The sequence below is a fragment of the Mya arenaria genome, chromosome 7 (genome assembly GCF_026914265.1).
Source record: "Mya arenaria isolate MELC-2E11 chromosome 7, ASM2691426v1".
Classification (NCBI taxonomy): domain Eukaryota; kingdom Metazoa; phylum Mollusca; class Bivalvia; order Myida; family Myidae; genus Mya; species Mya arenaria.
Window position 1 is genome coordinate 38300703 of NC_069128.1, and position 105699 is coordinate 38406401.

Consider the following 105699-nt stretch of genomic DNA (forward strand, 5'->3'; position numbering starts at 1 on the left):
ACCGACTACACACTTTCTACTGCAGTTCTTTATCCGCTTTATATCTGTTTATGTCAATAATGGATAACCGTTTAAATGAATGGAAAGGTTCTGACAGTGCAAGCTCAGTAATGTTTACATCAAGTTCAACGACGCCACTGACGATCATCGTTTTAAGGCCATTTATACGGAATAAAGTAAGTCCTCTTCACTGTACATATACATGGTCAGGAATTTTGAATGTGTTTGTAGAAGCGTGTCTTCGAAGTTTCGAGGCATACACTTCTATCTCGTTTTGACCGTTGCTATCAGAAATCTTGTACAATCGAACCCTGATGGCTCGAACTCCTAGAGACCGGCGAAAATACATCGAGTCTCGAAAAAATTGAGCCAAGCGGGATTTTATTACCTTAAATATAAATAAAACGTTTTTTTCTAGTTTGATCCATCGATGAATTTGAGCCAAGCGAGTTCGAGCCAACGGGGTTCGACTGTATATCATAGCAGGTACTAAGTTCGGATATAGTACTAGAGGGTAACTGATAAATGCATCATATGAGGTGTTATACGACCGCAGATCCGACGCCTTCGTCATTAGTAGGTGTTTAATATTATTTTATTCTATTTTACCGCAGATCCGACTCCTTTGTCATTAGTAGGTGTTTAATATTCTTGTATTCTATTTTACTAAAGCCTCTATATCATTGACTAAGTTATGCAACATAAATGAGCAAAATATGTCAGCCTGCATTATGTTTCACTTTTAATAATATTTACCTGAAATATACCAATTATACACAATAATATAACCTTGGAAACACATATATTTGGTATATATGATATCAGACCTTTTGTGGTATTAACAGACTTGTCATAGACAAACACATGTTTATCTTTTTTACGTTGTCAAACCTGTTTTTAGAATTAACATTTTTAACCGAAAAGCTTAACTCAATTTGATCAAGAATGAGGTACTCAAGCACCTTCAGGAGTTGTGATTACGAAATATTTTCAATCAGTTGTGTAACTCAGGTTATAATTTGGCATTGGTGTTGTTGATAGGTAGGAAAAAGGGAATTAACCAATCACTTCTACAACTGCATCTGAGTCATTTCACTTAAACACTCTTAGCTACACTAGTCATGTATTCTTAGTTTGTAGAGATTAAGGGTTGTCTCCCATGTTTATCAAATTAATGGAATATATTAATTCATAGATTGTTGGAATAAATGAATGATTCATCGTCATGCATTTTAACTACATCAGTGCATGTAAAATAACCAATATTTATATATGTATCGCCTAATCATCTAGAGTCTAACATTTTGTCCACAAGCTGACCTCAACCGCGAGGCAGTTAAACTTAATTCGAATGATTAAAGTTAACATCGTCCGCAACATCATTTATCACAAGCGGATCAATCGTCTTTTAAATGTCAATGCAGCTACTTTTTTGTATGCGCTGATCTTCTTCCATAAATTATAATATTACTTAAGGAATGAATTGCGGGGTTGATGTCATTATCGGGGTCTGAACGCAATTGGGTTGGTCAATGTGTGTGGAGTCCGAAGGACTCCACGCGTACTTTGACCAACCCAATTGCGTTCATATCCCCGATAATGACATCAACCCCGCAAATCATTACTTATATTTACACCAAAAGTTCATTATTTCATTCAAGAACTGTTAAAAAAAATACTTCATTTCATTTAAGAAAACCTTTCAGTTATCCGTTCTTACCCATTCTGTAAATAAAACGACCCGGAAAACCGGAAAACTGTAACCGGAAACATTATTTCAAATGACGTCACAATAACGCGGGAAAAGATCAACCACTTGAAATCACTCTAAAACGTAAAATTGAAACACTTATAACAACAGTACATTTAAAACATAATAAATTAACACTTTTAAAAATGTTGATTTATGTTTTACGGGACCTGCTGACACAATACAAACAATAGTTTTAATGTATATTGTTATGCGATGAATTGCGATCCGAACATATCCAAAGATGTTGCGTTCATCGATTGAACTTATTTGTTTATATAATAATGTAATTATAATTTTGTTTAACTGTTTGAAAGAATCTTTTAGAAGCTTTTTAAAAAGATTCTAACGTGAACTGTAAAACTCGATATTTCCTGAATGATTATTTTTTTTTTACATTTAAGATTTGAACGACCTTAAACTAAAGTGAAGAACACTTCGAGTCGCATAATCGAATCGTCCTTCAAGCTTCTTAGAGGTCAATAGAAGGTCAAAGGATATCGTACTTTGTTCATATTTTGTAAACCATATTTGAAGTTTGTACTAGATACATAAACAGTTAAAAGGAGACTAAATGCAATATCTTTCTGATCATTTTTTTCGGATTTTTTTAATAGTGTGTCCCCTTCAAAATACCATAATCATATCAATTGATGCAGTTTTGTAATTTATTCTGTATAATGAAAATAATGGCAATGAAAAGTTACAAAAGTCTTTCACTTATTACCGACACGTTTGAAATAGCTGCACTGAAGAAATAAAAATATAGGTTATTATACATTTTTCTTAACAATACGGAAATATGTTTCAAATTGGACTCGTATACAGATTGTGTTTTTCACAGTTGTGTATGGCTGTACTGTTCAAAACATTATTAGATAACTTTTTTTTCTTTACCGTCAGTATTCCGAAAAAAATAATATAAAGGCGTTGGTATCTGATTTCGACAACAATTTGAAGTTTTGTTTGTAAACAAACACAAATTCGCCAAGGTTTCAAAGAGTATTTATGTCACCCTAATCAAGGAGCGTCTGTTCATCCCGTGTATCGGAACCTTTCCACGCGTTTCGGTATATGTCATTGGTTTGACATGGGACATGTGAATCAATGAGCGTCTGTTCATCCCGTGTATCGGAACCTTTCCACGCGTTTCAGTATATGTCTTTGGTTCGACATGGGACATGTGAATCAAGGAGCGTCTGTTCATCCCGTGTATCGGAACCTTTCCACGCGTTTCAGTATATGTCATTAGTTTGACATGGGACATGTGAATCAAGGAGCGTCTGTTCATCCCGTGTATCGGAACCTTTCCACGCGTTTCAGTATATGTCATTGGTTCGACATGGGACATGTGAATCAAGGAGCGTCTGTTCATCCCGTGTATCGGAACCTTTCCACGCGTTTCGGTATATGTCATTAGTTTGACATGGGACATTTTAATCGTATACGGAAACAGTATAGAATTGTATACGTAGGCGTACCTAAACGATATGTAGTGTACGGTCACGTGTCGAAAATAAGAGTCTACCATTGAACGTATAAATGAGGTATAAAGTAAAAAAGATTATTTGCTTGATAAGAACACTACAAATGCATGAATAACCAGATAATACATTTTAGCTTTCATTTTGAATCTGTATGACCTGGCCGATTCATGCATATAGCGACCGATGCCGTTTGATATGAGTTATATTCTGTCACATGATGCTGCTACAAAGTACATGGTACTTTCATGTTTCTTGAACTAGTATAATTGTATGAATTCCTTAATTGTATTGATATGTTTTAGGAAAAAAACATTAATATTTATACTTGTCACGATAATTATTTTTGTTACAATTTGAAATGTTAAAAAAATGGTATTCATGTGTTGTTTTTAATATTTATCTATCACCATTTTGACGTATAGTGACCTTTCTAATAAAAACGTTTTTCTGGTTATCTTACAGTTTTGTCTTCTGGTAATGTTTCGTATTGAGAGACAAAACCTGGTACCTCAATTAAAATTGAAAAATGAATTTGAGCTTCGCTTCCCCAGTTGGTATGAACACCAACATCCGTAACAACACCAAACCGTAACATAAAGACAATTAAAGGAAAACAGTGCATTAACTATTGTCTCTGATAGGCTTAGTGTTTATTGTATTATAAAATGGACAGTAGAAAGCGAAGACAGATAATGTAATTAGTATCAAATTTTATCTTTTTATCTGTTTTAAACCTATCTGTACGTCGTAACTGAATAAAAATAAATGTAAGGAAAACATTGTTTTATCTATTTAAATTAAATGTTAAGCGTCGGATTCTTTCTCAATGATACTTTAGAGAAGATTAAATTGCAGCATTTAAACGGCGTTATAACATTTCCATCACCACATTGTTTAAGTTACGTCTAAGCTCCTATATCAAAACCGCACCCAAAACTAATGAAACCTCGACTGGTATGGTAGTTGAAACCTTACCAGCAAACGATACAAATTATGCATCTCCGTCCTAGTCCTACTGTACTGACGTCGCGTTTCGTTGTTGTACCACGGAATGTAATGTGATCAAAATGGACAAGCACAAATTAGAAGTGTAAATTGTATAATAAGTTTGATTAAAAGACAACCTTTATATTCAAATTTTTGTATAGACTATTTGAAGAAAGCAAGAAACATCAAGTTCGAAAAACGTATGTCTTATATCGATATTGCAAAGTTTTAGACACATCTAATATGTATATTACAGTTTCAAAGGATGTTTCGCTGATTTAAAAAAATATCAAATGGATAAACATAGCAAACAAATGAAAACTTATAAATGTAAAAATACAAATGATAAAATATTCAAATTACACGTAACCAAAATATGCATTTAGTAAGCCGTATCATTATCCGATATCTTCAAAGTAATATAATTTACCTTAGAATTGAATTTATTTTGAAAATAACAGTATACAAATTGATGATTCTAATTATATATATATATTATATATATGAACTCATGTCTATAAAGACAAGCAACTTTCCCCGTCTTTCATTCTAAAACCCGATAAGGTAGAAATGTTCAATCTGGGAACGAAGAAGTCGTTGAATAGTTTTTTTTTATTGTGAAAACCGGCCAAGAACAAATAAGATGATTGTTAGATTTAAACGTTATATTTAGGTTATTCCAACTTCTGAATTAATTGGAAATAGCAACATACTAAATCAAAGCTGCACAATTATAATTAGAAGTACACAAGTAAATTATAACATTTCAGTTTAGCGGCTAAAGTTTTTGTTCAATAGTAAAATATCCAATAACCACAATAAATAACACACTTTACATAATTTAACCAAATGATTAATGCACGCGTATATTTAAAAACATACATTATGATATACTGTTCCCTATAACATATTAGGAATACAGTACTAATGCATTTAATGTACTGTGTGTTTAACAAATTATGTTTTATTACAATGCCGTGTATAACTTTCACTAACCTTTTCCGATTGATCTAAGTCTTGCTTGGTTTGATACAACAGTGCAGTGAGCTCCCGCCGGGTCTGAAATTAAACATCCAAATATAGAATAGTACTCGGGCCTCTAAATGTAATGCATGTTTTAACAGTTATTTTCCAATAGAAAAATATTTGGTAATTATATGATATCATTATAAACAATGCTATGAAGTTGTGTATAATTCGAAATTCCACGCTAAATATCATAGTTGAATTTTATGAATAAATAAAGCATTACGTGCAGACTAATTGATATTTAAAGACTTAGAAAATACTTAATTGATGTTACAATCAACACTCAACATTTTTATTTAAAAGCGACCGACATCATACACTATACCTTGCTTATTTTTGTACGTGATGCGACAACATCGTTTAAATTTCCATCGTCACTTCCAGTAACTTCTTCTTGTTGTTCACAAACTTCCTCCAAATCCTCAAACAGGCATTTTAGTATCACTTTGTTTTCTTTCAATTCACACCCTTTAAAAGTGTGTTTATGTTTGATTTCTTTAAGGTGGGATCTGGCGTCCGAAACCTCTTTCTCAAAATGTCTACTCATAAGGTACAAGTGTCCAGACATATTTTTGTCAACAAAACTATCAATTTTACTTTCTACATCGTGACACCATTTGGTTTTCTCATCACACATTTTAGTAATATGGGAATGAATGGTCAAGTTTTCGTTATGTTTCTTCGTTATTCCGTCTCTTATGTCACTTGTCAATTCATGTACACATTGTTTAATTTTATTTCCTAACTCCATACATTAAGAATGTACATCCCTAAGAACAGCAAAACTGATTGACAAGAAGAAACATTTTTTTCTATCAAAACGTAACTTTTGTCAAGCGTAAACTATTTTACGACAGTTATAAGAACTTGACATTGAAAGCACTATTTGAAAATGTATAAGAAAAGGTTTAGCAAGACATTTTGATACGATGTAAAAGACTTATAAATGACCTGAGCGATCTATCTTGGTATATACTCGATTTAAATATCAAACCCGTAACTATAGAATAAGATATTATAAGAAACGGTCATGTAACATTTAAAATACGTTAAATGTTTCATACATGGAAATTGATGTTAATCCTTATTTTATTGAAAGTAGCTACTTATCTTAAAGGTTGCCAAACAAATTATTATTCAAGTCATTACCTCATTAATATGCATGAACTATAAATGAATACTTTAATTAACAGAACTGTCTCTAATAATTCAACTTTAAAGAATTCAATACCATATTAATCGAGTTGCACTCAAAGACTTGAATCAATAATTTTATTCGTATATATCAAATGTCAATATCAAATATTTAAACATGGTTTATTACTCTGGTCGGGGAATTACCATTTGTTAAAACATTAAAACAATCGTCGTAATTAAACTACAATTATACCCTATTACACGGGTTATATATTTAGTTAAGATGTTATCATATGATTAATATTGTTTCGTATTAAATGCTGCTTTAGGAATATACATTAAATCATAAGCATACACACTTGTCCATCGTTCTAATTTGAAATCAGCATTTATTCATTTTTTACCTTATCGTACGAATATTAATTTTCTTGATAAATCGTGTTACCTATTAAGGTATAATCATTTTACACAAGAATGTAGCGCCATGCCGCCAATGTGCTGGAAAAGGGAAGCTTTAAAAAGATGAATGGAATTTTCTTCGTTGCACTATCAAAATATATTACTTACTTTACTAAATACTTTGTAACTGATGACAGGAACATACCGATAGTGTAAACAGGAAATATGGAATCTAGCTCGTTGCATTCACTAAGAACATGGTTACCACCAATATACGTTATTGAACTATGTCCAAACACAGCGATTTACTAGTGTATACAGTGTTGTACCTGCTAACGCTATTTATATACCGTCTCAATCAAACCGAGTCTGCTTTGTTCATCATAACCTGTTGTAAGTTGTGATTGTGGAAGTATCAATCGACTAAAAAACTGCATTCATTTAAACTTATAATGATTACCATGTCATACCAACTTAAGAAAAGATGACGGCAATAAAACACATATCAATATTTTTGACAAAGAATAAATTTGGACACTGTTGATGTCAGCGTAATTTAGGTGGACACGATGCCTTTGTATATATGTTCTACATAATAGGAAAGTAGTTGAATGTATGACAAATATTTGTGTAACGATAATTATGAAAGCATAACAATTATTCACAAATAAATTATTTGAATACGTTAAACACGCGCTTGCTGTAAGAAAAACTCGTTGCTTTAAATGGAATTTATTTATGAAAAATGTAATAAAAATACGTCAATAAACTGCTGTTTCCTTTAATCACAACAGAATCTTATCAATTATGTGTTGTTACCAGAGCAACCAAATTGAAATACCGTGACAGAACGGTGAGAACATTCCGGATACATTTATAGCACATACTGGGATACACACGTTCCTTGAAAAGAGCGATTATTGAATATTTGAATATCAAATTGAAGGTGTGATCGATGATTATTGGCAACGGTAAAAATATTGAATCATTCAGTCATTGCTTCAGAGTAAAATAAGAAAACAATGTGTAGACAAACATTCAATAAGGAGTTTACACAATTCAAAATGGATAAATGTTTTTCGGAAACCTTCCCCGAATGCCATGCGAGATATTAGCTGTGGAAAACTGTACCGGTTTTACTTTTTATCACTGGAACTTGTGAAAATATCGTCAACATCATGGTTCTGAAACGGCCCACAATAAGTAAGTTTTCGACGAGCATCTATTGAATCGGTCTTTCGTTTCTGACCTAACTTTTTTATGGTCGTCTGTTTTCACAAACATGATTGACTACACAACTACAATCCGAGTGAAAAACCTGCATACGGTGATTTGTAAGACAGTGCAATGGATAACCTACGTGGCTGCATGCTATTCCGTTTGGTTGCTGGTCTTTTCAACGACGGAAATACTTTTAATGATAAGATGCCCAGTTTGGGCAAAAATAAAACTCACACAAAAGAATGCCGTGATTGCATCGATAATTTTGCTGGTGTTATGCTTCTTGTTCCATGCATGGTACACAGTTGGCTATGAACTAAAGACTACAGTTGTAGAAAAAATCACTGTCATGAACTGTTCTTTCGCCTCTAAGGGATTTGAAAAAAAATATTTTGTACAACGGAGAGCACTGATACTGATGGTTCTTACCGTTATCCCAATGTTGTTAATAATTTCCGGAAATGTAACTATTATTGTTTCATTATTTGTTCAAAGAAGGAAATTACGTCGGACGTATCCCCAGAATGCCAGCTCAATACCGAATGAGAATGAACAATCATCACGACGTAGGATGAAATCCTTGACTAAGTTACTTCTCTTCCTAACATATTTTTCGTATTAACTACCCTACCATTCACTGTATACGGTGTGCTAAGAAATCGCTTGGATACGTCATCACCAAGAGCAATTGCAAGTAAGGACCTATGGATTTCGGTGTTAGTCATGCTAGTGAGCTGTAATTTCATTTTTAACTTTATCTTCTATTTCATCAGTAGTTCAATCTTTAAGCAGGATTGGAATGCTATGGTAAGGGATATATTCCAGTGTGTGCTTGACATTTTTACCACAAAAAAACGACACGGATACAGTTGAGGGGCAGCACGATCGCTGAACACGTTGCCATCAAAAACAGTGCTGTTCACGTCAACAACATGAGGCATTGTTCTGAATGCTTTACAACTTATCTGGCCGTTATGAGTTACTCGGACCAATTATAATGCATTGAACCGGCGCCTAAACGACATTCCGTGATAGGAAGGCGCTAGCGAATGCGCAATGTCCATATTGGAATATAGAGTACGTGAAGTTCGGATAAACCGTACATGTTATACATTGGTCGTCTAGTCACTAGTATCTTAACTCTTACTTTGATATTCATGTATATGTCTTGCATGACCAATCTTTTTTTTGCATTTTATAACAACTTGTAACCAGTATGATTGGTTGAACATAATTGTTGGTTACTTTTTGGTGTGCTTAGTTTAATTACGACATTTTAATTAAACTGCGTTACTACATTAAGACTTGTGCATAGCATTGCAATTATGTAAAATATTTTTGAAAGAAATGTTCATAATATGTACATCATATAAGTTATAACTATAGTCCGAAACCCTGTAAAGAAATAAACAGTCTTGTAATCTCAATAATTTAAATCGTGCACTTTTTACTTTCAAGCAAAAACATCAAATGTCTTTGAATCATGTTGTTTGTATAGATCTAAATACGTATCATAGGTATTTAGTTATACTAATTTTATTAATGTCTTATACTATAAAGTAATTAGTTATTAATTGATATTGAATTACTGAAATGCTAAAACGTTGACTATGAATGTATTGAATAAATTTGAACCTATTTGGTACTATTTTTGGCACACTTAAACACTGCGTGAGTAGTGTCTTGATCTCAATACCAAAATTAATTGTTGCCCCCCTTTTTGTTTATTTAACGGTTATTTATAACAAAATTATTAGAATACAAGGTAAGTGGCTTGGAATTCTATCTGGCTCTTATATGGAACTTGATGATAAATTTCCTCTCATTGCCTGATAAACCTTCTCCATCAACGGTACAAACCTAATATTTGGCATTTACACGGCACTCATAATCATTTTTGCATTTTTTGGTGTGCTGTAATATTTATTTCTGTCATTATTGTTTTGGGTTTTACTTTCGATTTATACATGTATCGAGTGTGTGTGTGTGTGTGTGTGTGTGTGTGTGTGTGTGTGTTTGCGTGTGTGCGTCCGTGCGTGCGTTTGCGTATGTGCGTAACTTAGATTCAAAGTCAATATAATGTCTCTTTGAATTATAAGACGCTGTTTTCACGCTGCTTGTCAGCTTGGACTATTCCGATAGCGAATATTTATGAAACCGTTTGATTGAAAAGAATTGCAATTTCTACCTTTCTACCTTACCTTTATTTTTTCCAATCGCATCGTTTTATAGAAAACCACAGCAACCCTTTGATCATAGTTATATAATATAATTTGTTATCTCATTACATATCACTTATATTACCAGATATTTTTATTGTGAGTCTTTTCCTTTGTTTTAAATATTTTCTGCACCGCTGACAAGTGATGTCCATTTTCTTAATGACTCATGTTAAATACAAGCTTTTGAAACTTTTCCATATGTGTTGCTTTCATTTACATACTGACTGTTGCAAAGTTATTTAACTGTAACTTTTACATATGGTCAAAAACAATGAAATATCATAATGTCTATTGTCGCAATCTTCTTTTATTGCAACACTTAAATAGAGCCATCAATATTAAACTATCAAAAATGTTCTTATGAAACTTCGTTGATTGTACGAGTATAATCATAAGAAGGGGATAGTATATAAGGAGTCATTCTATGCTACATCAATACACATAAATACAGCTTTTTATTTATTAATGTTTACTTGTTTACTTGAAAATATTTCGCGTTCTAGCGCTTAATGCATATAACGCTACCATAAGTATAGCGCCTAATAACATCGCCACCATACGTATAGCGACTAAAAACAACGCCACCATACGCATAGTGCCTAATAACAACGCCACCATACGTATAGCGCCTAATAAGATCACCACCATACATATAGTGCCTAATTACAACGCCACCATACGTATATCGCCCAAAAACAACACCACCATACGTATAGCGCCTAATAACAACGCCACCATACGTATAGCGCGTAAATACAACGCCACCATACGTATAGCGCCTAATAACATCGCCACCATACGTATAGCGCCTAATAACAACGCCACCATACGTATAGCGCCTAATAACAACGCCACCATACGTATAGCGCCTAATAGCATCGCCACCATACGTATAGCGCCTAATAACAACGCCACTATACGTATAGCGCCTAATAACAACGCCACCATACGTATAGCGCATAATAACAACGCCACCATACGAATAGCGCATAATAACAACGCCACCATACGTATAGCGCATAATAACAACGCCACCATACGTATAGCGCCTAATAACAACGCCACCTTACGTATAGCACCTAATAACAACGCCACCATACGTATAGCGCCTAAAAACAACACCACCATACGTATAGCGCCTTATAACAACGCCACCATACGTATAGCGCCTAATAACAACGCCATCATACGTATAGCGCCTAATAAAAACGCCACCATACGTATAGCGCCTAACCACAACGCCACCATACGTATAGCGCTCGAACGTGAAACGTAAATTAATGCTGATGCATAATTTGCGGTTTTGTAATATGTCTGGATTTTATTTTCCATTTCAAGAAAATAAAATAAACTAAAAAACTATGAAAATATCATGTGCAACTCATATCGGTACTTCATAGAACACGTGCTAAGACATGGAAACTCCAATTTATCACTTCATAAACGAACAGGGACAAAATAGCATTCAAACTTTATAAACCAACTTTTGACTTATATATGCAGTATAGCATTCATATAATAAGCTAAAACATGCAAATCTTAAATCTTAGAACGGAATATTTGTGAAATATTGAATCGTCGTATTGAAACTATTATGGTGTTGGCTTAAACCGACAATCCCTCTGATAATACGTCCATGCGGGGCGAGCCGCAACCATTCACCTTCATTTGCATTCTCAATTGCCAAATTGCACAGAGAAGAACCGTCAAGTTCGAACAAGGAACACGAAAACGTAAATGATAAGCTAGCCAATTTACATCAGTCAGAGTCTAATCCCTGTAGTGTCTCCTGGTCCTTGAAATTCAGCTTCATTTCTGTTATCTTCTTGAAAGTATCTGCGAACGTTTGGCAGACATCAACGCAGTTTCCCTTCTCATGGCAATAGCTTTGGTGGGTTGTCTCGCATCCACTGAGATTTCCCCCTGTTGAACAAGTCGGAAAAGCGGTCCAACAGCCTTCCTCACATTTCGAATAATTGTCCCCACTCATTGTAAAACAAGATTCGCATTCCTGTTCAATATAGGTCCCACTTAGTGAGTAAGTCTGTGCAAACAGATGGGATGTACTTGAAATGGTATCTATTCCATCCCACTATAAATTACACAATATGCAATAAAAATGGTATCTGGAACGGTTAAATTCACACATGCATAATCACAAAACCCCGACGTTGACCACTGACCATCTGTCAAACATTTTACAGTATATATTTCGAAACGCGTCACGTTGTCAGGATCACAAGCCAATAAGTTTGCTCGCGAAGAATGTAAAGCATGGAAGTACCCTCTAAGTAAAAATAATTCAGAAAACAGGGGAAATTCAGAAGTAAACAAAAATAAATAATCCGCGCAGCCAAATGATATGTGCGGGCGCAAAAAAAATAATGTTTTTTTCGTTTTTCGATCTTTAGGTGCGGCAAATCAATGGAACAAATTAGCAATTTGTTGTGGCCTTGTGGTAAATCTTTTTTGGGAGTAAGAGTACATCTTAAACATGTTGGCTTATGGCTTATGTTTATTGAGCTTCCTTTAATAACAGTACAATGAAAACTGCATGAATAATTATTACTTCTTAAAATATTATGTTCCTTCAGTTTAGGCTCTTCATTTTTCTGCAGATCGGTAATCATATAGATTAAACTGTTTATAGAAGATCTTGAATAAATCATATTAAGCGCTTAATTTGGCGTCTACAACATCACACCATCAAGTGTCAGCATTAAACCAATGAACTTTAAAAAGAAGAATTATTTTTTCTAGGATATATAAGTTTCTTGTTTAGAAACATTTTAACGCCCCCATTGTCTAACATAATTGTTAAGCTTTACCAAAATATGTGTTTACTTATACAATATACATAATTAAAGCATGACGTCATAAACGTACACTTAACGCTCGTTCTCTGTCGTTAACGACTGATCAATTTACGCTTTCGATGTGATTCGACAATCTACAATCTGTTCGCAAAAAATAAGCTTTAGAATGTTACGAAGTTCATGTTCATAGAACTGAGGGTTTAAGAACAACATGCAAGAGAGTTCGAAAGAATGGAAGCTTTACAATGTTAAGCAATGCTGTTTCATAATACATATTATAACTGAGATTTTAAAACGTTACGATTGAAAGTTTTAAAGAACAAATCCTTTATAATCTAATGCAGCAATATGGCTTTATTCTGCAAGATAAAAAAATCACAGAAATGAGTCTTCATAATGTAAAGCAGGAAAATAAGTTACTGATAAAAACTTCTAGAACTATGGCTTTAAAACGTCATGCGCGACCATGGCATATGCCTGAGGCTTAAGAACGTTACGAAAGAGATGTTTGAAGAAACTTTGCCAATTATTTAATAAAACTGTGGTTTGATCAAGTAACGCAAGACAGATTCATATAACTGAGGTTGTTTTAGAACAACGCCTAAGACAATTTCAAGGAGTGAGGCTTTAGAACATAACAAACAACATTAAACTATTGCTTTTATGATGATCGAGTGCAATTTGAACCTTCTTTGTACCTATAACAAATTATATTTAGATAGGCAAATGTAATCAATGTCTGCAATATAACAATTAATCGCATCATAAATAAAGAAAGCCTCATTTCTACGCTCCCAACTTCTAGACGTTTAAGATAAAAATATACCAAGTGTATTCGCCAGTCTGTGACTTTCAATACAATTGCTTGATCTATTAAATTACGATCAGGACAGTACGCTCGGGTATACTGTACATAGACTTAACAATTTGAAAAGCGGTTACTCAAGGTGTAAGGTTTGAACATTGCATTTAAGTAATTGCAGATTTTTACGATGGAGATTAAGAGCCATCGAAAAATTAGCTTTACCGTTAGGATGTGCACTTTATTATTATTTTTTTCATATTTTTTATAATTAATAAATGGAAATGTAGTGTAAATGTAGTACAGGTTTTACCATTATCATTTTTTGTTTTGGCAATGGCGTACGAATAACCCAGTTTAGTAGTCAAAATTATATTGTGTCTACTGGCAAAGCCTTTGTTTAAATATACCTTTCACCTGATCGAAATCAATAACAATTGACTGACCTGACGATTAACCAAATATAATGTAAGGCAGATGAAATTACCGCCATTAAATTGGACAACCTATTATTTCAAACAATAAGCGTCATGTAAGAGGTGAGTGTCTATTATTAAACGCATTTAAGTTTATGTATTGATATCAATAACGATGATACTAACCTACATTATTTTTTTGGTGCTTTTTATGTATTTTCATGATTCAGATATAATTATGCGCGTTACACTATCGGTTGGATCGAAACTTCATCTAATGTATGCACATCACACTCTCGGTTGGATCGAGACTTCATCCAATGTATGCACATCACACTCTCGGTTGGATCGAGACTTCATCCAATGTATGAACATCACACTCTCGGTTGGATCGAGACTTCATCCAATGTATGCACATCACACTCTCGGTTGGATCGAGACTTCATCCAATGTATGCACATCACACTCTCGGTTGGATCGAGACTATATACAATGTATAAACATCACACTCTCGGTTGAATCGAGACTTCACCCAATGTTTTCAACATTACACCCTCGGTTTGAGACTTTACCAAACATAATGACGACAATTATGTTTTAAAATAAGCAGGGTACAATATAAAGTAGATAAGCAAACCGCACAATAATTTGATCTCAACAAAATCTCAGCAAGATGTCTAACAGCGATAAAAACTGAGATAAAACCCTCCTTTAGGAAAAACTCAGAAACCTCTGCCGATTTACAGGATTTGTACGACTAGATGTCGGGCCTAATCACCCATAAGCTCCTTAACAATGATGTATAAAAAAACACATTTATACGGTTCATGTATACGTATTATATCAAGATACAAGTGTAAATTACACCTATTTGTTCTGTGTATACAAGTAAAAACAAATATATCATAGTAACATAAAACGTTCACCTAAAACAATGCTTGTAAAAAGTTAACAATCAATTGAATCGATGTTAAAGTATCCATTCCCCATCACTGGATACCTTTACATTCATATGCGCACGAAATATTCGTGCGCATAAATCACTCGTGAATATAAAACGCCACCAGGATAATACATGGCTAACCATGGCTTTTGGTTGATAATTGCCTTAGTGGAAGGAATAATTGCCCGAGGGCTTTAGCTGGGGCAATTATCAACCAAAATTCAGGGTCAACCATAGATTATCCTGTTCAATACATATGTTTTGTCATTTGTTAATGATTTCAAATGGATTTAAAAACATGATTTTGTGGAATAATTAAGTTTATGTAATATAAATAGCATGTATCTGAAAGTCTTATAAATGCGAAATAACACAATGAGTTTGAATGGCATTAGCTGCGAAAAATAACGAGTGACTGGAAATCAAAATAGCAAACCTTTTCATATGTGTTTTCAGAATAAGCCTGTAATTTACCATTCTTCAAATATTTCCTGTTTTTCATCGGCTGATTGCGATGTTCATTTCAATAGGTGAGCACAGCTAGGGTCGATCAAGCCAGTTCCATAAGAATCTCGGCTTGAATGACCCTAGCCATTTCCCTGGAATAATTATTATTTCTCAGCGAATAAGTAAAATCAAAACGTTTCAACAAAACATTTCCTTGTCTCACTGCTTTATGACCTTTACCGAATGTAAACATCCGGTTTTGGATAGTACTCGTTACTGAAACACGGAAGATGTCATTATTGGCAAAACTAATTTCACTATTATTGCACCGATAGTTCCATTTCAATCCCTTAAAAACTTTTAATGTTTAAATGTTCGCCTACCAAATATACGGCGGCCATTTTTATTTTCACGAAAATTACGTCAGTGTGCACGTTCTCGTCTTCGTCAGTCAATTATGCCATAATCGCCATGACGTGCCGTGATAATATCACGGGCGGAATCAGTATTGCGGGAACGAATTTCTATAGTAAAATGTTACTATCTATAGTAACATATGTATTATTCCATTATAAACAAGGCTAAATAATTTTCTAAAATAAAATAATACTATTATTATAATATAGTATTATTCCATTATAAACAAGGCTAAAAAAATGTCTTCTACTTCTTTTAACTCTAAAATAATAATATTATTATAATATAGTATACATTTACCCGGCTTTTTTGTAAGATAAAGGGCGTTATGACCCATTATAGAAAACACACTGAATATACAATGCAAAAACCTCCCAAATCGTGCATAAAACAATAAATTAGAATGCATATACTAATATATGGACGAGCGTATAGTCAACAGTTTTACATGTTACAAATGATTAATAATTAGTAAAACTTATATCATAGAATATTAACGAATGTTTAATATTGATCATACATGAAAATACAAGTTAAGTGCATTTGGTTAAATATTGTATATATATATTTCTGAATACATTTTTGAAACTTTTTCTTATTAGAAAATATTTTTTATAAATATATGCTAGGAATTATACTAGAAAAATCGAATGATACGCTTTTAAATTAATATAATACTTTATGAACTGTGATTTATAGTCATATTATACTAAAACTAACATAAAACCAATCAGTACATGTAGTTGTTTGAGCGGAAGCATAACTAAGACAATGATGTTACATCACTTAAATACCACAAATCACCACAAACGCTTCATGAAATAGTCTACAGTCTGATAGCTTATATGTCGGTATAGTCGACCTCGAGCCACCGGGATTCTGATGTACATTTAAATACATTTTGTTGAAGTGATGCATTTCTTAAATGTCCTCCAAACTAGCGTTCGACGACATATCTTTAGATCAAGGTTTTCAGTTGAACTGTTTTGCCAGTTACAAATGTTATTGCAAATTTATTTCTAGAGTCAAACAAACTTTGTCTGTACTTATTTAATAATTAAAAAAAACATGAAAATAGGTTTTAGTATAATACAGACGCATTTATTTAAATACAACCATTCTTAACGATCGTACGTTAAGATCAGTGGCATAATAAGGCGGTGTATTTACCAAATATATATAAAGTTCCTATCAGTTACAATTCCGAGATAGGTAACCAGATGTGAATACCTTGCTTTTATGGTTATGATATATACATCCACACTTGTTTGTACGGTAAAATTTGAGTTTGTATTTAATGAACCGGATGATTTTTCGTTCTTTTGGAGGCTGAGTTTTGTAAGACCTGGGTCATACGTATGTAAAAATGTTTTTTTTTAATAAACGCAAAAATTATTACAATAAAAACCAAAATAAAAAGGTAATGAAAATGTAAATAGTAATAAACCTGAATAAGGATTAGTAGAAAGCTGATATGCATAGATGACTGGGATTTTATTTATTTATTTATGATCAAGCTCAACTTCATTCTTTCTCAAATGAAAGTGGGAATCGCTGAATTCGGTTCAAATATGACATATTTAGATGCAATAAAAAATAAAATGCAAAACTTATATGGAACTAAATAAGGATTGCATGTAGCGTCTCTGTCTTCAAGTTGGAGGTTACGTAAAATAATTTAGCCAAAGGAAAACAGAACAGATTGTAAGTTTGGGAATGCAATCTGGTCTCCCCTTACAAAACGATGTCCGCTCAATTTCTCCAGAATTATATATTGAAACTTGACATTTGGTTTGTATACCTCAGGACAAAAGCTACGCAGATCTTGTTTAAATTCGGTTTAATGTATGAATACAATACATTATGGTATTTAGAATCATACTGTTTCTTTGTAACAATAACAAACCATTTCCTTGTATAGTGTTATAGCTGGAACTAATGGTGTTATCATTGTTTCCTGGCCATGACCAAAAGATACACCAAGAATAAGAGTAAAAGTTTAAATATCCAATAACATTAAAGCGTCTTTAAGTATACGACGTTTTATAACACGTTTTAACCCATTGATTACGTCCTGGTTTGGACGTGGTCTAACAGTCAATGTTTTGAAAATGGACTATCGCCATGTTTCCAAATTGTCATGCGATTATGTGTTGTCAAGTACACGTTAAAAATGAAATCGCGTTCACGACCTTTAACTCATTTGTAACATTCACATACGAGATAAGATACACGTACAACTTTAAATGTGAGATCAGCTACACGTACAGTTTCACATATGAGATAAGCCACATTTACCGTTTCACATGTGGAATAAGCTACATTTACCGTTTCACATGTGAGGTAAGCTACACTTACCATTTCACATGTGAGGTTCGCTCCACTTACCGTTTCAAAAGTGAGATTAGCGCCGCATACAGTTTCACATGTGAGATAAGCTACACTTACCGTTTCACATGTGAGATAAGCTACATTTACCGTTTCACATGGGATATAAGCTACATTTACCGTTTCACATGTGAGATAAGCTACATTTACCGTTTCACATGTGAGATTCGCTCCACTAACCGTTTCAAAAGTGAGATTAGCGCCGCGTACAGTTTTACATGTGAGGTAAGATACACGTACCGCCTAACATGTAAGATTAGTTTCAAGAACAATTTCACAAGTGCGTTAAGCTACAGGTACAATTATATGATCTATACGTACAGTTAAACATGTGAAATTAGCTACACGTACAGTTTCACATGTAAGATCAGCTAAACGTACAGTTCCGCATGGACGATAAGCTACAATGACCTTTCGTTTGTAAGATTAGCTACACGTACAGTTTCACATGTGGTTTAAGACACAAATACAGTTTCACATCTGAGATTAGCTACACGTACAGTTTAACAAGTGAGATTTGTGGCAAGTACAGTTTCATTATTATTTGCAACACCTACGGATTCACATTTGGGATCAGATTCACGTGAAGTTTCACAAGTAAGATTAGCTACGCGTTAAGTCTCACATTCGATATAAGCTACAAGTGAGATTAGCTACACGTACAGTTTAACATGTGAGATTAGTTGGAATTACAGTTTCTAACGTATTATTTTCTACAGGTATATATTTCAAATGTGAGACTATCAACACGTACAGTTTCACATGTGAGATCATCTACACGTACAGTTTTTTAAGTGTGATAAGCGAAACGTACAGTTTCACATGGGAGATCAGCTACACTTACCGTTTCGCTTGTGAAATTAGCTACACTTACCGGTTCACATGTGAGATATGCTACATGTTTAGTTTTAAATGTGATATTAGTACAGATTCACATTTGAGATCAGCTTCACGTGTAGTTTCACAAGTGAGATTAGCTACGCGTACAGTTTAACATATGAGATTAGCTACACGTACAGATTCACGTGTGAAATTAGCTTCACTTACAGTTTCTCATGTGAGATCTGCTTTACGTACAGTTTCATATGTGAGATAGGCTACACCTACAGTTTCAAATATTAGGTTGTATACACCTAAATATTCACTTATGAGATTAGCTACACGTACAGATACATGTGTGATAGTATTTACACGAACTGATCCACATTTGAGCTCAGCTACACGCATTATTTCACACGTACACGCTTTTTTTTCTTTTACCAAAACAATCGTAAACTTTATTAAATCAGTATTGGGTGCCCCAATGTCCATAGTGTTTACTTGGTTTAGCCTTTAACGAGTAGGCAAACTTTACCTTTTTAAACTTGAATAAGACATTTATCCTATAACGATTACACCAAGTTTCACAATCTTACCCTCTTAAATCAAGATGTGTACACGGGCAAAATTGTCTTAGAATATCCACTATTTGTGTTCGATAAGTTTGAAACAGTACATTTCTACACACAACATTATTATGTTCTATGTTAAGCTCTTACCAATGGCGCCGAGTTTTACAATGTTTCATTGTAATACAAAAATGAGGTTAAGGCAGTAAAATGAACGTCATTTTTTCATATGACCCTCTAAAACATTGAGGCAAAAGTTTCCTTCAAAAACATAACAATAAGCAAGGTCGCATTATTATGCCTTCTTAAATCAAAATGACAGCACGTGTGTATTACGATACTTGCTTTTGCTAGTAACGAGTAACAAAAGTTTCAGAATGTTAACCCCTGATAATTACATGAAAGCTAACAGTGTCCAATCTTTTTGTTTCAAGTAGCGATAATGCAACCTTTTACAATGTCACGCTCTTCAACAAAAATGAGGACAAACTCATACTAATTAATATTTTAGCTTGATTATAAGGTTTACGACTATTATGAACAAGATAACTTAAACTAGGTCACTCTAGTTAACAGTTTGATGTTGGTGTTGTGCAAGAAACCCTAGATAACAGAGAAACCCTCTTGTCCGCCTTGGTGTCCACTAACCAAACCAAACATGCACACAGTGATGTTGGTGTTGTGCAGGAAACCCTAGAATACAGAGAAACCCACTTGTCCGGCTTGTAGTCTACTAACCAAACCCACATGCACACAGTGATGTTGGTGTTGTGCAGGAAACCCTAGAATACAGAGAAACCCACTTGTCCGCCTTGGTGTCCACTAACCAAACTCACATGCACACAGTAAGACGAGAAGCGAACAAGGGTCGCCTCGGTGAGAAGCGAGTGCTGGTTCGATTTCCGGCTTCGGCAAACTAGGTATGGCTCATAATGAGTAAAACAGGACTCGCAATGTTAACCTCCTAAATCAAAATGAGTGCACAACACTTGTTGGCAATGCAAGGACCGATGTTCGCCATGTTCTTTCACTGTTATTTTCTAAAACAAATACATCAGCAAATCTGTCCTGGTTTATTCAGAAATTATAACGACATGCCTCACAATGTCAACCTCTAAAGCAAGGGCAAACTTGGCCTAGGTCTAGCCAGTGGCAAGTATGCAAATTGTCATAACAGGAACCATTCAAAGGAAAGTAAGGAAACGTTGTCCTTAGTTAAGCAACTTACGAATAAGCCAAGATACGAATACGATTCCTAAACGAAACATAGAGGAAAACTTGGCAAACATAATTCTGGCTGGACGTACAATAACGAGTACGCAATGTTTCACAAAGTTATTCTCTTATACACAAAATAGAGGGCAAGTTTGTCCAGGGATTTTCAATTAAACGATATGCCACGTTTTACAAAGTTACCCGGCAATAATATGAGACCGTTAAGCCAAAACAATGAAAACATGAAAATAAATATATTTATATATTTTTTAAAGGAAATGCAAAGTCTGGTTTGAATGTTAACAAAATATGCATATTCGTCTTTATTTTCCGATTAAAAGGAAGAATAACAGTACAAAATCAATACAAATCATTGTTTATAATTCACATAGTGACACATGATGTTAGGTCAGAACGGACCGTCACCTCGCAGCGCTACCTAAACCACAGTTTACAATACAAGATAGGATACAATGTAAAGACTATGATAAAGTGCATGCTAATTAATGTTGTTGTTGTTGTTGTTGTTGTTGTTTTGATTTTTGTTGTTGTTGTTTTCTATCTTGTTGAATAGCCATTTGACCGCTTTTATTTAAATCTACATCATAGAAAACTATTTATTAATTGAAATTGCTAACGCTACCTCTAAATTAACTTGCAATAGTTTAAAAGATAAAGTGGTAACATCAAGACTTGCCAGGTAGCTTTACATGTTACCAATACAGTGTTAAAAGTCATATAGATCAACGAAAAAACAAATACCAAGCAAAGTATGTATAACGCTGAAAGACAACAAACAGTACACAGCTATCACAATACATGTACAGTCATTTGTAAACATTGTAACCAACTTGGCATTGTCGGTGAAATATGAGTAATCGTCCATACACTAGGTCTTAGTGTGCATATATTTTAACAAAATCTTATTCTGCAGTACTTTAATAAATTAACTAAAATTATTATGATATTTAATAACTACAATTAGTAATATTAGTAACCACGAAGTCATAACAAAATGCTAATTTAGAAATTGAAACAATATATTTTAGTATTTTTGCGTAAAGCTGATACACCTTGGACAAATACATTTTAAAACGATTATATCCGAGACTTATATATAGCTCGACAGCAAAGCAGTGCATATTTATACGTTTGCATGAAAGTTAGTTTTTCTGACGGTTGCACTTAAAATGAAATACATATTTACAAACGTGTGAGACTTAAACTACAAAAAAACTCTTTGCTTACTTTCGAAAGACGTTTTACAAAATAGACAAAAGCAACTTGTGATTATTATTGTTATCATGTATACATGTTTCTATTAATTAAGATATTTATTAAAAAACGCTACCGAAATCGATGAGAGTACACTATATTAATAATATTGTATACATTTCGACATTTTGCTTCCATTTTACCTTCTCATTTAACTTACTAGGGTGAACATTTGAAAATACAATACTCTCAAAACACAATAATTTTTCACCGAGATAAACCACAGTTAGCCTTATATGATATTAGTATAAGTAATCAACGAAGTATAATACGTTATACAACACGCGTGATTTGTTCCAACATAAAGCCATTGAGAGAGAGAAAATCAACAATAGTTTTAAAAGAAAAATCATGGACAATCAACCATTAACGTCTGTTTAAGAGTCCTTTAGAACGTAAACACATCTCTGTTATACCCCTGTCGACTCCACTGTCCGCACCTTTAAGAACTCCTTGCAGCTTCCAGCAAAGATAATCCTGAAATAACAAACCATATTGAACTCCACCCACTTACTGAAAATTGCACTGTATTGGCTTTAGCGATATAAAAGATATAAACAAAAAATGCTTATATATCAATGATACATTATTGCGACATGATATTGAATATTTTACTGACGACAAAATATAATGAAAAAAAAGAAAGGACAACAATATTGCAACTAGGTATTATTAGTCATGTCGAACATATTGAACATTTCAAAAACGTGTTTTGTATTGTATATTCTGATTGGGTTAAATTCAACTTGGAATACGAATTGTTTACATACCCATTGTATATTTAAACGAGCAATGAACTATTATACTGAGTGTAATCATTGTTTTAAAAGGAAACACATGTAGTAATGAGTTGAAGACATTGATATAGCTCAACGTTAACTGGATAATTTAAAAAGTATGCATAATATGAAACAGTTCAATGACGTTATGAATAGTTGTATTTAACATTTCCATTTCCCAAGTAATCATGCAGTTCAAATCAAAACTGCATATAAGCAAAAAAAAACGAATGAAATGATCGTAAGAAAACGATGGATTGTGATAAACAACACCAGAATGTATATATTTTAATATAAAACATTCTCATGAAGAGAAGAATATCGAACAGAAAAGACAAATAGATGTCAATACCATCGACAGCGAAAGTCTCTTCCAACTTCTCTGTCTGATCTATGATCGCCTCTGTGATACCTTTGGCAGCCAGTTTCGCTTTTAAGGTACGTATGTATTGAGGGTAACTGAAACTAAAAATAGAGTTTAACTGCATATATACATGTATTCAACGTAATGCGAAGTTGATCCGCAACTTTGAAAAATTCACGGTAAACTATAACTATACAGACACTGTTTATTTAATGGGTGACATCTTGGATCACACTCAAGTAGGAAGGACTAGCGAGTCACATTAGTTGGATAGTAACGTTAATAATATACAAACACATGTTACTCATACTTACAATGTATTATACGATAATTTGTTCTTTGTTTCAAATGCAACGTATAAATAAAAAAAAACTGTTTCTTCTGTACACATATAGTTGTTCCTGACCTCTTTAAATCTGTCTACATTCTACATTATATATAAGAATACATTTCATTAGCTTGAGTACTGGGGAAATGATTTGAGGCATTTAAACAAAAGAGCTGCATTGCAGTTTATTTTATTTGAAAATTCTTGAATTCAGTGCTGCAGTGTTCAAAAATGTTAAATTTCACGGTAACTGTGACAGTGAAATAGAGGATATTTGTTCAAATCAGTATAAGATCGTAATTTATTTCATGAGCTTCATGGAAAAACATATCTTTACGAGGGGCGAATCCACGAGTAAAACTATAGTATTTCTTTGATCAAGGCCGAAATTAAAAAAAATGTTTCTATATAATAAAAAAAGTTTCTTTTCGGAGTTTATTTAGTATCTACTTTTTCTAAAAATCCCTTTTAAAAAGTTTTTTTACCCGCCGCTACCCAACGGACGCACTTAACGCGCTTAACGCAAAATTATAGCTGATGACGTAGCGTTGAGGAAAAGTTAGCCGATTGTTTATAGTTTATTATTCAATAGTTTTTGTTTGTGCAAACATTTCATGAACATTAATTATTGAACTTTCTTTTATGCATCGAATAATAACGAAAGCAGTTTCAAATTAAACAGGGCATTGGTACATAACCAAATTACTATATGGCCATTTATTGAGCCAACATTTGAAAGATCGTATTTAAAAAGATATTTGATAACATTGACATAACATCCAATTTATATTCGAGCTGTTGTTTTCGTCGGTTTTAATGAAAGCAAATGTTCGCACATTCAGCTTCAAGGTTCATGAAAAGTTTGAAAAACATTATTACCATTTTTCTAATAAACGGTAAGTTGTTTATTGCCAAATATATATTTATTTAAACTTATGCAACCTCATGCAATCTTTAATTGTTTTGACAACATTTTGTGTTTCAAAGCTGACGTGATTAGTGTTGATCAAGAGGAAGTACCTACACTGTAACTGTAAAGAAGTTCTGAAAGTTGATAGTTTCACTCCTTATTTTTTGCACTGATATAACTTCGTATTGCATCGAAATGCATAACATAAAGTAGTACATCCGCATTTATTTTCACACATGAGGTATGTTAAATATGAAATTTTTCGCCACCGTCTGAATTACTAGAGCTCTACGGTACAATACGGTGACTTAACTGTACTGCATTTGTATTTTTATATTTCACTCCATGACTAGTTTGCGTGAAGACAACCCATTGTTCAAATGCTATTTTGTTTCAATAGATGAAAAAAAAAATCTGCTGGTTTAAAAACATATGCATCTTATCATTAAGTGCACATGGTATAAGTCATTAAACATAAGGACGGTATACAAGCAATATCATTATTTAACAAGAGTATCATAATGGGGAGCTCAACGCTCGTCCGTTTCTGTTTACTGTATCAGGCGGCGTAACTTAAGGTGATAGAATACGTTGCTCTGTCAAAATTGACGTACAAAATTAAATATCTTTCAACTTCTTTGACAATTGGCCAGAATGATGTGTCAGGCATGTTTTTCTCATTTTTGTTAAAATGACTTATATCGGCGGCGTCGGTTAGTGCAAAAAGACGCTATCTAACACCATACCCCTTTTTTACAATTTTGATTTGGCGTCAAACAACTACCGTTTGTCATTATAAAGTTATGAAAATTGCCTTACTACAGTTATATAACTATTACAATATGTATTTTCAACAAATGTGTCTATAAGTTCATGTGCAGAAGATAAGCTGCGTGTCATTACATAATTTTGCACGAATATTTACGTTCAACGACTGGCCTGTAGTGAAAAAAAAATCCTTAGATGCCTGGCATTTCATATATTTTTTTCAAACATTTTGTAGCCTGATATTTAGCCTTTCATGTTATGTAATAACATATATGTGTTGTCGGGCTAATTAAGCAACCAATTTTAAACAATGGTTTGTTTTAACGTTGCTGACGTGAACGTTGTTTTGATGTACGTAGTCGTAATGCTGGCGTTAAATTGTGAAATTTTGAAAACGGAATACCAAGAAACTGTTATGTCGTCCAATAACTAAGAAAAAAAGTCAAAATGATATTAAGCAAATGCAACGGAAATATGATTTTCTATAACAAAATGTGTTTTTGATAGATTTGCATTCATGTTTGATAAATTTATCGGTTGCATGAACGATGGCGATTATGCATATTCACGTGCATGCGTATTGGTCAAGGTAAGATTTATTATAATTTGCGATGATCATCTATACATAAACATGTTACATAGCTTTATAAAGATATGTATTATACATGGAATCATAACCATTTCACATTCCTGGATGATAACCAGAACTATCATCAAACGATGCTCCGAGTGGGGATCACACCCGGGACCTTCTGATCAAGAGTCCGATACGTGCAATCTGAGCTAGCAAGTTCGCGTTTTGTCGAAACCGTGCACGTGCTTAATAAAAACGGAAACAGCGTCATAAAAATACAAATGCAGACAACATGAATATTCGCAAAAAAAATGGAAAGTTCACCAAAAAACACACCAAGAAACGGGTGCAGAAGCTTGTACAGATTCGTAAGAAATGAAAGCGTGACCTTCTGGATGGAAGACGAGTTGTTAAGTAAAATATTTTAATTGAAAAAAATGCTGCAAGTGCGCGAAACAGTTGTCGTTTACTACAATAACATCAGAATTAAAATACGTTCTCGGGAGTATTCTTCATAAAGAATGCATGCCATGTCTGGCTGACAACACAGTGCCGACTGGAAAACGACACAAGGCTTGTGATCACAAAACCGGAACTCGATGCTTTGCTGTAACTACAAAGTTAGCTGCAGGTAAATGGTTCTTTCGAAAATTACAAAAGTAAAGCTCAGCAATAGTTTGCTGCAGTTTTCAGTATACATCAATATTACTATAATATCAATGAATTTTACCCCTAAAAACTACCTAAATGACGTCAAATAGATTGTTTATATATTTTGAAATGCTTCAGTTCTTTCAGCCATGATCAACGTTGGCGTTGGGGAATAAGAAATGAATAATATTTATGCCTACATGAACCTCCCCCTTGTTAATAAGAAGACACTCAAGAACAGGGAGCGAAAAATCGACGAGAGCTTTGAGGTAGTTGCCGCCCAGTCATGTTCACGTGTAGTGGAATATGAAATTCGAAATTCTGAGTAACTATTCATACATTACAAATGAAATTATGGTATACAAATAAACAAAACTTCATTCATGTAAAAGCTTTCCAGTGACGGATATAATGCAACTTACAGTAGAACTATAGTTGTACAAGGAAATGCTTCTTACTCTTTGTTGACATATTTCTTCTGAATGCATACAATCTAAACAGCGGAGTCTCCACCATGACAAATTAATGTATACACCCTATCATCCGCCGGAAGTATCTTTCTTATTGTACTAAAATGTTATAATTAATGGAATTGTAGGGAAACGGATGAACAGTGGGTGGAGGTTTCGGCGGATGGCGGCTGGCAGAAACAAGGAACTGGTCACAGTAACAACAGCTTGTCCGGTAAATAGGATTTCAGTTACTATTCATATTGTAAGCTTGCAACAAGCGCAGTATGCTCCTCAAAATGAGATGGCGGGTGGGGCGGGTGTGGCGCTTAATCTCATCCAAGTTTGCTTTTATTCCAATATAGAATGAAAAAATAATAGTACGCCCAAAATGTCGCATTTCGGACTAGATAGTGTTATTTTTTTAGGGGAGTATGCCCACCCCGCACGCTAACTCTTTAAACCAAATAAATTTTGGTTCTGAGGGAGGGACACGTGTCAAAAGTGAACGCTTCCTAACGTATCCTGGATTCGCCCTGCCATGTAATGTACATGCATGTCTGCCAATCATATTCATAAAGATATCAACCGAAAAGTGAGATTATCTTCAGTGTCCATATTTTGATACTTTGCAAAATATTTATATAAATACAATTTTAGTCTTAATGATTCTTAGGTATATTTTGATGAAAATAATTATTGAATTCATGCACTTTTAAAAATTTCTTTAATGCATTTATTCTTCGTGACAATTGTCGGCAAATCTTCAAGAAAATGTTCGAGCTTTGGCGTTGCTAAAAAAATGAAGATTTTGTAAGAATGCAATCAGAAGTAAAATTCCTGCAACAAAGCACAAATGCGGGAAGAACTGGACGGGCTCGTCAAAAGCAATGGAGCATTCCTGACATTAAAATGCCTTCAGGATTTGAAAAGAAAAGGCCTCGAGGTAAACGCATTAACAATGGACGACGACACGTCAACGTATACTAGAGTGAAACGATGCCTTTTCCCGTCTCTTCGAAAAATAATAAAATAATGGTATAAACCATGTTGTGAAAAACGTGTCCAATTTCTTTTACAAAGTAAAATCAAACAACAAAAATAAACCATTTCATTTGTGAAGAAGTGCTTTTCTTACGCTGTATCCCAAAACCAAATTGATCCAGACGGCATAAAGAGAAACCTTATGGCTATAGTTTCACACAACTACGGGGAACATGGCGGCTGTGACTAGAAGTGGTGCCTTGCTGGGGACGCAAATTACCGTCATACGAGCTTGCCGGGCGGGAAAAACCTTACGGATCGGGCCGTACGAGAGAACCTTGAAAAAGTGATAGACGCCTACACCACCACAAAAATGACGAAAATGCGGGCAACACTTTCAACAACGAGTCCAAACGAGAACATAGACATGATCATATCAAGAAAAGCGCCTAAAGGGTCCCATTACTCTGAGTCTGAGACCATTGATTTTCGTGTTTCGGCGACAGTAGCACAAAATAATGAAGGACACGCTTATATATTAAAGGTTTGTTTGTGTAAACAACTACGACCTCAAACTTGCATATTTATAAAACAAATGTAAAAAAATATTGCTATATCCGATACAATGACGACGATGATAATGCTGATGATGATGATGATGATGATGTTGTTGGTGTTGTTGTTGTTGTTGGTGGTGGTGGTGTTGATGATGATGATGATGATGATGATGATGGTGGTGGTGGTGGTGGTGGTGGTGGTGGTGATGATGATGATGATGATGATGATGATGATGATGAATGATTTCCTTTCAGGTGTACGATGCCCACTGTCTATTATTAGGACATATCACAATGAAACGTTGCCAGGAGATAAGGTCTAGCGTACCACCGTTCCGGGTGCGATTGACTATCTGTAGTGCTAAAAACAGATTAGTTAAATCGGCAAATACAATCGCGGCTTTATCATCTCATTTAATAGTTAAATAATAATCCAGGTTGTTAAACTGCTTCACATGAACAGAATAAAGTAGTGTTTTGAAATGAATATGCAAATTTTTGTCAAAACATCACAACTGTTATACGTAAAAAAATTTCTGCAAATGGTTGTTCAATTAACGATCGCAATGGTATTGTTGAGTATATTTTCAAATGTCATTATTATTATTATTTATTATTATTATTATTATTATTATTATTATTATTATTATTATTATTATTATTATTATTAATATCATTATTATTACTATTATTATTAATAATTATTATTATTATTATTATTAATATTATTATTATTATTATTCTTATTATTATTATTATTATCATTAGTCAGTATATAGACGTTTAACGTGATTGAATATGCTAGTTTGTTCATTATAAACAATAACGTCGACGTTCAACACTTATAATGACGTTGAAGACAACAAGGGTACGTTAAAAATTGCACAAAATGAATGTTAAAAATGCGAGTTAATTTGATATTTCAAATTTATCTTTATTTTGTGTGCACATATCAAAATCAAAATGAATTATGCTTGTTTCAGTGCATATATATAGCAATCTACATGTTTTTTTCGATGAAATTTAAATATTTTATGTCGTGTTTTTCGATGAAATTAAAAAAATTACTGTGCCTTATAAGATAGCCGGTGTTTCCACTTAACTTCATCAGAGCGGTATTTTATTTCGCATAAATGATCAAAGGAAGCTTAGCCCTTTATGCTGACCAATTTTCAGTACATTTAGAAAATATTTCATTTTTGACGTCGAAATATTGTTGAGCAACGTATCCCACCATTGCACTCAATATTATTATTTAGCATGAAAACAAACACAATTTTAAAGTTTCATATTATTATTTTATAATTGAGTGATATTTTTTATCAACAGGTCTTATTTAAAAATAACAACAACCTCTTTCAATGTTTGCACATATTTTGAATTATCAGATCTTGCACATGATCGTAGAAAGTAACCCTGTGACTTGTTTTTAAAAATTTGGTTCATAAAATTAATTCTGATAGGGCTGTTAAATGCAAAAACAAACCTAGTAGAAAAGAGAAACGAAAGAACAATGAATATTTAAATGAACTTAAATAATGAATCACAGTAATCGCAAATGCGTTACTTCTTATAGAGCATGAACAATTATGGAGTCATAAGGTGTGGCATATTAATAATATCTGTCATGTGTTCCCGTTCCGTATAGAAAAATCCGACCCGAGGGCACCTGCGTTGCCAGGTAACGAGGCTTGCCACACACATGATAGATGTTTTTTCTAGCATACCTTTAATTACATTTTTGTGAAAAAAATGCATAAGAAAGCGCGTTTTTGTACATTTCACCAAAAAGCGCGTGCGATGATGTTTACCGACGTCATGACGCGCAGTAATTTGTATTCACTGCATACGTCAATAAGTTCCTTCGATATCACGTCTTTTAAGGGTTATTTTGTTTTGTTTTTAAGGAATATTTTTGTAAAGTTAATGTTAATCGAACTCATTTATTGAAATCTCATAACTATGGTTACATTTAGTGTTTTATTAAAAGAAAATGAAAGTTATACGACACAGCGCGTGACTCATCTGGCATGGGGGGGGGGGGTTGCCAGATGGAGTTTTCCAGCTCGGCTGAATTCACCGGAAATGCCTATCCGGTGTGCTAGAAAATACTTTTCAGTATCTGTGTCTTTCAAGACATATTTTACTCTATGTATCTACTGTTTTACTGTCACCAATTCTTTAAATACACTGAAACCTGTACGATTAAATCAACGACTACGAAGTGGAGGACTGAAATATTCTACCGTCAGGCGAAACACCTGACTGTCTATCAAATGACGAACCAGAGTTAACGTTCAATTTGACCAATTCAAACGGTATATAAGACCTCCCGCAGAGAACGCCAAAATACGTCATTAACGCAGAAGAAACATGTTAATTGTTTCACTATATCGCATTGTATATTACTAGAAATTTCATTGAGAAGCATCTCCTATTAAGGTAACACTATTTTTATAACTTTTTATTGATTTCCAATTTCATTTCAAAATAATTTCTACATATTTATGATTTGACTGCAAACACTCTAGAATCTATGGCGTCACTCGTATGACGATATCGATGCCGAGCTTAATGTGTGCGTTTGGATAATATATGATGCAAATGTAAGTTCACTGACTAAAACACTACATCAAATACACAAAAGAAAAGTTGATGGAATGGTTATGCTTTTCTCACTGATTCGTATCTCGTTAATACGTATAAACGGGTTGAAAACACGTCAAGGTTAGTAGTGCATGACAGACAGTTAATCAAAAGACTAAGGAAACACACTGAGTCTCAATGTTACGTTACGAATATGGACCTTTTATACGAGGACAACATAGATACTTAATCATATGGGCGGCAACGTTGTGTTCCGTGAGACGTATATATGGCTGTTATTATACTATACATACCATAACATGTTGATTAAACGTTGTATTAATGTTATAGATCATTTGCACATTATTTTGTATAAGTAATCATATAAGAAGTCCAATCATTACAAGAGTCTAAGGTAGTATCAATAAGTGTTAAACATATCTTATCTATTCCTGTAATGAGCAATATGATATCAATACTTTTGATCGCCGTATTTTAGTAGAACTACATTGCCTTCTTCACCACGCTTCTTCAGTTGAGATAACGATTGGCGATGAGTGGGGTATTTTAATTAAACAGTCAAATAGTTTTGAAACAAAAACGTTCAAAAATTAGGATTGCCATTTCCGTAATAAGCGATCAGATTTTATTATTTCTAAGAAAATATGTATTCATCGTTATAATCAATTATTATTTGTCATACTTTAAAGATTCAAAAGTGCCGTTTTCATTTGAGTTAAAGGGACGGTAATACATTTGCAAGTAGTTCTTGAAGTTGATATTTTCACTCCTTAGTTTGAAGGGTTTTTTATTTATATTTTAGCTGCTGTTAGTTTACTGATTAAACTCCTTATCTTACCCCAAAAAAGAGTAGAAACATTCATACGCTGCTTTAGGTATACTTCATGTATACTTAACTTATTTTACCTATATTAAACTCGACCACAGACCTACGAAAGCGGCATATGCTTTCAAAAATGGCGTACCCTTTCTACCATTTATAACATGCTTTATACATGTGATATAACAACTGTACATAAAAAAGTAATACCTGCATAAAAACGTTCATACATGACTCTTAACGTAACGGCATTCAGAACATATTTCTTTACTTCGCAACAAGTAACTCTAATCCTCTCCTGAACATCCTAAGCTGACTCGTAATATACCTTTATTATCGTAATATACGATTATTCTTACCTTGTATACACACGGCCATCATACAATGAGACGCCATCCAGGACAACTTTTCCTTTTTCCCCAATATGAACATCATCCCTCTCCTGAACGCGGCCTTTAACATTCTACATAGCAGCTCGCCCTCAGTGTCGTTACACAAACGTCCGTTGAACCTACCGCCTTTATACGGGCTTCCTGGGGACGGATGGTGCGTCTGCAAGTAGGGAAAAGAAACGTTGTATCAGACGTGATGGGATGCATATAACTACTAAAAACAAATATACCATACAATATATTGAACATGAAAATTATCTGGACAAGAGAATTGATTGCCAGATACAATCCAACCATTTTGATTTTAAATTAAGCCTCCATGATATTTCTGTTCTGAAAGTATGTTTTTCGGCATATTAGTATATCTATACTGTACAATTAAGGCGGGAGGATAAGAGAAATGATATGATTGATTTAATAAAAATGACATTAAAAACAAAAGCACGGGCATTGAAATAGGTTTTGCGTATATGGAAAAAAATGCCATATCTACAAGTTTAAGTATTTTAAGAAAACGTTCAGGCAAAAACCTATACTACATTACTGCATATAGATTATATTGGTTCTATTTTATTACCAAAACATAGCAAATTATGCTGGTGTGTAATTACTTTTTGACTCAAATACAGTATATATCGAATATCGAGTAACATCTATACAGCAATGGATGCACAGGGCTTCATGATCGTGCATGAGAGAGAGAGATTCTTTATATGTGTGTGTGTATATAAAAATATATGCATATACATATGGCCAATGTGGCATTTAACTTTGTAAACCTCTAATGTGACATATGACAAACAGAAACGCATAAAAGTGTACAATGTGTTAACATTATGTTTTCCTGGTGGCAAGGCACACATCGATTGTAATCAGATGTATTTTATGTATCGGTAAAAATACATTTTGGGACATGTAAAATACCATTATAATATATAAAGCCCTACGTTCATGCACATTACATAAAATAAATACCCATATAAACATGATTGCAACGTAATATTTTGAAATGAGCATAATGTTATTGCGGAATCCAAATTGGTACCTTTATAAAAGAACGGAATGTATTTCATAAATTAAATAAACTTTGGTATAAACATCGTAAATGATGTTTATGCTGTAAGGAACTATAGAGAAAAGTTTGTTGAAAATTTAATCAAATTTCTACTAAAACAAAGGATAACACATTGATGAGTTTGATTATTTCTTATTTTACTGTTGTTACACTTATAAAGTTATATTTCAATCGTTTTATCAATTAAAATTTGATATGATTGCCTTGTTAAGTTTTAGGGATGTACATGCATTATGAGGTATTATGATGAACCTTTTCTATGTATTTGCAGGCAAAATACGACAATTTCAATCTTCACAATCAGTAAAATGTGTTTTATAATAATAAAAGAGGAGAAGCAAATAGCTTTCTGAATGACATTTAATGAATTAGTGCTATTGCAGAAACAATATCAATATTGGTTAAATAAACATGGGCGCAAAAGTGAACAGGGAATATTTCCAAAGTATGTCTATATTTTTATATTTTGTCTAACGTGCATTAAAAAAGATTACTGGGTATGTCTACCTAGTAGAATTCATTTATTATGCGTGATTAGCTAGTCGGTGTCATCACTTGATATTACCTAGGCAGGTCTGGAGCTCTGTAGATACGACGCTGGACTGCAATTTTTGCGACACAGGTTCGAACCCGGTCTCCGACGCATTTTTTTACAGTTATGATATCAAAGCGTCACATATTCTATTAAGTTATTGTCCTGAGATTCGTTACAGAAAAAAAAAGCTTTTGTCGGTGCCAATCTGGTGTACAGTCCCTTGAAATCTTGTGTTTGACACTAAGCATTTAGAAAATACGATGTATAATGTTTGCGTGTCATCACAATAAGATAAAGACTATTCTTATATTAGCTTATGATTCAAAATACTGTTCTGTATGATTAGCCATTGAAATACGTAATTTTGCGTTCAGTGTATTGTATAATGTATTTATTCATGTTTGAATGCACTTAATGTCTTAAATAAAAAAAACACATTTAATAACGATATTTAAAACAAGTTTATATCCTACGTTTAAATAAAATGAATAAGAAGTAAATTAGTTTCCCTTGTTTATAAAGGAATAACCGCCAGGTGGCGCTTATAAGCACGAGCGATTCATACACACGAGTATTTCGTGCTCATGTGGATGTAAAGACAATCCGCATTGGGGAACCGATGCGTTTAAATTGATACAATTGATTTTTAAATGTGAGGTCGTACCTGGCAGTAGGCAGAAGTCCGTGTTTATTGAAGTGACAGGACCAAGCATGATATTAATCCTCTTACAGAAGGTAAGTCGTATTAAAATATGTTTGTTGTATTTATTTCAAATGACGAATGTATGTATAACATGATGATTCAGATTATGCAGTGGAAAATGGGACATGTAGAAATAATGAGTTAATTCAGTTTATATATAATTTGTAACCAGTAAGAATGTTTTTCTTTTGTTTTTGAAGGCATCAATAAATGTGTGTTAGATGATTTTGTTTTCGCTAGTTTAATATTAAGTGATTCTAGTTTTACTTAAAAATGAGTGTTTCGTTGACATACTATTAAATAATATATAGGTGACATTTTTTTATATTGGTTTGCGAGAAACACGTAGGAGAACGATGACAAACAATGAGGTCGGGGCTTCACGGATTCCGCGGTACTACCACTTGGCTGTAAACAAATTAGCTGTTTCACCTCATTGCAGCTGTTCTTCGTTGACCTCATTTTTTGTTTAAGTGACGCGCTCCGATGGTGTTTCCCCGGCTATTGTGGTTTCTGATATTATATTACCTGTCAGCGTCAGCCGTAGTTTTGGCCATATAGGCAACATATAAAGATAAGTATTATACATAAAATTTAATCTTCTCTGAATTGAACGAGATAGATATGAAGCTATGCCGAATAATTCTGGATTTTTTGGTTTAGAGGATTTTAAATTCATAATATTGGCATTAATGCTGCACTCTCATAGATATACCATTTTTACAACTTTTTGATTTGTTGTTTTGGAAAGAGCAATTATTTGCATAAATATCTGCAAATTAATAATATAAGATTACTGACAAAAAATCAGATTGTAGATTATCAATCAGATAGTAGATTATCATATCTCCGTTCGAAAATTAATGTTTTAATGTTAAAAAACAATCAAAGAATATTAATTTAATGTTATTATAAGTTGAGTTGTTAACATACTGAGATATAAGTAAGAATGTTTTATGTAAGTTTCAGTGATTTGTTCTGTGTTCGCTAATAAATACAAATAGTGTTTCTCTACTTGTTTTTGTAATTGACTAAGTACATCTGGCTTGGCTGCCATTATATAATTGCTAGACAGATGAGTTGCCAATCTTGGCTGACACGCTATTATAATATATTTTCTTTAAGAAACAATGGTATGTGTGGATTGTGTTTAGTTCTGAAACAGTTTGAATGCATCTGATTATCTTAGGATATTTACATTCTTTGGCTGTGAATTTAATTGATTGGTTTGTTTAGACAACAGTGATCTTTTAACACACCTTGTGGAAATAATTCTGGATGTTTTGGTTAGGAAGATTTTAAAATTCAAAATGTTGGAATTAAAATTAGTATTTGAAAGAATATTAATTTAATAATATCATATAAGTCGAGTTGTTAAATAACTATGACATAAGTAAGAGTTTTTTGTGTAAGATTTAGTGATTTGTGCTGTATTTGCTTATAAATATATAATACAGATATTGTACTTTTTATAATTAAACATTTGGCTCGGCTGCAATTATAATTGCTAGACAGATGAGTTGCCTGTCTTGGCTGACAAGTCATTATTAAATGTGTTTCTTAGACAAAAATGAGTTTTGTGGATTGTGTTTAGTTCTGTAACAATTTGCATGCATCTGATCATTTCCTAGGATATTGTTATGATGTGTTATTGAAAGATTGTTGTACACAATTATGATACGCTTACTTTTACTACACTATAGAATGATTGCATTATTTAGGAAGGTAATCTGAAGATCATATGAGTGTCATCGCTGATTTACGCTGAGTTTCAACCTCATTGGTTGGCCTATTTTCAATGATGCAGGGAGTGTGTATGTATAGAATGAGTGGCAGAAGGCGGACTTTTAAACACGCGCGAAAGTTGAAATTTTTAATAGGTAAGCGTAGCACTTAATAATTGCTTATCAGCAGTTACCTTTTACGAAAATCAAGGCTATATTCTTATCATAGTATACGGTGGCTTCATTAGTTACGGTACTAGTAAATATGCAAATAGTGTTATAAAGTTATAAAACTCGGCTTTGATGATTTATGACGGACTCGCCAGAGATGAAACACAATGTACAATGAACACGGTGCAATCACAAGTGCTAATTAATATGTAAAATTGATATGAGGTGAAGTTATAACAGGCTGATCCATAGCGGAATCGCCAGAGATGAATCGTTTAAGTTTACGCAGACGTCACCAGTGCTAGTTCAAATGTAATTGTTTTGTTTTATTGACTCATACGATTGTAAAAATTCTAAGTCATTAGCCATGAGTGTTAACCGAATGGATTTATGTGAATACGTTATTGATGATGTTCTTTGTTGAGACATTTTTGTGTATACGTATATTATTGCAGACGCACAATGACCAGAAAACAGACCGAAGGATTGGCGGTAGAAGTAGATCTTCTCCCGGACCTACTACAGAAGTGGGTGGCCATCAATATTGAAGTTGTTCTTTCAGTTGGATTTAACTTGCAGTTAAGGAAGAAGGGATATCGTGCCTGCTGAAGTTTTTACTTTTACAATATATATATACTTCCATTGATACGAAGTGCTTAAACGGTAAATGCTTAGTGACTTTGTTTGTTTTCTCTGTCCTGGCTTTAGTACAGAAGTTTTGAATGTTATGTAATTGATTCAAAGTCATAAAACAAGAACAATGTATACACACCTAGAGACATTTTGATTATTATCATAGTTAAAACTTCCAGGTTGTGTCAAGTTTTACTAACGATTCTTTGATATAAAATGAAGGATAAGTGTATCCTAATTCATATTTCCTATACATTTCCTATACATGAATATATATATAAGTGTTTGCCTTACATTGTCAGCCAATCAGGGACGCTTGATTTTTTAAAATGATTCGTTTGTTAATTGTGAAAAATCGCTAATTATTCCTGAAGACAACTTTCAGGTTTATGTAAATTGCTTTAACTGCGCATGCGCATATAGCCATGTCTACTGTTTACATATGCAATGGCGGATTTTCAGTGCCAAGCTGATTTAAATGACGTCACAATATATTGAATTTATTGACAAGTCTTTTTGACAGGCGCACTGCTTAATTTTAAAGCTGATGCAATTTTGGAGGGGCTAACACTAAGTCGGTTAGAATTAATTAAGTAATCCACTTCCATATGTTACATATTCGCGAAGAAATTACTTAATAAACTATAACCTATATATATATACAGTACGAGTGAGGTCAATTTATTAATCATTCAATATATTCTTATGTTGTGTCTAATGTTATTTTTAAACTAATTGACATATGCTTTTAAATAAAACGACACATTTAGACGTGGCATTTTAACAACAAATATTTGTATTTTTCGTCATTTCAGTTTTAGATCGTATTTTTCACAAGTTTCATAGAAAAGCATATTTTCACGTATATAATAAAATACACTTACACTGAACACAATTTGTTTGTAATACTGTTATGCGTATTTTTTGTAGTTAATTTATATTATATTTACATTTCTAAACACCTCGTTTTCGATTGACCGTTTGCTACACCTGAGGGACGTCCCCAACGCAAATCTTTGATCGCTTATGACGTAGATTCCTTCATAAACATTTATTTAACCACTTTTAATGCATGTACAATACTATTTAGAAATGTTTTTGCACGAATAACAAAGATCATGGACCCGTTAACAACATAACAGTGGTCACTATTTACCGAAGAAATATTTGAAATGTTAAACAAGGAAACCAATCATCAGTGGTTTAACATTAGATTAAAAGCCAATCTACCAGTTGTATAGTTCGTTTTATGATAGAACGTGGGTTTATGATACGTGAATATCAAAGCACAGTCATTTTCTGGGAATATTCTTCATCGTTTGTACACGGATCGTTTCCGAGATGGGGTGAAGACCACGCTTCATTGTTATCATGACACGTGGAGGCAATTTAAAAGTATCTAAAACAAATCTTATTTTAACGTATGCGATGTTTTTAAAATCAAATTAATTTTTTGCAAACTTAAAGTGTTAAAAAGAAATATATATTAAACAGAAGCAGCTACAACTGCTTTAAAAAGCAGTTTTTATAGTTGATTTTTCCACTCGATACAATTATTTTATACATATAATACAACCAGGAATGCATATATACGCGATTTGTTTTTATAAACTTAGCTGTGCAAATCAGAAACTAAATTAGTAGCATTGTACAAATGCTATTCGTTTTCTTATTCATATTACTTTTTTTCATGTTTGGATTTTATGGTAGGAATGGTTTTAATGTACATACTGTGATAAGTGTTATTGATTTGACCTCTGAACATCATTAAATTTCCATATGGCATACAAGCTTTTCGTATACATCTTTTCAAAACATACCTCTCTATAGGGCAGGTCAAAGGTTATTATGGTATATGAGTGTGTTTATTTTAATTAAATTTATATCTGTGTAGAAATTAAATCTAGAAAACGTTAAAAACATGTGGTGCAAGCAGTTATCATACAATTTAATGTGGTGCAGACACAGTTCGTTCAACGTGTGCTTTAGGAAAGAGGTATACATATTAGCTCTAAGCTATCTCCTCAGTACTTAATTATTATGTATGTAATGTATGTATTTGCTTAATGTACTTAATGATAATGAGGTAGATTGTTTCTGTTGTTACATTTATAAAGTTACATTTCAATCATGTTACCAAATCAAATATGATATGCTTGCCTTGTTAAGTTTTAGGGATGTACACTTTCATGCATTATGAAATATGAACATGCAAACCTAGTATGGCATTTCGAGAGTAGCATTACAACTGGTTTATTCTATTATATGTGTAAAAAGACATTAATGCTATCAATTATCTTTATGCGGATATCAACATGATATGTGACCTTTTTATGCATGCCAATTTTTCCGTGGCAAAAAAAAGTCGTATTGCATGTCAAATTGTCAATGTATATTTCATCCAAGAGCTTAAAATGCATATCAATATAAAATTGGCATGCATGATGACATCAACGAAAATGACGTACCATGCAAAATCGTATACTTGTGACATAGACCATTATTAGTGTTTGTGTCTTTTAGTGTCTTCTTAGTGTAATCGTCCACATTTTTTTTCTAAATATTTTGATGTATGACAATTTAATAAGAATTGGTTAATTGTAACACATCTATTACATTTATGCTTTCAATATAATCCATTTATTATCAATTCTAATTTTCTGTGTACAACAATACACTTAACATAGAAATTCGTTTAAGGATCATAATGATTGTTGTTAACCATAATTCACATTTTCTTACATAAATATATTTTCGGAGGGCTCAGGCGCCATTCAGCTTCATCCGACACTCAACCTTTAAAGCTTTTGTGAACCATTTTAAAAATACAATACGATGTATTATGTATGTGTGTCAGCACAATTAGATAAAGCCTATACAAGCTTATGATTTAAAACACTTTTCTTTATGTTTAGCCATTGAAATACGTAATTTTGCGTTCTGTGTACTGCATAATTTATATATTCATGTTTTAATGCACTAAATGAATACACGAAAAAAACCATTAAATAGTTATATTGCCAACAAGTTATATAATGTTTTACGTTTGAGTAAAACTAATTAGAAGAAAATAGTTTTCCTTGTTTATAATGGAATTACCGGTTGTTAAATCTGAGGTTTTACCGGGCAGTAGGCTGAAGTCCGAGTTTACTGAGGAGACCGGACAAAGCATGCTTTAAATCCTATTACAGAGCGTAAATCGTATTGACAATATGTGTGCTGTATTTATTTCAAATGACGAATACATGTATTATCATGATGATTCAGATTATGCAGTTGAAATATGGGACATGTAGAAATTATGAGTTAATTCAGTTCATACATAATTTGTAACAAGTGAGAACATGTTTCTTTGGTTTTAAAGGCATAAATTAATGTGTGTTAGAGGAATTCATTTTCGCAAATTTTATATGAAGTGCTTCTAGTTTTATTTAGAAATTGAGTGTTTCGTTGACATACTATTAAAGAATATATAGGTGTTTTTTATTTTGTTTTGAGAAAAACACGTAGGAGAACGATGCAAAACAATGACGGGTATCTGCTTATGGCAGCTGTTCTTCGCTGACGTCACTTCCTGTTCAAGTGCCGGGCTCAAATGGTTTCTCGCCTATTGTGGTTTTCTGTTATAATATCACCTGTTAGCGTCAGCAGTAGCTGTGGCCATATAGTAAACATATTAAGATAAGTATTATAAATGGAATTTAATCTTCACTAATTGAACGAGAAAGATCTGAAGCAATACTGAATAATTCTGGATTTTTTTATTTAGAATATTTAAAATTCACAATGTTGGCATTAAAATACGTATTTTAAAGAATACTAATTTAATTATTTCCTACGTTGAGTTGTTAAGAAACCGAGAGATAAGTAAGAATGTTTTGTGTAAGTTTCAGTAATTTGTTCTGTATTCACTTACAAATACAGATATTTTTTTCTATACTTTTTTTATAAGTGTAAAGTACATTTGGCATGGCTGCCATTATGATTGCTAGACAGATGAGTTGCAAATCTTGGCTGACAATCTATATAATATGTTTTCCTTTGAAAAAATGGAATTAAAATCAGTATTTTAAAGAACATTAATTTAATATAATTGAATATTTGGCCTATAATTGCTAGACAGATGAGTTGCCTGTCTTGAATGACAAGCCATTATAATATGTTTTCCTTAGGAAAAGCTGGGAATTGTGGAGTGTGTTAAGTTCTGAAAAAAAATGTGATGGCATCTGATCATTTCTAATGATATTGTAAGTATGTGTTATTGAAAGATTGTTGTACATAATTATGATACGCTTAGTGTTACCGCACAATAGAATGATCGCATTATTAAGGAAGAATATCTGAAGATCATATGAGTGGCACCGCTGATTAACGGCGAAACGCCAAAGATGAATATGAAAAACTTAGATGATATGAAGTAAATTCTCAATGATTAAGAAGGGGGATCGAGCTTCAGCCTCACTTTTTGACACATTGTCAATGTTGCAGAAAGTGTGTTTTGAATGAGTGGAAGAAAGCGGACCTTTAAACACGCTTGAAAGTTTTGAAATTATTAATGGTTAAGCTTAGCACGAAATGATTGCTTATCAGAAGTTTCGTAGGCTGTATTCTCATCATGGTATACGGTGGCCACAGCAGTTACGGTTCTAGTTAATAGGTAAATATTGTAATAAAGTTATTCAATTCGGCATTGATGATTCATGGCGAAATCGCCATAGTAAAATCATATTTATATGTAAATATTGTTATGAACTTATTAAAAGCGGCATTGTTTATTCATAGCGGACTAGCCTGAGATGAATTTTTAAAGTATACGGTGACATCACCAGTACTAGTTTAAATGTAAAATTGTCGTTTTATTGATTCATACGGATGTAATAATGCTACGCCATAAGCCATAATTGTTCACCGCATTGGTTTATATGAATACGTTATGAATGATGTTTTTATAGAAACATTTTTGTGTATACGCCTAGTTTTGCAAACGTACAAGGAAGACACTTTACCAGAAGGATTGGCGGACAAAGTGGATCTTCTCCCGGACCTACTACAGAAATAGATGGCCACAAGTATTAGTCATAAATACGGAAGTAGTTCTTTCCGTTAGAAAGTTGGATTTAACTTGCGGTTTAGGGAGAAAGGATATTTTGCCTCCTGAAGATTTTACTTTTGCAATATATTTTTTTTCATAAATACGAAGTGCTAAACGGGCAAGTGTTTAGTGACTTTGCTGGTTTCATCGGTCCTGGCTTTAGTAGATATATTTTGAATGTTATGTAATTGATACAAAGTTATAAAACGAAAACATGGTTTACACATATAGAGACATTTCGATAATTATCATAGCTAGAACTTAAAGGTTGTGTCAAGTTTTACTAACGATTCATTGATCTAAAATGAAGGATGAGTGTATCCAAATTAATAGCGTCTCTACATGATTTAGTCTTTGCCCTACATTGTCAGCCAATCAGGGGCGCAATATTTTTAAAATGTTTCGTTTCTTATTTGTGAAGAATCGTTACTTTTTTTCTGAAGAAGACTCTTTAGGATAAAATTAATTGATTTAACAACGCATGCGCATATAGCCACACCTAATGTTTGCATATGCAAAGGCGCATTTTCAGAGCCAACGCTGATTTAAATGACCTCACAATATATTGAATTGACTGACAAGTCTTTTAAGCAGGAGCACGGTTTAATCATAATGCCGATGCAATTTTTGAGGGGCTAACGCTAGAATTTATTAAATAATTTCTTCGTGAATAAGAAACTACGGTCGTTTCGCAGCGCTGCGCACCGCTTCCTTAGATTACTTGTTCGCGAAAAAATTACTTCATAAACTCTCACCTATACAGAGTACACTACGAGTTTTTTGTTCAAAAAGTGTCCTCGTACAGACGTCAGAAGCTGAAGACACTTTTTCAATAGCTCTGTTGGGGGTTTATTCGTATAAGTTGTTATTGATATCTTATACGAACATGTGAGATGAATTTATTATGACACTTGCTCCTCATATTGACGATATTCAGAAATATAGTGATCATTTATAAAGAACTGCTGGTGAAACGTCTGTTGTCAACGATGGAGTTAAGGACAGAATGTGGAAAATCATGGATTTTGTTTATAAGTGAATCTAGCAAAATCGACATGTGTAAAGTTTTCTTTAAACTTCGTCTTCGATATTAAGTTTGCAAACAGAAGTTTAAAATGCCATTACCAGTCAACATTGGGTAAATTTGAAACCGTCCATCATATTAAAAATAAATGATTATTAACATCAGATTTCCCGTTCTTTTAATTTCATCGGTTTCCCAGGTGCTTCTCTGAGACCAAAATAATAGTATTGACATAGTATGGATTTTGTTGTTTTCTATAGAGGTTATAGAATGTTATTCAGGTAAAGACGTTTGAGTAAAACGAATTAGAAGAAAGCTAATTTTTCTTGTTTATAATGGAATAACCGACTGGTGGCGTTCTATAAGCACGAGTGATTCATACAAACGAGTATTTCTTGCGCATATGAATGTAAAGTAATTCAGCTTTGGGGAACTGATACGTTCACATCGATTCAATTGATTGTTTAATTTTATAAGAAAATGATTATGGTGAAAGTTGTCTGTTGATATTGTACGTATACATGAATCATGTAAATGATATGTTTTCCATACATCATTGTTAAGGAGCTTATGGGTAATGAGGCCCAATAACTTGTGCAACAAGACAAATCCCCTTAATCCATATGCTAAACGGGCAGAGGCTTTTGAGTTTTCAAAGGTTATATCTCAGTTTTTTTCTCGGCCAGTCGACCACGAATGTAAGCTTCATTTTTGTCAAGTATGTTGTTATAAAGACATACTTCGTTCATGTTGCAAGTTCATTCTGAATGTGTTAATCGGTTACAAAAGTGCTTCTCTGAGTCTTTCAAAATAATATCGTTGAAATATTATTGATTTTGTTGTTTTCTATAGGAGGTTATAGAATGGTATTCAGTGAAATGATTTTTCGATTACTTGGCTTGTCCATGCCGCTTCAACTGAATTCTCATCACCAGCTAATCCTTAAACCAACTTTAATTTTGCTGCAGATTAATGTCAATTTTACAGTTAATACATTTTTAGCTTAAGAAATATTACACACCACTGAGGGTCATATGACATTATAAGGACCGGTCTATCAGCCACCGAACGCCTCGGTCCATATACACGGGGCTGTCTGGCCGGTCCTTATAATGCGACATGGCCCGAAGTGGTGTGTTATATTTCTTATATTATACCGAACACTTTTTAACCATTTAATAATTTTAAAACGCCTTTGATGTGTTTTACAAACAAATCTGATAATGTTTACTTGCGAAAAACATGTCTTTGTGAAAATTGCAAGCAGCACTAACCAGTTTTATGACGTAAAAGCGGTCCATATTATATGACGTCAGCGGTCCATATTATATTTTTGGCGAAGTCCAGACCGGTCGAAAACATTATGTGGACCGCTGACGTCATTAAAAACTGAATTACTATTAAAATACATCGATATACGGACCGATCAGCTTTATATAAACAAAGAAAGGACATATTTGTTTAAGGTATAATATAGTATGTAATGAGGCTACTAGCACAGTATAAAACATCGCATACACGCACTAGTGGCTATCATCAGATGTGATTTAATAGATTATAATGATGTGTCTAATGTTAGTTTTAAAATAATCGACATATGATTTCAAATAAAACGACACATATAGACGTGGCATTTTAACAAAAAACATTTTTTAGCTTTACAATTACCATGACATTACGGTACATAGAGCAGTTTTGTAATGTATACAGATGATATTTCGTGATTTAAGTTTTAGATCGCATTTTGTTTCAAAAAGTTTCATAGAAAGGCATTTTTCACGTGTGATACAAAATACAGTCTTACACTGTAGGGTGAATACAAAGTACATCGTTTTTATGTGTGGATATATTGCTTTTATTAATTGAAATTAAAAAAAAAAAAAAAAAAACGTTTTACTAAATGAAGTGTTAGAAAAAAAAAAACGATTTAAAGAGATTATTGTGTGTTCAAATCGTAGCATTAACTTTATTACATTTACAAAACTTGAGTCGGTCATGAAATGTAGGTCATATTTAAATGATAGTTTAGCTTAACTTAGGAAAAGGCTTATACAATCCGTGACGAGTAATGTCAGATAAACAGTTGCATCGGTTGAAATGTTAAATTAAGCACAAGCACACCTGTGGAGTTATGACATGACTCTGATCGGTACAATATTATAACTTAAAACTAAGCTTGGACAATGCCTCTCAATTGTTCCCACTGACTGTCTTTTTGCCTTGGTGCTAGCCTTTGGCGGATCTTTTTTTTCTATCGGAATAACACTTTCCTGAGTTAAGGAACACCATTAAAAATAAATAAAAAACAAACATCGCATTATTTAGTAGAGAATAAGTCTGATAAGGGCAGTATTTCGCCAAACCGTATGTAAATGTTTATACGTATACGGTCATACATTATAACAGTATCATATTGTTTTTTGCAAATACTTGTTAGCATCAAACATGTGATTATAAATAAGATATTTACACAAAATGATTACCGTCTGAATGCCATCCGGGAATGTGAATTCTAAGTGAATGATACCGAAGTCGACCGTGACATTAACAGTTCCCGTTGGTTGAGTCCCTGAGAAACAAAATTACATTGAGAAATGGTAGCTCCATAACGGATTTTGAAACGTATTTCTTTTACGGAAATGGTTTGATAGTAGCAACACAATTATTATTTAAACAAATTGTTTCTGGCGGTTTGATGCACTGCATCTCATATAACTTTAAGCATTGATTAAATCAGTCGCATACTGAACAAAATATATCAGTTAGCATTAAACTAAATATTCAAATCGAGTCACACTAATTCAAGCAATGCTTACTACATACTAATGCAATAACTACTATCCTTTTTTATTAGTAAATCTGGATATTTTATAATGCGGTGTCAATTTATTCATATTTGGTACCTTTACAATATTCAGTAATGAAAAGACAACTTACAGTTAATTCTGTCTTTGATTTGTGAACCATGTGCATTGACTTCTGCTCTTTCCTTAAAACAGACAATATATCAATGACAAGAACTCATCATATATGGTTAAGTTTATAAACAACAGAATGTGGTGTATCATGTCTTACACAGTCATACCTAAACAGGGCATTAAACATTAGCAATGTCATTAAGGTAGGCATTGATGGAAATGATTTGGATTTTGTAAACATGAAGAGCTTGGGTATTGAAACAGTTCAAACCTGAAGTGCTATTTACCTTACACAAATATTATGTCAGGGTTAGAAACACAGTTCAATGATAGAAAGCAACACCATTCGACGATTTTGAGAAATAATTCTTTACTGCCAACTATATTGTTGAAACTTTAAAGCTGCGGTTTTCTTAGAACTAAATTTAGTTATAATAGCATGCATTGTTTCAAAGAAAGAAAATAGTTTCAGTTAATAAACAACATTTATATATGGTTTATAAACTATACACATATTCCAAATGTCAGTTTTAGACAAGAACATTTCCATGATTGTCATGTATGTATATATCCTGTATGTAAGTAATTTGTGACCCCCGGGACGGGGCCAGTTTCAAATCGAAGGGGCTTATTTGAACAAATTTGGAAGAAAAGCATTATATGATGTTTCATATAAAATACAACGGATCTTGGCCAAGTGATTTCAAACAATACTTTCAAACGTGAATGGGTAGAACAAATGTCGAAAATGTTATAACATGTCCTAACCAAGGTTTGCTGGTTTGCTAATACAATTATGTTATTCTTGCAGAAAAATGAAGGTGTTTGTTTCAATAAATAAAATAATTCACGTAGAAGAAAGTATGTAAGGAAATGTAAGCGATCTTTAAGAAGCCGTCACCGTTACAATAAACCTAGGAAGGGCTTTGTTCAACATGTTTTCCGAAATTTAAAGTATCTACGGGTCAATGTTATCTCTTTTATCACAAGATGATTAAATGCTTCAACATTATCAACCATTTGTAATCAATAAAATGTTGAAACATCGAACCTTTACGAGAGTGGTGAGGTGTCCAACAACGAGGTCGGTACGAGATAAGTGTATAGTTAAACAGCGAGGTTTGTATGAGTGTGGTGAGGTGTCCAGCAACGAGGTCGGTACGAGATAAGTGTGTAGTTCAACAGCGAGGTCTGTATGAGTGTGGTGAGGTGTCCAGCAACGAGGTCGGTACGAGATGAGTGTATAGTTCAACAGCGAGGTCTGTATGAGTGTGGTGAGGTGTCCAACAACGAGGTCGGTACGAGATAAGTGTATAGTTAAACAGCGAGGTCTGTATGAGTGTGGTGAGGTGTCCAACAACGAGGTCGGTACGAGATAAGTGTATAATTAAACTGCGAGGTCTGTATGTGTGGTGGGTGTCCAACAACGAGGTCGGTACAAGATAAGTGTATAGTTCAACAGTGAGGTCTGTACGAGTGTGGTGAGGTGTCCAACAACGAGGTCGGTACGAGATAAGTGTAAAGTTAAACTGATAGGTCTGTATGTGTGGTGAGGTGTCCAACAACGAGGTCGGTACGAGATAAGTGTATAGTTCAACAGTGAGGTCTGTACGAGTGTGGTGAGGTGTCCAACAACGAGGTCGGTACGAGATAAGTGTATAGTTCAACAGCGAGGTCTGTACGAGTGTGGTGAGGTGTCCAACAACGAGGACGGTACGAGATAAGTGTATAGTTCAACAGTGAGGTCTGTACGAGTGTGGTGAGGTGTCCAACAACGAGGTCGGTACGAGATAAGTGTATAGTTCAACAGCGAGGTCTGTACGAGTGTGGTGAGGTGTCCAACAACGAGGTCGGTACGAGATAAGTGTATAGTTCAACAGTTAGGTCTGTATGAGTGTGGTGAGGTGTCCAACAACGAGGTCGGTACGAGATAAGTGTATAGTTAAACTGCGAGGTCTGTATGTGTGGTGAGGTGTCCAACAACGAGGTCGGTACGAGATAAGTGTATTGTTCAACAGCGTGGTCTGTACGACAGTGTTGTAAAGTCCGTCAACAAAGTATGTACGACAGTGTTGTAAAGTCCGTCAACAAGGTATGTACAAGAGTGATGTATAATCCAACAACAAGATCTGTGAGAGTGGTGTATATTCTAACATCGAGGTATGTATGATAGTGGTGTATTTTAAACTACAAGGTATGTACGAGGTTTGTGTAGACCAACAACGAGGTATGCATGAGAGTGGTGTAGTTCAACAACAAGGTCTGTACGAGAGTGGTGTTGACCAAAAACGAGTCATGTACGATAGTAGTGCATAGTTCAACAACGAGTTCTGTACGAGTGCAGTGTACAGTCCAACAACGAGCAATGCACGAAATAAGTGTATAGTCCAACAACGAGGTCTGTACGAGAGCGGTTTATAGTCCATCAACTAGGTCTGTATGATTATGATGTAAAGTCCAACAACGAGGTAAGAACGAGAGTGGTGTGGCCAAACAACAAGGTATGTACGAGAGTGGTGTTGCCCAACAATAAGGTCGGTACCAGAGTTGATTGGCCCAACAACGAGGTCGTTACGAGAGTATTGTAACCCAACAACGAGGTCAGTACGAGAGTGGTGTTTTGTCCAACAACGAGGTATGTACGAAAGTGGTGTAGTACATCAATGAGGTAAGTACAATGGTGAAGTGCATCAATTAGGTTTTGAACGAGAGTGGTGTATAGCCCAACATCGAAGTCTATACGATAGTAGGTATAGCCCAACAGCAAAGTCTGTATTAATGGTGTTGTAAAGTCTAACAATTAGGTATGTACGATAGTGGTGTAGCCCATCAAAGAGGTATGTTCGAGAGTGGTGTAGTTGAACAACAAGGTCTTTACGACCAAAGACGAGGTTTCTATGTGAATGTAATACAGCCCCTTAATGAGGTATGCACGAGAGCGTTGTAGCCCGACAAAGAGGTATGTACGCGAGTAATTTAGTTCATTACCAAGGTGTGCACAAGTATAGTGTACAAGGTTTATATGAGAGTAGTGTAGCCAAACAACAAGGTATGTACGAGTGTTGTGTAGTTCAACAACGAGGCCTGTACGAGAGTGGTGTATCCTAACAACAAGGTCTGCACGAGAGTGGTGAATATCAGCAACGAGATATGTACGAAATAGGTGTATAGTCATACAACAAGGTATGTACAAGAGTGTTGTAGTCCAACAACGAGGTCTGTATGAGAGTGGTGTATAGTCCAACAACGAGATATGCACGAAATAGGTGTATAGTCCTACAACAAGATATGAACGAGAGTGGTGTATAGTCCAAAACGTGGTTTGTACGAGAGTGGGGTATTGTCCAACAACGAGATATGTACGATAATTTTGTATAGTTCGACGAGTTCTTTAAGAGTGCAGTGTACAATCGATCAACGAGTAATGCACGTGAGCGTTGTATAGTCCAACAACGAGGTATGTACGAGAGTGATGTAGTACAACAACGAGGTCTGTACGAGCGTGGTGAATCCCAACCACGAGGTCTTTTCTGGTGTGGTGTAGTCCAACACCAAGGTTTTTACGGGAGTCGTGTATTATAACGGCGAGGTTTCTTAAGACAGCAGTATAGTCCAATAACGAGTACTCCACGAGAGAAGTGTTTAGTGCATTAGCGAGGTCGGTAGATGAGTTGTGTAGTCTAACAACAAGGTATGTATGATAATGATTTAAAGTCCAACAAAGAGGTCTGTACGAGAGTGGTCTGGCCCATCAACGAGGTCGGTACAAGAATAGTAAATAGTCCAACAACGAGGTTTGTACTAGAATGGTGTAGCCAAACAACGTTTTCTCTACGAGAGTGGTGTAGTCCAACAACGAGGTATGTATGAGAGTGGTGTAGTCCAACAACGAGGTATGTACGAGAGTGGTGTACAGTCCAACAACAAGGTATATACGAGAATAGTGTAGCCCAAGAAAGTTTTCTGTACGAGAGTGGTGTAGTCAAACATTAAACAGTGAAGTATGTTCGAGAATAGTGTAGTTCAACAACGAAGTATGTACGAGAATGGTGTAGTTCAACAACGAGGTCTGTATGGTAGTGGTGTAAAGTATATCAACGCGGTACGCGCAATATCGATGTATAGAGCTACGAATAGGTCTGTACAGCAGTGTTGTATTGGAAAAACGGGATTCGCACTATCAATGATTAATTCGGACTATCTTAGAGAAGCAGCAGGTTTGACACGGAAATGTAGGCAAAAATCAACACAGAAAAAATGGTCTATATATTGTTAATTGTTCAGTATTGAGTAAACAAAGATGTCGATGACTGGTTTTGAAACTGCACGTACGCAGTAAACCTATTTTACAAATATCTTAAACATTGACAGTATCCCAAAATACATTTTTATGAGTACACGTACAGCGCACTGTTCAACATTAGTTGCCGGTGTTGTTTTGTTTATTTTTTTTTAAATAAAGTTGAAAGTAGCGCACACTTGTTTATATTAGATTGTACTGCTGTTCTCCACTTACACGCCAGTCTCTCGATAATAACAGAAAAAGCAGTGCAATTACTTTAACGATGCTCAAGCTGGGTTAGGGGGTGGGTCCAACCCAGAACATTTCTACAATAACACAAACACGTATAATAATATTAACGTTTCTGCAGTCAGCTTTCTATCACGAATATGTTCATACCAGACTTTCTTTAGTCATAAAATACCAAACTGCTTTATTAACTTATGATTTTCATATATTAACTTTCGTAAGAGATTAGTAAATATATATATATATATATATATATATATATATATATATATATATATATATATATATATATATATATATATATATATATATAATTAGAATCATCATTTTTATACTGTTATTATCATAATTTGTTTCAAATTATATTAAAGGTACATTATATTACTTTGAAGAAATCAAATAATGATACGGCTTACTTAATGCATAGTTTGGTTACGTGCAATTTGAATATTTTATCATTTGGAGTTTTCATTTATTTGCTATGTTTACCCATTTGATAAAATACAGATTATTTTAAATCAGCAAATATCCTCTGAAACTGTCAAGTTATTCCATACATATTATATGTGTCTAAAACTTTGCAATATTGGTAAAGACATACGTTTTTCAACTTGATGATTCTTACTTTCTTTAAATAGTCTATACGAAAGTTTGTTTATAAAGGTTGTCTTTTTATCAAACTTATTACATAATTCTAATTTACACTACTAATTTTTGCTTGCGAATTTTGATCACGTTACCCTCCGAGGTACATCAACGAAACGCGATGTCAATACAGTAGTACTAGGACGGAGATGCATACTTGGTATCGTTTGCTGTGAAGGTTTCGGAACCATAAATCATTTTCGCAACATTAAAAGGACATATTTTACTGAGAATTGTTTTTTTTAAGTCAACTGCAGTTCAAAATGTGCGTACAAATGTCATAGACTTTAATACAATTCTTAGTACGTTTTGTTTCCAATATTGAAAGAAGCCATGTATTGAAAAGTATGTACGAATATGCAGTTGCGTTAAAAATGTGTATTGGTTTAGTTTTAAAACACTGAAACTGCAACTTTAGTATACTTATTAATGACTACGAACTAGCTGTCAACCAATTCTTTCAAACTTGATAGCATAGTCTTAAAATCAAATTTGGTATGTTTTCGTACTGAACGAAACACTTAGTCACGGCCTTTTGACTTTTTTACTTTGGTAAACATCTTATTTGAAAGATGGAAAACATCGATATTGAAGATGTACAGTACTCATCAACATATATTCCACAATGCGTTGCGCTCTGATCGCGCGAAACTAAATTATATACTTTATTAATAAGACTTGATAAAGCAAAATATTTGTGAAAATATCGACAAGCATAATATAATTGATAATAAATAATCAGCAAAATTCGAAAAATTCCAAATGCAGATTGACATTCATACAGTAAAGGGTTCCAGTACGTAATTAACATATGTGACACAGGTCTTTTCTTTTCTTATCACCGAGGATATTGTTTCACTATTCGAATCTTATTCCACAGTTTACTTATATGAAACAACAATTCACGTAATGTTTCGTCAGTAGAAAGTAGTTGTTACACAAATATATACATATAAATATATGTTGCCAAAACAATGATCTTGATCCCGTTTTACGTGTTTCTCATCCCATACTTCATTTCTTGTCCTAACACGTGCTGAATATTCTAATATGTCTAAATGCTTTAAGACACGTTAACTGTTATTTTCTATACGACTTAAAATAAGCATTTGAATATGTTCGATTATGGTCAAATTATCCTAGCTCTACTCGGGTTCTTTAGCTTCATAAATAACTTGCATTTATTTGTCAAATATCTGATCTATACCTATGTTTATAACATTATTTTCCCTACCTTTTTAGCTTTCTCCATGTCCTGTTTTGCTTTCAGTAATTCTTGTTCGAGACTCCTCCTTTTCTGAAAGCATTACGGCGAAACATGTTGGTAGTGGTTTGAATTATATTGTCAGTACACTAGAATAACGGCAATACTTTTATCGAAGATGCACATAATTTGACTGACTTGAAGGTACCCTTATACATTCGTTTTATGGCAAGGACTCATGTACAAGGTTGGTTTAAATAATATCTATTTCAAAAGAACATTTCAATGATAAACAAGGTAAGGCCATAATTAATGATTATAAAGGATTTCCTGAGGTAATAATACTTGAAAGATAAATTAGTGATGTATGCACAAAACAAAATAAATCTCGACAGAATTGAGAAAAGAAAAAAAGCTTATTAGCATATTATTGTACACGGTTTACTATATATGCTATACGTGTATATATGTATGTGTAACTGGTCTCACCTTTTCTGAATTATCAATATCTTGTTTCACTTTTTGCAGCTCATCACACAGTGCTTTCCTTGTCTGGAAACATTGGAAGTATTTTGCTACATTAATTTAATTTATCAATTACGATTACTATCATCAAATTATATACAAATAAAGCTTAAGACCAGACATCAGTTTCAGGAACAAATTAAGACGAGCAACTTTCCGCTTTGATAAATTTGTATTGTGAACACGGGCCGAGAGTAAAATAGATGCTGCTTAATTTGAAACGTTGAATTAAGGTTAATAATATTAACCTATGTAATAGCGACATTATAAATATAATTTGCACAATGGTGATGAAAAATGCACAGGTTAAGTAGAACATATTCTATACAGTTTTTGACGAAAAAATATCTTTATTTAGATAATATTAAAATTAGTTTAGAACGGAGACGTTTGTTGTGGCCCTTTCGGAAAAATCACTCCTTATCGCATTGATACAAGAACACATTTTGATAATACTAGATTAGAAGTGTTCAGTGCAATTGCAGCAAATGCAACAATTTAGTGAATGTAAAAGGCTACGGTAGTTTATTTGATCAACTTGTTTTCATTTATTGACTTTCCATAATACAACATACTTAATTACAAGTGGGGCAATGGATTAGAAAATAAACAGGTTCGCTAGTACTACTGTATACAAATATACTTCGGAGCAAGATTGTATATACCATTGTTAGGACATTATTTCACAAAGGATAAACATTTGTACTGATGTGCATTAAGTTGTCATAAAGCATTGTTTTTTTATTATTCCTCCAACCCAATTTGTTCCATCTCGTTTTCGAATGACTTTCTTGTCTGAGGCATACAAGGCAAAATAGGAAGCATATGGTAATAGCGCTTATTATATTGATTTGCATGCAGAATACCAGCAGATTTTAAGTAATACACTAACACAGACCGACAACTAGATAACTTAACTGAATAATACCTTCGCACGCATATACACACATCTGGTTTTGCCAGGACTTTTGTAAATACGGTCCCTGTATATATGTACGATTCGAATCATAAAATATGTCTGTGAAAGTCTGATTTTTCCAAATTATGATTTATTTATCATGAATTACATGTTTCAGCTCATCACATAGTTCTTTTTTTGTCTGAGTATGTGTTCGAAGGATAGTTTTAAGTAACGTTTACCAAATTATTCTATCGGATTAAATAGACGTTGGAATCTGTTGGATTTAGTAAATATTGAACGTTTTACTCAAGTTCTTGCGCGTCATAAAACGACGTCAATAACTTTTATTTGTTAAATATTGTATTAGACGGTGTAAAGGCATAAAGGCGAAATATGTAGTTGCTGGTTTGGGATATTTTGTCAGTACACATAGAATAACGGCAATGCTTTTATTGTAAATGTATATAATTTGACTAAACATCATTTATCCAATAATTTCCTTTTTATTGCAAGGAATTACTGTACACGGTTGACTATACGTGCTATATCTGTGTATGTCTATGATAAGAATCATAATCATTTTTATATAACTGGTCTCACCTTTTCTGAATTATCTTTGTCTTGTTTCACTTGTTTCAGCTCAACACACAGCGCAGTCCTTGCCTGTTAACATTTGCATAACCAGCTAAATTAGCTATTAAGTATCAACAACGTTTACTATCATCATATAATATAAAGCTGAAGACCAGTGACCAGTTTCAGCAACCTATAAAGACGAGCAACTTTCCCCGTCTTTCATTCTTAAATCAGATTAGGTAGAAATGATAACAGTTTAATCCGGGAACAAAGAGGTCGTTAAATAGTTGTTTTTATTGTGAAAACAGGCCATGAACAAATAAGATGATATTCCAACCTCTGAATTAATTAGAAATAGCAGCATAATAAATCAAATGATGATTATAAATACAGTTAAGTATAACATCCTATATATACATCTTTATCTAGCAAATACTATGTTACAAGTGTAAACAACGAACTGTATGTTCTTGGCTTTCATTAGTTTCTTGTTTTAAATAACTTTCCTCAACAGTGTGCCACATAAACAACTACAAGTGGTACAACGAATAAGAATCTCAATTAAGCGGCATGTGCTACTTTATGCAAAAATACTTTTGCAACAAGATAACATATTATATTGTCATGGCCAATAGCATATTATTTCACCAAGGATTAAACGTTTATATTTATTTACTTTATGTTGTTTTACACCATTGGTTTTACTGTTGAGTATTCATCCAAGCTCTGCTTCAATATATATGCAAAAAGCTACAGAAACATGCTCAGTAGCAAAACGTTTAAACATAAACCTGGTTTAGTGGCAATGGGCAAACGCCAAAGACATAGAACACAACTCGTTCTCGAATACCTTTCTTGTCTGAGACGCCAGAGGCAAAATTGCAAGCATATGGCAATGACGCTTTTAATAAAGATCATATTTGTAGATTAAAACAAACACTTACACAGACAAACTTACATAAATGACTATAAGAAACATGTCTAAATGTTGTATTTTTACATACATTGTATTTGACCGGTCAAACGTTTATATTAAACATCATCATATTTAAGAAAAACATAAATGTAGTTTGGGGCTCAGTTAACAACATAAACTGTTCTTTAAAAAACAACAACGGAGTAATGCGCTCTAAATGATAGTTTAGTTAAGCGGCTAAAGTTTTTGACAATAGTATAATATCCAAAAACCAAACTAAATTACAAACTTTACATAATTTAACCAAATGATATAATAGCCCCTATCACATATTAGCAATATACACTACTAATGCATTTTATGTACTATGTGTTTAAGAAAAATAGTTGAAGTCCAATACCGGGTAAACTTTTACAAACCTTTTCCGATTGATCTAAGTCTTGCTTGAGTTGATTCAACAGTGCAGTGAGCTCCCGCCGGGTCTGAAATTAAACATCCAAACATAGAATAGTACTTAGGCCTCTAAATATGAGGCACGGTTTAACAGTTATTTTCCAATAGAAACATACTTGGTAAATACATGATGTTATTCTAAACAATGCTACGCATTGGTGTATAATTCGACATTCCAGACTAAATACAATAGTTGAATTGTATGAATAAATAAAGCATTTAGTGCAAACTAATTGATATTCAAAGACTTAGACAATACTTCATTGATGTTACAATCAACCCTCTTGTTGATGGTTAACTTGTTGTTTTGATGAAAATCGGTTGATAAGAAATATTACAGTTTAAAGTACTCAAACAACCGACATCATACGCGATACCTTGTTTATTTTTGCAGGTGATATGAAAACATCGTTGGAATTTCCATCGTCACTTCCTGTAACTTCTTCATGTTGTTCATAAACTTCCTCAAAATCCTCAAACAGGCATTTAAGAATAACAGTGTTTTCTTTGAAGTCGAAGCCTTTAAAAGTATGTTTGTGTTTGATTTCTTTGAGGTGGGTTCTGGCGTCCGAAACCTCTTTCTCAAAATGTCTGCTCATTAGGTACAAGCGTCCAGCCATATTATTGTCAACAAAATCATCAATTTTACTTTCCTCATTGTGACACCACTTGGTTTTCTCATCACACATTTTAGTAATATGGGAATAAGAGGTCAAGTTTTCGTTATGTTTCTCCTTTATTCCTTCCCTAATGCCACTTGTCAATTCATCGACACGTTGTTTAATTTTATTTCCGAACTCCATACATGCTTGCACACATTTATCAGCGTGTTTCTTGCAATTCTCCTTACTGTGTTCTGCTTCACCTTTCAAAAGCATAATCTCATCGTTTACCTCCATCAACAGTGACTTCATTGTGTTGACTTTCTCGCAGTCAATTTTAACTACTTCATGCAGCAAGTCAACGACTTCTTCTCCACAAGGCCGATGTCCCGAATGAAGACATCGGCCACAAATCATGGAATCATGAATATTACAAAGAAATATAGCATTCTCAGTCGGATGCTGCTTACATCTTTCTTCTGTGATGTCCCGTAATTTGACATTTGGATTTTTAGTACCATCCTCATGCAATTTTACAGCCTCATGCATAATGACAGTATGAGTTTGAAACATCTTTCCTGTCTTGTGAATATTTACACATGTTTCACCAACGTATCCACAAGTTTTGCAATATCCAACTGCAATTTCATTACTGCACATTTCACACTGAATCTGCTTTGATGCCATGTCAAATGCTCATGGAAGTTCAGGATATAATGAATTAAACCAAAACGTTCGATTTGAGTTACTGTTTTTGGTCGATTGATTGTTTCATTGTCATCACTACATCGTCTGTTAAGTATCACTGAAAATAAGAATAGGAAAATGATAAACATCATCATGAGAATGAAAATACACAATGTAATAGCAATACGTTTGTTATAAAGCCAAATGAGAGTAACGCTGTCAATGACAACATATATTATTAAGACATTAACGCCGTGCCAATAACGATATCAACCGCAAATCATAACGGCTTATTATGCGTTCCTGCGTTTTGAATATTAGAATGCGAAACGAACGAATCTATCATATAACTTTTTCATGTAAAATTACACCCATGTTTTAGATATTTGAATGATACGTATGAAAATGTCATGATGGAAGAGTATCGGTTATACTTTAAATAAATTTTTGATCAATGAGTACAGTTATTATTTAAACAATATCTTGTCCCTAACATGTATCGCAAAAACCCAACGTGCATCCTGTTTGTAGCAAGCTAATTGTATGTCAACGTCCATAACAAATATCGCATCTACCGGTAACATAGTATTTATAGCAAGCTGAATGTATGTCAACCCCATGAGATCAAGGGACGGAGAATCTATAACAAGAAACTAACGAGATTCACAAAGCAGCAGCAGTTAACATACCTATATTTATATATCTTATCTCGATTATGTAATTACCAATCGCGTTATTGAACGAAGGAAAACGCATCTTGCATAAATTTTTGATATGGCTGTCAAATTTGTTTGATGACGGGGGAATTTAGCCCGTTCGTTTGGATTAATGCAAATCTAAATCAGTGCGTTAAATAAAAAATGCGTACATTTTAGTAATAAACACAAACACAAAATGGCATGTTTGATTGAAATGTACGGGTTTTAGGGAAATAAATTGTTTGCAAACCGTGCGGTTACAAGTATGATCAGGGGCAATTTATATGTAAATATTATAACAATATCTGCATTATGTGTGTGTGTAAATGTGTTGATATTAACGGGAATGGTAATTAGAATTTTTTTCCCGTATCTAATTCAACATATGTATTACGTTTGACCAGATTAAAATAAGTAGTTAACATTCAATCAATATGACTTACTTCTTTTACAAAATAGTACATACATGATATTTATAGTGATGACAATTATTGATATTGCTGAATACACTGGCAAACATGTAGTACCTATATACCAAAAAGTAAATGAAATATACGTCTGGCTGGCAATTTCCCATGCCTTTACAATCGATTAGTCGATAGAATACATGTAACGACCTAGTTTTTATCATAATTATTCGGTAACGTCATTTGGTATTGATTATAGCCATTATAAGCACTCATAGTCGGTCTTTTTAATATAGCAATACTATGACTAACATCAACGTTATTAAAAGTCATTTTAGTCGTCACAGAATATTGAATCGTATTTAATAACTGGATCAAAAATGATAAAAAAAAGAATGTCGAATGAGTAGCTTTGATTTCAAATATTAATTCCCAATGATCTCCCTATGGTCTCTGAAGACCGTAGAAACCAAGCTGCATTGTATAAATAAAGCAAATTACTTCCTTATTTAAATAAGATCGCCTATTTAGCTTTGTTACACTTAAAACATTTGGATATCATTATTAAAAACGCATTTATCCAAATATTGAACATACTTCGAAATAAACATTTTAAACATATTGAATGTAATTAAGACTCTAAGACAAGTGAAAGCACATCAAAATAACAATAAAAGTAAGTAAAAGCTAACACTTAAGCCTCGATCGTATTTAATGTAACAAGACTTTTACTGAAATCCAAACGTAAGCACTGTAGGTAACATAAGCCATCCAATAAAGTGAATATAACTTAAAGCATGAATCTAAAAAGTTCAAAAAATGTATTCATGGATTGAATAGTGTGTATTTCAAAATTGTAAACATGATTACAGAAAACCGAGGTCAACCAACCTGCATTGCATTCAGAAGCAAATTAATTACTTGTTTAAGTTAAATCTCCTTTCTTGTGCTGTTAGGCTTAAACACTTATTTGACATCATTTAAAAAACACATTTATCCAAATATTTAACACACTCCCAAATGGCCTCTTTCTAGAAACCTATTTAAATAATTATTTAGGATAAACACAAGCAGGCATATCAAAGTAAAAACTGACGTTAGTTACTACGGGAGCAGTCAACAGTTTTGTTAAACGACGATATTCACTGTCTACATGTCACTAAAGGAATATTTTAAGAAATGACATTAACCACTTTCAATAGAAAACAGCTTTAATTAAGGCAATATATATGGTGTGGTAGTATGGATTCTTTATTTATTTCATTAAGGGACACACCCAGAAGTCTAATAAAGATTGTAGGTTTTCGATATAGATCGTGAAAAGCATAAACTAAAACTTGTTTATTTGTTTAATTAAAGGATTCCTGTTTTGATACTTCTAAGCACAATCTCTCTTTGTGAGAACACGGATGAAGAAAAAACAAATAAACAAGAAAAAGCAAATGCCTCAGATGCAACGAAGTAGAATTAAATATTGATAAAATGTGTATGTCGGTTATTATAATGAAGTGTTTGAGGCCATTCAATCGGAAAATCGGAAGATGAAACCAAGGACATCGAGCGCCATTTAGAATAGCCCGAATACTTAAATCACGGTTTATTCTTGGAAGCATAACTCATATAACTGTCGGGACAAAGTGCTTTTGACGGCAAACATAGATGTTGCATACTAACTTTGAGGTCAATGGACCGTACATTTTGTTTGCAACGATTAACAATTATTTGCAATGGTTACAAAAATAAAATGAAAATAAAAAACAACATTATAAACACCATATGGGTTTCATTAATTATCTGTTGATTTTCGCTTTCACGTTTGTTTTTGCTTAGTCGAAACATCGCGTTATAACACCAATGGATATTAAGTATCTGATCACAAGTGTCCGATAACGGACGACTCAACAGTAAAGGACGCCTCAACAACAGAGGACATTATATTGTATGTGGAAAATATCATTTTGCAATTTATCTGGGTTTTTTGCTCAAAGAGACAGAGGCATTTTGATCCAAACAAATAGTTTATTCTTGTGTGTTTTTCATTTTGGTCGAAATAAAAATGTACAAGATTTACTCTCCGTACAATGGTCATTACATTTCTACAAGTATAGTCAACAGTCATATATATACACCAATTTGCTTAAGTACTCCCTAAAATATAGGCAGCATGTCATGAATAACATACACATTATACTGTTTACAAACGTGTCAACTTGTAAGTAGGGCCAGCTAAACAATAATGAGTTTTATACATTTCAGACAGCATGAACAGCAGTTATGCAGTCTCATACGTTAGCAGAAGTGTTGTCTGTTTCGAGTCTATCTCGATGTAAATATTGATTAAAAGTGTTTTTTGTAGTATTTCTATTGTTTTAAAGTTCGGTTTGCTAGTAATAGTTTCAATTCTAAATGTTTGTTTTAGTTACACAATGTTGATGAGTTATTGACGATTTTTTTGTTGCGAAAACACTGTTAACGCGATAGCGAAAGTAGATTTCATTTACAGCAAATAGCGAAGAATAAAAATCCGAAATCGAAAATAGACGTATTTTCAGAAAGTCCACGTCAAAAAGGTCTCTTTTTAAAGTTATTCTTTATTCAACACATTAAACGTTTTTGCTTATGGGCTTAGTTTATTGAGATTCCTTTATTAATAATACAATGAAAAGTACAGGGCGAATTGTTACTTCTCTAACTTCTTATAATATTTTGCACCCTCAGTTTGCTCATTAGACACTTAGTACTAGTGAATTTGACTCAAGCGGACTCGAGAGTGTCTGAAACAAATTGTTAGCTTTCTGAACAACCGAGCTTATAATGGTTTAAACGCACAAACCTGAATTATATTCAGAAGCAAATAACTTCCTTGTTGAAAAATCTACTTTCTCTTTTGACGGTTGAAAACACTTATATTTCATCCTTTAAAGCACATCTATCTAAACACTGAACACACCCAAACATATTCTCCTATTACACACATGTATCCAAACATTACACATACTCTAAAATATCAGATTTTTAAACCCCATTTACAATCATTCTTACGGTTAAACACATCAATATAAACAACTAAGGTCAGTTGCTGAGGAAGCAGTCAACAGTTTTGGTAAGAGAGAATATTCCGTGTCTACATGACATTAAAGAAATGCTTTTAGATATTTCACAAATGCTTTGGATAGTAGACTGCATTTGTATTGTTAGTGAGTTCAATGTATCTTAATAATTATAAACCATAAACAGCATTAACTAAAGATGTATTATTTGTTTAAATGAATAATTTCTGTGTTGATACTTTTTAATTTAGTTTTGTGAGTACACGTCTGAAGAAAATCGGAATGAAACAAGAAATAGCATATACCTCCGATGAAAGAGGGTATTATATCTTGCGGATAAAACTACAATGCTTTTCTTCATGACAATAAATTGAAACATTGAAGGTTGAACTTCAGGCATTCGAGCTTCAAAATTGCCAGAATAACCGATTCAGGATTTCATTTTTGGTAACATTACTCATTTAACTGTCGGGACACAGTGCTATGGACGGCCAATGTAGATGTTACACACTAACCTTGATGTCAATGATCCACGCATTTGATCCAGTTTGCAACGTTTGACTATATTTGTTCTGAAAATTAAAGGAAATAAAAACATTGTGGAAACACATATAATGTTTATAGATATTTTTGTCGATTTCACGTTTGGTCTTTTGGGAGGTCGAAATACAAACATGTATGAATCTGAATAAACTGATCACAAGTGTCCCATGAAGGACAACGCAACAGCAGTCGATAGTATCTGGCAAGGATACAAAATCATAAGGCAATTCGCCTGTTCCTTGCGTGCAGAGAGAAGCAGTTTGTCAAAAACGAAGGGTTTATTCGTGTTTATTTCATCTTGGTGGGCCATAATAAATGTAAACGATTAAATGAGAACAGTACCTATTAAATTATCACAGTTATGGTCAAACAGTTATATATCAAAAACGATGTTAAAACGTCTTAAAATATAGACAGTCATGAAACTCGGACACATAAAAAGTCTTACAAGTTTACATTCTGTTAGTAAGACAAGTTTAAATAATCTTGAGTTTTATAATTATTACACAGCAGACACGCAGTTAATACGCTATTACAATATTGATCGAACAGCTCCCCTAAAAGGGAAGTAATAATTGCTCATACGTAAACAAAAGTGTTGTCTGCTACTAGTCTATCCTGCTTTAAATATTGTTTTTCGTACTATTTTTAGTGGTTGATAGTACGTTATTGTTAGTTATAGTTTGTATAATAAAAGTCTGAGTTACACAGCAAGTGTGTTTGAGTAACACATATTTGATTAATTATGGACGAATTTGTTACCGGTATATCGAAAGGGTAACTTGCATTTACAGCAAAATGCCAAAAATATAAACTGAAAGTAGACGTATTTTTTTAAAGTCGAATATATACATTTCTAGTCTTATTAATTTAAAATAACAATCTGATTCAAAATCGATACATACACATGTACTAAAAACATACATTTTGAGTGATAAAGCTTTACCTACTTAAAAATGCATTTACAGAATATTTTAATTACTGAAAACAAGTGTATTTAAAAGCTAAAACGCCGAATACATTAAATGGTTGGTGATGCTAAAATATTTACTGTGATCTGTAATGTCTATCGTTTCATTAGGTAGAAATTACGTGTGTATGTCACCTTCCTTTCAATTTAAACTCGGTATCCTTCATAAGAATAATTCATTTCGACTTTTTTCATCCTTTTAATATATTAAACAATTGTTTTCACTGTGGTAAATCTTATTTGTGAGTAAGAGTGCATCTTGTACATATCGGCTCATGGATGTAGTTTATTGAGCTTCCTTTAATAATAGTACAATGAAAACTGCAGGAATAATTGTTTTTTCTTTTCACTTCGTAAAACATTATGTTCCCTCAGAATGGGCTCTTTATGTTTTTGCATAACGTTAAACAAAAACATTTTACTGTACATGTACATAGATGATCCTGAATAAATCATATAACGCGCTTAATCTGGAGATATTGGAGTCTACAACAAAGCACGCACCCTCAATTTTCGGCATCAAACCAATGAACTGTAAATATAAGGATTGTTTTCTACAATATACTAGTTTCAACTTAGCAAAAATATGCGTTGACTTAAACAATATACATAATTAAAATTACGTTAAAAACGTACAATTAACGTTTTATGTCGTAAACGCCATTTACGCTATCGACGTGAGTCGACAAGCTATAATATGTTTGTAGAAATAAAGCTTCAGAATGTTACGAATGTCATGTTCATAAAACTGAGGGTTTGAGAACCCCACGCAAGTAAAGTTTGTAAAACTGAGGCCTAAGAACAGCACACAAGAGTTTTTGAAATAATGACTTCAAGCTTTAAAATGTTTAGCAGTGATGTTATATATTACTTATGTTTCAAAAAAAGACAACGATCAATTTAATGTGTCTGCGGTTTAGTAAGATACGTAATTTTAAATATTATACTGAGATTTTGAAACGTTATGTATGAACGTTTTAAAGAACAGGTGCTTCATTAGCTAATGCAGTAATATAGCTTTATTTCGCGTGACTAGGCATCAATGAAATGAGGCTTTAAAAAGCCAAGCAGGAAATGATTCATGGATAAAGACTCCTAGATGTGGTACTTGCCATTGGCTTCAAAATGTAGCTTTAAAACGTCAAATGTAACCGTTGAACATGTCTGCTGATTTGGAATGTTACGAAAGAGATGTTTGTAGAAACTTTGCGAAATGTTTAATAACTGAGACTTAACACAGTTACGCAAACAAGTTTCATATAACTGTTGTTTAAGAACACCAGTCAAGACATTTTACTGAAGTGAGGCTTTAAAATGTTACAAAGAACATTTTTAATATATTGTAAAATCACTTTTAATTTTTTTTTAAATAAATAATTAAACTATTCAAAAAATTCATATAATTAACGTCTACAGTGTAAAAATAATCGCCGCATTAATAAAGAAATCCACATGTACACGATAAACTTAATTGCTAGACGCCTTTCATTCTAAGAAAAAATATCTATTAAGTTTGTGACTTTCAATACAAATGCCCTGATTTACTCGATTCACCTAATTGCTAGACGGCTTTCATTCTAAGATAAATCGCTATTAAGTGTGTGACTTTTAATACAAATGCCCTCGTTTACACGATTCACCTAACTGCTAGACGGCTTTCATTCTAAGATAAATCACTCAATAATTTGACAGGCAGTCGTCATTAGTGACCGCTTGGGTAAATTGAATTAAAGTCAGTGCAGATTTTATGATGAATATTTAAGAGCAGGAAACAATATAACAATATAGTACGTGAGCAAATCGCATATATTTGCCTTAAATTATATTAATTTATACATATTTACAGCAATTTTTATTGACATTAATTAATTATTTTTTTGTTGGAAACACTCGTGTGATACTCTGTCAGAATCTCAGGTAAATGAGAGCAGTAATGTAGTATTATACCGATCTTTTTGAGTGAATGTAACCCAAACTATATCTCAAGTTCATGTCCTTTTGTGCAAAATATAATTAAAATGATACTGATGAAATACCTGACGGTTTTATTTGCAATCTCAAGTTCTCTTGATTCATTTGATTAAAAATGACTAATAAAATACTATCATTATTAGAATAATGTAAATGAATACAATTATTTTGATAATATGTTGATGTATTTTTGCTTACAAATTGAAACCTCTTTTGAAATACAAACATTTGCAAAAAAAAACTATGCAAGTAAGTATACTAGAACAGCTGAATGAAACGCGTTTTATTAATAATTTTATAAACTGTCATTATAGTCATATTCTTATACTAAAAATAATTTTAAACATATCAGTGCATGAACTTGTTTGAACGGTAGCAAAATTAAAAACCAATAATGTTATTTGAATAGTCGGTTTGGCCTAATACAGTTTAATAACCGACATAACACAACCAAGGTAAGTCGGTATTGCCTAATACAGTTCATTAAAATACATTACAATACAAAGTTAAGTCGGTATGCCCCAATACATTTCACTTACTCAATAACCGACACAATAAAACTAAGTTCAGAATTTCTACAAATCATGTACATGATCTAGCAATGAATATGTTAAAAGAAGCGGTATTATCAGTCAAAGTCAGTGTTTAATATAAGACACCGTTTGCAACATAGCTCGTATGTAAATAACTTAACAAATATAAACATAATAAGATCATATCGCAGTTTAAGATTAATCACATAAACTTGTAATGTAACACTCTAGACCGTAACTGGGAATGTAAAATGAAATATTTAACTGTTCCCTTCATCCTCAATATTTGCACAAGATAAGCGGGTTAAGGTATGACCCAAGGGTAAACATATCATATCACCTCGATAGAGTGCATGTAACTAGGTCAGTAATAAACTCATGGGAGAAAACTTGGGAGTATATTATTAAATTGAAATCTTCAGTAATCTGCCCTGTACTCATTTAAATATTTTCAATTACCGTTTTCACGGTAGGATATGGATCAGAAAAGCCGTTTTTATGAGATTGTAAGTGTATCATTTTTTTCAATGCGTCCGTCTAATCCTGACAAAACATAGATATACTGACTGACAGTTTATTTCTGACATGCATATTTTATTTCGCGAAAGAATATATAACTTACAACGAAATAGGTAATACGTACATATATAAAAGCACTTCATACAAACAATCCAGAAACACACACGTAAAAATTGTTTTAAAACTTTAGTGTCTGATGGATTTCAATTAAAATGCAAAATCTGCCACATTTACTTCTAATCAGATGTCTTTCATTCATATGATTAGCAGTCATCGCATTTTAAAATGGGCCATTCATCTTTTTTCTTATATTCATTTATTTTCAGCATTTATGATAATTTGACAAGAAAAAGTTATTTTTTTTTTTATTTTTGCCTCAATTTCTTTAACCTAAGCTTAACAACTAAAGTAGCTAAAAAAATTTTTTATCCTAATTTGACAATATGAAAATATAATTATAATGTTACCAAAATGAATTTTCTTTAATGTTCAGATAGTATGTGAATCGTGCACATATGATACCAAACCATAAACAGTTGACAATATGAAAAATTGTTTATAATGTTACCAATATAAAAGAATGTACTTTTAAAGTCCAGATAGTATGTGAATCGTGCAAATATGATACCAAACCATAGACAGTTAGCTTAGCTTATTCCTGTTAGAAACTTAAAATGTTTCGAGAACTGGGGCCTTGTAAATACAAGCGCTACCATCTGATCGTTTATTACCATGCCGATTACGGCATTAATATATACATTTCTTCAATAGCTGATTGGATGTCACAAATGCCCATGTACTTTGAACGTTCATCATAAATGCGTTGAATAGCACCTGTATAGTTTGTGCTGATATTTACAAGTGTTTTACACGGTATATTTGAAGTCCAACGTTTATCATAGAGGGTGGCAGTGATTGCAAGAATTATAAATAAACTTGGCGACAATAATGTGCGTTTTTATTATCTAATATTTTAAAGTTACTTGTAACGGTTTTGTGTTTTACCACACCACGATAAAGCACCGAAAACACACATTCTATGTAATAATGCGTTTTGTTGTCTGGACATGTTTCCTTTATATTGCCCTGTATGTCGACTTTAATTTGAACCTGACTCAAACATACAACGAAATCAGCTTGGCCTAATTTAGTTCATAAACTACATAACAAAATTAAGGTTAACCGTTATGGCCTAATGCAGTTGAGTACTTAATACAGTCCAATGACCGACATAACACAACTTAGGTAACTCGGTATGGCATAATGCAGAGCAATTACCGACATAACAAAACTGAAGTAAGTCAGTATGACCTAAAACCGTTTAGTATCCGACATAACAAAACTGAAGTAAGTCAGTATGACCTAAAACCGTTTAGTATCCGACATAACAAAACTGAAGTAAGTCAGTATGACCTAAAACCGTTTAGTATCCGACATAACAAAACTGAAGTAAGTCAGTATGACCTAAAACCGTTTAGTATCCGACATAACAAAACTGAAGTAAGTCAGTATGACCTAAAACCGTTTAGTATCCGACATAACAAAACTGAAGTAAGTCAGTATGACCTAAAACCGTTTAGTATCCGACATAACAAAATTGAAGTAAGTCAGTATGACCTAAAACCGTTTAGTATCCGACATAACAAAACTGAAGTAAGTCAGTATGACCTAAAACCGTTTAGTATCCGACATAACAAAACTAAGGTAAGTCGGTATGGCCTAAAACCGTTTAGTATCCGACATAACAAAACTAAGGTAAGTCGGTATGACCTAAAACCGTTTAGTATCCGACATAACAAAACTAAGGTAAGTCAGTATGACCTAAAACCGTTTAGTATCCGACATAACAAAACTGAAGTAAGTCAGTATGGCCTACTGCTGTTCAATAATTCAATAACCGACACAGCAAAACAAAGGTAAGTCGGTATGGCCTACTGCTGTTCAATAATTCAATAACCGACACAGCAAAACAAAGGTAAGTCGGTATGGCCTACTGCTGTTCAATAATTCAATAACCGACACAGCAAAACAAAGGTAACAAATTCTACTTATCATGAATGTGATTGCTATCTAACATTGAATATATTAAACAAAGCGTTTATATCAAAGTCACTTTTTAGTATCAGACACTGTTTGTAACGTAGCTCATTAATGTATAACTGTACAGATATAAACATAAAATGTCGTACCGCATTTTAATAATAACTTCTTATGTGCAAATCGTACAAGTAAGCTATATATTTACCTGGTCCTTCTATTTTCCATATTTTCACAAAATATGCGGGATAATTTATGACTAAAAGGTAACCATATCAGATGACCTAGATAACGTACATGTAACCAGATAAGAAATAATATCATGGGAGGAAACTAGAGTGTATGTAATTAGATCGATAGCTTGAGTAGTCTGCCCTGTAACATTGTAATATTTTCAATTACCGTTTTCAAGTGAGAATATGGATCAGATATACCGTTTCTGTTGGATTGTACGTGGTTCATTTCGTTTCAATGCGTCCGTCTAATCCTAAAAGACATTAAAATACTGACCGACAGTTTATTTCTGACTAGAACAATTTACTACGCGGAAAGAAGTTATGACCTACAACGTAATATGTTAACGCGTACATTTATAATAGCACTTTATACAAAGGAAAACATTACGGAAGCACAACACGTAACAGTTGTTTTTCAAACTTAAGTGTCTTATGGATTACCTAACGATTTAAAAGGCAAAATCTGCCATATTTACTACAGATTAGATTTCTTTCCTTGCATATAATTAACAGTCATCGTATTTTGAAAAGGGCACTTCATCTTTTTTCTTATATTTATTTGTTTTCAACATTTATGATAACTTGACAAGGAAAAGTTATTTATTATTTCTTGCCTCAATTTCTTTAACTTAAGTTTAACAACTAAAGAAGCTTATTTTCTAAGTTATCCTGTTTCGACAATATGAAAACATTTTTATCGTGTTACCATATAGAATGTCCTTTTAAAGTCCAGAAAGTATGTTAATCTTGCAAAAATGATAACAAACCAAAAAACAATTAGCTTATATATATTATTTACTTAAGATGTTTCGAGAACAGGGGCCATGTATATAAGAGCGCTACAATCTGCTGATCGCGTATAAGCATGCCGATGACGACATTAATGTATACATCTGTACAATTACTGATTGGAAACAATATGTATCCATGTACTTTGAACGTTCATCATAAATAAAAAAAATGGAAAGCGCCTGTTTTGTTTGTGCTTATATTATTCTTAACATCAATGTATTTTACTCGGTATTTTTTATTTCAGTCAACTTCATTTGATATGTTATTTGTTTTATTGAAAAGTTATTGCGTAATACAGGGTGTTGTATAATATCTGTCCTTATTCTATACCATTATATATCCTACCACATCAATATAAAACAAAACGAAAACTATTTCATATAGTATATGTATTAATTGTCATGTTATATACAATATGAATGTATTATAGTCCAAATTTCGTCCAAATGTTTTGATATCCAATCAATTACTTCACCTGCTGTGTGTAGAGTCGCCCCATCTTGCTGAAACCATGTATCGCCTATATTCAAACCTCTCCTCTTCAATGCTTGAAATAATTTATTTTTAAAACATTCAGGTAGCGATCCTTATTTATAGTCTCAGCATTACCCCCATTATCTTCGAAAATGAAAGGGACCACAATACCGTCTTTACTTAAGGCGGCTCAAGCTGTTACCTTTTCCGCATGCAATGGTTTCTCAATGAAATAGTCAGGTTTCTCAGTACGCCAATATCTATAATTCATCTTGTTGACCTGTGCAATTAAATAGAAATGGGCTTCATCAGAAAACCACAGTTTATCAACGATATTACAACGATAATTCATCACTCTAGCAAATGACAGCCCACTAGCGATATCAGTTGGTTTCAAATACTGCATTATAGAAATCAGATAAGGTACAAGGTATTCCGCGCTGATCGCGGGCGTCCAGGATTTGCATGTCACATATCTTCTTCAGAACCGGAATCCTCAAATCGCTTTACAATTCTCTCATCGTTTTCACAACAGTTCTCAGTGATTTACTTCTGAATTATAGTTTTACAACTTCACAACACTGATCTTTGGTCGGTGCCATAATGCTAATAAGCCGACAGGAAATATATTTTGATTATCATATCGATTGGCAATACTATGACAATTTCTTAAGACAGATATTATGAAACACCCTGTACCATCACAATGCTCTTATCATGCTACTTCGACCGTTTGAACCTAAAATAGTGTTTAAAAGCCAAATTAAATTTGACTAGTTAGTTAAAACTGTATATATCTTACAACAATTGTGAAATTATTTTTAACTTAAACTAAGTCAATATTGCTGGCACGATGTTACGCGAGGGTCAAAACCATTTTGTCCAGCTGAGTGACCACTTATCAATCTCGCATGTGCCCGTACAAACATTGAATCATTGATATAATATCTTATTATAAAGAGTATTCCAATCTAAAATTCTTTATAAACTGTGAATTCAACTATGCACTTCAATGTTGATTATAAACGGTCTCGGAAATTTGATTTTTTGAAAAGATAAACCTATTTAGATGCTAGACGAAAGTACGATTGATACACAACTACAGTTCTTTAGATAATAAATATTTTTTAATGTACAGTATATATTTCATTTAACCTTTGCGTTGACATTAGTAATGCTTGAAGGCTGACCACGGCCATCAAACTCGATAGACCTTCGATGTCCTAATTGAAAACCTTGTAACCAATCTATAACGCCAATATCAAAGAACAATAACAACATTTAAATTATTCCGTTTGATACTATTGACATTTGATTTTTTTGTCTTGCTACAAATTAGATCCTAGTATGTATCCTTTATCACAAATAAGTGTTTATGTAATATTGATACAAAAGACGTACTGATTATAAATTTAATCAGAAAAGTATACAAAGTGTGACATCCATTAATATTTAAAAGATATATTGATACGAAATTGAACGATTCCGAAAATGTATAAATCGTTTATAGAATATAATCATTGAAGGGGCAACTGTGAACGCAGCAATACAAACTATAAACAACAACATATATTGAGGCAAAGTTAAAATGTCATGACGAGTGACCTCACGAATCAGTCCTGATGACAAATCGAAAGCAATGCATGAAGTAATTGTTATTTAAAGCGAAGCATAATGATAAACAGTCGAAAGCGAATAAACGATGTATCAAGTATCAAGATTTCTATTTTCTTCTCTTGTAAATCCTTAATAAATGATAAAAATATATATGTGAGGAAAATATTATTTTATCTGATTAAAATAAATGAAAAAATTTCTTATTTTTTCAATTTGTTGTGAACTTTGCTTTTAACCTCGTAAATGCTAAAGGCTGGAAATTTGTAGTAATATATGAACGTAAAATTACAACTACATGCACACAAAGTTAGAACAGGGATGAAGCTTTACTTCGTGCGTAGAACATAAAGATAAATGTTTAAACCTATTCAAATGGTGTTTGAGTGTTTTAGTCGCTGAACAAGGAAAATCGATCTTTCTTTTTGTCCCGACATTTGGAAGATTATGATAACACCTCATGATTTAAGAAAATCGGCAATATAATTGTAAATATTCCTGCAAAAAGGGTTGAAATTAAAATAACATGTAGATTTAGTAATGAAGCTGTTTAACATCATTTTTCACACAAATAAAATAGTCGTTTAATGTTTTGTGTAGGATTTTCACATATTTGAAACCATTTATTCATTAAACAATACCTGTGTAACTGCAATATTTTCTTGCTTGCATATTTCGATAAATATTCTTAAAATTGATGTAATATGCCTAAATATAATTATACTTATTTGAAGGCGTACACTACAACTTCATGGGCACAATTTAGTACAAAAGTAATTTACAATGCGGAGGAAGTGGTGATTGAGACTAAGATATATTGTGCGAGAAGCTGTCATGGTTATCAGCAAACCACTCGTACGATATCACTAGACACTCAAGCATCGATCAGGATAACTAGCATGTATATTAGCAAACCACTCGTACGACATCACTAGACACTCAAGCATCAATCAGGATAGCTAGCATGTATATCAGCAAACCACTCGTACGACATCACTAGACACTCAAGCATCGATCAGGATAACTAGCATGTATATTAGCAAACCACTCGTACGACATCACTAGACACTCAAGCATCAATCAGGATAGCTAGCATATATATCAGCAAACCACTCGTACGACATCACTAGACACTCAAGCTCCAATCAGGATAACTAGCATTTATATCAGCAAACAACTCGTACGACATCACTAGACACTCAAGCTTCAATCAGTATAACTAGCATGGATATCAGCAAACCACTCGTACGACATCACTAGACACTCAAGCATCAATCAGGATAACTAGCATGTATATCAGCAAACCACTCGAGAGACATCACTAGACACTCAAGCATCAATCAGGATAACTAGCATGTATATCAGCAAACCACACGTATGGCATCACTAGACACTCGAGCATCAATCAGGATAACTAGCATGAATATCAGCAAACCACTCGTACGAAATCACTAGACACTCAAGCTTCAATCAGGATAACTAGCATGAATATCAGCAAACCACTCGTACGACATCACTAGACACTCAAGCATCAATCAGCATAACTAGATTGAATATCAGCAAACCACTCGTATGACATCACTAGACACTCAAGCATCAATCAGCATAAATAGATTGAATATCAGCAAACCACTCGTACGACATCACTAGACACTCAAGCATCAATCAGCATAAATAGATTGAATATAAGCAAACCACTCGTAAGACATCACTAGACACTCAAACATCAATCGGTATAACTAGCATGTATACCAGCAAACCACTCGTACGACATCACTAGAAACTATAGCATCAATCAGCATAACTAGCATAAATATCAGCAAACCACTCGTACGACATCACTAGACACTCAAGCATCAATCAGCATAAATAGATTGAATATCAGCAAACCACTCGTACGACATCACTAGACACTCAAGCATCAATCAGCATGAATAAATTGAATATCAGCAAACCACTCGTATGACATCACTAGACACTCAAGCATCAATCAGCATAACTAGCATGAATATCAGCAAACCACTCGTACGACATCACTAGACACTCAAGCATCAATCAGCATAAATAGATTGAATATCAGCAAACCACTCGTACGACATCACTAGACACTCAAGCATCAATCAGCATAACTAGCATGAATATCAGCAAACCACTCGTATGACATCACTAGACACTCAAGCATCAATCAGGATAACTTGCGTGTATATCAGCAAACCACTCGTATGACATCACTAGACACTCAAACATCAATTAGGATAACTAGCATGTATGTTAGCAAACCACACGTACGACATCACTAGAAACTCAAGCATCACTCAGGATAGCTTGCATGTATATGTATCAAGTATCTATTGTTAACAAATATGTTTTTAAAGAAACATTTCACATGAGGTGTAATTATAGCCTTCGTGCTGTTAGGGTGTTTTAGTGTGTTCGATCTTATTCAGTTGGACACAACAAGAGTATTATACGACTAAAAGGACAAATAGAGACAATAATCTACTGTTGTGGATACGACCCTCTTTTTGGGAAAATTAAAACCTATATTCTCGATATTGGACGCCTTACAACGGAGGTATACGGGCGATTGTGATGCATCTACATGAGTTTATTTGAAACAGATTGGTGGGAAACATGTCAAGCCGTTACGAAATAGTGGCATTGGCCACATATCTTTAAAACAAGTAGGTGTTATGAAAATTCAAGGTTAAGTTTGGACAAAATCATGTTGAATATGTCTGTTTTTATTTTCTGATGAATAAATTCATCTAAAATACAGTATAATGTCGAGTAGTAAAAAGCATTTTTTTAATTCACATTCATTTTACAAGTATGACAATGACTACATTTTGGGATTATTTTATAAAACGGCTACAAACGTTGAATATCATATCAATACATGTTATTATACAGTTTCAATGGATACTTTCATTGCTTTAAAAAACAATACAATGTAAGATAAGATAAAAGAACTTACGATTAATCCTATATCCAAATATTTTCTGTCGTATTAAATTTCATAGCAGTACTGCGTGTTTTTATTTCAAAGTTTGTCACGTATATACTGCATTTATTTACCTTGCATTTATTTACTAGTATCAGTAGCTAACTTAACCGTTTAAAATAGTATTATGATTGGGCGTAGATGATTAAGCTTATATAATACGCTAGAAATTAAACTTTCTGATTGTAAAAGTGAGTAGTATCTGGAGAATTGTCGTACACAATCAGAGATAAAAGTGATATACACGATAATACCTGCAAGGCAATAAGAATAACAAATAATTCATAACACAACTCTTCCCGGAATTTTACCAATGATATAGCAAACTAACAAATTACGTTTGAGATATTTGTGGTCAAGCATTCAAGATGTGGCCTGAACACAAAGCAAACACCTGTTCTCACTGACCATTAAACATATGTTAACACACCATGCATTGATATTAAAAAATGTAAAGAAAAATAGCCATTGTCTTGTAAGGACGCGTTTATGTTGTTAATTATTGATTAAGTATTGTGCCTTGAACAATGCAAAGTTGGGGAATTGACTGTGTGACGTGCGCCTGTAGTTTCCATTGTACCATCTATATGAACATTTATAGCTTTTGTTTTGTTTTTAAATGTGAGCATTCGAAACATGACATTGTGAACAAACGCAATACGTTTGTGTGTATTTATATCTTGTACACGGGTAAATGTCATAGTATTGTTATTCATGATTGTTAACACCAATAACAATAAACAATAAACAATAAACGCACACATAGCGCATGAAAAATAATTACATTCTAAAACAACAAAATTACAAATAAATAGTATACTATATATACCATTCAAATAATGTATTGCCAAACAAATAATAATATGAAATTACAGGGAAAAATGACAGCCACAATCTTTTTATTGCACACCGGATACGCATGTCCGGTGAGTATAAGCATGCTTGAAATATCCGATCTGGCACCCCATGCCAAAAGAGTCATGAGCTTCAAAACTTCTTATCTAAGTTATTGTATGGTTAGATAAAAGTATGTTATGTCTTCAATAACACAAAATCAAATGTATATTTACGCAAGAATTATAATTTAAAGGCAATAACAAGTCAACTATTTGACACCAACAGTGATCTGAAGTTACTACGCGTCATGATTTCATTAAGCAACATCGCTCATGTTTTTGGTGACAAGCATGCCTTATCTACGCCAGTTTTCAACACTTTTATAATTGTAAGTATTTAAGAAATACAAATCATGTTTTATCTCCCGAACAAAAAAATCCGACTTTCCGGCTCACTTAATGGCCGGTAACATGACAAGCCTCGTTAACGGCTGTACGCGCGGGTCCTCGGGATCCCTCTTGGATTTTTCTATTCGGACCCGGAAACACATGATAGAAATCTTTATTCCTGAATATAATGCAAAAGGTTGATGTTTAGCTTTCACTTTACGAGGGACAGACAACAGAGCATCAAAGAAACAGACAAACGAATTAATAACTTTTGTCTAAATTGTTCTGGGTAATTCTTATAGTGGACTAAACAAATATTAAAATTCCATAGATTTACATAGCACGTTCAATCTTTTAAAACTATTGTATGAACAACATGTCATAACATTGCGGATATAATATGATTAGCATTGTACGCACGGTTCATGCTTGTTCTGCTTTCTTCAGCAAATCACTCCGAAATATAGCTTCTTCGTTAGGAAAAGTTAAAACCTGAGAATGTAGTATAAAAAAACAATCATCAAACGTAGTAATTTGTACCCTAGGTAATAACAACATTTTTCTGTTCCAAGTATGATAAAAACATCTCATAAAAACACCAGCTACCACCACGAACAGTTATTTTTAACACGGAATCTTTAAGTCAAGTCAGCATTTGTTTACTTGTCGAATTCCTATACTATTTGAAACATAAGCTTTTATAGCGATAAAACGTTTCTAAACATAGAAAAGATAAATAATTTACATGCAAATTGCAAAATCACAACATATCTATTTATTCGATATCGTATACATTATACATTATACAAATGTTTCCATAAAGAATCACATGTCAATAAAGCAATTATTATTTATAATGATCTTAAAATATTAAAATTATCCGAGGTAAACTCGACAAATTAAATCATGGTTTGTATTGAAACAAATCAATGCGATTACGAAGAGTTTAGTCTAACCATTACTATCCCTTTAATAGACGAGCATTTCAAAGCTAAGTTCACTAAAGGCACAAAAGCAACCTCGATGGTAGGGAGAAAAGTTCCAAGTTAGCATGCCATGTTATATACATTCTATATACAATAACAGCAGGCATTTGTTTGAATATATGACATTAGCATTTGATGTAAGTTCTTCGACAACACAGCACTTATGCAAGTTACCGACCATCGACAGTCAAGGTCTCGAACAGTTCCTCCGTCTGATCTATGTCCGCCTTTGTGATACCCTTGGCTGACAGTTCCGCTTTCAATGTATGTCGATATTCATTGTAGTCTAATGTACCACCTCCTCTAAAAATAGAAGTTAACTATAACTATGCATGTAGTCGACGTAAGACGAATGTGAAGTGCACCTTTAAAAATAGAAGGCACACTATTCAGACACAGTTTATTATAAATAGGAATCTAATGTAGGAAGGTCTCGCGAGCTATATTAGTTGGATAATCTCGTTATTAATTTACAAATACAGGTTACTCATACTTACAACGTATTATTTGATAATGTGTACCTTGTTTCAAATGCAACGTATAAAGAAACAACTAAAGCAAACTGGTTCTTCTGTATGACATATAGTTGTTCTTGGCTGATTTTATTCTGTCTACATTGTACTTAACTTACAATTCAATTATAGTGTAATGCAAAGTTTAATTAAGCAGTATAAATCATTGACAAGTTGAGCTTATTCAAGTACTGAGGAAAATAAATCATTTGAACGATATGTTTAACGGAAGAGCGACGTTGCGATTAATATATTTTCGAAAATTCTTGAATTAAGTGCTGCAGTGTTAAACAATATTTAATTCCATTGTGACACTGAAATAAAGGATATTGGTTCAATTCAGTGTAAGATCGTAGTTTATTTCATGAACTTCATAAGAAACACATTCTTCACGAGTGGCGAATCCAAGAGTGAAACTATAGTATCTGATATAGGGTAAAATTAAATAAGATGTTAAACTAAAATAAAAAAAAATATGTTCGTTTCGGAGTTTAATTAGTATTTCTGTTTCTAAATTCCCCCTTTTAAAATTAAAATCACTCGCCGCTACCCAACGGAAGTACTTTACGCCAAATTCAAGCTGATGACGTAGCTGTTTATTTTTCTATTTCCATTTCGTTGGGGAAAAGTTATCCGATTGTTTATAATATATAATTCAGTCGTGTAGTTGTGTAAACTTTTTATGAATAATAATCAATGCACTTTTATTAATGCATCAAAAAATAACAAAAGCAGTTTTATATTCAACATGCCAATAATACATAGCCAAATTACTACGCCGCCATTAATTGAGTGAACATTTAAAAGGAGGTATTGCCATGACAGCCAATTCAAAAAAGATATTTAAACATTGAAAAAACATCCAAGTTATGTTCGAGCTGTGTAGTTTTCGTTGTTCTAGTTTTTTATGAAAGCAAATATTCGAATATTCAGTTTCGAAGTTCAAGAAAAAAATTGAACCAAATATACCTTTATTTTAACTTCTGCAACCTTTTGCAAGTCTAAACCTGATTTTGCAGCATTTTTTTAGGCTCAGAGCTGACGTATTTAGATTTGATTAAAAGGCAGTAACTACAATGTAATTTAAAGCAATTTTTAAAGTTGATATTTTCACTCCTTGTTTTACAGTGAAAATATCATTTTTTTTGTCACTGATTAAACTCCGTATTTCATAGAAAGGCATACAATAAAGTATGTTAATCCGCAATTTATTCACACATGAAGTATGTGAAGTATAAAAATATTTTGATATTCTGCCCCCACAATGAAAATGCATTCATTATATAAATCATGAAAATATACACATATTTTAAAGTTTCGTATATGATTTTAGAATTGAACCAACACGATTTAACCAGTGATATTGTGTTTTTCTTTTGACTAAAATTCTCCATTCTTAAAAACGCACTAGCAATATTAGAACGTACATTATTTCGTAATATTAGATCCTCGAAGGTTAGCCTGTGATTTTTGTTTAAATGTTGGATAGTTGAATTAATAACGAAAGGGCAGTTCAATTTAATATGAACTAGAAGATAAAAAGCGAAAAACATACATAAGAAAATTGATTTCACCTTCATATAATGAATCATAATAATCATGAAGGCCCTCGTTTATAGTTATGGAGCCATAAGGTGTGTTATATAGTATCTGTGTCGTTATAAATATAGTCATTTTCGGTTTGTATGTTATGTTGTTTTGTTACATGAAATTCCTGAAATACACTGAAACCTGTATGATTGGTTTCCATGACTACGAAGAAGAGGAAAGAAGTCTTTTCTCGCCAGGTGAAACACCCATTTGTCTTCACACTAACAGTCCAGTGTCGTACAATTTCAACAACTGCATGTGCAATTGAAATGGGCCATATTGCCTCCCGAGTTGCAGGACACAATGCGTCTTTTTATGCAGATATAAACATATTTATTATTTCACTTTATCGCATTTTATCTTGATATAAATATCATAGAAAACCAACTGTTTTAACGTTACACTGGATATTCCGTTACGGATATGCATATCATTTTAAACGAAGCCAACAATAGTAATCAATCTGTCGGACGGCGAGGTGGTTGTTTTTATACTGTAAATTTCATTATAAACAAAACATGTTGATAAAACATTGCATTCTTGTACTAGATTATTTGCGATTTGTAATTTGGATTAAAATGATAATATGAAAAGTCCAATCATTACGTTAGTTTTTCATCATCCGTATAGTTATCGACATAAAATATATATGCTGAGTACTGAATATTACATAAAAACTTTTTCAGTACGTCATTTTTATAAGAGCCGATGCTAGTATCATTTAGTATTAACAAAATCGTAAGTATTCTCTTAATGAACAATATGATATCAATACTTCTGAACGCTTTTTTATATCAAAGCACTATACTGCATGTTTCAGAATCCTTGTTTTACATACTTCATCATTTTTCGTCAGTAAGGTGACAACTGAGGAAAGGTGGGGTATTGCGATTTATATGTCAATCGCAAAAATGAAAGAAATAAAATATATTGTATACATGCTATAACATTGAAGCAATGTTTGAACAATTGTTTCCGTCTTATGTTGTGTCCTGGAAGGAAATGTTTTGAAACAAAAACGTTCGAAAATTGGGATTGTCATAACCCTTAGGAGCGATCAGTTGTGTTTGTTTCCAAACACATCTTATTGAAGCATATGCAATCTTTCTTTACAATCAATTATTTTTGTCATAATTTACAGATTAAAAGCCGCCGTATTCATTCGGGTAAAATGGAAGTTAATACAATTGCTTTAAAGGTAGTTCTTGAAGTTGATATTTTCACTCCTGACTTTGAAGTTTAACATTAAATTGATATTTCTACTCCTAACTTTGAAGTTTAACATCAAATTGATATTTTAACTTCTGTTATTCCAATGACTCATTATTTTACCGAAAAAAAACATGAGAGAAACATTACAACGCTGCATTAGTTATACGTCATGTTAACCTAACTGATTTACCTATATTGAACTTCACCACTGACATATGAAAACGTTATATACTATCAAAAAAAGGCTTACCCTTACTACCACTACCCAAAACTTTTATACTTGGGCCTCAAACGGCATTCAAAACATTCAAATACTTCACAACATGTTAACACTTTTCCTCTTCTGAACATTGTAAGCTGACTCTTATTATGCCTATAATGTTATTCTTACCCGTCAGCATACACTAAACCATCATACAATGAGACGCCATCCAGGACAACTTTTCCTTCCTTCCCAAAGGTGAACAAAAGCCCTCTCTTGAACGCCGCCATCAGAGTAGCGACTCAAGCGTCCTTTGAACGTGCCGCCTTTATACAGGTTTCCCGGGGACGGATGGTGCGTCTGCAAGTAGGGAAGACAAACGTTGTATTAGACGTGATGGAATGCATATAACTACACAGTACAAATATACCATACAATATATTGAACAGGAACATTAACTGGACAGGAGAATTGATTGCCAGATACAATCCAACCATTTTAATTTAAGCATCCGCGATATTTTTATTCTGAATTTATGTTTTTCGGCAAATCGGTATCCCTATACTGTACAATTAAGGCAGGAGGATAAAAGGAAGAATATGATTGATTTAATAAAAATGACATTTAAAGCATAATTCGGGCATTGAAATAGGTTTGTTGTATATATGGAATAAATTGCGATATCTACAAGTTTAAGTATTTGATAAAAAAGTTCAGGCAAAAATAATTATATATCGTTACATATAGGTTATATTGGTTAAATTCAATAACCAAAAACAAAGCAAATTGTGCTGGTATGTAACTTCTTTTTGACTCAAATACAATATATCGAATAGAGAGTAACATCTATACAACAATAAATTGCAACAAGATTGTATGTGTGTTCAATCATTTTACCAATAACAATTTGATATGCTTGCCTTGTTACGTGTGAGGGATGTACAATTACATACATTATAAAGTATAATGAAGAACTTTGTAAGTAAAATATGACAATTTCAATCTTTACAATCAGTAAAATGTGTTTTGTAAAAAATTAACGAGGAAAAGCAAACAGCTTTCTGTATGACATTTAATGAATTAGTGTTATTGCGGAAAAATATCAATATTGGAATTATTTAACATGGGCGCAAAATTGAACAGTGTTTATTTCTAAATTACTTTTATATTTTTGTCTAACTTGTTTAGATGTGTTTTTGATATTATTTAATTTAATACGTTGAAACATTTGTTTACTTAGGAATTTATCTTAATAATTCTATCAAAAAAATAGATTTGTTTTAAATTCAATAAACAAGTACTATCGCAATTAATTCCAAGTAAACAAAAAAACATTATTATGCATGGAACAAAGACTCCTTTTATTTTACGCCTATATCCAAAAGTTCAATTTAATAGAAATCATGTCATTCATATAGCTTGTGTATCGTAGTACATGCAAACCGAGTATGTAATTTCGAGTAGCATTACAAGTTGTTTATTATATTATTTGTAAAATGACATGAATACTATCAACTATCTTAATGATATCAACATGATATGTGCCCTTTTTATGCATTATGAAAATTCCCGTGGCAAAAATAGTCGTATTGCATGTCAAATTATCAATATATTTTCCCCCAAGAGCATTAAATGCATAGCAATAAAATATTGGCATGAATGATGACATCAACGAAAATGACGTACGGTGCAAAACCATATACTTGTGACATATACTATTCTTAGTGTAATGTGTCTTCTAGTGTCTTCTTAGTGTAATCGTCCATATTGTTCTAAATATCTTGATTTATGACAATTGAATCAAAATAAGTTAATTATTACACATATATTCCCTTTCTACGTTCAATATAATCAGAAAATCTGTTTATTATTTTTATACCACAACAAAACAATTACATAGAAAATCGTTTGAGGATCATCATGATTGTTTCAATTTATAATATCATATTTCTTATAATAAAAAAAAACTTTCGGAAGGCTCAGTCTCCATTTCCCTACACCCGACATCAAGCCCTTTAAGTTTTGTTTTTGACATTAACCAATTTAAAAATTATTTACGATGTATAATGTTTGCGTTTCATCACAATAAAATAAAGACTCTACTTATCTTAACGTATAAAACACTTTTTCTGTGTTAAGCCATTAAAATGCGTTATTTTTCGTTCAGTTTATTGTTTAATGTATATATTCATTTGTGGATGCACTAAATGTTTTAAATGGAAAAACAATCATTTAATTACTATATTGTCAACTAGTGATATAATTTTCTACGTTTGAGTAAAATGAATAAGAAGAAAATTAGTTGCCCTTGTTTATAAAGGAATAACCGCCAGGTGGCGTTTTATAAGCACGAGTGATTCATAAGCACGAGATATTCGTGTACATATGAATGTTAAGGCAATCAGCTTTGGGGAACCGATGTATTTAAATCGATACAATTGAAAATATGTGCGTTGTGTTTATTTAAAACGACGAATACATGTATTATCATGATGATTCAAAATAATGCAGGAAAATGGGGCATGTAGAAATTATCAGGTAATTCTGTTCAAACATCATTTGTAACAAGTGATAACATGTGTCTTTTGTTTCTAAAGGCATCAATAAATGTGTGTTAGATGAATTTATTTTCGCCATTTTAATAGTAATTGTTTTTAGTTGTACATAGAAAGTGAGTGTTTCGTTCACATCCTATTTAAGAATTTAAAGGTGACATTTTTTATTTTGTTTTGCGAGAAACACGTAGGAGAACGATGCAAAACAGTGAGGTCGGGGCTGCACGGATGCCGCGGTTCTACCACGTGACTGTGAACAGATGAGCTGTTTCACCTCTTTTCAGTTGTTTTTCGTTGACGTCACTTCCTGTTCAAGTGCCGCGCTTCGATCGTGTTCCCTCGCCTATTGTGGTTTTCTGTTATGATAGTACCTGTCATCGTCTGCCGTTATTTTGGCCATATAATCAACATATAAAGACAGGTATTGTAAATGAAATTTAAATCTTCTCTCTGAACTGAACGAGATAGATTTGAAGCAATGCTGGAACAATTCTAGGATTTTTTGGTTTAGAAGATTTTAAGGTCACAATGTTGGCATTAAAATAAGTGTTTTGTAAGGAATACTAATTCAATTATATTTTAAGTTAAGTTGTTTAGAAACTGAGATATAAGTGAGAATGGTTTATGTAAGTTTTAGTGATTTGGTCTGTATTTACTAATAAGTACAGATATTGTTTTTATACTTGTTTTTTTATAATTGAATAAGTACATTTCGCTTGGTTGCCATTATAATTGCTAGACAGATGAGTTGTCAATCGTGGCTGACAATCTAGTATAATATGTTTTCCTTAGAAAGAGTAGGGATTTGTGTATTGTGTTAAGTTCTGTAACAATTTGAATCCATCTGATATTTCTTATGATATTGTAAAGATGTGTTATTGAAAGATTGTTGTACACAATAATGATACGCTTAATGTCACTGCACTAAAGAATGATGGCTTTATTAAGGAAGATAATCTGAAGATCATATGAGCGGCATCGCTGATTCACGGCGGAAACGCCAGAGATAAATAAGTAATACTTAATATTCTTTAATGACTTAGAAGGGGCGAAGTGAGTTTCAACCACATTGGTTGACCTCTTGTCAATGATGCAGGGAATGTGTACTGAATGAGCGGCAGAAGGCGGACTTTAAAACACGCGTAAAAGTTGAAATTCTTAATGGTAAAGATTAGCACTTAATGATTGCGTATCAGCAGTTTCGCTTGATAAAAACCAAGGCTGTATTAAAATCATAGTATACGGTGGCTTCTTCAGTTGCGGTACTAGTAAATATGCAACTTTGACACTTTACCAAGAAGGCTTGGCGGGCAAAGCGGATCTTCTCCCGGATCAATTACAGAAGTGGATGGCCACAAGTATTTTAATCAATACAGAAGTAGTTTTTTTCAGTTAGAAAGTTGTATTTAACGGTTTAGGGAGAAGGGATATTTTGCTGCTAAACTTTTTACTTTTGCAAAATATTTATTTTCATTATTATAACGAAATGCTAAAAGGTTAAATGTTTAGTGACTTGGCTGGTTTCATTTGGACTGGCTTCAGTACATAATGTTTTAAAGCTATGTATTTGATGCAAAATTATAAAAAAAAAAATAGTTTACAGATATACTGGTTGGAGAGCAGTAGCCGGCGGAAAGCAGTAGCCGGCAATCGCTTTTTATTCGTGTTTTTTTAAATTTTCTTGAAGAAGGTGGGAATGGTCGAAAAGAAAACACACCATTCTTTTAACTTCAAGTTGTTATTGTTTTAAATATGTTGTCCCTTTACATATAGTTAACTTTATTTTGGAATAGGAAGACATCTAATTTGTAATACATAAACACATAATTTTCATGTACATATACTTGTAAATCAATCGTCCATATTCTACAACCATGAATGCATATACGCGATGTGAATGTATAACTTGAACTCTAAATATCAGAGACTACGGTAGTGGCATTTTACTGAAAATATTCGTTTTGTTATTTAAATTACTTATTTTCAAGTTTTAGATTTCATTGTGGGAATGGTTTTAATATATTATACTGTGATAAATGTGATTAATTAGAACTCTTAACATTATTCAATTTCTATCTTTCATATAAGCTTTTCGTTTACGTCGTGTCAGATACATACCCCTTGATTAGGGCAGGCCAGATGTTATAATGTTAAATTAGATTGCCAACAACTACGGTCGTCAAGGATATTTCGTTATCGCCATGCAATAAAGAAAGAAATACAATTGATTTGACTGTGCATGTTTATTTAAATTTGATTCGTATGAATACAATCTAGAAAACATGTGGTGCAAATATTATTCATACTATTGGCTGTTGTGCACATTTCGACCAACGTGTACTTTAAAATGTATGTGCTTAAGTTTAATGGAACTTTTCATTTACATTAAATCCGTTCCATTAAGGTAGCGGTGTTACTTGAGATCTACAGCTTTTTTCAGTTATATACCCATGTCGCAATCCTTTTAAGCCGAGCATATATATACGTATACGTATCACACGTTTTACCTCGTTGTTTCCCATTTTTTACCACAAGTTCTGTTTTGTTTTAAATATTATATTAATTAGCATTGCTTTTATTTCTAATGGTAATAACGAATAACCCTTCGCACGTTTTATAAATATATAATAGGACTGCTTTTGAATAATTTCAGTATTTCAGAAAGTCATACGTTTATACCTAATTTTCTTGTATGGTCAACATTTATTAAACAGAATGATCCATTTTTCATCTTTAAGGAGATAAATATTTTTTTTTGTTTTGTGAACAAAAGTTTTAAACGCTCGGAACTTCATATGCCTAAACAAGAAATGACGTCATGAACATAAACAAAGGTTTGACGCCACGCTCTACATGATAGCCAATTCCGATTGTTGAATTGAGATATTGACTGAATACCACTTAGTATACATTATACTTATCAACGAATTTAAATGATCGGATGAATCTTACGTAAAATACACATTTCTAAACATTGCGCGTCTTATCCTAGTATGTATAAATTCAAACAACTCTTCGAAAGTTCTCATATTACTTATGTCATAAAATTAAATACATACTTACATAAAGCTTTTAAATAAAGATCTAGTTAACAAAGACAAACTCACTCATGTTGTTATATTATGTTGTTCAACATTTACATTTATGTATTGTATTGGAGAATCCATCCAATGTCGTGTTTGTAATAAATGATCGATACTTCTGCCTTTGAAATGTGTGATGTTTAATCTGTAAGAAGTTCACTTGACTAAGATTTCTATGTTGCATATTGTTGGCACTGTATTACAACACGTTCAAATTGTCTTTTATCATGCCCTTTCTTATCTGTACGAGTTATTGCATAGCATATCAAATTCTAATATCCTAAAAGGAAATCCTCACATGCTCCAATTACGATATCATTTTTAAATGTTTATTTGTGTTTATTTGTGTGTTGTTTTTTCTCACGGCTCATGTGACTTATTTAACCTGCATTCAAAAATATACTGTCTATTCTTTATTTTTTTTTATGGGAATAATATTTCAGCAAAGCATTTAGCTAGAGCTACATACAAATGTATTAAGTTTGACTTTAAATATGTTAGTAAGCTGAAAAAAAATCCTCAAACAGTAGAATGAACTGTAAAGTCTCGTGACAAAACCTTTAAATCAAGACCTATATCTAAGCACATCCTTTTGTGTATGGATGTATTGTTTATACTTATTTGTGTGTTCAAACCAATAATATTAACAAAATACGTTAACAAATTGTAAATTGAATTATAAAAGTTAGAACATGACCCTAATTTGTACAATCTTGTAACTTTGACTTATATACTTAAGGTTGGAATGTGCCTTTTATGATTTAACGCTAGTCGTGTTAGTTGATTTTTTCCACTACCCGTCATCTGCCTTGGGGCTAGCATTTGGCCGATCTTGTTTGTCTATCAAAATAACGCTTTCCTTAGTTTGGGATAACAATTAAATATATATAACATAGCATTTGTGTGCGTAGAGAATATGTCTGATAATGGCAGTATAACAATATAACGAAGGTAAATGTTTACACGTATAACATAGTATATGATAACAGTATTATATTATGATTGCATGTTCTTCTTGTAAGCTTCAAACACGTGGTTATAAAAAATACACAAAATGATTACCTATTGAATGCCATATGGGAAAGTAAAAATCAAATCGATTGAACCCCAAACAACATTACTGATCTTGACATCAAATGTTCCAGTTGGTTGAGTCCCTAAGGAACAAAATGACATAAAGATATTAGCTCAATAACGAATTAAATCAAATTCTGCTAGAACGGAAATGTTTTGTAAGCAACACAATTATTTCAACAATTCGTCGCGGGCGGCTGGATGCACCGCCAATTTCATTGGTTTAAACATTGATTATATTAATGATTTACAGAACAACACATTCCGGTGAACAATATTTAAATAATCGCAACAATTTACACCAATGCATGCAATGAATAATACGTAACAACGTCTTTAATATCATTTTGCAATAATCATTATCGATATTTTGAAATGAATTGTCAAATCATTAATGTTTTATTACATGTACACTAGTAGCTAAAAATAACTTACACTTGATATGGTCTTCCTGGGATGAAAGCTGTGCCTTAACAACTGCTTGTTCCTTTAAGTAGAAAAAACTATGAATGACTTAAACTATTTATTTATAATTTAAGCAACGCATTTTAATCAATAGATACACAGTATAAAAAAGTATACTTAATGATTTTTAATATATCAATAGAGCATCATTTATACAAAGACCAGTGCGCTTAACTTATCATCACGCCAATGTTTCTACTTTGGATTTGATACGAAAACCTCCCTAAAATAACAGACACAAGTGCGTATACCATCCGCAAAAAAACAACGCGATTAATCAAACATGTTCACCTTTACATTACTAAAAATAAAAAAAGACCAGTGGATTTGATATCAAGCCTATTTAACCTCTCTCGGGGGTTCAAACAACAAACCTTTCTAGAAGTACTTACTTCGGTGCGCTAACATGAACGCCTATTGTACAATTCGTTGGTTCAAACATCTTACCTTCATACAATTACATAAACCGATGCGCTAACTATACCAACTTTTTAACCTCTCGATAGTTCGAACACCTTACCTTTATACAATTACTTACACCGGTGAGCTTTATATGAACGCCTATTGTAAAACTCATTGGTTGAAACACCTTTTCTAAATACAATTACCTACACCAGAGCGCAAACATGAACGCATATTGTACCACTAGTTCGTTCAAAAACCTTACCTTCATACAATTACTTACACCGGTGCGCTAAAGTGAACGCCTATTGGATCACACGTTGGTTCGAACACTTTACCTTCATACAATTACTTACAACGGCGCGTTATCATGAACGCCTATTGTAGCACACGTTGGTTCAAACACTTTACCTTCATACAATAACTTACACCGATGCGTTTAAGTGAACGCCTATTGTAGCACACGTTGGTTCAAACACTTTACCTTCATACAATAACTTACACCGATGCGCTTAAGTGAACGCCTATTGTAGCACACGTTGGGTTCAAACACTTTACCTTCATACAATAACTTACACCGATGCGCTTAAGTGAACGCCTATTGTAGCACACGTTGGTTCAAACACTTTACCTTCATACAATTACTTACAACGGCGCGCTAACATGAACGCCTATTGTAGCACACGTTGGTTCAAACACTTTACCTTCATACAATTACTTACAACGGTGCGCTAAAGTGAACGCCTATTGGAGCACACGTTGGTTTAAACACTTAACCTTTATACAATTACTTACACCAGGGCGCTTAAGTGAACGCCTATTGTAGCACACGTTGATTCAAACACTTTACTTTCATACAATTACTTACAACGGCGCGCTAACATGAACGCCAATTGTAGCACACGTTGGTTCAAACACTTTACCTTCATACAATTACTTACAACGGCGCGCTAACATGAACGCCTTTTGGAGCACACGTTGGTTTAAACACTTAACTTTTATACAATTACTTACACCGGGGCGCTTACATGAACACCTATTTTAGCACACGTTGGTTCAAACACTTTACCTTCATACAATTACTTACAACGGTGCGCTAACATGAACGCCTATGGGAGCACACGTTGGTTCAAACACTTTACCTTTATACAATTACTTACACCGATGCGCTTAAGTGAACGCCTATTGTAGCACACGTTGGTTCAAACACTTTACCTTTATACAATTACTTACAACGGCGCGCTTACATAAACGCCTATTGTAGCACACGTTGGTTCAAACACTAAACCTTTATACAATTACTAACACCGGGGCGCTTACATAAACGCCTATTGTAGCACACGTTGGTTTAAACACTTAACCTTTATACAATTACTTACACCGGGGCGCTTAAGTGAACGCCTATTGTAGCACACGTTGGTTAGAACACTTTACCTTCATACAATTACTTACAACGGCGCGCTTACATAAACGCCTATTGTAGCACACGTTGATTCAAACACTTTACCTTCATACAATTACTTAAAACGGCGCGCTAACATGAACGCCTATTGTAGCACACGTTGTTTCAAACACTTTACCTTCATACAATTACTTACAACGGCGCGCTAACATGAACGCCTATTGTAGCACACGTTGTTTCAAACACTTTACCTTTATACAATTACTTACAACGGCGCGCTAACATGAACGCCTATTGTAGCACACGTTGGTTCAAACACTTTACCTTCATACAATTACTTACAACGGTGAGCTAACATGGACGCCTATTGTAACACACGTTGGTTCAAACACTTTACCTTTATACAATTACTTACACAGGTGAGCTTACATGAACGCCTATTGTAGCACACGTTGTTTCAAACACTTTACCTTTATACAATTACTTACAACGGCGCGCTAACATGAACGCCTATTGTAGCACACGTTGGTTCAAACACTTTACCTTCATACAATTACTTACAACGGTGCGCTAACATGAACACCTATTGTAGCACACGTTGATTCAAACGCTTTACCTTTATACAATTACTTACACCGATGCGCTTACATGAACACCTATTTTAGCACACGTTGGTTCAAACACTTTACCTTCATACAATTACATACAACGGCGCAATTACATGAACGCCTATTGTAGCACACGTTGATTTAAACACTTAACCTTCATACAATTTCTTACACCGATGCGCTTACATGAACGCCTATTGTAGCACACGTTAGTTCAAACATTTTACCTTCATACAATTACTTACACCGATGCGCTAACATGAACGCCTATTGTAGCAGTAGTGCGTTTAAACAACTTACCTTCATACAATTACTTACACCAGTGCGATAACATGAACGTCTGTTGTAGCAGTTGTTCGTTTAAACAACTTACCTTCATACAATTACTTACACCGGTGCGCATAAATGAACGCGTATTGTAGCATACGTTGGTTCAAACACTTTTCCTTCATAAAATTACTTACACCGATGCGCCAACATGAAAGCCTATTGAACCACTAGTTCGTTCAAACACTTTACCTTCATACAATTACTTACACAGGTGCGCTTACATAAACACCTATTGTAGCACACGATGGTTCAAACACCTTACCTTCATACAATTACTGACACCAGTGCGCTTACATGAACACCTATTGTAGCACTAGTTCGTTCAAACACTTTACCTTCATAGAATTACTTACACCGGGGCGCTTACATAAACGCCTATTGTAGCACACGTTGGTTCAAACACATTACATTCATACCTTTACTTACACCGATGCGTTTGCATAAACACCTATTGTAGCACACGATGGTTCAAACACTTAACCTTTATACAATTACTTACAACGGTGCGCTAACATGAACGCCTATTGTAACACTAGTTCGTACAAACACTTTACCTTCATACAATTACTTACAACGGCGCGCTTACATGAACGGCTATTGTACCACACGTTGGTTCAAACACTTTACCTTCATACAATTACTTACAACGGTGCGCTAAAGTGAACGCCTATTGGAGCACACGTTGGTTTAAACACTTAACCTTTATACAATTACTGACACCGATGCGCTTAAGTGAACGCCTATTGTAGCACACTTTGGTTTAAACACTTTACCTAAATACAATAACTTACACCGATGCGTTAACATGAACGCCTACAGTAGCACTAGGTCGTTCAAACACCTTACCTTCATACAATTACTTACACCGGTGCGCTTATTGTAGCACTAGTTCATTCAAACACTTTGCCTTCATTCAATTACTTACACCGATGCGCTAACATTAACGCGTTTTTACACTCCCTGAGTTCAAACACCTAACCTTTCAACGATTTTTCAAACTTCTTATTTCATATCACGCCTATGTTCTCTCTCGTTGTTTCAATACCAGATGTTCATATATTTCACAAACCAGTGCGCTTATGATCATGCCTATGGTCACGCTGGTGAATTCGAACACCCAACTTCCGTAAAGTACTCAAAACACTACGTGTTATATCACACCTTTGTCCCCGCACTTGGCTGGAACCCGAGAGTGTTTGTAATTATAGTACAAAAGTACCAGAAGATAATGAGAAACATCTATAGAGAGAGTAAGTACAATAGGAAGTCATTGTATTGATTTACAATTGAAAATATACATTGTGCAGTTTTATTTCATAAGGACTAGTGCAGCACTGTCCGCCATAAACCAATAAAAAACAACTGTCAATTAAAAAAATTAAAATTATATTGATATATATGTATTAATATATTAATTAAAGCTTACCGATAAGGGTATTACAAATAGAATAATTTATAATAAAAAATGGTCTTTGTGTATATAAGAAAAGCCCGAGTCCATAAAATGCACTTAACGGACACACTTCTGTTATTTCTGCGTAAGTCGTTCTTTATTATTATGTTTAAATACTGAAATATACAATTAAGCTGAATAAAACATGATCTTTTGTTGATTAATGCTGCTACAGAGGTTTTGTTAAATTTGCATGTGAATGCTTGTCTATTTAATGTTGTTCGTAAAAATAGTTGCCGTACTAAATATCAAAGTAATATGGCTACCTCCCATGTCCATTGAAATACTTTACAGAACAATGATATTCTATATCTTTATATAATTATAATAAATTCAATATAATAAATATTGTCCAATAATACGAATCATATATATATGTATATGTTCATATTATTGGACATCTTATTGATTAACATATTGGTGTGGACTAATACCAGCACGTAAAGAAAACAAAAACAACAACGGACACAACACTGATACTTCCAGATGAATCCAAACAGCCAAGATTTGTGCCTGTTATCACCTTAAACATTTATTAAACCGTTATATACATCCCGCTTACCATCACGCCTTTATTCTCAATTATAATGGGGGTTCGAGCCCCGACCTTCACACAATTGCACAAAAACTATAGAGCGTTTCCAATTACACCTAAGTTCCCTGTCGGGTTTTGAGACCCAACATCTAAACAATACACCAGAACAAGTGTGTCAATTACGCCGCGAATGTTCAACCACTCTGTGAGTTTCCCCCTCAAACAAGTCTCACAACAGTCAATGCGCTCACTGTCTCGCTCATCTATTCATCAGGATAAATTTGTTTGCAATATTCATTTGATCTGCAGCAATAATTATATCAACACACAAAAACAGTTAAATACCCAAACACAAGGACGATACTAAGTTTAAAAGTTCACTCATGGGTCTAACCAACAAATTGTTTAATTATTACATACGTGGGAGGACATTTAATGAAAAATATCGGCTTTTGGTAGTGTTTTTTTACACTATGATACATACTACATCTAAGCTCTTAGTTATAAATTTTAATGAGTATAGCAATCAGTGACAGTTCTTTTAACACGTAAACGTTAAATTGAAAATACAGTTAGATAATACTAGATAAAGTTAGTCTGAAAAATGACTACATAGTTGATAATCATACCTCTTTTTTTCAAATTGATGAAATAACGACAACATAATACAGTTTTTTAAAGTTGTCATGTTGATATAACAACGGATTGTTTTTACTGGAAATGAAAGCTAACCACGGATTGCAGTGCTTGTCATAGATGTTTATTAGATGCAGTTCCATATAACATCACTTCATAATACGATGTTCATTTTGTATGTCATGTAGTTGTATGTTAATGTCTAAAAAAAGTCTAATGTTTGGTTATATTTAATTACATCAACTGTTCTCGTTTATACGTTGGATGTGTTGTGTGTTTTTTTGTTATAATTGAAAGTGAGTACTTTTTACTCTTTTTCTTTAAAATACCTTGCTAAGATATTGAACATTTGTATTTAATTCATTTTTTAAACGTCTTGTTTACATCAAATACCTTCATGCTTATATCAAATACATTCATGCCATTAAAGCCGAAATATTTAGACATCAACTTGTTATATCCTCAAAACTATTGAATTATGTTTGAGTAAGTACAAAAAGTCCTCGAAAAGCAAACATATTGTACCCTTTAAATGTTTAATCTCCACATACTTTCAAGCGAAATGAATATGTAAAATAACTGAAAAAAAGAAGAAGCAGGTATACGTGTCAAGCAGTACGTGGCGAAAAGGACTCCAGAAGGCAAAATGCGGATAAGTATGGTCAACATTGAACGTGTGCCACAGCCTTTAAAGAGTTTTTTTTCCATAGCAGTGTGATATACTGGGTGGAAGCCAGTGACTATTATAGCATCTGGATATAAATACATTAGGAATCAGATGGTATACGAGTCCAGCAGTATGGGGCGAAATGGGCTCCAGGAGGCAAAATGCGGGTAAGTATGGTCAACTTTGAACGTGTGTCACAACCTTTAATGAGTTTCCTCATAGCAGTGTGATATTCTGGGTAAAAGCCAGTGACTAGTAGAGCATCTGGATATAAACCCATTAGGAATCAGATTGTATACGAGTCCAGCAGTACAGGGCGAAAATGGCTCCAGGAGGCAAAATGCGGTTAAGTATGTTCAACTTTGAACGTGTGTCACAACCTTTAATGAGTTTCCTCATAGCAGTGTGATATTCTGGGTAAAAGCCAGTGACTAGTAGAGCATCTGGATATAAACCCATTAGGAATCAGATTGTATACGAGTCCAGCAGTACGAGGCGAAAATGGCTCCAGAAGGCAAAATGCGGTTAAGTATGGTCAACTTTGAATGAGTGTCACAGCCTTTAACAAGTTTTCTCATAGCAGTGTGATATATTGGGTGAAAGCCAGTAACGGGAAGAGCATCTGGATATAAACACATTAGGAATCAAATGGAATACGAGTCCAGCAGTACAGATCGAAAATGGCTCCAGAAGGCAAAATGCGGATAAGTATGGTCAACATTGAACGTGTGTCACAGCCTTTAGCGAGTTTTCCAATATCAGTGTGATATACTGGGTGAAAGCCAGTGACTAGTAGAACATCTGGATATAAATACATTAGGAAGCAGATGATAAACGAGTCCAGCAGTACAGGGCGGAAATGGCTCGAGAAGGCAAAATGCGGGTAAGTATGGTCACTTTTGAATGAGTGTCACAGCCTTTAGCGAGTTTTCCTATAGCAGTGTGATATACTGGGTGAAAGCCAGTGACTAGTAGAGCATCTGGATATAAATACATTAGGAATCAGATGGTATACGAGTCCAGCAGTACAGGGCGAAATGGGCTCTAGGAGGCAAAATGCGGTTAGTATGGTCAACTTTGAACGTGTGTCATAGCTTTTTACGAGTTTTCCCATAGCAGTGTGATATAATGGGTGAAAGCAAGTGACTAGTAGAGCATCTGGATATAAGCACATTAGGAATCAGATGATATACGAGTCCAGCAGTACAGGGCGAAATGGGCTCCAGGAGGCAAAATGCGGTTAAGTATGTTCAACTTTGAACGTCTGTCACAGCCTTAAATGAGTTTCCCTATAGCAGTGTGATATTCTGGGTAAAAGCCAGTGACTGATAGAGCATCTGGATATAAACACATAAGGAATCAGATGGTATACGAGTCCAGCAGCACAGGGCGAAAATGGCTCCAGGAGGCAAAATGCGGTTAAGTATGGTCAACTTTGAATGAGTGTCACAGACCTTTACCGAGTTTTCTCATAGCAGTGTGATATACTTGGTGAAAGCCAGTGACTAATATAGCATTTGGAAATAAACACATTAGGAATCTGGTTGTATATGTTATTGGGTCGTATTCGCTTAAAAAAGTGCGCCTATCTCTAATTTTTGATAAAAACTGTTCATTTAATTTTGGATTTTTGTCTTATATATGTATTCGAATTTCTAATACAAATCGCCTGGTATAAAAAATGGACCTTAACGGCTTCGTTTTTGGCGCAATATCAATTACAGTGTTTGTATACCACGTGATAAATTGCGTTATAAATGCGACGTCGGAAGACAATATTTTGCCTCGAATTATGACTTTAAATAAAGATAACTTTTCTATTTCTTCACCGTTTTAAAGAAAACATAGCGCAGTCTATGCCGCTTACAGAGCCCCGTCTTTGGTCTTTTGCCAGAGTTTGATTGACAGTGTAGTTTCTTAAAACACTTCGACAAACCTTTTCGCAATACAGCTGTCTGACGGAGCACTGTCAAAACATTATTACGAAAACAGGTTTGTTGAAGTGTTTGAGGAAACCAATCACCTAATCAAACTCTGGTAATAAAACGAAGGCGTGGCTCTTTAAGCGGCTGAGACGGCCCTTTGTTTAATTTAAAACGGTGTTCTTAAAGAAAAGCTATCTTTGATTTAAGTCTTCATTTTAAGCAAAATATTGCCTTCTGACGTAGCATGTACGATGTAATTTGTCACGTGGTATACACACACTGAATTAATCTAACCCATATTTGTGTTTTTTTCTTATACAATACTTATTGTATTAAAACGTTTTATATGACGTTAATCGAAATATTGTTTATGCTATAAAAAAGATGGCCGGATTAGAAACTTGAGGGAGTTTAGTTTCGTATAAAACTCTGATAAAATATATGTTATCGCAAAAATAATATTGTTTATTTTATGTTAAATTTATAATTCGACATTCTTTTATTTTGTCCGAATTGTATACATGATTCAGTCAGATTTGCACTGATTATGAATGAACACATTAAATAGTTTCTATGATTTCATTTGCTTAAGGGCTGTTATAACTCACACACGCAAACGTTCACGCACGCGCACGTAAACTCGCACGCATACAAGCGCGCGCACACTCTCTCTTTCACACACACACACACACACACACACACGCACGCACACACACACACACACACACATGCGCGCACACACACACACACACACACACGCACACGCACACACACACGAACGCACACGCACACGCACACGCACACACACACGCACACACACACCCACGCACGCACGCACGCACGCACGCACGCACGGAAGAACGCAAGCACGCACGCACGCACACACGCTCGCACGCACACACACACACACACACACACACACACGCACGCACGCACACACACACACACACACACACACACACACAAAAAAAAAACCCACACACACGCGCGCGCACACAAGTACACTAAAAGGCAGTCCCGAATGCACTCGCAATCACGCACCTACGCATAAACACACGGGCTCTCTTATAGTGTGTGCGTGCGTGTGCGTGCGTGCGTGTGTGCGTGCGTGCGTGTACACGTGTGCACGTGCGTGTGTGCGTGTGTGTGTGTGTGTGTGTGTGTGTGCGCGCGCATGTACGTGTGTTGTGTGCGTGCGTGTGTGCATTTGTGTTTGCACGCATGCATGTGGGTAGGTTTGATGAGATTATGGGAAGGATCCAATGTGTCAATTTATAATCAGTGCAATTTGGATTGAATCATGCCGTTGAAACGTCAACATACAAACAGAAGTATCAAACACAATACGCAATGCTTTATCTTTTAGGGTGTTTTATGTTATCGCCGGTTTAACATTCAATTTTGACCCCGTTGAAAATTATCTGTTAAACGGATGATGGTTCAATTTTTAACGTTAAAACTGAGCCCCCTCCATCCACCCACCCATAACGTTAATTAATGCACCTCGTTGAAAGTTGATCAATGGGTTATTTTCCATATCAAACTTAGTCAATAACATGGTCATACTTGCTTGAAATTATTAATTGAATATGTTTTTTATTCAACGATTACCGATTGGCTACATCAAATTTAGATCCCCAAACTGACCTCTATAGTGACATGCAAGATACGTATCAGAGGCGGCTCCTAGAATTGACGATAAAGGGGGTGTTACTTAATGACACAACCTTTTGACATTCGCGCCTCCCTTAAACCAGAAACCGATAAAAATATTTATAATGATCTATAGTTCTCTCCGATATATACATAAACGGTAAACTTGGACGATTTTAGAGGAGGAGGGGGAGGGGGGTGCAATCGCCTGAATCCGAGAGTGCTTATTTCAATGCGGTACATATTTCTGCCGATTATTTTTTTGTTGTATTGTAAGTTATATGTACTGCCTATACGCGAGTGTACGGCTGAAACTACATGATTCTGACAAAGAATATAAAAAAAAAATAGCCAAAGTTGCAAAATGCGTACTTGACGACATGAAACTAAAACTGTCCATTTACCGTAACTAAATAAAGCACCTCAGAATGCACCAGATTGCACCATGGTTTTCAAAGTTTTCAGAGACGGCATGCCCCAGATCCCCCCAACACAATTATAAATCCAGATGAATAGAGGGCTAGCTACGCCCCGGCCTACGATTTTGTAAGTGAAATGTATGCCACAAGCTTTATTTAATATGTTTTTTGATAATCATTGAGCCTAGTCTCTGCAAATCTCTGCTGATACTTTATGGACATATGCAGTTTTATTTGTATACGAATTTTCAGAAATTAACTCGAACCATCGCCCAGGGTCGCGTGGATTTCAGAAATAAAACTACACGACATACACGACTTGACAAATAATTTATTTAAGGCGGTAATAAAAACCTGTTAACATTAATAGTTGAGAGATATGATCAGGCTTTACATCAAAAACCAGAAATATTCGCAGTCAGGCATATACTTATAATAACTGATTTATATCGACGCTGTAGAGAAAAACAACGTCTTAAGGACATTATTATGCAGTTAACTGTTACTCTTTATCTATTACCCGAGGATTGCTCCTTAATCGACATGTAAGGTTTATGAAGTGTATTGTCCTAACGTTCACGAAAACACGGCGAAAGATGTTTTTAAAGATAAAAATGAATATTGTGGCATATATTCAATTGCAATATGTACAATGCAATTAAGACAGTGTAAAAATGACATTTTGGAAAACAAAAAAAATTGTATTGATTGAAATTCGTCCAACATACTGCGTGGCAAGGACTGATGTCGGGTTTTTTATATTTATGTACAAAGTGTTCTTATATAAGACAGCTAAACACTATAATCATGGGAAGTAATAAAACAATGTTAAACGTCTTTTGTAAACTGTTTGTGGGATAGAAAAATAAGTTCATGTACAAGATAAAAGACATGATTTGTTTACGTTTATATATATTTGGGACGAAATAATTAGTTTCCATTTTGAGTTTTATACCAGAGTACACATTACCACCGATAAATATGTTTCCACTGCTGTACTGCCATACTGCTAGACAGCTAGCTTCACACCAAATATTTCCAAAGATGCTGCGTTCATCGGATATTATTTGCAATTGCAGAAAAATGGTTTGCTTAACATGCTTTCCCCGGAAGAATGTGCCATAATTTTCAAAACATAATTGTACAATATCTAACCATTCCTGAAATTATCAAGGTCTTGTTTCAATTGTTTCAGCTCATCACATAATGTTTGCCTGGTCTGTAAATGAGTAAATATTTAATAACTCTTAATATCAGAAAGAAAAAAAAACGATTTATAATTATTATACGAGTAAAAATAGACACCGTACAATGTCAATTGTGTTTTAGCGTGCTCTGCTCAGATGTTAAATTCGTCTTAAATAACGGAACTTATTACCCACAGTGTCAAATACTATTAACTATAAATCAACTATCACGTACTTAACGCGATATGGGAACAATCGTAGAACTAATACTAGACAGTTAACGACAATGTTTACCCAAACTCGCTAAATGTCGCTCAAAGTCGGCCAATATGAGCTTCCGCCGATTTGATTGGCTACGAAACTTGCCCAATACAGGATAAGAAAAATGAACCATTGGCTGTCGAAATTCGCCCTATTATGATAAATAGGCTTGATTTGTTTTAAAACGCAGTCATTTTGGTTTTTCGTGCTTCCGACTGTTATGATGTGTTCCTCGTTTAAACCGTATTAAGAATAACTAACCTATTTAGTATCATCGTATTATCAGTATAATAATTATTTAGACCATTTGATATAACTTCAGTAATTAAAATTTAATTAGTTTGATGATTATATTTACATATAAAATTAATATAAGACAATAATATAATATTATTAATTAGGTGATTTCATATTGGCCTAGTTATTTGTCCGAGGTTAGCTGTTTTTGCCTAAGGCAAATACAGCTGACCAAGGACAAATAACTGGGCCAATATGAAATCACCTAATTAATAAGTATTTTATTAATTAACTATTACCATTTCAGTTAAAAACATTCTTATAACTTACCTTCAGTTCCCATTGAAGCCATATTTATCCCTTATCCATTCATGGTGTCAGTCTGTTTTCTAGACTTGACTTTGCTGATTTTGACATGCATCCCTAAAGTGACATTGCACATACTTGTGAATAAAGCACTGTACAGTGTAAGGAAGCATGTCTTTTCGTCTTAATTTCGTAAATCGTTTGCTAACACGTACCATACAACTGGTTCAAGTATTTACTAGGTTCAAGTATTCCACATAGAATTATACAAAGCACAACATTTTCAAAACAGTCGGAAAACGGAAAACAAAATGGCTACCTTTAAAAATAGTTTCCAGCATATTTTTCATATTAAGCGAGTTTCGACAGCCAATGAAAATGGCCCCTTTTTCAAATCCTATATTAGGCGAGTTTTGTAGCCAATCTAAACGGAGTAAACTCAAATTAGGCGAGTTTTGTTGATATTGGCCGAGTTTGGTCGATATTGAGCGAGTTCTAGCATATATTGTCTTCAATTGTCTGGTATTGGTACAGCAATTGTCTCTGTATCTCGTCAAATACGTAATAGTTGATTAGTAATAATCGGTCCAGCCAACCCCGGGTAAAATCCCCGCCATGGGGACGAACTGGTGGTTAAACCCCAGACAAATGCCCCGCACCCCAGAGACTCTATATAAGGCCCAATCTCCGCTAAATTTGGCGCATTGACAAAACCACCGCGAACAACCAGCCCTGCGGGGGCACCTGGAAAGTAAAATTACGGCCTTTTCCCACGGCTATCCCCGGTATACCCCCAAACCTGGGGGGGGGGGGGCTTGGTTACGATTGACTGGTGCACTATAGTAAAGGACAATTATATTTCAGTGTAAATCACTTGTAAATGGGATATATCAGATTAGCACAAATTACAAACTTTTTTTTGTATTTCAGAAAGCATCCGTGCCACCTGGTTTTTGACATAACAGCAATACAGGTTTTGCCATATTATGTATTACTGGAGGCAATAAGTTTAAAAATAAACCGGACTTTTGTCAAGGTTACCCTGAAATAAATTGCCAGTATGTTACTTGCTTTAAGCTCTGTGATATTAACATTTGCTTAATATGACATCATGATCACTGTTTATTTCAATATTGTGCTCCGATTGGATTAGCGCTACACCATTAACTATTGATATAGATGTTCCAAATATCAGCTATTCTTGATCGTATAAGCCCATTGATATACTGTTTGTTTCTTTCCTAATTGAATTTCTTTCATACCGTTTTTGGTGCGGCTTTGAGATAATATCATTTTCTAATGAAACTGCTGACTTGTATTGGTCTTTGGTCTATATTGTGCATCTATTCGCACATTTTGCTCTTTTAAGCAAACATACATAATTGCAAACAAGTATCAAAACTAACTACACATACATGTATGATACAGAATGATGTTTGATTTTAAATAGTGTGCATATGATTTTCAGCTAATGAACAAGAACAACATCCACTGAAACAATCACCGCATCACAATGAGATCCATATCTAAAAAAATATTACTTCTTTTCATTAATTCATACTATCAATTATTTATGAATATATTCAATTATTTGAAGTTTATACATTGAACAACTTGGCATTTCTAAATGCAAAAGAAAAAAAGTTGATCGGTTGCATTATGATTAGAAACCTTTTCCCTTTATGCATTAAACAAAACGCCTAAATACACTCAAAATGTCTTAAAGGGACCTAACACCAGATTGGCACCAAAAATATTTTTTATGTTATGTTTTTTATATCAAATCTCAGGACAATTATTTAATAAGAGTGCAGCTTTAAAAACACTTATTTATTGTTTATTTTTATAGCCAACATGTTTGCTGAAGCCACATAAGTATTTTCAAGGACAAGAACAAATGCTGATCAAAACGTGATCTTGTGATGGAATTCCATACCGGTTCTTGGCAAAGATTTCCGAGAAAGGAATATCCTCTCCAAGTTAGAAATAATTATAAGTATGTATGGTTTTAACGCTTTCAAAATGCATCAAGGTACTCAATTAGTTGAGATTAAACTTTGAGTTTTTAAAAACTGATTGCAAAATGTCCAAAAGACTATATATATATTTAATAGTTTTGTCATGAAAATATTTGAATTAATGAACTTTCTGCATATTTATCACATAAATGCCTACATAAAAGGTTGTGTATGCCTCAAATGAGTGTTTACAGGCATGATTTATACTTAAACAGTAGAAACAGATACTTTTTATTCTGTGTCAAACACTGATTTTGTGTCTTGTTTGCAGATTATGGTGTCCCAATAAGCTCCAGTTACAAGTAGCTGCGGCTTTTCGCCCTTGGCATCCAGGAGATGCAGATTTGAATCCAATAGTTCAGAAGAATAAAGTAAGTTAACTCTATAGTACTTGTTTGTGTGTAAATGATTACAAAGAGTGAGATTTATTGCAAAGCAGCTATAAATAAGCAACTTATAGACAATGGTAAAGTGCTGTACTCTTGATTTTAGGCCAAATCTAGTCTTCAAATCAGATACTTAATGCATTTTTTTAACTAGGGCATATTAATGCTATCGCTGCATTTTCTACATCATGTAGCCACCTCATACGTGAAAACACTAGCGGTTGTCATGAATCTTTAGGTTTTGATGTGGTTTTTTTTGCCATTTCATTTGTTTCGCCATTTGTCCCGGAAGCAATCAATTGGGCATATAGTGGTGTTTTGAATGTCTATAAACACATTATCACTTATTTTTATTGTTAAACTGAACATTTCTGTTACCTTGGACCAGAAAAGCATAAAATTGACAAGTTGAGGGATTTCAGTTTGGCGCTATGTCATTTTTTATATAAAACGCTAGGCCGATAAAGTGGAAAAATCTTATTTTGCTTAGAAAAAATATTATAAGAGTAGGCAGGCAATTTTTGTGGTGCTGTTTTATAGACTTCATTGAAGTTACAAGGAGAACTTTACTTGGTCAGATTATTCCAATGCATGAGGAAACAATGGCTCTTTAAAATTTTGCGGATAACCATTTGGTGGAAATGGTTATTTCTGCCTTTTAAGAAAGCACCACAGGTGCTAATACTAATTCTTTAAGTGTTTAGGATATCATTGCCAAACTTTCAGTATGTGTTCCATACAGCCTGAAATTGAACTATAGGGATTTTGAAGTCTGTTTAAATTGCAAAAATCATTATATGCAACGACTGTTTTGAAGAGAAAAGCCAGGTTAGTGTTTATATGAAATATATACTAAAATAATTGTGGTCTTAAGCCATATTTACATACTTTTAACAAAGGTGATTTTAACAAAGGTGACTTAATTTGCTAGTGTGATAGCCTCTTCATGTGTGTCAATGTGAACAAATTGTGTATTACTTCAATTTGGTGTTAATCTGTTTCAGATCAGGATCCATCACTTCAGTACCGTATTCACCAGTAACGCAGGATACCAGATTGGCATCTAGGATTGATCTCTTTAGAACTGTATTCACCAGTAACGTTTTTTTCCAGGATACCAGAGTGGCATCATGGATTTTTCTCTTCAGAACCGTATTCACCAGTAACTTTTTTATCCAGGATACCAGAGTGGCATCAGAAATTGATCTCCTCAGTACCGTATTCACAAGTAACGTTTTATCCAGGATACCAGAGTGGCATCAGGGATTGATCACTTCAGTACTGTAGTCAGCAGTAACGTTTTATTCAGGATACCAGAGTGGCATCAGGGATTGATCTCTTAAGTACCGTATTCTCAAGTAACGTTTTATCCAGGATACCAGAGTCGCATTAGGGATTGATCACTTCAGTACTTTATTCAGCAGTTACGTTTTATCCAGGATACCAGAGTTGGCAAATGGGACCGATCATTTCAGGTCCCTAGTATACCAGAGTGCATATTCGATCTGGGATTGATGACCTCAGTAACGTCACCAAAAACATTTAAACTAAGAGACAAGAATTGCATATGCATCTCAAAGTGTTCTCAAAAGAGCATCTTAGGAGAGGGCTGGTCTTTCATTTTTCTTTATTTGTTGACAAATGCAGGGCTAATTTGTCTATTTTTTTACTTGCAGATTATTCCCTTATCACTAGATCAATACATCATGGTTTATTTCAGTCATCTGGTCAGTAAGCCACTAATCCCTTGCCAGGGGGGCAATTAACTTTGTCTAGAATACCGTGCGTTGTTAAAATTAAAACTAAGCCTAGTACGTTCTGAACAATTAAGTGTATTTGCAAAGGATATAGTTTTAAACTGAATGAGCTAATGAATGAGCTAATGTTAGCATAATTATTGTACATTCTTGTTCTAATTATGTTGCGAACTGTTAAACTGCTATATTGTGAATATATTACAAGTTTACAACATATATATATATATGTTTGTTGTAAGCTTGTTATATACTCACATATATATACTAACCCTATATATATATATATATATATATATATATATATATATATATATATATATATATATATATCATTAACTCATGTTTTGTTGAATAATCTATGTGCTTGTTTTTTTTAAATGCTTGTTTTTTTAAATGTTATAGATGTATTGTTGTTGTATGTTTATTATTCAGTTTAAAGTCTCATACTTTAAATAATTAAGTATGTTCATACTTTCTGCATACATTGTTATATTCAATGATGAAATGGTGCTAACAACGTCAACTACAAGTATTTATATTCATTTCAAACTGCTGAGGGGGTCAAACCCTTTTTTGGCGTTATTTGCAGAACCTTAAACATCTAAAATATACACAATGCTGTTTTACATATTAAAATAGTTAAGTACAGGTTGATTGCCAGAAAACTGTGATAATTAATTTTCAAGTTAAGGTTTGTTTACCTTCTTATGTTTAAAGTAGGAATCAATATCGTGTTCTGTAACTGCTTGTATGATATTCAGTATTAGGTAAATAAGAATATTTATTGGGTTTTTACTTATGTGTTTTCTCAAACATTAAAATATTAAATTTGCTTTGCATTGCCTTAACCTTACTTGTGATGCACCTAAATGATCTAAATGGTCGTTGTCATAGCCATAGTATGTCATATAAAATCAATTTTGCCTGTAGTTGATAACATACCTAGAGCCCGTGTAAGGCAGTGCCTTATTTTATATTATGATTTATAAGTTATCCTTATTAAATGATCATGTCACTTAACATTAACAAATCTAAAGTATTTATCATTTTTTAAACTATTTCAATAGTTTGCTTTAAAGTTAGATCGTAACTTTATATTTAACTTGTATCTACTTGAATGATATTTAACAATGCTTCGCAAACTTCAGCCTTCACTATTCTAAATAGTTCTATGATCTGTTTCGCATGCCGTAACTCTTTTACGAATGTTAATTATCTCTGAAAGCGATGAGCCAAAAATGAAATATCGAACTATTCCAAAGACACTCAAAACTTCAATTCAACAAAAGGAGTGATTCATGCGTTGAATTGAATTTGTTCACACTGTCACATTTTACAGGTGTTATATACTAGGACGTATGTAATATCATTCTGAATATATGCGTTAAGTTTCGTCAGCATGTTTGTAAAAGGGTTTCACTTGTTTTGATTAGTTCCGGTCTTGTTCCACTTATTTCAGCTCCACACAGAGTTAATGGTAGAAGTATTGAATTTTGTTACACATGTTGTTTTAGTGAATGACGAATATTACACTTTTTAAGCGCATTGTAGAATAACGAAAAACGATGCCGTACACATTTATAATGACTGGTTTATGCACGAGGATTTCATGCATATATGATATTGGTTGATGTGAACAGGTGCATGTCATTCTGCCAGACGACAGCGTACATCTTCGAAAATAAACTCGATTCAACTTTGAATACGGTTCATATTTAATGTTGCCACGTATACTGTTAATGATTTTAATCATTATCAGATCTTTTCCACATATTCTCTGTTATTTTTTTTTAAAAACTCAGCAAATAAGACCAGCCAGACAAGACTCTAACCTACGGAAATGGATATATTTCATCTCTTTTTCCAAAAATAAATGAAGTCAATACCATTCTGAACTCCAGATAACATTTGAAATATTGAGACGCTCATATGTCGTCCGTAGTTATAAAGTTTTGACGTGCCGATTTCGAACGATATATTATTCACAATCTGTATGCAATTTTTATAGTAATGTTCTATGTGAAAAATGTTAACCTTATCTTAAAAACATGCCATTAAGAAGCATAGATGTAATAACGTTAAAATAAATTGTGATATAACATGTCATTGAATTTATTATTATAGAAGCTAACAAAATTTATAAGTATTTAGTAGATTATCAAGATCACATAAATTTCAGAGATGTTTAAGCCATTGTTTTTGTACTCATAGTACAGCGTTTGATAACTTTTGTGTTTCTCTTCTCTATTTACACGAATACTATGTTTAAAGTTTCATCTCTATACATCTATACGTCTTCTTGTATAAAAATATACTTCATTTAACCA

General features: G+C 33.5%; 1 protein-coding gene and 1 long non-coding RNA gene across 3 annotated transcripts; both read right to left on the bottom strand.

Annotated features, from left to right (window-relative positions):
* Positions 1–21374: 21374 nt before the first annotated feature.
* On the bottom strand, positions 21375–61612 carry LOC128239790 (uncharacterized). Of its 2 annotated transcripts, none has more exons than XM_052956225.1 (11): positions 61376–61612; positions 56526–57555; positions 56115–56177; positions 54804–54866; positions 53267–53329; positions 52808–52870; positions 46417–46468; positions 45963–46048; positions 32490–32682; positions 23471–23577; positions 21375–22816 (listed from the first exon to the last, which is right to left on the bottom strand). In XM_052956225.1, the coding sequence occupies exons 2-10, from the start codon at positions 57435–57437 to the stop codon at positions 23552–23554; spliced, it is 1521 nt and encodes a 506-aa protein (XP_052812185.1). In that variant the 5' UTR covers positions 57438–57555; positions 61376–61612; the 3' UTR covers positions 21375–22816; positions 23471–23551. The 2 variants fall into 2 exon arrangements, with proteins under 2 accessions (XP_052812185.1, XP_052812184.1); XM_052956224.1 differs by having other exon boundaries at positions 23471–23583.
* Positions 61613–74289: 12677 nt separating this feature from the next.
* LOC128241598 (uncharacterized) lies at positions 74290–87721 on the bottom strand. The gene is made up of 4 exons (XR_008262413.1): positions 87161–87721; positions 86714–86808; positions 80203–80373; positions 74290–76800 (listed from the first exon to the last, which is right to left on the bottom strand). It is a non-coding gene; the product is annotated as an uncharacterized LOC128241598 (long non-coding RNA).
* Between the last annotated feature and the right edge of the window lie 17978 nt (positions 87722–105699).

Excerpts from the sequence above, each read along its gene's own strand:
- LOC128239790 (XM_052956224.1), bottom strand. The coding sequence starts at position 57,437 with ATGGCATCAAAGCAGATTCAGTGTGAAATGTGCAGTAATGAAATTGCA. Across the intron at positions 52,871-53,266 it reads ATATTGATAATTCAGAAAAG|AAAAGGAGGAGTCTCGAACA; the intron begins GTGAGACCAGTT and ends TAATGCTTTCAG. Across the intron at positions 46,469-52,807 it reads ACATGGAGAAAGCTAAAAAG|GAAAGAGCAGAAGTCAATGC; the intron begins GTAGGGAAAATA and ends GTCTGTTTTAAG.